This window comes from Bacillus rossius (assembly GCF_032445375.1).
Source record: "Bacillus rossius redtenbacheri isolate Brsri chromosome 9 unlocalized genomic scaffold, Brsri_v3 Brsri_v3_scf9_2, whole genome shotgun sequence".
Classification (NCBI taxonomy): Eukaryota; Metazoa; Arthropoda; class Insecta; order Phasmatodea; family Bacillidae; genus Bacillus; species Bacillus rossius.
Window position 1 is genome coordinate 3,722,843 of NW_026962013.1, and position 144,179 is coordinate 3,867,021.

Genomic DNA, 144,179 nt, shown 5'->3' on the forward strand with positions numbered 1-144,179 from the left:
ATGTGTTCTTTGCCTCGTCATTCGACTTACGTCTAAATAAATCGAAGATCTTCCAGTTTTCACGTGAATCACTATGGTTTGGGCACGATTGAGCCTAACCTAGTTTCTTTTATTCCGGTGTTCATCTAATTTCAATAATCATTTAATGACGCTGGCGACCCTACAAACACCCAAAACTAGGCTACAAACAGGAGGGAGAGGCGGATGCACTCACAATGGCCAGCTGGTCGTCGAACTGGCGGCAGAAGATCACGTGCGGACCGTAGAAGAACGACTAGGCTACAAACAGGAGGGAGGGGCGGATGCACTCACAATGGCCAGCTGGTCGTCGAACTGGCGGCAGAAGATCACGTGCGGACCGTAGAAAAACGACTAGGCTACAAACAGGAGGGAGGGGCGGATGCACTCACAATGGCCAGCTGGTCGTCGAACTGGCGGCAGAAGATCACGTGCGGATAGTAGAAGAACGACTAGGCTACAAACAGGAGGGAGGGGCGGATGCACTCACAATGGCCAGCTGGTCGTCGAACTGGCGGCAGAAGATCACGTGCGGACCGTAGAAGAACGACTAGGCTACAAACAGGAGGGAGGGGCGGATGCACTCTTAATGGCCAGCTGGTCGTCGAACTGGCGGCAGAAGATCACGTGCGGATAGTAGAAGAACGACTAGGCTACAAACAGGAGGGAGGGGCGGATGCACTCACAATGGCCAGCTGGTCGTCGAACTGGCGGCAGAAGATCACGTGCGGACCGTAGAAGAACGACTAGGCTACAAACAGGAGGGAGGGGCGGATGCACTCTTAATGGCCAGCTGGTCGTCAAACTGGCGGCAGAAGATCACGTGCGGATAGTAGAAGAACGACTAGGCTACAAACAGGAGGAAGGGGCGGATGCACTCACAATGGCCAGCTGGTCGTCGAACTGGCGGCAGAAGATCACGTGCGGATAGTAGAAGAACGACTAGGCTACAAACAGGAGGGAGGGGCGGATGCACTCACAATGGCCAGCTGGTCGTCAAACTGGCGGCAGAAGATCACGTGCGGATAGTAGAAGAACGACTAGGCTACAAACAGGAGGAAGGGGCGGATGCACTCACAATGGCCAGCTGGTCGTCAAACTGGCGGCAGAAGATCACGTGCGGATAGTAGAAGAACGACTAGGCTACAAACAGGAGGAAGGGGCGGATGCACTCACAATGGCCAGCTGGTCGTCGAACTGGCGGCAGAAGATCACGTGCGGACCATAGAAGAACGACTAGGCTACAAACAGGAGGGAGGGGCGAATGCACTCACAATGGCCAGCTGGTCGTCAAACTGGCGGCAGAAGATCACGTGCGGATAGTAGAAGAACGACTAGGCTACAAACAGGAGGAAGGGGCGGATGCACTCACAATGGCCAGCTGGTCGTCAAACTGGCGGCAGAAGATCACGTGCGGACCGTAGAAGAACAACTAGGCTACAAACAGGAGGGAGGGGCGGATGCACTCACAATGGCCAGCTGGTCGTCGAACTGGAGGCAGAAGATCACGTGCGGATAGTAGAAGAACGACTAGGCTACAAACAGGAGGAAGGGGCGGATGCATTCACAATGGCCAGCTGGTCGTCGAACTGGCGGCAGAAGATCATGTGCGGACCATAGAAGAACGACTAGGCTACAAACAGGAGGGAGGGGCAGATGCACTCACAATGGCCAGCTGGTCGTCAAACTGGCGGCAGAAGATCACGTGCGGATAGTAGAAGAACGACTAGGCTACAAACAGGAGGAAGGGGCGGATGCACTCACAATGGCCAGCTGGTCGTCGAACTGGCGGCAGAAGATCACGTGCGGACCATAGAAGAACGACTAGGCTACAAACAGGAGGGAGGGGCGAATGCACTCACAATGACCAGCTGGTCGTCAAACTGGCGGCAGAAGATCACGTGCGGATAGTAGAAGAACGACTAGGCTACAAACAGGAGGAAGGGGCGGATGCACTCACAATGGCCAGCTGGTCGTCAAACTGGCGGCAGAAGATCACGTGCGGATAGTAGAAGAACAACTAGGCTACAAACAGGAGGGAGGGGCGGATGCACTCACAATGGCCAGCTGGTCGTCGAACTGGAGGCAGAAGATCACGTGCGGATAGTAGAAGAACGACTAGGCTACAAACAGGAGGAAGGGGCGGATGCATTCACAATGGCCAGCTGGTCGTCGAACTGGCGGCAGAAGATCATGTGCGGACCATAGAAGAACGACTAGGCTACAAACAGGAGGGAGGGGCGGATGCACTCACAATGGCCAGCTGGTCGTCGAACTGGCGGCAGAAGATCACGTGCGGACCGTAGAAGAAGGACTCCTCAATGCTGTGCGTCAGCAGGCTCTCCTCCCAGGGCAGCTCGAACAAGTGCGACGTGAAGGTCTTGTTCTGGAACTCCTGTGGCTGCCGAATGACCAGCTGGTCGAACAGGCCACCCCCGTCCTCGCTGGAGCGTTCCCGGGGCGCCTCAGGGTCCGCTGCACCTAATCCGGACTGTGGGCTCCGGCCCTGGTCTCCCTGCTGCCTGCAACACGTCCACGCCTCTGCCTGACTGCTGAACATCTGACTCCCAAGCCAGTACTGCCGTTGCTAGAGACCGGGAAAATTCGCGGATTCATTTCGTGATAGGCTGAAATTCAAACATGTGTATAATTCTGCTGGTTCTGCTATTGGCTCGCAGTTTAACTGGAGCTCTCTGGGCCAATGAGAGACTATCGACCAAAGAAGCGTTGAATCACAAGCTACCCAGTGGAGACGACTCACAATTTAGTAACCAATGAACACGCGTGTTTACTTGAGATGTGCAGAGGATAATGGAGGCTATCCTAGAGGCCATTGAATCCGCGAATTTTTCTGGTCCCTAGCCACTGCTATCGTGATTATCACGATACGCCACGAGCAGAAAAAAGTGTCCTCAGAGCGATCTTGAGAAATTAAATCTTGAAAGTGTGCAACTGGATTCCTTCTCAGGGGCATAGCCAGGGGGGGGGGTTAGGGGTTCAACCCCCCCCCCCTTAGCCCCAAATATTTAATTAATTTCTTATTTATCACTCAAACAAATTTCATATTAAATTAATAAAATTTTTACCACTACAATATTTAAATTTAAGAACTGAAAACTGCTAACATAGCACTATTTTACACCTTAAAATCCAAATTTTCTCGGGGGAGGACCCCCGGACCCACCGCTTTAATACGGGGGGGGGGGGGGGCGGACCATGCTTCTTAACACCCCCCATACACAAATTCTGGCTACGCCACTGTTCCTTCTACAACATCCTTCCTAGTAACCGGCGTGACCGTGCTCATTCCCAGTTACTCCTCCCATCCTATGACACAAGCTTCGTGATGAAAGCCAATGGCCTCAACTAGGCAACACCCCGAGGACATGTCAATATGGTCTCATTAGATTCATAAAGGGAAAACTTTAGTCATTTTCTTCACAAAAACACAATTTCAAATCCACTATTTTTTTTTAAGAATGCATTGCATTGATTTCTATGACCAAACACATAAGCTATGAATTGTGCTGTACAAATAAAATAAAAGTTTTTTTCATGATTATTAGTTAATTTTGAAACAGCTCTGTAAATTTAAGCACAAATACAAAAAAAAAGCACAACCCATTCATTATTTACTACAGCTGATGTTTAAATGTCGTTTCCAGGGACGTCGGAACAGGGGGGGCAGCAGGGGCGAGTCGCCCCCGTGCTGTTATGCATGTGGGGGGGGGGGCGAGAGTAGCATTTCGCCCCCCTCCTTTCCCCAGAATAAATGTTTGGTCCTAGTAGTATCTTTCTCAAACAGTAGTTACAAACGTTGCATTGGTGATCACATTGATTAGAAAATCAAATTTTTGATTGTAAATTTACTGTAAAATGATTGCAAATTCAGAGATGGTATTTTATTTAAATTGTACTACATATACTGTCAGAGTAGTATTTCATACATACTACGTCATCAAATTCTTGGAATGGTATATTTAATATTTTGGTTCGGAAACTCATTTAATAGTACAATTTTGCATCTAAAATTCCAAATTTTTCCAGGGGAGGGCCCCCAGACCCCCTGCTCTAGGACTGAGGTAAGTGTGATACATCTTTTCGCCCCCCCCCCCCCCACTCATGAAAACGTTCCGACGTCCCTGATCGTTTCATATTAAATTCATGATAGCATATAGAATCTTCAATGGCAGTGACTATAGTGTAGCCCATACTAATAACAGGGCAGTAATAGAAAGAAGTGCATGGTCATCATAAGTTATATAATTAAAAATACCCCAGGGTTCTCGGCATGCGAATCTTAAGTGATCCAGCCAGGTGGTAGCAGCCACTAATATACAGACTCATCGAGTGTGATTGCTGGGATTCTAAACCGTTATCGTAAAAAAAACACGCAATGGAGATACACTTTTTGGTATCTTACAAGGTTCATAAAAGATTAAGCTTAGTAATTGTAATAATGGGTGCCATTTTAGCTCTGGTGATGTCTAGATGGTATTGAACTTCTTGTCGTATTTTCTGAATCATGTCCACAGCTACAATTGCATTTGCTGCAGCGACTCTCTCTCTCTTTTAAGGTGCTGGATGTTCGTTATCTTCTCAGCGAACACAACTGTTTCTATCGTACACGCACAGAAACGAGTGAAGTTTTCGTGTGACATCGTGTTACCACGAGACACATGATGCCGCTGTGGAGCTGCGAGGCTGCACTGTCCACTCCACTTCAGCGCGAGGTAGCGCGTGGCAGGATGTGAAGGCCCGGTTTGTGTTATAGCATGCCTAATTGAAACTGGTTGGCTGAGCGCAATGGAAGTGGTGATGTTCGCATCCATGGAAGGAAGAAAAAAAAAGAACTCTAGATGACAAAGATTTTAAATCGGTGGCTAATCTGATTGTAATTTAGATCTTATGAACAATATTATCAAATAATTATATAAAATAACCACATGCAGTATTAATGGTCCTTTTGATAAAAAAAAAACACCAGTTTTCTAGGGTGGTTACAAGAAAAAGTTTCCAAAAACAGTGCTAATGATGAAATGAGTTCGACCCTCTCAAACGGGGTCAGGTGGTGAGTTGGAACCCTCGCCCAGAAGACAACTCACACGTCGGCCGGCCCGAGCTTCAGCAACATGCCTTCGACGGCCGCCATGGACACGTTGTAGAACTCCTTCACGCCGAACGTCTCGAAGAAGTACTTGACGGGGGTCATGCTGTAGCAGGACGCGAGAGACGTCCTGGGGTAGTACAGGATGAAGGCCAGGCACATCTCCTGCTTGGTGGAGTAGCCTCCCTGTGGGCAACAACCTGGCTCACGGTCTCGCCTTTCTGTGTGCAGCAACTGTTTATAGCATGAGGGGCATGTGTCGTTTTGCTTAATGGCGTTTTGCCTAATTTTAGGCAAAACGCGGTTTAGGCAAAACACCGTTAGGCAAAACGCCGCTAGGTTAGGTTAGGCAAAACGCCATTAGGCAATTCGCCGTTAGGGAATTCGCCGTTAGGCAAAACGCTTTTTCCCTTTTAGGCAAAACGCATTTAGGCAATTCGCCGTTAGGCAAGACGAGGTTTTGTCTTCATAGTATCATTTTAGGCAAAAAAAACGCCGTTAGGCAAAACACCGGTTGGCAAATCGGAGTTAGGCAAACCGGAGTTAGGCAAAACGCCGTCAGGCAGAACTCCGTTAGGGAAAATGCCGTTAGGCAAATCGCCTTTTGGCAAATCGCCTTTAGGCAAATAGCCGTTAGGCAATTCGACGGAGCAGAGGTACGCACAGAAGGCGGGGCAGAGCTACGCACAGGAGGAGCAGAGGTACGCACGAAGGTGGGGCGGGTCCGGTCGACGGTGTGGTAGCTGCACTCGGTGACCAGCTCGTCGCCGGGCAGCAGCTGCACCTCGCGCCCCAGCAGGCGGCTCTGCTGGTAGTTGTAGTCGTAGTGGCCGTCCTGCGCCACCACCCCCACCTCCTGGCCGTCGCGCAGGTGTCGCACCCGCATGCGGCGGCCCGCCAGGTGCGAGTGCAGCAGCACCGACACCAGGCGCACCCCCGTCTGCGGCAGCATCTGCGCACCACCACCCAGCACTGTCGGCACTCTCGGCACCAGGCCCCGCGGTGGTCTACCACTAACACGTGGGCATGAGTAGCACCAGGCCCTGCAGTGGTCTACCGCTAGCAACACGTGGACATGAGTAGCACCAGGCCCTGCAGTGGTCTACCACTAACACGTGGACATGAGTAGCACCAGGCCCTGCAGTGGTCTACCACCAACAACACGTGGACATGAGTAGCACCAGGCCCTGCAGTGGTCTACCACCAACAACACGTGGGCATGAGTAGCACCAGGCCCTGCAGTGGTCTACCGCTAGCAACACGTGGACATGAGTAGCACCAGGCCCTGCAGTGGTCTACCACTAACACGTGGGCATGAGTAGCACCAGGCCCTGCAGTGGTCTACCACCAACAACACGTGGACATGAGTAGCACCAGGCCCTGCAGTGGTCTACCACCAACAACACGTGGAGATGAGTAGCACCAGGCCCTGCAGTGGTCTACCACCAACACGTGGACATGAGTAGCACCAGGCCCTGCAGTGGTCTACCACTAACACGTGGACATGAGTAGCACCAGGCCCTGCAGTGGTCTACCACTAACACGTGGACATGAGTAGCACCAGGCCCTGCAGTGGTCTACCGCTAGCAACACGTGGACATGAGTAGCACCAGGCCCTGCAGTGGTCTACCACTAACACGTGGACATGAGTAGCACCAGGCCCTGCAGTGGTCTACCACCAACAACACGTGGGCATGAGTAGCACCAGGCCCTGCAGTGGTCTACCACTAACACGTGGACATGAGTAGCACCAGGCCCTATAGTGGTCTACCACCAACAACACGTGGGCATGAGTAGCACCAGGCCCTATAGTGGTCTACCACCAACAACATGTGGGCATGAGTAGCACAAGGCCCTGCAGTGGTCTACCACTAGCAACACGTGGACATGAGTAGCACCAAGCCCTGCAGTGGTCTACCACTAACACGTGGACATGAGTAGCACCAGGCCCTGCAGTGGTCTACCACTAGCAGCACGTGGGCATGAGTAGCACCAGGCCCTGCAGTGGTCTACCACTAACAACACGTGGGCATGGGCAATACTTCAGAATGTGGTAGTCTCGTAGTGGGGGAGAGTAGTGAGGTGCTGTGGCGGAGCAGTTACCCTCTGGGTGCACTGGGAGTTGCAGTAGCCGGCGGTGCGGTACTCGGGCTGTCTCGGCGGCACGACGTGCAGGGGGCTGACGGCGACCCCCGTGGCCAGCATCCCGCCGTCGTACTGGCGCAGGTCCGCCGTGTAGAACACGCGCAGCCCGGAGCTGTCCTTGGCTGCAACACGCGCCTCGCTGCAGCTCCCCGCCAACCACACAGCGGCCCCCACCAACACACAGCATCCCCCCCCACTACCACCCAGCAGTCCCCCACCACCACACAGCACCCCCCATAACCACACAGCCGCCCCCCACCACCACCACACAGCAGCCCCCACCACCACACAGCCGCCCCCCACTACCACCCAGCATTCCTTACCACCACACATCAGCCCCCCACTACCACACATCAGCCCCCCACAACCACCACACAGCAGCTCCCCGCCAACCACACAGCGGCCCCCCACCACCACCACACAGCAGCCCCCACCACCACACAGCCGCCCCCCACTACCACCCAGCAGTCCCCCACCACTACACATCAGCCCCCCACCACCACACATCAGCCCCCCACCACCACCACCACACAGCAGCTCCCCGCCAACCACACAGCCGCCCCCCACTACCACCCAGCAGTCCCCCACCACCACACAGCACCCCCCACCACCACACAGCCGCCCCCCACCACCACCACACAGCAGCCCCCACCACCACACAGCCGCCCCCCACTACCACCCAGCAGTCCCCCACCACCACACATCAGCCCCCCACCACCACACATCAGCCCCCCACAACCACACAGCCGCCGCACCACCACCACACAGCAGCTCCCCGCCAACCACACAGCGCCCCCCCACCACCACACAGCAGCCCCCACCACCACATAGCACCCCCACCACCACACAGCACCCCCCACCACCACACAGCGCCTTGCCACGTGCCACTAGCAGGGGCCTAACTACAAGGGGCAGTGGTTCTGGGGCTGCTAATCTGACCAGAGTCACTATACATTACTATAGACGTGTTGGAGGGCTGATGAATCTAATCAGATACACGCACATCTTCAAATATTTAAAACTGGTATTTTACACGTGATATTCAACATGCGATGTACCCATTATAAATGAAAAGACTGAAAATAAATTATCTACCATATAAGTAAAATAAAAAATTAAAAAATATTGTTTTGGTGGAATTAGTACGTGGTGACGATATGACCTGGTGGGAAACTAGTCTGGTTACGTTCAAGGGCGCCCATATGATAATTTGTAGGGGGGGGCCAGACTTAGGGGTATGAAGTATTTTTAATATTTTGGAAGACTAACTGCGGCCTGTTACTAGCCATAAAATAGTTCCAGTTCTGACCCTGTTAAAATTTTTTGTCCTGTTACTAAAATAATAGACCACAGTACTCATTCGCCATAAAAAAAGCTTTATTGGCTACTTTATTAATTAAATAATAACTATTTTATTGTAACAAGTGAATTTTTAGCAACACAAATGCAGGAATACAGTCCTTATATTTTTGCAGCGTCTCGGGAACACGAATATCAAGAATACAGTCCTTCAACTCATTGCTCTCTTTACCCCTAAATAAATGTCGCGTACAAATTAAATTAAAATAATTATAAAGATTAAACGTGTTGGTCAAAAGATTTAACTTTGGGAGAGAAACGATTTAAATATGTTATCACAGTAGGAAAATAGTTGTTTTTAAATGTAACGCCTGAACTATGCTTATAATTATAGTCAATTTTTTTTCAACTGTTGTTTACCTTTACCACGGCGATATTGTATCACACAAAATATTCCCTCGTTCACAGTTAAATGAATATTAGTATGTTTTGATATAAATCATAATTGCTTATCATTTAGAATTAGCACAGATGGATTCAGTAGTCGAGGACTATAAGTTTATTTAGTGATAGTAAAGCTTCAAATTACAAATGTGAAATCTGTTTACAATATTCAAATAAGATATAAGTTACTAAAAAAGGAATTGTTTCAAATCATGTAACTTCAAACTCAATTTAATATTATCAGCTCAGATCATGTTATCAATGAGTGCCTTTAAACAGTGCTTACGGCTATTTTTGCTCAATGGTGTCAGCAAATTGGACCACTGGATATGAACTACACTTAAGGGACAAGGTAAATTCTCAAAAGTAAATTGCAAAGTTAAGTTATTAATCAAACAGCAACTTCTAATTCCATCTGATCAGACACAAAATCAACATTATAGTTAGAACAAATTAAAATTTAGTTCATACCAAAAATTATTCACAATAAAATTAAATTGAAGATGAACTTCTGGAAAATTAGTGTGATCTCAGATTATATGAAAATAAATTGATTTAGGTACTTGATAATCGATAGTTCAAGGGACTCCCGAAAATTGTTCAAATGCTATTCAATACGACGGCAACCAACCTCCGTCAGTACATGCGAAAGTATGACGACACAGATGACCCCTGGCTCTGAAACAGAGCTGTGCGTGGTCCGGGAAATATGGCTGCTCACTGCCGCTGCTTCCTTCCTCGCAGTGGGAAAGGTCTTGTTCGGTACGCACCAATGGTCGATTTCGAAGTTCTGTGTGAAACACAGCGCCCTCAACTGCTTCTATATCGCCACTGTCGGTCAATCGTTGGCCTTCCTTCCTTCCGGCTGGAGCGGTTTTGATATGAACTTGCAGAAATTATTCTCCTCAGCTCGATTCTCTTTAGCCAAAAATGTTGATCGCTGGCATTACAGCACGTTGAACAGCGTCAGGAATCAGTCTTGCAGGCTGTAAACTTAGTTGACTGGTTTCATTCGTTTCCGTCGTGAAAATTTGATAGTTCGTTTCAAAGCAAGCAATAGATCGTGAAGTAACCCTATCGTGGTTGCAGTTTATCGCCTACGATGATTAAAATTTGATGTCACAATAATTTAATTCATTAATACTACTTCTGCCACATAGCTTTATTAGTAAAAACTTGAATGTCAGTCGAAACTATAATAAAATCGTGCAAAATTGTTATGTCGTGGATAATCAAAAGTAGGTAATAACGATGTCTCTTCAAAACCGTGGTAGAACGAATACTCCTTTTTTCTAAAGAATGTACTTTTCCTTTGCTATTTAAACGACTTTCAGATGTCAAAACACAAAACATAAGCTGAATGTCCTAGCTATCGCTATTCGCTGGATATGCTAGCCAATCATTAACTTTCTTACAAGTTCATCTTCTTATAATAATTAAATTTATTGTTCAACACATGAATGTCAATGGGTTATTTATAAAATATGAACATTTTATGAAACAAGCAAAGATAAAAAAGAGGAATTTCATATCAGTGTCTAAACACAATCATAGAGGATTAACCTAATTTAAGTTAACAGAATTGTTAAGTATGAATAAAGTATAAGAATTTAAATTTCAGTATCTTATGCTTCTCTACCTTCATAATTTAATACAGAAAACAAATTAAAAATGCACACATCACACAATTTTTCACTAGTATTGACATAAAAAGCAAATTTTAAGATAAATTAATATGCATAAGTTTGATTACGGATTTGACTATAATATTTATCTGAAAAAGCAAACTGTAAATTTATTTTCTTTTTGCCGAACAAGTCAAGCACTTTGTCCTCGAAACCAGGGTTTTTCACTCTTTTCCTGTGGACACTTAGAAGGCACAAGCTGGACAGACGGTCCTCGCCAGTAGTACTTCTCAGCCACGTCTTCACTTTACGCAGTGTGCTGAAAGAACGCTCTATTGTGCAAGTTGTGGGGGTATGGTTTGGTAGAATATAAGCAGTCTCCTTAGGTACTGATGGGTAAAACATTGTTTCTGAAAGTATATCATGGAGCTTTGTTTTTTCCAAACATTCCGTATTCGTCCAGACGTCATACCATACTCTGGCTTCTGCTTCCAAGTTGTCGATTTGATAAAACTTTTGCAAACTTTTTATGTTTCTCATGAAATCTTTCGTCTCCTTTTTCATCAAATGTAGTTGAAGAATTCCACCTTTGAGAGGTATGCCTTTATCTCTTTCAAATCTTGTAGTAAGAGACATAATTATAGAATCCATGTACGGATTGTAAATTGCAACTTTGAAATAGTCTTCAGGTGATGAGCACTGGACATTCACGTTACATCTGTGGGTCTGTCTTCCAGCCAATATTGGGATTTTTATATCTATGTCAAGCTCATTACAGTCTTCTTTTACTGCCTCGAAAATGGTTTTGAATTCGTCATTGCTTTCTCTCTGCTTTTGAAATTTTTCTAGCAGGTCAGTATTGATGTATCTGTCACCACACAAAAGTTAACATGATGCAGTGCGTGGTGCAGCTGTGGTTAGTGGCTGTGAGGTCACTTTATATCACTCGTGCAATGAGGCAAGTTATGGAATGTTAAAAAAATAATAAATAAGGGGAACGCAGGGGAGGGCAGAGGGCGGACGGCAGTCATTGTTTTTACTATTTAATATTATATATATTCCGTTCAATAAATTATAACATGTATCTTCAGGGGGTGGGGTGTTTAAAATTTTATGAAGATAACGTTTTTACGAATGCAATCCAAGCGACCGTGAGCGTACGTAAAATCGGGATTCCAGTGTGAATTGCTTCCGAGTCTACTGAAGGTAGCGGAATCCTTATCCTTTTAAACACTTTTGAAGGAAAAAATAAAGTTTTCCTCTAAGTTCAAAATTCCAACATAAATTTTACGTTGTAAACTTTTCTGAACAATAATTCTTATTTGAGTAACTTTAATGGTGTAAGCTTACCTTAAAAATTATTGTGAATATTCTGAGCGGATGTGATGAATGAGGAAAACTAAGAAGCACTACATAATAACAATGGTTTTTATCTTTACACTTTTCACTTATTTATTTACAATTAAGTTATTTATACTGACTGAATACACTAAACTAAATCTAGACCAGATGCATAAAACTGTAGATCTAAAGACTATTGAAAAATCTCTGTTTTGAGATGTTATTTGTGAACATACACATTATTATGACGAAAAAGTAGCAAAACATTTCGCCGTCTGCAAGCACATGTCAATTGTCACGTCGTCTAACTCTGACTGGTCTAAATCTGTTGTGTTGTGTTATCGAGTGAGCTTGGGCAGGATTACGAAGGGGAATGACTCGCCACGGGCGTTGCGCTTGAACAGCGTTTTCTCCCTGTACACAACACCTTATATCGCAGCAGCAGAAACTAATGCTTGAACTAACAAAAAATGAAGTAGACATGTAAAAAACGATATAAAATAATAGATTCGTGTTGAACCACTTCTACATAATACCGAATTTAAATAATTTTCTTTAAAGTAAAACACCTGACTACACTATATATTTTTTCCTTCCCTGAAAGCTAGGGGGGGGCCACGGCCCCCCCCTGCCCCCGGGTATGGGCGCCCTTGGTTACGTTCCTGGTCACAAACACAAGTGTACACAGAATTTCATATCTTGTAAGAGTAAGAGAGAAAAGGGAAGGGGGGGGGGGCGATGGGAGGTGTGACCACTTTTGTTTGGTGTTTGCTTTCAAATTATTTCCCTTTGTTTGTGGGAATTATATATGTATTTTTTTTTTAGGATTTCGGGGTAGGGACATTTATCCCCCATCTTATTCCCCTTGCATACGCCCCTGGCCATGAGCGAACCTTCTAGCCCCGGGGCGACGGAAGACTGCCATACTGGAAAACTACCATAATGACAGTATTCCGCCTGGCCTCTTCGAAAACGTTAAACTGCGATAATTTCAAAGGGCGAGGCGGAATTCTGCCATATTTTCTTATACTCTCCATGGAATGAGTATAGCTGCTTTTCTCTCGAAGTAGTGTGAAGAATTCTTCGCTAGGTAGCGCTGTAAACCCCATAGTTGTTTCTTAAATGGGTTATAGGTAGTAGCACTGTATACTTATAACTACGATCTGTAAAAAAATTATATGATAGTTTTCCATTATGGCACATTTCCTCCTGTTTTGACGGGGGTCGACGGAAGACTGCCATACTGGAAGACTGCCATACTGGAAGACTACCATGATGGAAGACCGCCATACTGGAAGACTACCATAATCGAAGAATTCCGCCGGGGGGCGACGGAAAAGTGCCATAATGTAAAACTATCATAAGTCAAAACGCGACTATACAGTCCTAATACTCGTACGACATGATTAAATTATGTCTATTATCTTAGAAATAATTTGTATAAATAAGTAGCATACAAAGTCTTGTGATTCTAATTCATGTTTTAACTCCCAGTCACTAGTTGAAATTAAATGCAATCTAGTGACCGAAAATCACAATTACCTGACAACCGACGGTTAAGTAAGTAAAATATTGCATGATTTATATAATATGTTTGATATTCCACGACAGATTATCACCATCAGGTGTATAGTCTTCTATAGTACTGAGGTGGCAATTCAATTGAGTTTATTTTACTTACTTAAGCATGAATTATTTCACAAAAAAAATGTTTACGTTACTACATCTTTAATAATACCCATATTATGTTTCTGATGGGCTGTTGGGGTTTACTTTTCGTGGGCTGACTTCACTACAACCTTACTTATTAATGGCTGTGGTGTTGTTTTTGTCATCTCGGGGCTGTTACAGGAAGAATTTAATTTCATAACGAAATTATTATATCTACTTAAGTAGTTGAACTGAAGGAAAGGTTCTAATAATAATTTAAAACAACAAAATTGTAAGAAAAGTGAAATCTCTTGTTATAGAATATTTTTATGTACAAAAAATATTTTTTTGGACGAAAATTAACATACCTACACAACCATTAAATGAACTTTTGATACTGTAACAGTTAAAACATAATACATGTTTTATACTATTAAACGTAGAAATATTACACATCCAAAATAAAAACACCGAATTCCAATTTTGTTACAATTAAAATTACAAATAATTAAATTGCGATGTGCACAAATATTAAATAAAAACTTTCTGTATTTGTGTACTCAAAGAAGTTCATGTTTAATAATCCCGATGATATAATTTAGTTTCTGAGGGTTTCATTGTATAAAATAAAACATTTATGCTCCTGCTTAACCTTGATGTAAGCTATTACCAAGAATTCTGTACTCAGGAGTACTGCAAGTTCCAATAAAATATAGTTGTATTCAAATAATGTGAATATTTCTCAATAAGTAAGCAAATCTCACAAAACTAGTGTCATCTAAATTCTTAGTCTTCATAAGCTGATCGATTTAAGGTCAGTACTATCATTACCTGAAATTCCGGCGATGTCAGTATGAAATGTATCTTTTAATTTGACATCTCCAACACTATAATTGATTTATTACTTAATTTAAGGTTTTGAAAATGCCTATTAGCAAACAGTTGTTTGATTAGCTTTCCAGTATTAGCTGAGCATATTATGCACGGTAAAAAAAACCCAGCCAAAAGTGAAATAAGAAGGTTAACTTTTCTGTGGTTTTAAAACCAAATAAATAAAATGTTATACAATATATTTTTGCTTGTAAGCACACACATATTTTAACTAAACACACTTTTTTAATATCTAAAATTTATTTCAAAATAACTTTACCATCGGCAGTGCAAGCTGTTTACATAATTTTTTTTACTATTCTATAGTTCTATATAATTATTGTACAGCGGTACTATAAGTTTGTTTGCAGAAAATCAAGTAAAAAATTGCCAGAATAGTTATACAAATAATTTTTCACTGTTATGATATTACACAATTCATGCTGAACGAAGAACATAAGAATACATAAATTGGTTCGTTACCGAGGTTAGATATTACTGCACGTACTGCACGTGTTAATGACACACAAAACTACAGTAAAATCGTGGAATAACATCATGCCAGTGTTAAGAAGACTGCAGATAGTCGCTCTACCACTCTGGTTCTGGGGTAGAGCGCCTGCCTTGTGACTTGTAGGACCCGGGTTCGCGCCCCGGCTCCTCCAAGGCGGATTGCCCAGACAAAATGGAGGCATTTTCTCTGGTAGGAATACAATCCCTTGTAACAAGTCAGGCTACCAAAGGAACAGAAAAAAACCTTCCAGGTGGCTTCCAAATGGGGAGCCCGTTTCTTTTCTTGGGCTCCCCATGCGGTGGCCATTCCGGGGGTTTCTCCGGGGGAACGGAGTTTTGCAAAAAAATTTTTTTTGTAGTTTTGTATTTATTTTTTAGTAACTGTAGCATTATCATTCCAACATGTTATAAATAAAACTCAAACAAACATTTGTGTTCAACCATTTATCGGTATATATTTTCTTGAAGTATTATTGACAGTTAAATTTTAGTCACAAACTATTGACCAATACCTCTGTTATGTGTAGTATTTGATACGTTTTTGACAAAAAAAAATATTTATAGGCAAATTAATTTTATTCCTAAAATATTATTTCTGAAAAACTACGTAGTTCTCAATCAGGAAGATCGTCTTTAACACACACAGTATTATGTGTATGTGTATATATATATGTATGTTTTAATATCTTACAAATAGACGCTTTGCAGTCAAATTTGCAATTTCAATTTCATGATATTAGGTGTTCTGCAAAGTGGTAGTTTATCTCAACTACTCTTTAATAATTAATAAATGATATTCCAACTGTAATCGGAATTGAACAAGAAAAGATGCTGGAGGAAAAAAAAAAGAAAATTTGTTTGTGAAACTATTCAGCAAAATATTTCAGCTGTCTAGATCTGGTGATCAAGTTAACAAACGTCTCTGAATTACGATAGCATTTATTGTATAACATTTAATAAAAAAACTAATTCAATTAATTAGAATTATCACATAGTAAGAAATGACATAAAACGCGGTGTCCACCTTTGAGTTATAGTGGATGCCAAGTTTTTATTTTTCACCAAAATTTAGATAATTGCACTTGAAGATCTTAGGTCTTATTAAATTTGTAACTTTCTCTGCATCAATACCTGATTGTTATTCAAATTGATTAGCTATGAAGTAGAATATTGAGTCGTAATTTGGAATTATATAACTAATTTTGATTGTAATAGAATTTAAAGTATGCAGAAAAGAATTGTTAAATTAATATATTTAAAATTTCAGCCTTTTAAATATGCTACATTCATTTATAAGTTTAATTGGCATGTTCTATTTATTAGACGTTCAATCAGTGATACACACTTTATTATATACGTTTAATTACCATTTTTGATGCTTCAGACATACTATCTTGGTTTGAATTAAGTATTTCAACTTGCAATTATAGAATTAGTAACTATAAAATTTGTAACAAATTATAACTCTTTTTGAATAATCTAGAAACATTCATTGGTAAAGAACTTAAGCAAAAAGTTATTTAAAACTTTTATAATCTACATATTTATTTTGTATACTCCATTTTAGATTCTGTTTAACCAATTATATCCAATTAGTTAATATGAACTTTATCAATATTTGTTTATCTGTGTGTTGTGTTGTTTCGCGTTTTGTCGTAAAGTTATTGATATGTATCAGTGTATGTCTTGTGTTAATGTGTTTTTGGTTGTTATTCTATGTGCTTATATGGTACCTATTTTTTATGTTTGTGTCATAATTCGTTTATAAGTGTTGTAAGACACAAACAAATTGCATTTCAATTTGATATTACAGTTTTAAAGAAGCAGAATAATATGCTACGCATAGTAACATTTCAGCAGAGCCCACCAACATTCCATGTACGAGCCTATGTCTCCCCTAGAGCCCCTGTGCCAACAAACTACTCTACACAAAAATATTTCCCTCGCATTTCAGCATCTTAAAAACACATTTTGTAGATTTTAAATAATTTAATATGGGCATTAAAAATCTTCATATCTGAGTTTTTTTTGTGTTCTTCACCATTAAAATGAAAACAATATATAAGACATAGGCGTACTCAGGGGGGGGGGGGGGGTTTGGCGACCATTCCCGTCTCAACGGCAACTCTGGAGAGGACATTTTCTTACTTAAGAAGATTAAAATCCTATCTGCGGAACACCATATCTCAGGACAGACTGAATGGATTGGCCTTACTGAATGTCCAATACAACATCCACATCGACCCAGAGAATGTGGTTACTGAATTTGCAAAAATAATAATAATTATAATAATAATAATAGAAGAATTCTTCTGTAAAAAGTTTGTAAGCTTAAAAAAGTTTATTATAAACAATTTTTTTTTGGTGTTTATGGAGTTTTTCTTAAAAAATCAGAAACCCCCTTCCCCAACCCCCCCCCCCCCCGAAAAAAAAATCCTGGGTACGCCTATGATATAAGAAAACCCTTGAATATTTTCGTTGGATTTGCACTCACTAAATAATGATCTAAAATTACTTCAAGCATTCCAGTGTGCAAAAATGTAAATTCTATGAAGCTAGTTACATTACGATTTTACGAGTAAGGCCGTTTTCCTCATTCATTTTTGCAGAATTCTCCTTCGTGCATGGGAAAGTACCATGTGTATTTTTTTTTAAATCGTCGTAATAAGAATACAGTGCTGCTCCCTATAAACCATTTTTGGAAACATTTCTTTCTTCTCGTCCGCGATCTGGACGTTATTTGTAATAGCAACTATCACCGTCAGGAGCGCTATCTGTAAGCTTTAAAGTTAACCTGAGAAACAGCTAGAGGGTTGACAGCGCTACCTACCGAGTATTCTATACACTACTTCGAGGGCAATGCCGCTGTACTCTTTCCATAGAGCGTATACGAAAATATGGCAGAATTCCATCTGGACCTTTGAACGTATGGCATATTTCCGTTATGGTACTTTTCCGCCTTTTTAGAAGAGGCCAGGTGGAATACTTCCATTATGGTAGTCTTCCGCGCCCCCTAGCCCCAAGTATCAACATTCATGTTAATACCTAGCCAGGACCTACCATCAATCGATCCTGATCGCAATGATGGAAGCAGGAATTGCAACCCAAATTATCGTTGTGATTTCTATTATGGCACACTACCGACCAGCTTTTCATGAAGATTACCATGCATGTTGTCACATGCCAGAGCTTTCTAGTACACCAGGAAGCTCTCAAAATAATGACTTGATGTAAGCTTTTGGACATACGCCATTGCTAAGCACTTCTTCTACAGAAAAAGTATGTCCAAAAGCTTACATCAAGTCATGCACTCCCATTGCACAAATATTTCAAAGATAACCTCAAAATAATGTTACGAATATAAAAGTGCTCAAAAGTACAGCTCTAACTGAACATTGTAGATACAATAAGATGTGCCTGCAAAGTAATACCTAAAGTGCATTTATTAATTTCAATTTTCCGCACATGACAACATATGTAACACTTGCAATTCGTGATCTACTAAGATATCACCATGCAGACCTATCATGCCGAGGTTAGACGTACCTCTCCTGAGCTGAGGGTTGTCGTAGTGAGTCTCCAGCATGAAGAACGTGCTCTGGTGGTCTTCAGCCAGAGGCAGGCCAATGTGGTTCGGCAGAAACTCTCCTGAAAAAAAAAATTAGCCTGTCATGGGGACTGTCAACAGAAGTGAAAACTTGAAACTTTGTTTTTAAATGTGTAATATAAAATCATTTCCACGTAAAATGTACGTAAGAAAATGATTTTGGTATTATATCATTATTTAGTCACAACAGATGTCAGTGGTATGTAAAAATTCATTACCTAGCTATGGCTTACCAGTGATGTCAGACCTAGGTCATGTATTCACGTGGTCAAATTAACTTCACTTACTGCTACTACAGCATGTCGGTGATGCGAACTCACAAGATTTTACCCATCCAAAAGAAGAGTCCAACACGCACATGATACAGTCGAGCATATATAATGTATTAGTGTATATATGCGTAGCTATACATGTACACAGGCCGCTGCGATTCGCCAGTCTGGCGCAACACGTCACTAGCATGTCGGTGACGCGAACCCATAAGTTTTGCCCCTACCAAAGCTAAAGAAGTTTTCCCGAGTTCTTATTTATTTTTGACGCGTTGACTGCCATCACCACTTACAAAGGAATAGGTACTAAGAGAAAGACAGCATTACCGCGATCTTTGCCTCAGAGTTGACTCACGGTATTGGTGTTACAAATTTTTTTTTCTGCAAGCAAACAAACAATCCAACTGATAATAGACATATCATCAATAGACATATCATATGTTTGTTTTAATGTAACGACAGTTTGTGGACGTGTAAGTGCTGTGTCTTGCTCTGGAATAATTGTTGTCTCTCTCGCGCTTGTGTGAGTGTCCTTTGCGATACGGAAGTACTCTCTCACACGTGGAGCACTAGGCTCTCACACTACTGGAGGGCCCGCTCCACAGACGACGACACTTGCGCAGGTTGGGGGTTTCCTCCGAGTGCTCCCACTCAGCACACAGTAGCTGCGCAGAAATATGAACATAAAGAGCTGTATCAAGGATGAACGTTTTTTCCCTCACATTCCACAAATATGCAGTTTATTGATGAGAAAAGACGTAAGGTAAGGTAGGGTAAGGAAGGGAAGGGAAGGTAAGGTCAGGTAAGGTGAGGTAAGGTAATGGAAGGTAAGGTCAGGTAAGGACAGGTAAGGCAAGGTAAGGCCAGGTAAGGTCTGGTAAGGTAAGGTCAGGTGAGGTAAGGTAAGGTCAGGCAAGGTATGGTAAGGTCAGGTAAGGTAAGGTTAGGCAAGGGAAGGGAAGGGAAGGTAAGGCCAGGTAAGGTAAGGAAGGGAAGGTAAGGTCAGGTGAGGTAAGGGAAGGTAATGGAAGGTAATGGAAGGGAAGGGAAGGTCAGGTGAGGTAAGGGAAGGTAATGGAAGGGAAGGGAAGGGAAGGTAAGGTCAGGCAAGGTAAGGGAAGGGAAGGTCAGGTGAGGTAATGGAAGGTAAGGGAAGGGAAGGGAAGGTCAGGTGAGGTAAGGGAAGGTAAGGTCAGGCAAGGTAAGGGAAGGGAAGGTCAGGTGAGGTAATGGAAGGTAAGGGAAGGGAAGGGAAGGTCAGGTGAGGTAAGGGAAGGTAAGGTCAGGCAAGGTAAGGGAAGGGAAGGTCAGGTGAGGTAAGGGAAGGTAAGGGAAGGGAAGGGAAGGTCAGGTGAGGTAAGGGAAGGTAAGGTCAGGCAAGGTAAGGGAAGGGAAGGTCAGGTGAGGTAATGGAAGGTAAGGGAAGGTAATGGAAGGTCAGGTAAATTACGGCGACCCCCTGCACACGAGCACGCACACCTTGCGAGCCCACGGCCCAGGCGACGACGGGCGTGAGGCACTGCTCCCAGGCGGCCGGCATGTCGGCGCTGTAGCAGGCTGCACCCGGGTGCAGCACGTGGCTGTCCAAGATGGTGGCCGACTGCTGCGTGGCCACGCACTGGTACAGCAGCATGTGGTGCACCAGCCCCGCGCTGCCGCTCTGCAGCACCGGCTCATACTGCAACAACCCCCAACACCGCAGCATGTTCACGAACCACCCTTTCTCGCAAAGTAACGTTAGTAGGGACCGGAAAAATTCGCGGATTCAATGACCTCTAGGATAGCCTCCATTATCCTCTGCACATCTCAAGTAAACACGCGTGTTCATTGGGTACTAAATTGTGTCGTCTCCACTGGGTAGCTTGTGATTCGACGCTTCTTTGGTCGATGGTCTCTCATTGGCCCAGAGAGCTCCAGTTAAACCGCGAGCCAATAGCAGAACCAACAGAATTATACACATGTTTGAATTTCAGCCTATCACGAAATGAATCCGCGAATTTTTCCGGTCTCTAAACATTAGTGTTTCCAGGGTTCGAGATAAAGTCAATGCTCGCCCTGCTACACACGCAAGAAACTTCACTGATCCAGGGAGCGAAGACAGAAGAACATCTTCATCCTGCTCTCAAACTCAGGTACGACGAACTAACGAGTAGTTTTCAAATCCAATCACAATCGCATCGAAATAAACATCATCGCTGGATTCGAAAAGCGAGCGTCTGCCCCCTTCTTGAAGGCGTCTTGCTAAACGCTCGTGAACAAGCAGTAGTGGATACAAAAAAAAAATAATCTTTGGCATGTAAGACTGAAACTAGAGTATTCAGTAAATTACATGATAAGCCAATTGAGAAAGAAATATATTTTTACCATACGCATAAGGCATGATGTCCATAATCTAAGAATTTAATATCCTTTATTATAGCAGCACGGGAAAAAAAAATTCATTATCCATCTAAAAAATTAGGCAGCATAGTAGAAAAAAATTAACATGAATATTTAGTTAACGGCCACGGTTTTGTTTTTACACGACTTTGTGCAAAGTTGACATAGATTTAGGGCACTCGGGCCCAGTTATTGTTATGGCCAGTGCTTGTTTCACTGGAGCACAGGCTCCCAAAGTGTGTGTCCGCTTACCCCGACCATGTGGTGCTTTCCCTGCAGCTGTGGAGCCTTGAAGATCTTACACCAGTAGAGGGTGTCCATGTTGTCTGGCAGCTCAACCTGGAACACACACGACCCATCTCAGAGCATACACTGGAACTGCTCATTCATTTCAAGATGTGGCACGACCAACTGAGGCTAAGGAAACACTTAGTGGTTACAATAGCACGCATGATGCACTCACAAAAATATTCACATTGCTACAGGTGGGCAATACCATGCTATATTTATTTTTAGTTATTTGTATGTATATATATATATATATTCTTTTTTTTTCACTTGCTTGCTTCATTGCAAAACAAATTTTGGAATTTTTACGTTCTTTTAATGAATTTGGCTATCAGGAAGATTGAGTTGAAATTCTTTTATTTATTATATACATTATTTCTAAGTCTGTCCAGATCGGAATATCAACCAAATATCATTCTTTTATTTACACATGTTCCTGTGGGATAATTCGACTGTACAAACTCCGAAGAAAAGGAGACACGCTGACAGGGGGGTCGGAGTTCCTGGGAACAGTTATTAATATGTGTTAGGTTTGGGGTTCCAAGTATGCCAAGTGTCAGAATTTATGGCAAGGGCGCGGCTCACTCTACTGATCAGGACGGGACGGCGAAAGGACACAGCCCGGGACCAGCAGGGGAACAAAAAACAAACAACGCGTTTACCTCTCTTAGCCTGTGGTGGCCCTGCCGAGGTATTAGTTTACCAGTAATAAAAATTACATTACTATTTTATCCGTGAGTGAACTAATACTATTAACGAAACCATAAAAATAACCTGCCAGGATGTATAAGTGTAGATTCAAAGTTCGGCTTTATATTATCAAGGTCGGTTTGGAAATACCCCTGAATCAGCACAGGGAGGAATCTAAGCCAGAGGGACAGAGGGACAGCAGAGGGACAGAGTGACAGTGGCACAGAGGGACAGAGACACAGAGAAACAGAGGGACAGAGGCACAGAGGGAAAGAGGTACTGAGGGACAGAGGCACAGAGGGACAGAGGCACTGAGGGACAGAGGGACAGAGGCACAGAGGGACAGAGGCACTGAGGGACAGAGGCACAGAGGGAAAGAGGTACAGTGGGACAGAGGGACAAAGGCACAGAGGAACCGAAGGCCAGATGAACAGTGGGACAGAGGCACAGAGGGACAGAGGGAATGAGGGACAGAGGGACAGAGGCACAGAGGGACAGAGGGACAGAGGCACAGAGGGACAGAGGCACTGAGGGACAGAGGCACAGAGGGACAGAGGCACTGAGGGACAGAGGGACAGAGGCACAGAGGGATAGAGGCACAGAGGGACAGAAGGACAAAAGCACAGAGGGACAGAGGGACAGAGGTAAAGAGGGACAGTGGCACAGAGTGACATTGGGACAGAGGGACAGAGGTAAAGAAGGACAGAAACACAGTGGGAGAGATGGACATAGGGACAGAGCGACATAAGAGGGACAGAGGCACAGAGGCAGAGAGGCACAGAGGGACAGAGGCACAGAGGGACAGAGGCACAGAGGGATAGAGGCACAGAGGGACAGAGGCACAGAGGGATAGAGGCACAGAGGGACAGAGGCACAGAGGGACAATGGCACAGAGTGACAGAGGGACAGAGGCACAGAGGGACAGAGGCACAGAGGCACAGAGGCACAGATGCACAGAGGGACAGAGGGACAGAGGGACAGAGGCACAGAGGGACAGAGGGACAGAGGGACAGAAAGACAGAGGGACAGAGCGACAGCAGAGAGCAGAGGGACAGAGGGACAGTGGCATAGTGGGAGAGATGGACAGAGGGACAGAGCGACAGCAGAGGGACAGAGGCACAGAGGGACACAGGGACAGAGGCACAGAGGCACAGAGGGACAGAGGCACAGAGGGACAGAGGCACAGAGGGACAGAGGCACAGAGGGACAGAGGCACAGAGGCACAGATGCACAGAGGCACAGAGGGACAGAGGGACAGAGGCACAGAGGGACAGAGGGGCAGAAAGACAGAGGGACAGAGCGACAGCAGAGAGCAGAGGGACAGAGGGACAGTGGCACAGTGGGAGAGATGGACAGAGGGACAGAGCGACAGCAGAGGGACAGAGGGACAGAGGCATAGATACACAGAGGGACAGCAGAGGGACAGAGGCACAGAGGGACAGTGGCACAGAGTGACAGAGGGACAGAGGGAAAGAGGTACAGTGGGACAGAGGGACAAAGGCACAGAGGAACCGAAGGCCAGATGAACAGTGGGACAGAGGCACAGAGGGACAGAGGCACAGAGGGACAGAGGGACAGAGGCACAGAGGCACTCACGTCTCGCAGCAGCACCTCCCAGCGCGCCAGGCCGGCGGGGCGGGGCTCGAGGCGGGGCGGCTCTGCCAGCAGGTGCAGGCTGCGGGCGCCTCTGTCGGCCGGCGAGTGCGGCTGCAGCAGCAGGCGGCCATCTTGCAGCACGGGGTCCTCGCCGTGCAGCGCCCAGATCACGCGCACCGTGTCCTCCTGCAAGCACGCCCGGTCTCGCTCCGTCTGCAGCTCACGCTGTGTGCCTGTTCTCAGTTACGACAGTCATGTGTAGGGACCGGAAAAATTCGCTGATTCATTTCGTGATAGGCTGAAATTCAAACATGTGTACAATTCTGCTGGTTCTGCTATTGGATCGCGGTTTAACTGGAGCTCTCTGGGCCAATGAGAGACTATCGACCAAAGAAGCGTGGAATCACAAGCTACCCAGTGGAGACGACTCACAATTTAGTAACCAATGAACACACGTGTTTACTTGAGATGTGCAGAGGTATAATGGAGGCTATCCTAGAGGTCATTGAATCCGCGCATTTTTCCGGTCCCGTAGACATGAGTAGGGACCGGAAAAAATTCCCGGTGTTCAATGACCTGCAGGATGAACTCCATAGTTCCACGCACACTCGTTCAAATGCTACACACTCATTGGGCTGCTTACTTGTGAGATGTCCCAACGTAGCAGCCTGTTATGCGATAAAGCTTTGCTCGGGAGTTTCTCATTGGCGCAGAGTCATCCAGGTGAGTTGTGAACACTGAGGTATAACTTTTTGTATTTTAGCCTGTCGCGAAATGAATTCGCGAATTTTTCCGGTCTCTAGTCATAAGTTGTGTGTTTCTACGTCATGACGTTTCTAAGTTATGCAGTTAGGCGTTGTGTGTTTCACAGTTACGTGCTTTTAAAAGTAAGTAGGTAACTGCAATGTCGACCGAGACGTTGGTGAATTATCCGCCAAGGACACGGCTACAACCCAGATGCCGAGCTACTTCAGACAATGTCCGCGAAAGCCTGCGAACATTATTACGTGCTTTTAAGTACGGCAGTTCTCTATTGTGTTGTTCCAAGCTATGATGTTTTTAAGTTGTGTGGTTCGGCGTAGTGTGTGTTTCTAAGCAACGTGTCTATTTAGTTGCGTGTTTCTAAGTTGAGATAGTTATAAGTATTGACAGTTATAGATCATGACGTTTCTAATTCGTGTGGTTAGGCGTTATGTGTTTCTAAGTTATGATCGTTCTAACTTAATGACAGTTATAAGGGGTTGTTACCACAACTCCGAAATACCATAACGCCGAATGTCAAAATTGACCACAGCGCCGACAGCTAGAAAACTGCTGTGTACCACAACGCCGAAAGAACAAATTAATGAATTTGTGTGTGTTTATTAAATGTACCTTAACGCCGAAATACTACAATCAAGTATAAGCTTACCTAACCTTACCTAACCTAACCTAACCTTGCGTAATATAACCTAACCTAACTTAACCTAGCCTATCCTAGCCTAGCCTAACCTAACCTAGTTTAACCTAAACTAGTCCAACCTAACCTAGTCTAACCTAACCTAACCTTTGTGGCAGTCCTGCAATGACATTTTTCGGCGTTAGTGTATTTCGGCGTTGTGGTACACAGCAGTTTTCTAGCTGTCGGCGTTGTGGTCAATTTGGCATTTCGGCGTTGTGGTGCGTCCCCAATGAGAGGAACTCCTTGGAGCACGCCAAGAAGACGTTAAGGCGCTCACCCCGAGCACCACGTCGTGGCTGGTGTCGCAGGTGCTGAGGGCGCGACTGAACTCCAGCACGGTGTGGCTGTGGTTCTGGTGCGCGCGCAGCAGGCGGTAGTTCTGGTCGCCGTCCACCAGGGGCGCTGCGCCCTCCTCCGGCCCCCAGCAGTCCTGCGGCACACCACACAGCCACGTCACAACCTCTGGAGGACCACGCGTCTACACATGTCGCAGAGAACAGAAACTACTATATTGTTACGAACGTGACATTGGCCGGGACACGTGCAGGTGCAGAGCTGGCTGGCGACTGCCGCAATATGATATGTGCCGCGCGCGCCTGGAAGATAACAAGGATTGTCGCTTTCCCCCCTCCTTCCCACCACTCCCCGCGCGGCGCCCTGCCTTTGACACGTAACTGACACCGGACAGCTGGGAGTTATGCGAGCCGCCGACATGTGTTTCGAGAGATTTCTACCGTCGTGTCGGCGCGGTTTGACGCGACTGGCCCCGGCAGCTCTCGTGAGTTCTGGAATTGCGCCGGGGCCTATATATATGCCCGAGGACGTCAGGCCGGTGAGTTAGTTCGGAGTGTTTAGTCGGGAGTTCTACCGCGGTGGAGTTTCCGGGCGATAGTGCCGCGGGTGCGGCAGGGTGGCGAAGTCCTTGGACGAAGGTTCCAGGGCAGGGAGTGAGTGAGTTCAGTGACAACCTCTGAAGGACCACGCATCTACACATGTCGCAGAGCAGACGCATCCACACAGCCAGATGACAACTTCTGTAGGACCACGCGTCTACACAGATGAAGGAACGCGGTGACGACAAACACGGAAGTAACGTCGGGTTTGCAAGTGCCTGTCTTGGGGGATAACTGCCTCCTGGAGCCGATAAGGGCGTGCCACCCCTTTCAGGTCAAGATTTTATATTTACAGTAATTACAGATAAATAGGGACCGGAAAAATTCGCGGATTCAATGACCTCTAGGATATCCTCCATTATCCTCTGCACTTCTCAAGTAAACACGCGTGTTCATTGGTTACTAAATTGTGAGTCGTCTCCACTGGGTAGCTTGTGATTACGACGCTTCTTTGGTCGATAGTCTCTCATTGGCCCAGAGAGCTCCAGTTAAACCGCGAGCCAATAGCAGAACCAGCAGAATTATACACATGTTTGAATTTCAGCCTATCACGGAATGAATCTGCGATTTTTTCCGGTCTCTACAGATAAACTTGTAGACTGTTTCAATTGTTTATCTTTCACGAAATGAAAAATATATACAGCTCATATTTTTTGCATAATTAGCTGCCAAAGTTACATTTTTAACGGTTTGTGGTTGTACAAATAAGGAGAATTAAATTTATTGAAAAAATGAAATTTTCTTGGTTTAACTGCAGTGCCACTGGCTACTTCAAGAAATTGCTTGAATTTCTTCCAGAAAATATTAATTAATTTTACCTGGCATTCCAAATTTCTCAAATTTGTTACGATTTTGACAGCCGAGAAACATGAAATGAGTTTTTGTGATAGAAATGCAAACCATATCATGAAATAGCCAGTGGCATTGCAGTTAAACATAAAAAGTTTCAGTTCTGCATTAAATTAAATTCTCCTTATTTGTACAACCCAAAAACTTTAAAAATGTAACCTTGGCAGCTAATTATGCAAAAAATATGCGCTGTATATATTTTTCATTTCGTGAAAGTTAAACAATTGAAAAAGTTTAAAAGTTGATCAGTGATTAATATAAATATAAAATCAGGACCTGAGATAGTTGGCACGCCCTTAAGGAAATGCCACGCTGTCAATATATTTGACAAAAGGTTTGGAGAGGTAGTATTGGACGAAAAATAGCTTCCAATTTACTCCATCAAATATATTTGAACACATAACCTCAAATATATATTTAAAACGTGTCACACTATCAAAGTTATTTTTATTGATCTGAGCTACTCTTAAACTTTTCATTTTCAAATCTCAATTTTTAAATTGAAATAATGCATCACATTGCTGGAAGGAATTTTTTTAAACTTGTTATTATAATTGTGTGAATTTTTTTGAAAATGTATAAATTTCAATCACAGTAATATTCGTTTCAAAATTAAATATATGTTAAGTGATTTTTTTAAAGTTATAGAAACATAATTTAATTTTTTACTCATAAAATGTTTTCGCATATAACATTCTATAGAGACCGGAAAAATTCGCGGATTCATTTCGCGATAGGCTGAAATTCAAACATGTGTACAATTCTGCTGGTTCTGATATTGGCTCGCAGTTTAACTGGAGCTCTTTGGGCCAATGAGAGACTATCGACCAAAGAAGCGTCGAATCACAAGCTACCCAGTGGAGACGACTCCACAATTTAGTACCCAATGAACACGCGTGTTTACTTGAGAAGTGCAGAGAATAATGGAGGCTATCCAAGAGGTCATTGAATGCGCGAATTTTTCCGGTCCCTAAACATTCATATTAATGTATTTTAGTTATTCATCTTTTTATATCACTGCTAGACCGCACGGCGGGGTCGTCTCTTCGACGCTGTCCTGTCAGCCTCGTCTCCAGACCGGGGCCGCCGGAAGGACGCCCGCGGCGCAGCGGAGCGCGACACTTCCGGCGCGGACTTCCGGCCGCCATCTTGCGCCGGCCGCTGCTCGCACCTGCTCGCCGGGAAGCCTTCTGTTCACTGACGAGAGAGCCAAGACCCGAAGTTCCTCGAAGTTCATGCTTTTTTTTTTCCCGTATCTTTAATGTAGCTATCCTTACCAAATCGACCGTCCACGATGTTTTAAAGTATTTATAATGTAGCTAACCTAACCTAATTGACCATTAGTATCCTTTTATCAACACCGCCATATTTTTTTACAATGAACAAAAAAAAACCGAAGATGCACCATCGGTAGGGCCCGGAAAAATTCGCGGATTCAATGACCTCTAGGATAGCCTACATTATCCTCTGCACTTCTCAAGTAAACACGCGTGTTCATTGGTTACTAAATTGTGAGGCGTCTCCACTGGGTAGCTTGTGAGTCGACGCTTCTTTGATCGATAGTCTCTCATTGGCCCAGAGAGCACCAGTTAAACTGCGAGCCAATAGCAGAACCAACAGAATTGTACACATGTTTGAATTTCAGCCTATCACGAAATGAATCCGCGAATTTTTCCGGTGTCTAACGATCGGACGTTTGGCTCTCTCGTCTGTGAAAAGAAGGCTTCCCCCCTGCTCGCCCCTCTGCGCTCCCGGGCGGGGGGGAGCTGCTCATTTTCCTTTCGCCGAACGGGTTCATTTTCGCAGCAAATCAAAAGATCATTTGCAGATAAATTTTAAGACCCCCGGCTACCCGGGCACACACACACACTGTGCAGAGCTTCAGGAAAAACAACGCGATTTGAAAACCACTCAAGATATCCGTGCGCGGTCTGTTTACGAAAAGCATTTAAGAGTTCGCCGAGGGCCGAAAAGTACTTTTGATTTCGGATTAAGTTTTTAAACCGTATTTTCAGAAGAGCGAAAATGGCTAAAAAGCGTGTTTTCACAGTAATTTTTACGCGTAAAACAACCGTTACAGTTTCTTGACTTGCAATACACCTTTTATCTTCCTTTCTCTCGGCCATATAATGTTACGTTCACCGCTCAAAATTTCACAGTTATCCTGTGCATTGGGAGAAGACTGCGCGCCAGTCCAGAGGAGACACTGCGCTATAGAAGCACCAGCGAGCGTCGCGCTTATCATCCCGCCTCACTAACACAGATACACCCCCGACGGCGTGTGTCGGTGCCCAAGTTATGCAGTCACAAACGTGGAGGTTATGCCACTAAAGCCCCTGCCACACTCGCTTTTTTTTTATTGTCTTTCTTATCTGTTATCCGCGTTGTCCGACCTCTGATGCAGTCTCTGCAGCAACAGTCACTTGTCTGACGCATCAGGTTCACGTGATCAAACACAGAGAGGGCAGCACAGGATACTGCTACAGAGGTTTATCATGGCTTTATTCGAGAGTCATACAACAGAGATATTAATGTAAATATGTATATATAATAGAATTTAAATATATATTTTTAAATTTAACTAAAGGTTAAATATATATTTTTGGACAAAACCTGTTATTTTCATTCCTACACACGTGTACCAATTTTTTTTCCAGGTACTTCGTTTTCCGTTTCAAAGTGTCTTAACGGAAAACAAATTAAACAAAATAGTGCCCGAGACGAAATTATATAAGCATGCAATTAAAACTCTTGATCGGAAATAAATATTTTCGCACGATTTTACAGTTTATACTCATCATGCCTCTCATTGGCGAATATTGTTCATGACGTCAGACGCTGATGGTGCTGTCTGACCTCGGAAGTCCAAGTTCGTCAGCTCTGGTCCGGACAGATCCGCTCCGCGCGACTGTATCATCAGCAGCTGACGTCACAGGTCACGTGATCCAAACAAATGCCATATCCACATCTGCATCAGCCAGACGCGACTGCGTGAAAGTGGCAGGTCCTTTGATGTTCGTCAGAAAACCGACTAACTTCCTTACCCTAGACAACTAAATTGGTTTCTCTGTTCACTGACAATAATTACATTGCAAGACTTACTCTTTTAAATATATAGGACAGAATAACAATCAGTGACTTTGAGTATTTTTGCTTTTATCTCAGTATGTTGAAAGCATATATTCATGTAAATAACATACATTGACATATGTCTAAAAAATAATTATAGGCTTCAAAAGGTTGTGAAAAAAAGGGGGGTTGTCTGTAAAGTCGGTGAACGGACGATAATTTTACGTGATAACGTCATAACAAAACATTGATGAAAAATTCCATAGGCCTACTTATTAATTTTGAAATATTATTTTAGGTTTTTTGCAAATATAATTTAAATAATTTGTTTAAATATAATCACGAACAATTAGTTAAAAAGCACGCCTTAACCTGTTTGAAATTATAGAAGATTTTCTCGTACGGTGGTTGGCCGGTTCATGCACGCTCAGCTCAGGTGGAACGTGACAATTTATCGTGCGTGCAGCCGGCGTTCATCGATTTATAAGACGTTATCACGTCAAAAAAGTTTATGTCCGTCTTGCAAAAAAAAAAAAAAAATTGTTGCTGCGCCCATGATTCAGATAATGTAGTACACTCGAACACGAAAAATTCAAACCGGCCAATGACTGAATTTGCCGAATTTTAAACGAATAAAACAAAACAAATAAGAAAAGTCGCTCGCGACTCGGCCACTACAGCCTTGTTCGAGGGAATCCTTCTTTTCACAGACCAGAAAGCCAAACTCCCGATCGTGCATCTTCGTTTTTTTTTTGTTCATTGTAAATAAATATGGCGGTGTTGATAAAAGGATACTAATGGTCAATTAGGTTAGGTTAGATTCATTACAAATACTTTAAAACATTGTGGACGGTTGATTTGGTTAGGATAGCTACATTAAAGATACGGAAAAAAAAAAACATAAACTTCGGGGAACTTCGGGTTTTAGCTCTCTCGTCCGTGAAAAGAAGGCTTCCCCTTGTTCGAGGCGGCAGTTGTCCAGAGGAGCTGCCAGGTGTTCGGCAGGGGCGCGAGGCGGCAGTTGGCAGCACTGGCGGAGGCGGTTACGCCTCGCAGCTGCGGCACGCGCCGCCGCCACCTGCCGCCGCAGCTGCTCCTGGCGGCAGCTGCGCGAACCTCGCCGGCCGGGAGCCCGCGAGCCCTCTGGCGAATTCATCCCACGAAATGTTTTTTTTAATTTCATCGGCCACTTGCAATCCCCACAGCTTCGCAGCAATATTTTCAGAAACACTGTAGATATACAAATAAAAAAAATTGGTTGTCTGTAAAGTAGGTTTACGGACGATAGTTTAACGTGACAATGTCATAACAAAACATTGATGAGATGATTGCATACTTTTATGAATAAATTTGGATCATTTTCATTGAATTATCACTATTTTGTATGGATACAAAGAAGGAGTGAAATGAAATCTACAATTTAATTGATAAATGTACTTTTATTTGCACTCATTAATTCAAATATGTTTATTACTTTAACGAAGAGATTATTTTAACTATAACTTTTATACATGTTTGCTATTTAACTTCTTCCAATCTGTGTTATTCTGTTAAGGATAGGACGATGATAGGAAAAGTAGGAAACGTATGGGAGTGTTTCAAGTTTAATGTGCCTCGAAAAAGTCAATTGTTGCTCCAATTGAGTGGAAGAGAGGTAGATGCGGCGCAAGCGTACAATGAGCGTAACGGGACACGGCGTAACGGGAAAATGTGCGTAACGGGACACTTTTTCGTGCGTGCAGCCGGCGTTCATCGATTTATTAGACGTTGTCACGTCAAAAATACGTGAAAAATAAATGTGTTACCACCAAAAATTTCAATGGAATAATTTTGCGATAGCAACTAATTCTTAGTAGTTGTAGAATATCGATTGATTAAACATAATCCAGTATGTCAGTGTTCAATCTAAAGTAGGTACTTTATCCATTATTTACAATAAGGATTGTTGTTCAGTCGCATAGTTGTTTTTAACGTATTTTGTCGCGTTGAACCTGCAGCCGATGTTTGTCTATCGAATTCACTCTCACCCTGTGTTAGAGACCGGAAAAAATTCGCGGGTTCAATGATCTCCAGGATAGACTCCACCATCCTCTACACACTCGGGGCAAATGCCAACTGTCCATTGGCTGTTGACTTGTGAGTCGTCTCGACTGGGTAGCCTGTGATTCGACACTTCTATGAGTGAAGGTCTATAACTGGTAGGGACCGGAAAAATTCACGGATTCAATTACCTCTAGGATAGCCTCCATTATCCTCTGCACTTCTCAAGTAAACACGCGTGTTCATTGGGTACTAAATTGTTAGTCGTCTCCACTGGGTAGCTTGTGATTACGACGCTTCTTTGGTCGATAGTCTCTCATTGGCCCAGAGAGAGCTCCAGTTAAACCTGCGAGCCAATAGCAGAACCAGCAGAATTGTACACATGTTTGAATTTCAGTCTATCACGAAATGAATCCGCGAATTTTTCCGGTCCCTACTAATTGGCTCTCAGTCCTCCATATTAACAGTGAACCGATGTCGGAAGCAGCACTAAGGTAGATGTAATTATTTGAACTGTAGCGTTTCACGAAATGAATCCGCGAATTTTTCAGGTCTCTACCCTGTGTAGTGAGTGATGCGAGAGCGTGATCGCCCAGCAGTCTGTGCCGGGATAACGATTATGTCTCTCCCCAACCCCGCCGGAGGGGTGCGCACCCCGTTGGGAAGGGGGGGTAGCGAGGGAAGCGCAGCAGGGCAGCGCTCTCACGACAGACACAAAGGGCGGGTTGCAGTGCGTGGCTGGGGGGTTGCTCAGGGCAACCCCGCCGTCCCCTAGCTGCGTCACGTGTTCCTGACGGGAGCAGCGACAAGCGTCCCTGCGACAAGCCGCCAACCAGCGACTCGACTGTCGCCGAGACTCATCGTTAGAGACCCGAAAAAATCGCGGATTCAATTCGCGATATCCTAAAATTGAAATAGTTACAAACAAATGTTGCTTCTGTCATTGGCTCACAACTCATCTTCAGGACTCTGGGCCAATAAGTAGAGACCGGAAAAATTCGCGTATTCATTTCGTGGTAGGCTGAAATTCAAACATGCGTACAATTCTGCTTGTTCTGCTATTGGCTCGCAGTTTAACTGGAGCTCTCTGAAGGGCCGATGAGAGACTATCGACCTAATAAGCGTCGAATTAAAAGCTACCCAGTGGAGACGACTCACAATTTAGTAACCAATGAACACGCGTGTTTACTTGAGAAGTGCAGAGGATAATGGAGGCTATCCTAGAGGTCATTGAATCCGCGAATTTTTCCGGTCCCTACCAATAAGAAACACGTAACCAAATCTGTAACGAATCACAGGCTACTACGTTGGGACGTCTCACACGACAGCAGCCAATGAGTGGGTGACATTTTCCCGAGTATACATAGAGCTGTGGAGTTCATCCTAGCGGTCATTGAACCCGCGAATTTTTCCGGTCCCTACCATCGTTTACACCGACATTCTTCTCAAGAAGATTCATAATCGCCACATTACGAAGAGAAATCAATTCAGAACTTTATTTGCAACGTATGTGGTTGTGAGAGATTAAAAAAAAAAAACTAATAATTTAATTATGTGGATTCGTGCATGAAACTCTTGTGTAATTACGTTATTTATATATCACTACTAGCTGACCCTGCAAACGTTGTTTTGCCATATAAATTATTTCTAGGGAATTTATAGCTGCAGTACCCGGCGTTGCCCGGGCTGAATACATGATGAAGGGTACCTTTTTCGAAATCAGATGTAGTTAGTAATTGTCTTCTTAATTTGAATGTCAAGTGTGCAAAATAATTTATATCACTTTCAGATCCCGACAGACGTTGCTCTGCCAGTTTATAGTTATTTACCTGGTCTGTATGTAATCTAGACTCTATAAAGTAATATAGAAAAAAGCTTAAAAATAAGAGATTACAAATATAGAAAAAATTCAATTATCTAGCTAATGCTCGACATGCATTGCAATGCCTCATTCAGCTATGTTTTGTAATATGTTTGAAGTAGTTACACATATACAAATCATCTATCCATCTCTCTAAACATATATTTATCTCTATCTACATCTTTATATATCTATGCATCTCTCTATCGCTATTTATCTCATTATATCTACATATTTACATATATACCTCACACTATCTCTATCTCTTCTATATATAAATCTCTATATAGCTATATACATCTATATATCTCTTTATCTAACCCATTTCATTCTCTATACCTCGCTCTATCTCAACTTATCTCTCTGTCTCTCTCTATCTCACTCTATATATATCACTCTATCTCTGACTCTCTTTTATATTTAAATAAATTATGTCATTAGTGTGCACTTATACAACAAAAACAGACGAATTACCGCTATATAATATGAAATAAACACATTTTTGAAACGATTTGTGCTCCAACTATTGCAAAATAGTTATACCGTCTCAGAAACCTTCACGGGCATGCGCATTACAACTCACCAAAATTGCATCGCAATTGGATGAATGGTATAGTAACGCATACGGCACAAACAAACGAAAATTAAAGACATGACAAACGCATCAAACGATGGTGTGTTTAAAATTCAAGGCAACTAACTCTATCTATTGACGAAGTTAAGAACAAAACGGTTATGAGCGCCTTTATTTTGCTAGCCGCTGCGATCTCCACTAAGCGGGCTGGTCTCACCAAGGAGAAAAATATGAATTTGCCAGACCTTACTATGTGTATGATCGTGTGGCAGACATAAAGAAATGACACTCCCTCACTATTTGTATGTCTATGACCTATGATTTTTTCTGTTATAAAATGAAATTATCACTTTTTCACTCCCTTAGGGATGGAATTTCATATTAATATGTGGTCTATGTGTTAATCCAGGTAATGAGCTCGCTGTAGGCGGAGAAGGTTGATCAAGTGTTAATTGATCAGCTATCGACCGGGGTTGAAAAATATAAAATTCTATTAAAAATTAGGGGTTGGGGGTAGAAGGGTGAAAATTTAGGGTTGTGTGTATTTTTTAATGCCACATTATAAAAAAAATAAAATAAAAAATTTTCTCCAAAAATTAAAAAAAAAAAATTTAGGGGTGGACTACCCCTAACATTTAGGGGGATGAAAAATAGATGTTGGCCGATTCTCATAGATACCGGATAAGCACAAAAAATTTCATCAAAATCGGTCAAGCCGTTTCGGAGGAGTATGGCAACGAAAACTGTGACACGAGAATTTTATATATTAGATTACTTACTGTGTGACATTGATCATTCTCAATTTAAAAAAAAAACAACTGAAATTATGTATGCTTAGTGAAAACATTAGTTCATATTTAATTTTCCACGATTCATTATGCTTTTCTCTAAATAAACAAAATGTATTCTATGATATTTCAACAACTTTTACAAATAAATTATATATTCTGGATTTTTTTTTTTTAACAATATATTCCATACGTTAATGTTGAACACACGGAAACAGGGCAGTTACCAACTTCGGCGCGATAAAATAGCGGCTTCTTGTTTTGTTCGTAGAGAGTAACTGGCCGCGCTGTGTCGTGCTGAGAAAGTACCCGTGTGTCGCTGGATGTGTCGCTGTATGTGTCGCAGGATGTGTCGCTGGACGAGCAGCGTTGGACGTGTCGCGGCAAATCGCCATCGGCAGAGCGGCGTCGTGACATTCGGCGACACGCGACCCGCGACACGCGACACGCCTGGCGCTGCTCTAGAAGAGAGCTGATGTATGTGACGGGACATTTTCGCTGTCGCGGGTTGTGGTCCGGCCCTGCGATATACAGTTGACAGTCGCAACCATGGTGGCTACTTCCTATCCTTTGCCTTGGCGTGACCCTACCGCGGCAGCCCGCGAACTAACGGCGCTAGTAGTAGTTGAACCCAGTATGCACATTGAGTTAAATGTGCAGTTAGTATATTATTTCCTTTTCAGCTTCAATTTTTTAATTTTTTTCCCGGATGACAATTTTTTTTTCATTCGTTTGAGCGCTCGGTAAAAGCCTAAGCTTTACCAATGCCTTAAAATATATCCGCATTTGTCAGTTGAGTTGAAGTGGTGAGAGAGATAGCCTCGCTCTTGTATTGTCATTTGGTTGCAATGAAGGTTACGGCTCAAAAACCGTCAAGTTTTTTTTTTTTTTTTTTTTTTTTTTTTTTAGGTTTTACTTGCCTAAGGACCCGGTTAGAAGAGAAAAAAAAATGAAAAATTTGATTTGAAATATTAATTACATTATAAAGAATAACTGGATCTCAAAAATCACACTTGAAAGAATGACACTTGCTTGAAGAATAAAATGTATAGCAAAAGAATATTCCTGCTTTAAATACTTAAAAAAAAAATCTTTCTTATGGGAGATCGCAAATTTGTTTGGGATCCACATTCTCAACACTCCAATGTTTTGCTGACAATTACGGAAAAGTTACAAGTTATTTGCTATGTTTAACCCCTACAAAGCTCCCAAATAAATTTTAAAAAATCCCAAATTTGTAACAGACGTTTTAAGACTAAACAGAGTTTCAAACAATATGCCCAATTATATATATATAAAAAAATTCCCATTTAACACAATGTTAATACTGGTCTGAACTTCTACGAGTACCGCCAGTTCGCAGGCCTCTTTGAGCTTCGCTAACAGGACGGTGGAAGGGGACGCACCACAACGCCGAACGTACAATAACGCCGAAAAATGTCATTGCAGGACTGCCACAAAGGTTAGATTAGGTTAGGTAAGGTTAGGTTAGGCTAGGTTAGGTTAGCCTAGGTTAGGTTAGGTTGTGGTATTTCGGCGTTAAGATACATTTAAGAAACACACACAAATTCAGTTGTTTTTCATTTTGCTACTATGGCGCCCCCCCCCCCTTCCCCCAAGAAACATTTTTCGGCGTTACTGTATTTCGGCGTTATGGTACACATCAGTTTTCTAGCTGTCGGCGTTGCGGTCAATTTGGCATTCGGCGTTGTGGTATTTCGGCGTTCCCGGAGGAATGGAGGTGAGTCACCAGACCTGTCTACGACCGTGGATCGCTACCACAAGCGACGTGGCTGTAAATATTCCCCATCCCTCCTGCGGTGGGGGGGAGGGGGGGTCACATGGTTACACCTCGCGTGCGGCACGCATGCTTGTGTAAGGCCAGTTCGTCCCTCCAATCAGCGGCGAGGAACAGAGAGGCAGTGATCCAGCATTAGTGATGCCTCGACGGTAAATCGAACCTTGGAAGAATAAATAAAAGTTTTCAAGCTAAAGCACTTAACTTAAATTTAAGACATCAAGTAATTTGATGTAAGCTTTTGAACATACGCCATTGCTAAGCACATGTATGTATGTAGAAGAAAACTAAAAAAAAAAAAAAAAAAAAAAACACAAATTAAGCAAAACAATTGCTGTTGTCAACAAGATATAAACACCACACAATATTCCATAACAGGAATGTGGTCAACAAACAAAGAAAAACAAAGAAAAATGGGCTAACAGAACGAAACCCCCCCCCCCCCCCCCCCCACAAATGATGACAGCACAAAAATATTGAAACCAAAAAAACATTCAGCACAACAGTTGAAACGAGACAAAAACACGACAAAACGAAACAAACACAATAGTTTTCCAAAAACAGAAGAGATCGAAAAAAAACCCACAAATGATGACAGCACAAAAATATTGAATCCAAAAAATTGAGCACAACAGTTGAACCAAGTTGTGTTTTTTGTAGTTTTCTTCTACAGACATACATGTGCTTAGCAATGGCGTATGTCCAAAAGCTTACATAAGGCATGCACTCCCATTGCACAAATCTTTCAAAGATAATATAGTGATTTGTTCTATTTAGTTTCAGCTTTTAAAAAAACCCTCAAATAGTTATTTCTTTTTAAAGATGAGAAACATCATTTTTATTATTTGCTCACCGGCATCACTTGTTGCTAGTGTTGAAACTTGACAAAACGAAGAATCGTTCAGCGATTGGTATTTTTGTTAAAATATTGCAAAAAAAAAGTGAATCTACTGTTTTGTGTTGTACTAAATGGACAGAAAACTAAGCTGCTTCCGTATTATGTTCTTAACTTGCCTATGAACTCGTTTTTGAGTTTTGATATTTGAAACAATAATAAATTCTTTGAGACACAATATAAATCAATAATGCACGGTAATTCAAAACTTTATTTAAATAAATATTTTAGAGTTTGTTCGATCAGTGATCACGCACAAGTGCTTAGCGTACATGATCGTCAAACTGGCAAACCTTTACAAGAGAGATTTTCTCAGCAAAAAAAAAAAAAAAAAGGGGGGGGGGGGGTTTGTCTGTAAAGTCAGTTTACTGACGATAATTTTACGTGATAACGTCATTAGAAAAAATTGATGAAAAATTGCATACTTTTTAAATTTTCAAATATTACAAACAGGTTTTTGCAAATTTAATCTAAATAATTTGTTTAAATATAATCACGAACAATTAGTTACAAAAACCCGCCTTAACCTGTTTGGTACCTATTATAGAAGATTTTCTCGCACGGTAGTCGGGCCGGTTCTTGCACGCTCGGCTCAGGCGGAACGTGACAATTTTTTTTCGTGCGGGCAGCCGGCGTTCATCTATTTATAAGACGTTATCACGTCAATATATATATATATATATATATATATATATATATATATATATATATATTAAGACGGACGTGCGGATGATTGTGAATCGCTGGGCTGGTTGACGGACGGAGCCCAGCTTTGAGAAGTGTAGCTTAATCGACCGGTAACCTCAACTATACTCGCCATGGCATTGCCACGGGGGAGCTGAATTGTTGCCCTTTGGATGGGCAGCCCTTCAGGATTTTTCTTACAGTAGTGTTTCTGAAAGGTTGTCTGAATTGTTGCCCCTTGGATGGGCAGCCCATCAGGATTTTTCTTACAGTAGTGTTTTTGAAAGGTTGTCTGAATTGTTGCCCCTTGGATGGGCAGCCCTTCAGGATTATTCTGACAGTGGTTACGTTAGGTTAGGTTAGGTTAGGTTAGGTTAGGTTAGGTTAGATTAGGTTAGGTCACTTTACAAACTAACCACTGTCAGAAAAATCCTGAAGGGCTGCCCATCCAAGGCGCAATTCAGACAAGCTTTCAAAAACACTACTGTTAGAAAAATCCTGATGGGCTGCCCTTCCAAGGGGCAACAATTCAGTCGCCCCATTGCCGCGCGCAGTCTCGAGGAGAGCTTTGTAGCTGGGGCAGGTCGGGGGCGGGCCGGATGATGGTGACCTTGACCTTGGACCTGGGCGTGCTCCGCCAGCCTCCAGGTAGCAGCTGCACCCAGCCGCCGTCCGTCTCGGGTGCTACACGCGGCGGCTGGGGGGACGCACCACAACGCCGAAATACACTAACGCCGAAAAATGTCATTGCAGGACTGTCACAAAGGTTAGGTTAGACTAGGTTAGGTTAGACTAGGTTAGGTTAGACTAGGTTAGGTTAGGTTATATTACGCTAGGTTAGGTTAGGTTAGGTAAGGTTAGGTTTGATTGTGGTATTTCGGCGTTAAGGTACATTTATACATTTAAGAAACACACACAAATTCATTCAGTTGTTATTTCGGCGTTGTGGTACACAGCAGTTTTCTAGCTGTCGGCGTTGTGGTCAATTTTGACATTCGGCGTTATGGTATTTCGGCGTTGTGGTCAATTTTGACATTCGGCGTTGTGGTATTTCGGCGTTGTGGTCAATTTTGACATTCGGCGTTGTGGTATTTCGGCGTCGTGGTGACGACCCGGGCGGCTGGTCTCGAGTCCGCCTGCTCCGATCGTTGTAATCAGTCGTTAATCAGTTGTAAAGTAAGCTTTGTCAAGACACCATCCCAACAGGTCTGCAACGATGGGAACAGGTTGAGTGCAGTTTGCAGCGACCAGTTCTCCGAGTCAGAGTCAAGTATAACAAGGGGGGGGGGGGGTGATAGTCGTGAGACTGTCTCACGCTCGGATTGCAGCGCAGGGAAGATGGCGGCCACTGCTGCCGGGCCGATCCTACCCGGCTTCCTCATTACTAGGGACCGGAAAAATTCGCGGATTCAATAACCTCCAGGATAGCCCCCATTATCCTCTGCACTTCTGAAGTAAACACGCGTGTTCATTGGGTACTAAATTGTGAGGCGTCTCCACTGGGTAGCTTGTGATTCGACGCTTCTTTGGTCGATAGTCTCTCATTGGCCCAGAGAGCTCCAGTTAAACCGCGAGCCAATAGCAGAACCAGCAGAATTATACACATGTTTGAATTTCAGCCTATCAAGAAATGAATCCGCGAATTTTTCCGGTCTCTACTCATTACAAATATCATTTTCTATACCATCTTCAAGTGCAGTAAATATTAATATATTGTTGATTTTACCATTGACTGATTTTTCATAAGACCATAATTTAGTGCCTATTGAGAGTATGATTACAGTTGTAGTCATTCTAATAAAAAAAATAATTGAAATCTAAACACCAACAATTTTTTTTTCACAGGAGAAACTATGTATTGTAGAAGTGGGTCACTATTAATAATAATTCTTTCCATAATTTTTTTTGCTAGATTTATGCTCAAAGGAGCAAATATTTCTAATAGTAAATTAATGTAAATAATTTTTAAACAAAAATGGTTGAAACCAAGATGGAGTCTTTCAGTTAGGACTCCTTGGAGATAGTAATGAAATGTATTCAGATGGTGCTCTTGGTGAAATACAACAGGAAAATGTATTTCCAAAATTCTCATTCTAAATTTTACTTTGCAAAATACAATGTTTAAGATTAACTTTGAAAAAAATTTCATTACATTACCAAATATTAAAAAAAAACTGAGCTGTTGAGAAATTCCAACATAAAAAATTAAATTTCAAAAATAAAGAAAACATAAAATTTCTTAAACACAATGACAAACAAAAAAAAGTAATTTTACGAACATTTACAGTTCAGAATTTCACGGAATGGTGTATTAAAATATTGTGATTTTGATTTTTTTGGCAATGTTGAATTATCTTGGCGTCATTTAAATAAGCATGGCTGCCATGTTCACATGTGCAGACGAATGCGCGTCTTTTTCTTATTTTGCAAATGTAACTGAAATTATGATTTTTTTTAAAAGTTTTAAACAAAAGATAAAATCACTTTAACACAGTGTTTTGGTTTTTCCGAATTGGAAAAAAAAATAATCTGGAACATTTATGGTGAATATTCCCAGCAACGAACGACAAAAAAATAATAATTCAAAGTATGTAAGCCAACACCTGTGTTTTCGTACCATGTGCGTCTCTGCCTGAGGACGGGAGCAGATAGCAGTTCCCGAAACGTCGCTTGTTTCTGTTTTGGAAAACTATTGTGTTTGTTTCGTCTTTTCGTTTTGTCGTGTTTTTGTCTCGTTTCAACTGTTGCGCTGAATTTTTTTGGGTTCAATATTTTTGTGCTGTCATCATTTGTGGGGGTTTTTCGTTCTCTTAGTCCATTTTTCTTTGTTTTTCTTTGTTTATTGACCATGTTCCTGTTATGGAATATTATGTGGTGTTTATATCCTGTTGACAACAGCATGTCTTTTGGGTTTTTGTAGTTTTCTTCTACAGACATACATGTGCTTAGCAATGGCGTATGTCCAAAAGCTTACATCAAGTCAAGCCTACATTTTCTGTAGAAAAAGTTCAAGATTTTCAGTTAGTTAGGTTGCCGACAAATGATGCACAGTTCGCTGATTTCCACAGACAATAAGAGAGTAACAGTTCTAAGCTGCGACACACTATCTTGTTCGCTATGAGACCAAGCGCGGCTCCAGAAAGGGGGGCGGTGATTGGCGACAGCCCCTCCCGAGACCAATTTTATTGATTAGTGTATATTTATGTTTACTTAAATATTTAATTTCATATATGTTAAACTTTTATCTCATCAAAAGTTGCATGGAGCTACTCTAAGTTTCTGTATTTGAAACCTGTAATTTGTAAATAATATTCCAAGACCAAATATCTGACCACTTTCATTTTTTTTGTTGCAACTGTGACTTTTTTTTTTTTTGCGATAGCCCCTCCCGAAAAGTCATCCTGAAGTCGCCATTGTATGAGACCGGGGCACCGGTGTCAGGTCGGCGACTGGCCCGGGGCGAGACAGCTGGCCCGCCGGTCGCTCTGGTTCACACGCGCAGTGCGGGTTGGACCAGTGAACCAGTTCCCCCAGTTCCCAGGTTCCGGCAGAGGCGCTACTTGCAGCACCGGAGATCAGGGAAGGACACAGACGGAGCATTAGCCGTCAGACGTGAAGCGTTTCCCCCCGCCCCCCCCCCCCTAATTTTTTTGACGCGATAACGTGTCTTATAAATCGATGGACGCCGGATGCACACGCACAAAAAAAGCGCATGACTCAATTGTCACGTTCCACCTGAGCCGAGCGTGCAAGAACCGGGCAACCACCGTGCGAAGAAAAAATCTTCTTATAATATCAAACAGGTTAAGGGAGGGCTTTTTTATAAAGCAATAGCAAATTTAAAAAAAATTTTTATATTACGTTATCACGTAAAATTATCGTCCGTGAACCGACTTTACAGACAAAACCCCTTTCCCCCCTGAATTTCACTTACCAATATGGCGGAAGTTTATTTATAGATGTATTAGCTTTTCTAGCCTGCTTTTATTAACGACTGTACTTAGGCTGCTCCGCAAAAATATTAGATAAAAATATATCTGGTTAATATGTTTGTAAATATATTAAAAAAAGTAAAAAAAAAAAACAACGGATCTTCATGATACAAATGTAATGATATGAGTTGACATTTTTCTCCAGTTCAACGCACAGTAGATGTACAGCTGATACGTTTGTAAACAAAGTGCCGTCATATTGGTACGTGTAGTACACTGAAATCTCCCTCCCCTCCCGACTAGAATCGGACATCATGCTTTATCTGTGTATCCCACAATCTTCCACGCGTAGCACGTGAGTCACGTCAACTCGGGCTTTCCAACCACTACCAGGTGTGTACAACACGGCTTGATATTTTTTTCTCTTTCACCCAGCTATTTCAGGATGTCCACACACATCTGCCTTTTCATGACCAAAATTTAAATTTTCCCTTAATTTTTTGTTTTTTTGACGTGAAGTCTAATAAATCGATGAACACCGGCTGCACGCACTAAAAAGTGACCCGTTGCGCAAATTGTCCCGTTACGCTGTGTCCTGTTATGCTCATTGTACGCTTGCGCCGCATCTATATCTCTTCCACTTGATTGGAACAACAATCGATTTGACATTTTCGAGGCACATTAAACTTCAAACACTCCCATTCGTTTCCTACTTTTCCTATCATCGTCCTGTCCTTAACAGAATAACACAGATTGGAAGAAGTTAAATATCAAACATGTATGAAAGTTATAGTTATAATAATCTCTTCGTTAAAGTAATAAACATATTTGAATTAATGAGTGCAAATAAAAGTAAATTTATCAATTAAATTGTAGATTTCATTTCACTCCTTCTTTGTATCCATACGAAATAGTGATAATTCAATAAAAATTATTTAATTTTATTCATAAAAGTATGCAATCATTTCATCAATGTTTTGTTATGACGTTGTCACGTTAAACTATCGTCCGTAAACCGACTTTGCAGACAACCAATATTATTTTTCTTCCAAATAAATTGCATTGTCTCTTTACGGAGTCTTGACGTTTTCCTGGATGTGAAGGCAATCCTTCGAACGTGGAGGTGGCCAGCACGCCCGTGAATGTTACTTAATTCTTACAGTGTCACGGTTTGTAATAAGCATACTAGTGAGCGTAGCTCCCGAGAGGATACCTGGGTTAAAAAAAAAAAAAGTTGAATAAAAAAACATTGCGAATAGTGGAATTAATATGAGGTGTTGTCGGGAAAGGATTTGGTTTGACGGCACGGCGCAGGTGGCTGTCGTACGAACAAAGGACGCAGTTGCAAAAAAAAAACATGACCTTGAATAAGTCAGAGAGGGGCCTTGAAATATTTTAAAATTTTATGGTCTCAACCACGTAACTTCAATAGTCCCATAACAACTTTTGACGAAATAAATTTAACACACGAATTTTAAGTATTTACGTATACCCTCAAAAATAAAATAAATTAATAATTTTGATATGATGGACTTCACTTTCTTTGAACTACCTTACAGTGAACGCACTTCCACCGCTCCGAGTATATGAGTAACTTCTACTTACTGACTGGGTTGCAGATGGTTTCGCTCTTGATTTGAGGGCCGGGGGTCGTTACCACAACGCCGAACGTACATTAACGCCGAATACCATAACGCCGAATGCCAAATTGACCGCACCAACGCCGACGGCTAGAAAACTGCTGTGTACCACAACGCCGAAATACAGTAACGCCGAAAAATGTTGCTGCGGGGTGGCGGGGGGGGGGGGGGGGGGGGGACAGGAGCAAAATGAAAAACAACTGAATGAATTTGTGTGTTAACCTTACCTAACCTAACCTTTGTGACAGTCCTGCAATGACATTTTTCGGCGTTAATGTATTTCGGCGTTGTGGTAATTCGGCGTTGTGGTAATTCGGCGTTGTGGTAATTCGGCGTTGTGGTACACAGCAGTTTTACAGCTGTCGGCGTTGTAGTCAATTTGGCATTCGGCGTTATGGTTTTCGGCGTTATTGTACGTTCGGCGTTGTGGTATTTCGGCGTTGTGGTGCGTCCCCGGACCGACTACAATTGCAGTGTGTTCCAAATTGTGTCGCTGATTGAGCTACGAGACCCCCTGACGTCACGGATGGCATGGACAATGATCCGAATACATTGGACAACTAGAACATTTTGACCCTATCTCTGTCCTGGGGGTAGCACAGATGAACAACACTCGTGATATTAGCTTTTTACGGTTACCGATTAAAAAAAAAAAGCAAACAGAAAAACCGGACAGCGCGGCAACAGGAAGACAAGAAGACCACGGCGAAATTTTGATAAGAGCTGTCCGTTTGCGACAGGAGCTTTCTGAAGGCTGAACACGCGAATTCGTATTCGTGAGTGTGACTATAATTTATTTATTAGCACTTTAGCCTTACCAAATAACTAATATTTTTTTTTACTCTCAAAGCATTAACAATTAAAATAAATATTAAAAAAACTTAGCTGCATACTCATTTACACTGTACGAGAGAAAAAAAATCGCAAAGCACTTATTTTTGGTGCTCTATATTACTGCACCTTGGTGACTACTTTGGAAATCAGTATATTCGGACATCGCACATCGCAAATGTAGACTGGGCAGTTTTTTCCGGGCAAAATTTTGTGACGTCCTTCACGTTAGGATAAGGACAGGGACCACCCACAGATTCGAACCTTTGTAGACGGGCCACTATACTCCAATTGAAAGTTCGGCTCCGGAAGAAGAAGAAGAAGAAGAAGAAGAAGAAGAAAACCTCAGTTTTTCTTAGTTTCGAAATTATTTGGATTCTAGAAACAGGATGTTGCCTGCCAGGTTTTAAATATTGTCCAGCTTGATTTTCATGAAAAGGGGAAAAAAAAAAAAAAAATGACACAAAGATGTATAAATATCTGTGATATATTATGAAATATTTGTTTTCTCCGGAACACTCGCGATGTTCGAGTTTCTGGTACCCGTTTGAAAAAAAAAACACATGCATGAAAAAACAATAAACACAAAACATTCGAAAAAATAATAATTTCACTTTAGAATGCAGAAGATGCGGACATCGGACATCGCAATTAACTGTAGACTGGGCAGTTTTTTTTTCCGGGCAACAATGTGACGTCCTTCACTTCAGGATGAGGACACGGACAGGTTCGGCGTGGAGCAATCAGCGACACTGCTGTTGGGGGAGGACAGGAGCACTCACCAGCAGGTGGGGCTGACCCGAGGCGTCGTCCACCCAGCCGACCACCATGTCCGCCCCCGCCATGCCGCCGCCGGGGCTGAAGCCCAGCCCCACGTAGCCCGCGGTGGCCGCCTCCAGCAGCAGCACCAGCTCGTCGCCCTGCCGCCCCCACTGCAGCCGCACCCGGCCGGCGTCCAGCCAGGAGTGGCGCCGCCCCCGCTGCGCGCCCGCCGCCGCCAGCACCGCCGCCAGCACCAACACCAACAGCACCAGCACCCACGCCCGCGTCATCCCGCGCACTGGGGTCGCAGTCTCGCACCTGGCCGGAACACCGCCGCCGCTTTGTGCAGGTAGGGGCGCCCCTCCTCCCCTCTCCCTTGCTTCCTGCCACCCCTCCGCTTCCTGCAGCTGGAGCCGTCTGCCGCTGCCCGCCTCACGTGGTCGATACAGAGCAGCACACGGCGGACCAGCGCAGCGCCAAGACTTGTGTCTACTGCCACGCATGGCCTCCGCATGGGGACGCACCACAACGCCGAAATACCACAACGCCGAAAAATGTCATTGCAGGACTGCCACAAAGGTTAGGTTAGGTTAAGCTAGGCTAGGTTAAGTTAGGTTAGGTTATATTACGCTAGGTCAGGTAAGGTTAGGTTTGATTGTGGTATTTCGGCGTTAAGGTACATTTAAGAAACACACACAAATCCATTCAGTTGTTATTTCGGCGTTTTGGTACACAGCAGTTTTCTAGCTGTCGGCGTTGTGGTCAATTTTTGACATTCGGCGTTATGGTATTTCGGCGTTGCGGTAACGACCCGGTCCACATTCGATTACAGGCCCTGGACCCAGGATAGGTAACGGGCCTCACCCCCCCCCCCCCCCCAACCCAAAAAAAATGGTGGGTTGTCTGTAAAGTCGGTTTACGGACCATAATTTCACGCGATAACGTCATAACAAAACATTTATTGAAAATTGCATACTTTTTTTAATTTTTAAATAATGATTTACAGTTTTTTTTGCAATTTTTAGTTTTAATAATTTGTTTGAATATAATCACGAATAATTAGTTTTAAAAAAAAAGGCCCGCCCTTAACCTATTTGATATTATATAAGATTTTCTCGCGCGGTGGTTGGCCCCGGTTCTTGCACGCTCAGCTCAGGCGGAATTTTGACAATTTTTTCGTGCGTGCAGCCGGCGTTCATCGATTTATAAGACGTTATCACGTCAAAAAAAATATTCACGTGCTACATCATAATTGCATGGATATTTTTTTCTTACCTACCCTCTTTTTTTAGTATGTTACTTAACCTGAAAATACAGGCTATAATTATGGTTACTATTTTAATAAGTCCAAACTAAGCTTTATTTAAAAAAAATATTTTTCTTAAAAATAACCACAGCGAGTATGAGTATTTATTTCACACACTGAGATAAAAATGAAAATATTTACAGAAAAATAAAATTAGCTGTAGGTGTAGAATCTTCTAAAATTTCACTGGATAAAAAAATATTCAATATGTTTTTTTTCTAGTATGTAAAAAATTATGATAGTTTAACATTTAAAAATAAACAGGGCCCTGGACCCAGGGGTCGACCCAGCCCCCCGCCCCCCCTTGTGGGGGCCATGCTGCCATGGCAGCAGGAAGGATCACTGGAGATGGGCGTTATTAATTTGGCACTCACATGTCATTGATGGTGACTGGAAAAAAAATTCTCGGTTACAATGACCTTCATGGTGGACTACGCAGTCCTCTGTATACGCCAGTTCATTGGCTTCAGACTTGTGCGTCATTTTGTGTAAAATTGGCTACACGTTGGTTTTTTTTTATCACTCATTTTCTTTGCCAGCTGGTTTTTCATTATATTTAATTATCGCCTGTTAGTCATCGTTTAAAGATATCATCATCTAAATTTAAATTTAAACATTTAAAATTAACTTATTTTTTTATTTCGGTGTAGACATAGCGAATATAATGGCTTCGTTTAGTGACGGAATGAAACACTCGTAGGACATGTTTGTCGAATGTCATATTTGGCCTGCAGTCTCGCAGAGACCTCTGCGCAAATAATAAACCTGCCACTGAAGACAAGCAACTAACCGAAAAAACTCTCACACTCAGCAGAAACTTAGATGATTGTGCAAAACCTTTTTAAAAACTAATGCAAAATTCGGCGTTAACTTTTGTCACATCTTTTCTCTCGTCACAATCAGTTAAGCTCCATAAAATACCTAATTATCGGCAAGCTTCAATTTTAAGAACTATTTAAAATTAAATTGTGTTTAAAATGTACGGCTGGTTTGCCTGTGATTTGACACTTCTTTAGTTGACGGTTTCTCATTGGCCCAGAGTCCTCCAAATGAACAGTGAGCCTATAACAAAAAAAACAGCTGTAAGATAATACGTATTGGAATTTTAGTCTATCGTGAAATGAATTCGCGCAAAATTTTTCCTGTCTCTAATTATTTATCTTTCTATTGTATTATATTTGGAGACAGGAAAAATTCGCGTATTCATTTACCACTCAGGTCGACGTCATCTAAGTTTTAAGTTATGTAGATTTTTTGAAGGGTTAATTCTAAGTAAAGACTGTTCTAAGTTGTGTGTTACTAAGTTGTGTGTTTCTAAGTTTTGTGTTTCTAAGTTACGTGTGGATCCCTCTCGCCACATCGGGACAGAAGGCGTCGCTCCAACTGACTTCAACTGACTGTTGCCAAAGGCCCCTGTCACAACTGTCATACTTTCCGTTCCAGCACCTTCCAACATATTGTGCCAAAGGTAGAAGGTCAAGGCGTCACAGAAAAAAACCCACTAGTGCAGCCATGATTGTTTGACAAGTTGAATGACTGGCGATTCCATCAAATATTTTTGAATTGAAAACTTCTATAGGAAGGTTTGGATAGGGAGTAAATTCATGTAAGTCGTCATTGACATGGTCACGTGACGTGTTAATTATTTTATATTTCAAGGATAAAATATACAAGCTTTTAATTTTATCTTTATTTTACAAGGAAATTTTAACGTTATTGTGTGGTACATATTGCGAGTATTAAATATTTTTTAGTAGGTACCTAGTTACGTTGAAAGTTATGTTTTTTCTTTTGTTTATTTATTTACGATGTGAATTTCTTCAAATGTCAGGTCATTGATTTATTAAAGATAATGTTGATTATTTGTAGATTTAAGTTAATATTTTTTTTTCTATCAATGAAAAAAAACAACTTAATTTCTTAAGGTTTTAAAGTTATTATTTGTAGGGGCAAAACTTATGGGTTCGCGTCACCGACATGCTAGTGATAAAATACGTACCAAAATCATTTTCTTGCGTACATTTGACGTATAAATGATTTCATATTACACATTTAAAAACAAAATTTTAAGTTTTCAATCCTGTCGACAGTCCCCATGACTTTTTAGTTTTTTTCATATAGGACGCGGGTTGTAAACTATGTTGCCAATCAAAATCGTGCCTAGCGAAATCTGAAATGACGTTCGTCTAAGTCACAACGCCCCCCCCCCCCCTTGCGAATACTACAGATTTGCCCCCCAGCCTCCGCGAAACTGTATTTCCATCATGTACCAAAATTGCTTGAGTCATTAATAGGGAGTTCGAAAAGACTGCCATTATTTTCGCTATGGCTTTTAAACGTTAAACTGAACATGTTAAATACACATTTTTTAGTTAGTATTTTTTCAATATGTAAAGCGAATTTTAGTGAAAGAAAGTGACCAAACGCTACACTTCACATAAATATAGATTATACAAACCTTAAAATCTCCAAAAATTAGTATCGTATTTACAGGAAAAATTAAGACATAATTTTAATCCTATGTAAAAAAAAATAACATAAAAGATCCAAATTATTTATCTGAAATAGCTTGAATATAATATTAAAACACTTCTATTCAACCTAATTGCTAACTTAAGGTATTTTGAAGTTCTTCGATATTTTCTCAGTAAAAACTGAATGTAGGTAAATGTTTCAAAACAATCCCCGTGAGCAGACAATGTCTAGCTTACAGTGTTGCCAGCTCTACGACCGCCCTGCGCAGTTAGCAGCATTTCGCAAGCGAGATGCAGAGCGAGTATCTAATCTGTAGTACCTCTTCTTGACCGAGAGTCGATTGTTTTGACTCCTCGAGTTGGAAGAAAGTCGATAACGATAAAACGCGTCTGAAGAATGCAGGGTAGGAATCAAACCCGTTGTCAAGAAAATACAACTGTATGTTATAGCTTGCAATAAAATCAGGCTCTTGGAATAAGCTAATCTGTATTTTCTAGTTATGTACTACCAAAAAATTCTAACATTTCTTGGGCGTATCTTTATTCTCTTTTTTTTTAAAGCTACGTGTTAACTTAATTATAAAAATATAAAATTAATAAATTTACTACATAAGTTCCTTGATGACTACATGAAAATACATATTCTTCAACAACTCATAGTGATTTAGTTTTAAAAATTCTTATGAAAACAGTAACATTCCTCTTATTTTGAAGGTCAGTTGTGCACAATATCGGGGACGCACCACAACGCCGAAATACTAAATTGACCACAACGCCGACAGCTAGAAAACTGCCGTGTACCACAACGCCGAAATACATTAACCCCGAAAACTGTCATTAGAGGACTGCCACAAAGGTTAGGTTAGGTAAGGTTAGCACACAAATTCATTCAGTTGTTTTTCATTTTGATCCTGTGGCAGCAACATTTTTCGACGTTACTGTATTTCGGCGTTGTGGTACACAGCAGTTTTCTAGCTGTCGGCGTTGCGGGCGTTTTGGCATTCGGCGTTATGGTATTCGGTGTTATTGTACGTTCGACGTTGTGGTAACGACCCGTACTGTAAGAGCGCAAGGCTGAGGCATTTATTTTATCACTAGCTGCCCTACCCGGCTTCGCACGGCTATACTAATGGAAACAAATTAAGCCACATCTCCCATTTACAGTAATGGCAAATAAAAAAACAATCAGTAAAAATTTATTACAATGCTGTATAATGTACCGGAGAGAAAATGAATAGCACCGATGGTTTCCCGACTCGTGCACGCAACGTACAACTGATGTACCCGTACTTCGCTACGGCAGTCTACAGGCAGATCACTCTTGCGCCGCTCATTATACATGCCCCTCCTTGTGGGTACGCCACTGCCGCGCGATGCCCGTTGCCATGGAGACGCAGAAGGCATGAACAATGCAAAATCCTGTTCTCATGCCGACAAAGTACCCACTGTTGCCTGGTTTTAACCACCCATGGGATCTAATTTTCTGAAAATGTCATCCTGCGTAACATAAGGTACATTACTGTGAAGTTTCAAGTCATAAAATATATATACTTGAAAAAAAAGGGCAATTTTTGATATTTAAAGTATCCGCCAAAATTTCATCGGTGATGAGGACTGCACTAACAATGAAATAGTCGTTGCCATAGAGACGAATGAAGCATCAACAAAGCAACAGCCGTTGCCATGGTGATTTCCTACCAAAAACTGGAAATTTTGATATATTACGCCCCCGAAACTCCCCTTGGGATCGGATTTCCGCAGAATCATTTCTTAGCGGATGCCTACGTCATAACATCTACCTTCATGCCAAATTTCATCCCGATCCGTCCAGTGGTTTGGGCTGTGCGTTGATAGATCACTATGTCAGTCAGTCAGTCAGTCACCTTTGAGTTATATATATTTAGATTTTGTATTGTTGTATTGCTGTTTGTATTTGTTACTTGTCCAATAAAATTTTTTTTGAACTGAACTGAATTTTGGGATTTAAATATCTGGCCTAAGAGTTTTTTTTTTTGCTAGTAGTTATGGGCCCACCCAACAGATAGCGTCACATGTCGTGCATAACACGGCCTCATTTCCCACTGTAGGAGTCGAGAAGCCTAAGATGTACATCAAGTTCTGTCCCTGCCCGAACACGCCCGAATTTTCACCTTCGGCCAACCCCGGGATTTGTTTTATTTTTGCGCAGGAAAAATTGAATTCAAATATTAAAAGTGGTCGGTTAGGTTAGCTACATTAAAACACTTTAAAACACTATGGACGGTTAGTTAGGTTAGTATAGCTACATTAAAATAAACAGAGAAATATAAATATATGTATAAATAAACCCGAGGTTGGCCGAAGGTGAATATTCGGGCGTGTTCGGGCAGGGACAGAACTTGATGTACATCTTAGGCTTCCCGTAAGAGTCGCGCTTGTATATCTCTATGCCGCGGGGCGGCCGCGAGGCTGCGGTGTCTGCGGTGTCGCGGACACGTGACCGGGGGCGCGCGTGGGAGTGCGCCGAGTGGCCGCCAGCCCGTATAAGAGCGCTGCAGTCGCGCGACGCCTGGTCGCCATGGCCTGCTCCGCGCTGCTGCTGCTGTCCGCGCTGGGCGCGCTCTGCACAGGTGAGCCGCGAGTCCTGCGGCTGGAGGACTGAAGGGGAAGCCTACAACTCACGTAGTTTCGGTTCCCTGCAAGAATTTCCCAAGATTTCCGAAGTTTTGCGTTTTGGTATTAACGCCACTTCAGCCGCTAAATCAGAAGTTTCCAATGAAAACAAGCTTGTTGTGACTTACCTGACCTAACCTTACCTAACCCTTCGATTTTTTAATTTCAATTTTTGAGAGAAATCCGAAGTTGCACGAACGTGGTAGGGAACCGAAACTATGTGAGTTGTAGGCTTCCCGGACTGAAGACTTGAGGCCCCCGCCCACCCGGACACACACACGGTGCGCAAAGCTTCAGGAAAAAACAACAGCGATTTCAAAACTACTCAAGATATCCGAGTGGGGTCTGCTTACGGAAAGCATTTAAAAGTTCGCTGATGACCGAAAAGTACTTTTGATTTCTGATTAAATTTTTAAACTGTATTTTTAGAAGAGTTAAAATGGCTCAAACGCATGTTTTCAGAGTAATTTTCAGGCGTAAAACAACCGGTATAGATTCTTGAAAGAACATTAAGGGACTCGCATTACCCCTTAATCTTCATTTCTCGGCCATATTATGTTACGGTCACCGCTCAAATTTCACAGTTATCCTGTGACGACGAGAAGACTGCGCGCCAGTCCAGAGGAGACACTGCGCTAGAAGCACCAGCGAGCGTCGCGCTTATCATCCCGCCTCACTAACACACATACACCCCTTAAGGGGCCCACCTCGTACTCCAAAAATTTAAATAATTTTTAAATAAGAGTTATCTGAAGATCAAAGTGTACATGTGGTATTATGCAAGTGAGAAATATAATTTAAAAAAAACAAACAAACAAACAATTAGCTGGATCCAAATGCCGGGCCCGAATTTTTATTTCATATTTTGGAAGGTACGTAGGTACGTAGATTTACTTTTAATGATACAATCAATGCATTATACTGTTCCTCCATAAAAAATATAGTATGAAAGTACTAAAGTTCAGTATATTGAAGCCCTACTTGACAAATATTCGGCAGCCAAACTTTAAATTATTTAATGTCATGATTTGCAACTTCATCCTTAAACGACAACCACTGCCAGTAAGTCTTCCTGGGGTCGCACTCGGCTTGGTCTAAATTTATTTCTAAAGCAATGTCATTATCTGATCGTTCAGCGACTCCGCAGTGCGGAGGCACTCACTCACCAATTAAGAGGATTTTGGAGGTCATCACTTATCAGTGAACGGTGCTAAAGGTAAAACAATCACAAGTAGCGATTGTTACGTTATCAGTTGTTTACTCCACATTTTAGACACAAACTATTTGTTATCGCACGTTACTCTTGTAAGTGGACAATTATAAAAATGAACCCATGAATAAACTAACACAATAAATTTACGTCTCATAAATTTTTAGCTGTTATTATTATTTTTATTTTTAGTTGGTGGATATAATAAAATTGCTATTTTGAGTACTGGAATGGCGCTTTGTTTCATCTACCAGGGATATTCGTAAAGTAAGTAACAGTTTTATTTTACAACAGACCTACATACATTTGCACATAATCGCCAATCAGTTACAAACACTTTTCGCAACGCGGCACCAATTTCTTCAATCCCTCGGCATAGAAAGTTCGCAATCTTTTTTTTTTTTTTTTTTGTAATTTCTGCTGTAATTGTTGACACACGTTTCATAAAATCAACCAAAATTATGCCCTTTTTGTCCCAAAAAAAACCCCCCCGTAGTTATCATTTTTTCGACTCGAGTACGAAGATTGCCTAAATTATTTTTGACGTGATAACGTCTTATAAATAGATGAACGCCGGCTGCACGCACGAAAAATCGTCACGTTCCGCCCGAGCCGAGCGTGCAATAACCGGCCAATCACCGTGCGAGAAAATCTTCTATAATATCAAACAGGTTAAGGCGGGCTTTTTAACTAATTGTTCGTGATTATATTTAAACAAATTATTTAAATTAAATTTTGCAAAAAAATGTAAATAATATTTGAAAATTAAAAAGTATGCAATTTTTCATCAATGTTTTCTTATGACGTTATCACGTAAAATTTATCGTCCGTAAACCGACTTTACAGACAAACCCCCCCTTTTTTCCCCCCGGAGTTGTTTACTAAGCTCATATACTTAGACTAAACGCATTGCGAATCCCATGTCCGTTATGCCTATGGCCGAGGCGTCCGTTCCGTTCCCGGACGGCGAACTTCTACGCAGAGGCGTTGAAGCAACTGGCAGGGCGTTGCGGAAAGTGCTTGGAACTGCACAGTGGCGTAGCTGAGGGGACTGGCGTCCCTGGCCAGAATTGAAAATAGCGCCCCCTCTTGGATTAAAAGAGAAAGGGGGGGGGGAGGGTTCAATAACACGAAACCGTCGCGGCAGCGTCCCACCCCCCCCCCTCCCCACTCCTTTTCCGGCGCCCCTGGCGGGGGCCATCCCTGCCACCCTTATTGCTACGCCACTGGAACTGCAGGCTTCACACCCTGGCTGCAGGGATGTGCCCGCGAGGTCTCTGGACGTGGGTTCGGTTGTCTGCCGCCGCCGCCGATTCACCGCATCGCCATCCGGGGCAGTAAGCGTGGGCGAGGCCAGAAACCTGGAGTTTCTACAACTCGCCGAGTGCATTGTAATATCCAGGGTGCCCCCCCCCCCCACACTGGTGAATAATCATTTGAATCGACGGCGGTGGGGGGGGGGGGGGTGCGTGTCTTGTTGGTTAGAATTTGGCACACGGGCCTGTGTGTGTGCGCGCTGGTAGGTTGTGTAATGCTACAAAAGTCGGGAAGCCAAACGAGAGAGCCAAAACCCGAAGTTCCCCGAAGTTCATGCTTTTTTTCCCCCCGTATCTTTAATGTAGCTATCCTAACCAAATCAACCGTCCACAATGTTTTAAAGTATTTGCAACGTAGCTAACCTAACCTAATTGACCATTAGTATCCTTTTATCAACACCGCCATATTTATTTACAATGAACAAAAAGAAAACCGAAGATGCACGATCGGGTTTTTGGCTCTCTCGTCTGTGAAAAGAAGGCTTCCCATAAAAGTTACGTGTACCTAGTTCGGCCGGGGGAGTGAAGCTCCCGACCAGTTAGATCGGCCCCGGGCAGCGAGAGACAGAGAGTGTCGTGTTGCAGGATTCCCTCACCAGGGCGCAGGCCAGGACGGGCAGTTGGGCCTCAGGATCGCAGGCAGCAGCGCCACTACCATCGCCAACTACCCTTATGTGGTGAGCAACCGGCACTTCTCATTCCGCCTGCACTGGACCTTTCAAATTAATAATGACCGAGTACTTCACTATAGTTTATTAATTGTGTCGCTAATATTTATCCACAATGACCAGACCGTCCAAACATTTGTGTCTGAAGAATCAAATTAGATCATTATCAAATTGTTGCATTTGACATTTCTGCTCAACAGCACTTAAAATACTTTGCAAAAATTTTTGGTAGTATTTGGCTATGCATTGACCTGTATTAAAAAGCAAGTACTGTGCCTTCAGAAAATTTTACTAGATTACATACCTAAGCTCATGCTTGCATTTCAATCTGCACACCTCAACAAATGTTTGAAATACTGCCAAAATGAGGCTATCGTAACCCTGAAGTTCGAAAGTGTTTTCTACAGGCATGCTTTGTGCTTGTATACTAGTCATGACATGCCACGAGTGCTGTGGGAGACAGTTCTTTTTCCGATAACACCAAACGATACAGTCAGTTGGTGTTCAGCCTTGCAAGTAACATGCCACATAGACGAGTACACTGGACAGTGTTGTGGTATCTCCAATACAACATCTTTCGAAAGAATTGGCGTGCAGTTTTGAACATGCATTGGACATACTAAAAGTGACCATTTAAAACCGTTCAAACCCACCGGAAAAAAAATCTTCAGGAACTTACTGATGCTGCAATAAATGAACGGGACGTTTTGTCCCAAAACGAACTTGATGACCTCATTCGAAGCATGCAGTACAGGGGGGAAGAACTCATCAGTATTCGGGGTCGCCACACCCATTACTAAAGACTGCTAGCGCCAAGCGACGAAGAGAGATCTAAAGTGTTGTTGTCTGGACTAAAATTTCAGAAGATGCCTTTTGTTTTTGCTTGTTTGGTATGTAGTGCTCAAAATGTTTTATTCGGAGGGAAACATGCTTATTTTGTTATATATTTATTATAAAAATGCTTGACTGTAAGAGCCCGTTATAGTCGTATCATTGTTATCCCAAAAATTTTGTACGACAGGGTAGTTGACACAAGCCAACAAAAGCCCGTTGTTTGTAACAACACGTGTGTCTGAGACTTGATGTAAGCTTTTGGACATACGCCATTGCTGAGCACATGTAAGTATGTAGAAGAAAACTACAAAAAACCCAAAAGACAAAAACACAAATTAAGCAAAGAATTGCTGTTGTCAACAGGATATAAACACCACATAATATTCCATAACAGGAACATGGTCAACAAACAAAGAAAAACAAAGAAAAATGGACTACTGTAAGAGAACGAAAAAAAAAACCCACAAATAATGACAGCACAAAAATATTGAACCCAAAAAAATTCAGCATAACAGTAAAAAACGAGACAAAAACACAACAAAACGAAAAAAGACGATTCAAACACAATAGTTTTCCAGTTAGTATTATGTGGTGTTTATATCCTGTTGACAACAGCAAATTTTTAGCTTAATTTGTAATTTTTGTCTTTTGGTTTTTTTTGTAGTTTTCTTCTATAGACGTACAAGTGCTCAGCAATGGTGTATGTCCAATAGCTTACATCGAGTCGTGAATCTCCCATCGCACGAATCTTCGAAAGATGACACGCGTGTCTGTGCTGATGCTGGCTGATGGTGGCTGTGCAGGTGTCTGTGAGGGAGGACCTGCAGGGCGGCTATGACGTGCACGTGGGAGGAGGCTCCATCGTCTCCAACCACTGGGTCCTGACGGCCGCCACGACTGTACACGCGTGAGTCCTGCATCCTTCCCGCTGTATACTCTCAGCACGTGCAGAATTAGGGGAACCGCTTTCAACTAACAAACCCTTCTGACAATAAAAAAAGGGGGGATTGTCTGTAAAGTCGGTTTACGGACGATAATTTTACGTGATAACGTCATAAGAACACATTGATGAAAAATTGCATACTTTTCAATTTTCAAATATTATTTACAGTTTTTTATTGCAAATTCAATTTAAATATGTTTAAATATAATCACTAATAATTAGTTATAGAAATAAACTGAAATCAAATGAATGTCAATAAATTGTTAATTTGAAATGACGAAATTGGACAAATAAAATCAAATTTTTTACATTGCTGCTTTTAAAAAGCCCACCTTAACCTGTTTGATATTATAGAAGATTTTCTCGCACGGTGGTTGGCCGGTTTTTGCACGCTCGGCTCAGGCGGAACGTGACAATTTTTCGTGCGTGCAGCCGGCGTTCATCGATTTATAAGACGTTATCACGTCGATGAAATGTTATTAAATTTGAAGAAGCTTGGCTTCTGGGTTGTAGCCGTGTCCTTGGCGAATAATTCACCGACGTTTCGGTCGACGTTGCAGTCACAATCATCAGGGAGCAGTTACCTACTGCTCCCTTGATGATGGCGACTGCACCGAAACGTCGGTGAATTATTCGCCAAGGACACGGCTACAGCCCAGAAGCCAAGCTACTTCAGACAAAAGGCCGTGAAAGCCTGCGAACATTATTAAAATGTTATTAAATTAATTTAAATCATATATAACTTTCGACTGCCGAAGCACGAACTGTAAGAAAGGCAAATCTGCGCACACATTTCCGCAACTAAATCGTCATAAATTTAGGCATCAGAAAGGTTTTTTAAAAGCTTGTATGGAATGAATCTCTTCGTGTAGGGATGACATTGACTATTGGCATGTTAGGAATTGAGACTGTGAGTTTTGGCTATAAAGGCAAATGGGGAAAATATTGTATCTAGGTATGGTGTCGATAGAGGGCAGGACACAGTGGTGATGTTTGTCAATGCACGTATCACCGATTTAATATACTTTGGTGTATTTGAAAATGTGATATATGTCAAAATGTTACAATTCTTATTTACGTGAAAACCAGACACACAATTAAGTGGGATAATTTAACTGCCTAAGAAAATAATTAATTAAAAAAACTGGAACAGTTAAGTTCTGTGAATGATATTTAACATCTGGCTAAGACACGCCTTGGAAAACTTGGGGCGTCGTATTATTAACGGGTGGCTGGTCGCAGGGACGTGGTGGAGATGTACAAGGTGCGCGTGGGCAGCGACCACGTGGACAAGGGCACGAGGTACACCGTGGCGCAGATCGTGTTCGCCAAGGGCGCCAACCCCGCGGACATCGCGAGCTTCGACGCCGCCCTCATCAAGGTGAGCGAGCCGCAGACGTCACAGGGAGAGACTTTCCCGCCATCCACACATGACTTTAAAAAATTAGCCGTCCACCATTTGAAATTATTTTACTTCATTTACAAGCCTTGATAAACTCATACAAATAAAAGATGTGCACAATAACTGTATATTATTATTTGTGTAATTGTAAATTATATATAATTAACAAAATATTTAATAAAATTAATCGTAATACAATTAATTTAAAACATATTAATTGTTTGTACAAAAATCTAAAATTGTTGCCACAAATGTTCACTTAACACAATCGTAATTAAATTGTACAAGCTACATTAACTTGCATGTTTCTACTATAATCGTTTCATAATAAGGAGAAATATCTAAAAAAAAGCCTACAAACCTAGGTCACAGACGAAAATGTAGCAACTCGTCTGCCTCAGATTTGATGTAAAGGGAGTGCCTTCACAGTTGGAATTCCATCATCTTCTCACCTTAAGGACATGCATGAAAACTTCCAGTTTTAATACCTTCAGTGTTACCGCATCAAACTGGAACAATTTGCGGGGTTCAATGACCTGCAGGATGAACTCCATAGTTCTACGCACACTCGGTCAAATGCCACCCACTCATTGGGCTGCTATCTTGTGAGACGTCCCAACGTAGCAGCCTGAGATTCCATAAAGCTTTGCTCGGGCATTTCTCATTGGCCCAGAGTCATCCAGGTGAGTTGTGAGCCAATGGCAGAGGCCGCACTGAGGTATAACTATTCGTATTTTAGCGTATCGAGAAATGATTTCGCGAATTTTTACCGGTCTCTACGGCATCAGGAATTAGGCAGAAATCTGCACATCTCGTTCAAACACATGAAGTTGTACCGGGAGATTGACTTATACCTAGAGACCGAAAAAATTCGCGGATTTATTTCGTGATAGGCTGAAATTCAAACATGTGTACAATTATGCTGGTTCTGCTATTGGCTCGCGATTCAACTGGAGATCTCTGGGCCAATGAGAGACCATCGACCAAAGAAGCGTCGAATCACGAGCTACCCATCGGAGACGCCTCACAATTTAGTACCCAATGAACACGCGTGTTTACTTGAGAAGTGCATAGGATAATGGAGGCTATCCTAGAGGTCATTGATTCCGCGAATTTTTCCGGTCCCTACATATACCTCATGTCGGGCAACGAACCCACGCTCCCCGGGAGAGCGAGACAAGAGAACCTCAGCAGCCTCGCGGCCAGTGGACTCCTCTGTCGTGACGTGAGGGGGGAGCAGCCCCGACAGTGGCATGACCTGGTGCAGGTGGCGTCCCCCTTCGTATTCAGCGCCAAGGTGAAGGCCGTGAAGCTGGCAGCGGCCGGGTCGAGCTGGAACACCGGGACCACGGCCACCGTGGCCGGCTGGGGCCCGATACTGGTGAGTGGCTGGGGCCTGGACTGGTGAGTGCGTGTGTCTGATCCTGGTGGTTGACTGTCCCTCATCCTGGCGAGTGGCTAGGCCCATCATGGCGAGGAGCTAATTACCGACCAGGCACAATTCTGGTGAGTGAACTGAGCCACACACTTGCGAGTGCGTTGCCTCATCTTGGTGACTGGACGGGACCCATCCTGGTGAGTGGCTAGGGCCATCATAGTGAGGAGCTCATTACTGACCAGGCACAATTCTGGTGAGTGAACTGATCCACACACTAGTGAGTGCGTTGCCTCATCTTGGTGACTGGACGGGACCCATCCTGACGGGTGGCTGGGGCCTGAACTGGTGAGTGGGTGTGTCTGATCCCGGTGGTTGACTGCCCCTCATCTTGGCGATTGTCCCAGGATATCCGTCTCCGTTTCCGTGCCGTTGTAGATCGGGGGGAGCTGAATTGTTGCCCGTTGGATGGGCAGCCCGTCAGGATTTTTCTGAAAGTGGTGTTTTTGAAAGGTTGTCTGAATTGTTGCCCATTGGATGGGCAGCCCATCAGGTTTTTTCTGACAGTGGTGTTTTTGAAAGGTTGTCTGAATTGTTGCCAATTGGATGGGCGGCCCATCAGGATTTTTCTGACAGTGGTGTTTTTGAAAGGTTTTCTGAATTGTTGCCCCTTGGATGGGTAGCCCATCAGGATTTTTCTGACAGTGGTGTTTTTGAAAGGTTGTCTGAATTGTTGCCTCTTGGATGGGAAGCCCTTCAGGATTTTTCTGACAGTGGTTAGTTTAGGTTAGGTTAGGTTAGGTTAGTTTAGTTTAGTTTAGTTTAGTTTAGTGACTAGATGCACTCACATACAAGCTTGCTTTCGTGAGTGCTAAATTTCCTGGTTAATTAAGTGAATATTGTTAACAAAGTGTAAAAAAATGGGAAATAAATTATTATTGTTATAATAAAAAAATAGCAACTACATGACTGACCGTTTTTGGGGGAGACTTCAGTTCTGTCCAAGCTGCCGGTTGGGGACTGGGAGCAGGACTGAGAGAGTGACGTGAGTGTTGTGTCGGCAGCCGGAGGGGAACACCCAGGACCAGATACGGGTGGCCACGGTGTCTGTGGTGGCCCACTCCGAGTGCACCACCGCCTACAAGGAGTGCTACCACAAGGAGTACATGCTGTGCGTCAGCCACAAGAACGAGCGGAAGGGCCCGTGCGTGGTGAGTAGCCGCCACTTCCTTCCACCGCCACACCCGCGTCGCAGGCTGATCTCGTGAGAACAGGACACTCTAGAAGGGCATGGAAGTGCTTGTCCGTCTCAAAACAGGAAAATGAATAATTGGGGGGGGGGGGGGCACTTTTTTTGTTTGGACTCCCAACAGAAAAGAAGGGAAGGGGATATCTTCCGAAATTGAACGTCTTTTATGGGGGACGAGGTTCCTCGGGATATACGATAACAAACAATGACAAAAAAAAAAGAAGGTTTTTTTTTCTATAAAAATTTTTTTTTTAGAGTAATAGTTCGTGAGGATTAGTTACAAATTTTCTCTACTACAGGGCCTTGCACATTGTTTTATTAATTTTTTTTTCAACAATGGAACAAGGAGGGATGCAGTCGCCCTTTGCCCCCTGGTTTCGTCCACCTCTTTAGCTCAGTTTTTTTTTTTTTTAGAGTTTTGGGAAATTCAAGATTTTATTGATTTATAAATGATATGCAAAAAAAAATAGAGTAAGGCAACACACAAACGATTATTTAAAACCTAATACAACACGAATACGTGCTCTTATAGTTCACGCGAGGGATGATGTCGACATTATAAAGCGTTAGGTAGATACTTGTTGGCTTCATAATGAAATGTTTGCTGAACGACCAGTAGAGAATCAGTCAGGAACACGGGATCATGGCGGGGGCGGCGTGTTGCAGAACGACGAGGGCTCGGCGCTGGTGCACAACGGCGAGCAGATCGGCATCGCCTCCTTCACCACGTCCTGCTTCAACGGCACCACCAACGCCGGCCCGGGCATCTTCTCCAGCGTCAGCTACTTCCGCAACTGGATCAAGGCCGAGACGGGAGTGTAGACCCCTCTCTCCTCTTCTGGCTGCTGCGCGACAGCCGACCAGCCGACCAGCCGACTCCCGACTCTCGACTCCCGATTCTCGATTATCGAATCTCGACTCTCGATTCTGGACTCTCGATTCTCGACTCTCGATTTTCGACTTTCGATTCTCGACACTCGACTCTCGACTCTCGACTCTCGACTCTCAACACTCGACTCTTGACTCTCGACACTCGACTCTCGATTTTCGACTCTCGATTTTCGACTCTCGATTCTCGACACTCGATTCTCGATTCTCAACTCTTGACTCTCGACTCTCTCTCCTGCGCCGCTAGTCTCTGTGTGTGTCGGGGCTGACGGCCAACTCGGACATCGTGCCGTCGACAAACACTCTAGTTACCTTCAAACGGTTCAAATGTATGTTTGCATGTGAACGAAAAAAAAAAAAATCACATGTAAAATAAATATTGTCAAAAAATAAACCACAACAAATATGATTTAGTTTTGGTTAATTGCCCATTTTTTCCCTTAGAAATATAAAAAACAACATACTGACAAAATTAACTTATTAAAACACATATATCAAAATCACATATTAGCTGTGATCGAGCACAATATGTAGGGCATGCGCCGCTGTGGGCGTAAATTATAGATTTATCTTCCCCGTCGCAAGAATCAATCAAAGAAAATACACAAAAGTGTGTTTTAAGAAAACTAACCTGTACAAAATTGAAAGCTTTGGTTTGGGAGGAACATGTTAAATACGGCTTGTATTGTAAATATTGTCTGTCGAGAGCAACTATTAGTTTCAGTAACTGGATTGATGAGCTGGTTTTAGATATCAATTTTTGAAATTTTTGAGATAAATAATTGTTCTAATCAAAACAGGCACAAATATCATTAGCACAAGTCTGTGCATATAGTGCAAAAAAAGAGAATATTATTATTATTAACTCTCATTACGAGCATAAAATGCACCAGAGCAAATACTCTCTCTTCTCTGTTATCAAGAATTACTATTATTATAAATGGACAACCATCACAAAAAGTGACAGCATTTACGCTCCTTGATGCACTCACTATTTCCATTTCAACATCATATTATCAAACATACTGCCGGAAACTTACAGAAAAATAACTTCAATACTTAGCTCTTAAAAAAAATATCCTTCGCTGACTCTCTCTCTCTCTCTCGTTGTGAACCAAAGATCATTGCGTAGGCGACGACTTCCGTTTAGCGAAACCAAATTATTCATTTATATTATAAATACTTACATGTATAATTTGTTAAGTTTACACCCTATGTTTTCCTAATGGTGAATTGTGTAAAGATTTTACTACACCCAGCCGTTACACCATATATGAGGTTACAGTTAGGTACCTCAGGAAAAAGTTAATAATTTCAACTACACACAGATATAAACCTGAATTAAACCATGAAAATTAAAAACATTGTCCTTGAGTATTCTTGTGACCATACATAAGGTCACAGCAGCTACCAATAATATTTTTTCGGATACATATTTCTTGTGCATGCATTCAATTTCTTCTATAAAGAAAAAATAACTTGGTTTGGCAATATGCATCCAAATATTTTTAAATTGCAAACAAGACTCGGCTGCCTTTTCACATAATCCTGGCGTCCGGAGATCCATGGCGGTTTGCACGTAAAAGACCAAAACAATCATCTAAATGAAGAATTGATCAAATTAAACTATAAAAATGGCAAAGACGTTCTCTCCTCATCACTGTTGCTACTGCTCCGTGAAGAAGTGTGGCTGCAGCTACTTGAAGAGGTGTGGCTGCAGCTACTTGAAGAGGTGTGGCTGCATATTAACGAAGTGTGGCTGCATATTAATGAAGTGTGGCTGCTGCTCTGTGAAGAGGTGTGGCTGCTGCTCTGTGAAGAGGTGTGGCTGTGGTGTTGCAAGTGACTACAAGGCTTCCAGAAGCACTTCTTCGGGAAAACAACTCGCATGTTAGTCAGCTTGCTAACACCACATGCAGTCACGAAAAGGAAAAAAAAAAAAGAGATAAAATTTTTTGAAAGGTCTGTCATATTTCCGTAAACAGATAGCACATTGTAAAATATTCACGACGTGCTGGTGATCAGCAAGTCTTCCAGTAATCACCAGTGTTGTGTATCATTGACCTCGGCAACGAGCAAAATCCCGGTTACGTTGAGTGGAGTCGAGGCAACTTTCTATTTTGGACCTACTATTACAGTTTGCAATATTTCTCCACTTTCACTGCCTGTATTATCGTACTATAGTCCTGATTTACCCCTCACTGTAAATAAAAAAAATAATGTAAACATCGTTTCAGGAAAATAATATTAAGAAAATAATTTTATGATTATTTCGTAAATTTATCATTTACAAATATTAAAATAAATATTATCTAACACGCCATTAAAATGGATTTCAAATTTTAAAACGATATTATATTATAAATCACAGAATTTATTTATTAATTCTTACTAATTTTGTAAAGTTAACTCCCAGGATTTAATTCTTATTACAATTTAAGTATTAACACATGTACATATTTCAATAAAACACTTATAAAATTATTGAATTTATATTGTGTGTTATACATTATTTTTTCACAACGTGTTTATTACGAATTAGAAAAGCCTACATGGCAATGCGTCGAGCTGTTCAAGACTTACGTTAGCGGAACGAAAGGTAAACAGCTTTGTCTTCTTTCTCTTTCTCCCTTTTTCTCTCTCTTTCCAAACGCCATGGAATAGTTAGCGCTTGCTGACACGCTACAGCACATGCGCCAACTGTGTGTAGGCTGACCGTTTCTCCCTGCTTCCTGTTACACATTTCCGTCGCATTAACGAAATTACTCCCACCAAATGCCGCGTTACCGAGAACTAAGATGTTACACACCAATAACGCAACATAGATTGACATGTGGCTGCACGCACGAAAAAGGATGACTCATTGTCCCGTTACGCACACTGTCCCGTTATGCGTTGTCCCGTTACGCTCATTGTACGCTTGCGCCGCATCTATCTCTCTTCCACTCGATTGGAACAACCATCGATTTGACTTTTTCGAGGCACATTAAACATGAAACACTCCCATTCGTTTCCTACTTTTCCTATCATCGTCCTAGCCTTAACAGAATAACACAGAGTGGAAGAAATTAAATAGCAAACATGTATAAAAGTTATAGTTAAAATAATCTGTTCGTTAAAGTAATAAACATATTTGAATTAATGAGTGCAAATAAAAGTAAATTTATCAATTAAATTGTAGATTTTATTTCACTCCTTCTTTGTATCCATACAAAATAGTGATAATTCAATAAAAATGATTCAATTTTATTCATAAAACTATGCAATCATTTCGTCAATGTTTTGTTTTGACGTTGTCACGTTAAACTATCGTCCGTAAACCGACTTTACAGATAACCAATTTTTGACGTGACAACGTCTAATAAATCGACGAACGCCGGCTGCACGCACGAAAAAGTGTCCCGTAACGCACATTGTCCCATTACGGATGTCCCACTACGGATGTGTCATGTTATGCTCATTGCACGCATGCGTGGCATCTCTCTTCCACTCGATTAGAACAACCATCGATTTGACTTTTTAATCATGTTTTCGTCGTTTGAATGATTAATATTATGTAATTTAACGATCGTCCACCGATTTTCAGCACAATCGGTACGGTTATTTAAAAGTAATGTTGAATATTCAAATACGTTTTTAACGAACAATGGTGTTTTACAGTTACACATAATAATTCAAATTACACCCGGGATCTTTTGCAAAATGTTTTAAAAAATATTGTAACACATTATAAATATGTTTGGTGTATTTGGGATGCGTATTTGTTATAAAATCGTGTTATAAAAACGAAATATTATTATTCTCCTACCGTGCTGATATCTACGGTGACGGACGCGAACCGAATGAATCGCGATATCTAGCCGCTATCGCGGGAACCAGGCACTCCTTAATACATGTTTTCCTTTGTTTATCGCGAGGGGCGTTATTATTAATGAATTATAAATAAAATTTCGTGGCCGGGGCCATAATTGCATATTAGTTTGAGCACTGGAAGACACAAAAACAAAATATTCTCGACTGATTTTAATATCTGGTTTTCATTGCTTATTACAACAATAATTTCGGCAATAAAGGTACATTATTTTTGCATTTTAAAAATCTGATTACTAGTATAATTTCAAGTATTTATTCTTTTATTATTTAAAAAAGTAGCATCTGTCGGCGAGTGCAGTAATAATAGGTTATGTTACAATTGACTAAAGAATTATGATGATTCATATAATTTATGATATATATTTTATTACACTTTATTTATATGAAAACTTGTTCAAAATTATATTTAAACTTTATAGCTAAATGCCCGTTTTTAAAATTAATTACAAGTCATCTAGACGTGAACTGTTTCGTCGACTGTTTATAAAGTGAAGTGAAAAGTTAATGTGGTTTTCATTGCTTATTACAACAACAATTTTGGCAATTAAGGTTAATTATTCTTGCATTTTAAAAATCTGATTACTAGTATAATTTCAAGTATTTATTCTTTTATTATTAAAATAAAAATGATTCAATTTTATTCATAAAAGTATGCAATCATTTCATCAATGTTTTGTTATGACTTTGTGACGTTAAACTATCGTCCGTAAACTGACTTTACAGACAACCAATTTTTTTTTTTAACTTGTCTGAGGAGCGCAGTCAAGTACGACATTAATTGGCTATTCAGTTGTAATCATTTCACATGCTACATAATTGATGTCGATTCAGAAAAATCTTCAATTCATTACTCGCTGATTCAATAAAAAGTTTACACTTAATGCAAATTCTAAAACCACAAAAGTATTTAATGAAGAAATTAATTAAAATATAAGACATTTACTCAGCCCCCCCCCCCCCCCCCCACACACACACACAACAAACGACTTTTAGTGACCAATTAAACATTTTCATTACGTGTATTGATGAACTGCTCCGTAGACTACTAGACACTTCAGTTGCTGTCGTAAACGTTACTGATCTCTTAATGTAGCTGATGTGTGGCAGTTATGATGTCATTTTATGCATGGAGCTACAAGGTCCAGTCTGTGTCAATTTATGTTTTAAAAACTTCCGTTTCACCAGGAAAACAAGAGACCGAATGCTTTTAAACAAAGCCGCCATCTGTTTAATGAAAGAATACATTGATCCATTCTAATGAACATTTATCCAAATATTTTCGTCACTAAAGCATAATTACTCAACATATACGTATATATATATTTTTTTTTCTTCTAATATTTCGAAACGATGATAAAACCAGTTTTTTTTCAGTTCGCGTCAATTTTGTTGTTAACAGGAAACAGATAAAGATTCGAAAATCAAAAACATCCACAGCCACCCAAACACGTGGCTCATTCTTTATCTTGAAGCACTGCATGTCCAATATGTCTACGTGCCACGCGGTGTTGTGAAACATGTAAGTTCGAAAATCCGTCATTATGAAATCGGCTCTATCGCAACTGTTATCAGTAAATTCATCGAAAAAAGAAGTGAAGTACGTTTGTTCATATGAAACTGGCGTCGCAACTTTACCGGTAGATGAGCGTAAATTGAGAAACAATGTCTCGATGGCTAAACACGTACAAGTTTTAACAGAAACATAATTTCAAACGAACAAAAAATACAAAATTCGCTTGTTTTACGTTGGCTACTTACATATACATATGTTTCATTAAATAATTGGGACTTAGTGGTCCTTAAAGGAGTTTGGAGACCCCTGGTATATACGATTATACACCGCACTCTTACATGTACACTGTTACCGCTACCATTAGCACCTGAGCGAAGAGATGGAGTAGGAGATTGTGTTTCACAAATTTAGTCACAGTCAACGCCTTATGTTGTGGCAGTTTTTGATTATCCTTTGTATTTATTGACGTGACAACGTCTAATAAATCGATGAACGCCGGCTGCACTCACGAATAAAGTGTCCCGTTACACACATTGTCCCCTTACGCTGTGTCCCGTTACGCTCATTGTACGCTTGCGTCGCATCTATCTTTCTTCCACTCGATTGGAACAACCATCGATTTGACTTGTTCGAGGCACATTAAACTAGAAACACTCCCATTCGTTTCCTACTTATCCTATCATCGTCCTATCCTTAACAGAATAACACAGATTGGAAGAAATTAAATAGCAAACATGTATAAAAGTTTTGGTTAAAATAATCTCTTCGTTAAAGTATAATAAACATATTTGAATTAATGAGTGCAAATAAAAGTAAATTTATCAATTAAATTGAAGATTTCATTTCACTCCTTCTTTGTATCCATACAAAATAGTGATAATTCGATAAAAATGATTCAATTTTATTCATAAAAGTATGCAATCATTTCATCAATGTTTTCTTATGACGTTATCACGTTAAACTATCGTCCATAAACCGACTTTACAGACAACAATTTTTTTTACAACTGTCCTTAGCGCCCGCACACGAAGACACACGTGTTGCTAAGCTGCGACCATCACATTAATTTAACGGAAGCAAACGCCGTCTTGATCTCAGCCTCTCGAGGTGCGACGTGGCGTGGCGTGCATAGTTCCTGGCGCTCGACGTTTCGACGCGATTGTCGCGGGGCATCTTCAAGGCAGACCCATAGACGCCGTGGACTCTGTTCCAGGGCAGTGGTCAGAAGGTGTCGGCCACTGGTGACTATGGCCGGAAGCGACCTCGAACAAAAAACATAGAAATCTGGAAACGGTAACGGTGAATATTGTGCTTCGTGTAATGTGACGCGAAACAAAGCGAGACAGTATATAACATTTTTGTTTGTAACTGAAGATAGTTCTGGGAATGAGGTATAGGTAGGGACCGGAAAAATTCGCGGATTCAATGACCTTTAGGATAGCCTCCATTATCCTCTGCACATCTCAAGTAAACACGCGTGTTCATTGGGGGTACTAAATTGTGAGTCGTCTCCACTGGGTAGCTTGAGATTACGACGCTTCTTCGGTCGATGGTCTCTCATTGGCCCAGAGAGCTCCAGTTAAACCGCGAGCCAATAGCAGTACCAGCAGAATTGTACACATGTTTGGATTTTCAGCCTATCGCGAAATGAATCCACGAGTTTTTATCCGGTCTCTAGGTATAGGTATGAAACGAGATCGAGGGATACTGACGATAGAGGGGATGGGGGGCTGAACAGCCGACCCTCGATCCTCGAGCCTCAGGAGAGGCGTCAACGCCCTCGTCTTCGGGAACACGCACTCGACGCGAAGCGGACGGCGCGGCTGTGATTCCCCGCGAAGCGAGCACTCGACGCGACGAGACAAGCCCTAGAGATGGAGGCCGGGGATAAGATAGCGGCGACGCGCGCAGCTGTCTGGACGGCAGGCGGCTGCTATATGTACGCCCGCGCCCCCAGCGACCCGCCAGAAGACCCTCCGAGGACCGACCAGGCAACATGGCACCCCGGGCCCTCCTCTGTCTGCTGGCCGTCGGCGCGGGTGAGGCCGCCTTACACGCAGCGAAATTTATTCGATCTAAATTATTTATGAATTGAAAATACCATAGATGGCCAAAGAACTAGTTGATTTTGAAAATTTACCAACACTTATTTGACCACATGAAAGATACTAACGTCAAGTCTAATACTTCAATTATTTATAACATTCAGCTGTGATTGTTGTTAAGCGCTGTCATGCAAAAAAAGAGTGTTGTTGACTGCTGTCATACAACAATGAGTGTTGTTGAGCGCTTTCGTTTGACAAGGAGTGTTGGTGTTGAGGGCTGTCATGTTACAATGAGTTTTGTTGAGCACTGTAATTTGACAATGAGTGCTTTTGAGGGCTGTCATGTGACAAGGAGTGTTGTTGAGCGCTGTCGGTTGACAAGGAGTGTTGTTGTTGAGTGCTGCCATGTGACAATGAGTGTTGTTGATCGCTGTCATGTGACACGGAGTGTTGTTGAGCGCTGTCGTGTAACAAGGAGTGTTGTTGAGCGCTGTCACGCAACAAGGAGTGTTGTCGAGCGCTGTCACGCAACAAGGAGTGTTGTTCGCAGTGACAGCCTTCCCGCAGGGGGCTCAGACCGGAAGGAAGTACGAGCTGGACGGCAGGATAGTCGGCGGCTCTGAGACCACGATACAGAAGTACCCTTTCGCGGTACGTACCAAGTGTCGCAGTGCTGAGTGTGGTACTAACCAAAATGTAACAAAATAAATACATATTATAAATAAATGGTATTTGTTTTTTGAATAGTAAGTCGATTTTGTTTATTTAGCAATTATTCGTGTGTAAACATTATTAGCTCTCAGTTTATGGTATTTGGAGGGAGTAACTCCGTGAAAATTAAACGGAAATAGATGAACGGAAATGTGACACAAAGATGGCGGACCCAAATGAAGCAACGTAAACCCTCATCTTGTCACTTTCATAAATATTAGGGTACGTACCTAACTAACCCGTAATATATTTGATAATCTAAAATAGCCATATTAAAAAAGTAATCACAGGTTTTACAATACCTAAGATAACTGGCATTTTAAAATAGTAATAATAGTTAAAATCCCGTCACTGTAAAAATGTTTTCACTTGTTATTACATGATAATAATCATGAATCAGCTCAATAAGGTTAAGATTTGTTTGTAGTAATTATCTAAAAGCAAAAAAAAATACATAGTGTTATAATAGTGTTACGTAGTGTTTTAAATGGTTTAAGGCTAATTTTTTTGGTAGTGTCATAGGAGTATAATTATTGACGTTCTGGTCTGACGTGCGCAGGTGACGCTGTGGAGGTCGGACCTGGAGTACTACCCCGAGTGGAACATGTGCGGAGCCTCCATCATCTCCAGCCAATGGGTGCTCACGGCCGGCCACTGCACGACAGGGTAACTGCACTGCTCACAGTCACACACTGCACTGCTCACAGTCAGACACTTCACTGCTCACAGTCACACACTTAACTGCTCACAGTCACACACTGCACTGCTCACAGTCACACACTGCACTGCTCACAGTCACACACTGAACTGCTCACAGTCACACACTTCACTGCTCACAGTCACACACTTAACTGCTCACAGTCACACACTGCACTGCTCACAGTCACACACTGCACTGATCACAGTCACACACTTCACTGATCACAGTCACACACTGCACTGCTCACAGTCACACACTTCACTGCTCACAGTCACACACTTCACTGCTCACAGTCACACACTGCACTGCTCACAGTCAGACACTTCACTGCACACAGTCACACACTTCACTGCTCACAGTCACACACTTAACTGCTCACAGTCACACACTGCACTGCTCACAGTCACACACTTCACTGCTCACAGTCACACACTGCACTGCTCACAGTCAGACACTTCACTGCTCACAGTCACACACTTAACTGCTCACAGTCACACACTGCACTGCTCACAGTCACACACTGCACTGCTCACAGTCACACACTGAACTGCTCACAGTCACACACTTCACTGCTCACAGTCACACACTTAACTGCTCACAGTCACACACTGCACTGCTCACAGTCACACACTTCACTGCACACAGTCACACACTTCACTGCTCACAGTCACACACTTAACTGCTCACAGTCACACACTGCACTGCTCACAGTCACACACTTCACTGCTCACAGTCACACACTTCACTGCTCACAGTCACACACTGCACTGCTCACAGTCAGACACTTCACTGCTCACAGTCACACACTTAACTGCTCACAGTCACACACTGCACTGCTCACAGTCACACACTGCACTGTTCACAGTCACACACTGAACTGCTCACAGTCACACACTGCACTGCTCACAGTCACATACTTCACTGCTCACTTTCACACACTGCACTGCTCACAGTCACACACTGCACTGCTCACAGTCACACACTGCACTGCTCACAGTCACACACTGCACTGCTCACAGTCACACACTTCACTGCTCACAGTCACACACTGCACTGCTCACAGTCACACACTTCACTGCTCACAGTCACACACTTAACTGCTCACAGTCACACACTGCACTGCTCACAGTCACACACTGCACTGCTCACAGTCACACACTTCACTGCTCACAGTCACACACTGCACTGCTCACAGTCACACACTGCACTGCTCATAGTCACACACTGAACTGCTCACAGTCACACACTTCACTGCTCACAGTCACACACTTAACTGCTCACAGTCACACACTGCACTGCTCACAGTCACACACTGAACTGCTCACAGTCACACACTTCACTGCTCACAGTCACACACTTAACTGCTCACAGTCACACACTGCACTGCTCACAGTCACACACTGCACTGCTCACAGTCACATACTTCACTGCTCACTTTCACACACTGCACTGCTCACAGTCACACACTGCACTGCTCACAGTCACACACTTCACTGCTCACAGTCACACACTGCACTGCTCACAGTCACACACTGCACTGCTCACAATCACACACTGCACTGCTCACAGTCACACACTTCACTGCTCACAGTCACACACTTCACTGCTCACAGTCACACACTTAACTGCTCACAGTCACACACTGCACTGCTCACAGTCACACACTTCACTGCTCACAGTCACACACTTCACTGCTCACAGTCACACACTGCACTGCTCACTGTCACACACTTAACTGCTCACAGTCACACACTGCACTGCTCACAGTCACACACTGCACTGCGCACAGTCACACACTTCACTGCTCACAGTCACACACTTCACTGCTCACAGTCACACACTGCACTGCTCACAGTCACACACTTCACTGCACACAGTCACACACTGCACTGCTCACAGTCACACACTTCACTGCTCACAGTCACACAATTAACTGCTCACAGTCACACACTGCACTGCTCACAGTCACACAATTAACTGCTCACAGTCACACACTGCACTGCTCACAGTCACACACTTCACTGCTCACAGTCACACACTTCACTGCTCACAGTCACTCACTTAACTGCTCACAGTCACACACTGCACTGCTCACAATTACACACTGCACTGCTCACAGTCACACACTTCACTGCTCACAGTCACACACTTCACTGCTCACAGTCACACACTGCACTGCTCACTGTTACACACTGCACTGCTCACAGTCACACACTGCACTGTACACTCACACACTTCACTGCTCACAGTCACACACTGCACTGCTCACAGTCACACACTGCACTGCTCACAGTCACACACTTCACTGCTCACAGTCACACACTTCACTGCTCACAGTCACACACTACTCTGCTCACAGTCACACAATTAACTGCTCACAGTCACACACTGCACTGCTCACAATTACACACTGCACTGCTCACAGTCACACACTTCACTGCTCACAGTCACACACTTCACTGCTCACAGTCACACACTGCACTGCTCACTGTTACACACTGCACTGCTCACAGTCACACACTGCACTGTACACTCACACACTTCACTGCTCACAGTCACACACTGCACTGCTCACAGTCACACACTGCACTGCTCACAGTCACACACTTCACTGCTCACAGTCACACACTGCACTGCTCACAGTCACACACTTCACTGCTCACAGTCACACACTTCACTGCTCACAGCGCGTCTTGTGACCGCCCTGTTGCTCAGTAGACAGTTTCAAGCTACTTGTCTCTGGTAGTTATCAGGGGCCACGGTGACTCAGTAGACGTTTCCATGGCCTGGCGGTTTTATCGGAGTGCTCCCGTTTCTTCCACCTCTCAAGAAGATGACTGACTATGTTGCATGCTATTCACGTACATGCTACTTATATGCAACATATAGCTTTAGCTGGTTTTATAAAATTAAAATAATTATGAATGTATGCCTGACAGTTTAATAAACTGCGCAGCTTTGAATAGTTTCCCTTTTTCAATTGCGTGGCTTTAATTTGAGGAAAGAATTTGATAGACTTCTTTAAATGTAAATTAGTTCACACTAGCTTGTGATTTGCGTATGATAGTGTTTTCAGCATTTAAACTTTGTTATAATTGCCCCAGTTATTACAAACAAGCAGACATTGTTAATTAGGATTTTCTACAACTTAATTAAATTTTATGTAGCTGTTTGGTATTTCACTGAAAGCGCTAATTACTATGTCATAAAATTTTGTTAATTATAATATATAATTTAAATTTTCTGGATAAATGTTAGTTCGCGTATCCTCCAATTCAGTACTCCATTGGAGTTTTTTTATGATTATTTATAATAACATAAATTATTCCATCCATATTTGCATAATTTGTCAATACTTATAATTATGCTGAACGAAACATGTGAACGTCTTGCAACGCGACACAAAAACACAAAGGTTTTGACGTGATAACGTCTTATAGATCGATGAACACCGGCTGCACGCACGAAAAACTGTCACGTTCCGCCTGAGCCGAGCGTGCAAGAACCGACCAACCACCATGCGAGAAAATCTTCTATAATATCAAACAGGTTAAGGCGGGCTTTTTAAACTAATTGTTGTTGATTATATTTTTATAAAAATTATTAAAATTAATTTTTATAAAAAAACTGTAAACAATATTTGAAAATTAAAAAGTATGCAATTTTTCATCAATGAGTTCTTATGACGTTATCACGTAAAATTATCGTCCGTAAACCGACTTTACAGACCACCCCCCCTTTTTTTTCACTTACCGTACAATTAATTTTACTGTTTGTTTTCCTGTTCAACACAAAAGCCTTTGCAACTATACATACCTACGTGGTCATATCTTTACTCCTGCTCAGAAGTGACCTGCTGAAAGGCCCTCGGGCAGATGGTACCTTGAGGGTGACTTGTGTGTTCCCTTGCTGCGGTCCAGTCTGCCGTGTGGCGTGTCAGCGTAGTAGCTGGTCAGAGACTTCAATGCTTGCGCAGGAGGGACGCCAAGGCTCTGTTCATCCGGGCCGGCAGCACCAACAAGAACAACGGCACCAAGTACGAAGTGGAGAAATTCGTCGTCCATCCCAAGTTTTTCGAACATCAGGACGGCTCGGCCGACTTCGACATAAGTGTCATCAAGGTGAGCGATGGCGAGATAAGAGACGAATTCGTCAAGCGAACTGGAAAAAAAGTTGAACTGTTCGTGTTCATCGCGCATGTAACGAATAACTGTAGAGTTGAGATGCTCACTATGCAATAAGTACTTATACTGTGCTAGCATATGTTGTTACATTTTAGTTCGAGATCACGTTCTGAGAAGGGCTAACAAGTCAAATACTTGCATACGTACATTTAATTCAGTTAATAAGCACCAAACTATAAGTTTTTATTTATTTCCTTAAATTACAGTTACTGTAACAAGTTTTATATATCTTTTTACGAATTATGTGCAGCCATTATTCAAATAACCCGAGAAGATACTTTCTCTGAGATGGGAAAAACATCTCTGTAGCGCATTTTAAACAAAAGCCACAATATTTTCATACCATTAAAAAAAAAACCAGCAAAATATATTACTTTGTAACACGGAGTAAAATATACCTAGAGGATTGTTACCAACCTGGTGTTAGTTCCTCGATACCTTCTGTGATCATTCTCTGACACATCACCTTTCAGAGAGGCACACACATGTAAAACATATACCAACCACTAGTCGAGACTATCTACAAGCCACTATGTTCAGAGACTATAGGGAGAGAGTGGATTCAGTCAGAAGACACGTAATTTATATGGGTCCCGCCACTGGGTAGCAGCTACAGGCTGATAGCAAACTTCAGTCCAACCACAGCCGTAAAGTTGACGGCTTGCTGGGTGCTGGTGTGTTCATGTAATGATGCTTGGGTTCAGTATAATACAGTATGTCCATAAACGAATATCCCAATTAAAATAAATAGTATCAATTGTAAGAGTAGTTCATTAAGCGTAGTTGGTTCAAGGTCACAATTAAAGAGTAACTAAAACTGTTTTAGATAGGTGCATGCGCGAGTACTGCTTTGTTGTTTTTTCGCTTGCAGCGCAAAATAATGGCTCTTCCCCCAATTAGTAGAGGGTGAACCTGTAAACTGTATTTGGCAGCAGGATGGAGCCCCTCCCCATTGCAATCTCCTTGTACGAGAGTGGTTGAAGGTCCAAGTCCCTGACCGTTGGATTGGTCGTAATGGTCGAGACGACAGAGCTCTTTTTCGCTAGCCTCCACGTTCACCTGACATAACGTCAAGCGATTTTTTTTCTTTGGTGCTTTATAAAAGATCGTGTCTACGTTCCGCCGCTACCTAATGATTTTCCAGAGTTGAGACACAGAATTGAAGAGGCTATTGCTTCCATCACTCCGGACGTGTTAAACCGAAAAGTGGGAAGAATTGGAGTTTTAGGTTGGATGTGTGCCGTATAACTGAAGGAGTACATGTTGAACATTTGTAAGAAAAACTAGGCTAGTTTACCTTAAATTTGATGTCTGATTCGTTGTAAAAGGTCTAAATTAAACTGATAACAATATACTATTAAAAATGGGACATTCTTTTATGGACATCCTGTATTTTTGCCTGATTGCACCGGACACCTAGTGCTCAGTCAGTATGGGGCTGGCCAGTGGTCTCACATGAGTAGGGACCGGAAAAATCCGCGGATTCAATGACCTCTAGGATAGCCTCCATTATCCTCTGCACTTCTCAAGTAAACACACGTGTTCATTGGTTACTAAATTGTGAGTCATCTCCACTGGGTAGCTTGTGATTCGACGCTTCTTTGGTCGATAGTTTCTCATTGGCCCAGAGAGCTCCAGTTAAACCGCGAGCCAATAGCAGAACCAGCAGAATTGTACACATGTTTGAATTTCAGCCTATCACGAAATGAATCCGCGAATGTTTCCGGTGTCTACACATGAGCCACGCGTGACATGTGTTTGCAGTTGAAGACCCCGGTGCAGTTCAGCAGGAGCGTGAAGGCCGCCAGTCTGCCCTCAGCGAGCACAGTTGTCAGCACTGGCACCATGCTCACCGTGATTGGCTGGGGCTCCACCCACGTGAGTGCCGCCGTCCTGTACTCCTGCTCATTTACTTGTCGCAACAAATCATAAAACACTTCAATCAATAGCAAATTTTGTTGACCAACGAGAAAAAAAATTTGCCGTCTCACTTTGCTTCTATGTTATATAATAAAATACCCTTTTTACGTATTGTGATCCCCTCTTAGGTGGAGACAGATATTTTATCATACTGCAATACACGCATGCAGTTTACACAAACTGGGTCGTGAAATTTTTAAACTTGTCACATTTCACGCATAAAAATCTTTTTATATTTTTTATATTTATTTCTACTCCGGAACCATTCTCGTAATAATTTTAAGGTCAGTTTCCTATCTGTAAATCAAATGTGTTTTAAGGTGCTGATTCAACAAATATCTCACAAACCTTTTTGGCTAAAGATAAAAAAAAGGAGCAAAAAAAATGTGTCATTTTCATGTAATCATACAGCGCGTGGCATTTTGGAAGGAAAGTCTTAGTGCAGTCAATAAAAGATTAATTTCGCAATGAAAAATAGCACATTATTAATACATGATATTTCTTGAGCATATTTAAACTAATAATTGTTTAAAACACAAGTAAGTTTAAATTAATATTATTATTTTGTCGTATACAAGGGACATACGATCATTTTACCTTTTCTCATAAAGCCATATCTTATTCCTTAAAAACAATTTAGGTCACCTGATAAGTTTAATAATATCTGAATATAGCATGTAAATATACAATCCTATAAAGAACATGATTGTATATGAGAAAATCTTGTCTGGAATGAAAATAATAATAATAATAAACACGATTAATACATCAGAGTTAAAAAATTTCGAATTCAGAAATTTTGGTTTCTGATAAGTTTACAACGCTTAATGTACTAGAATGTTCATTTCTAACAATAAGTTTAATTTTGTTGAGAAGCCTTTCCTCGCCGCCACTTATCCATTAAAAACTGCTTTGCGCATCTACCAGTAGCAACAAAGAGAATATAATCGCGGTAAACAGCATCTGTACACACCCTTTTCGAAATCACGACATGATTATCTTAGACGAAGTTTTATTTAATGTATAATTTTAGTACAATCGCCGTCGTGTATCATGCTGTAATGGCAAAAAAAAGTTATAATTGAGGCACGTGACTGCAGCAGCCACACTCCCGCACAGAGCAGACCAGACCAGCCACACTCCCGCACAGAGAAGACCAGACCAGCCACACTTCCGCACAGAAAAGACCAGACCAGCCACACTCCCGCACAGAGTAGACCAGACCAGCCACACTCCCGCACAGAGCAGACCAGACCAGCCACACTCCCGCACAGAGCAAACCAGACTAGCCACACTCCCGCACCAGAGTAGACCAGACCAGCCACACTTCCGCACAGAACAGACCAGACCAGCCACACTCCCGCACAGAACAGACCAGACCAGCCACACTCCCGCACAGAGTATACCAGACCAGCCACACTCCCGCACAGAGCAGACCAGACAAGCCACACTCCCGCACAGAACAGACCAGACCAGCCACACTCTCGCACATAGTAGACCAGACCAGCCACACTCCCGCACAGAGCAGATCAGACCAGCCACACTCCCGCACAGAGCAGACCAGACCAGCCACACTCCCGCACAGAGCAGACCGGACCAGCCACACTCCCGCACTGAGCAGACCAGACCAGCCACACTCCCGCACAGAGCAGACCAGACCAGCCACACTCCCGCACATAGTAGACCAGACCAGCCACACTCCCGCACAGAGCAGACCAGACCAGCCACACTCCCGCACAGAGCAGACCAGACCAGCCACACTCCCGCACAGAGCAGACCGGACCAGCCACACTCCCGCACAGAGCAGACCGGACCAGCTACACCCCCGCACAGAGCAGACCGGACCAGCCACACTCCCGCACAGAGCAGACCAGACCAGCCACACTCCCGCACAGAGCAGACCAGACCAGCCACACTCCCGCACAGAGCAGACCGGACCAGCCACACTCCCGCACAGAGCAGACCGGACCAGCTACACCCCCGCACAGAGCAGACCAGACCAGCCACACTCCCGCACCAGAGTAGACCAGACCAGCCAGTCCCGCACAGAGTATACCAGACCAGCCACACTCCCGCACAGAGCAGACCAGACCAGCCACACTCCCGCACAGAGCAGACCAGACCAGCCACACTCCCGCACAGAGCAGACCGGACCAGCCACACTCCCGCACCAGAGTAGACCAGAACAGCCACACTCCCGCACAGAGCAGACCGGACCAGCCACACTCCCGCACAGAGCAGACCGGACCAGCTACACCCCCGCACAGAGCAGACCGGACCAGCCACACTCCCGCACAGAGCAGACCAGACCAGCCACACTCCCGCACAGAGCAGACCAGACCAGCCACTCTCCCGCACAGAGTAGACCAGACCAGCCACACTCCCGCACATAGTAGACCGGACCAGCCACACTCCCGCACAGAGCAGACCGGACCAGCTACACCCCCGCACCGGAGGGGCTGGACAAGTGGACACTGCTGCGCAGACAGAGCAGCTCGGGTACACAGAAGCGAGTGTCTGTGCCGCAGGAGTTGGGAGGCACAGTGGACGTGCTGCGGGAGGTGTCTGTGCCGGTGGTGTCCACTGAGGAGTGCACAGCGGACTACGGCAAGGACATCAACAACGCCACCATGATCTGCGCCGGCTACAGGCGCGGAGGGAAGGACTCCTGCCAGGTGACTCTGCTGTTTCATTACCAATTACTTCATCACAGGAGGATCTTATTTCTCTTCATATTATTTCAAAATAACAATATAAAATAATGTCATTAAAGTTTATTGGCTTTATTTAAGTAGCAAACAAATAAGAGTTGAGTTTTTGTCTTTCTGAGTTCATACTCTAAGATAACTAGGTAAAAAAAAAAAATCATTCTCCAGCGTGTAATGCTAAGTAGTAGAGAACTTGAAGGTTTTTTTTTTTTGGAAACATACGTTCCAGCAGTCTGGTTATGATTTTTGAGAGAACCCTAAGGTTAGAATGAATATTCCCCATATAATATAAAGAATATTTGTAGATTTTTTTATAAAAAGTTCAGTTCATCCTTTTTAAATCAGGAAGGTTCGGTCGTGAATATTCAAATTAATGAAATCACTCAGGTGGATTTTTTTTTTAATCGTTCCTTACCAAACGTCATTGTACATTCGTTCGATAGTTCTCCTGGTTGTGTTGTGAGTTTACTTCTCTAATGACTAAGTATTTGCCAAAGGTGACGTCAAAGTAAAATAAAAAAGAAATAAATAAGTTGACACTAGGGTAATTCAGTGATAACTGTGAAATAATGATTCAAATATGAAGAAATCATGAAATAATAAAAAAAAGTAACAAGAAAACCGCAAGATATTCAAACGCATGGTGATAGGTTAGGTATTCACGGAGACGTAACTGTGTTCGCAGGCTTTCACGGCCATTGTCTGAAGTAGCTTGGCTTCTGGGTTGTAGCCGTGTCCTTGGCGAATAATTCACCGACGCTTCGGTCGACATTGCAGTCGCCATCATCAGGGAGCAGTTAACTACAATTATTTTTTTTTTGGGATTAACGAAATAATGTAGACGTATATTCGTTTTTAGGATGATGTAGGTAACTGCTCCCTGATGAGGCGGCGACTGCAATGTCGACCGAAGCGTCGGTGAATTATTCGCCAAGGACACGGCTACAACACAGAAGCCAAGATACTTCGTAACTGTGTTGTGTGGCGTGTCTCCAGGGCGACTCCGGAGGACCTCTGGTGCTAGGCTCCACGCAGGTGGGCGTCGTGTCCTGGGGGGGAGGCTGCGCCGAGGCCAGACAGCCCGGGGTCTACACCAGGGTGGCCAACTTCAGGGACTGGATCAAGTCGGAGACCGGCCTGTAGACGTCCACTGCCTGGTCGCAACCTCTCTGACTTCTCTGAACAACCATTGTCAACACTGTACTCCTGAAATAAACACATTTAGTTTGTAATAACGATGGAAATATTTTTTTTTGTTGAAACCATAGATTTTGGGCAAAGAGTTTTCGTTTTTGTGTATCGATAGTTAAACGGACTGTAGAAGTTCATTGCGTGGTTACAATCTCTCTAATGTGACTTACTTTCTCTCTGAATAACTATTATCAACACCATATTTCTGAAATAAACACATTTATTTTGTAATAATGATGGCATATTTTTTTGAAACCATAGATTTGGGCAAAGAGTTTTCGTTTTTGTGTTGTGATAGTTAAATTTTATGGTCTATTTTTGTTGGTTTAACTTGTTAATCACTCGTTTATTGAGGCGTCTTGCAGTAAAATAAAAACAATTTTCTTTTGATCATAGATTTTAACTAAAATTAACATTTACTATCAACTAAAAAAATATAATGGTTCAAAGGCTAATTATAGAATTGGATATTATTTACCTAATCAAAATGAATGCTAAGTTGATATTAATTTTTTTAAATGATACTAGTTTATAACAACAGTATCTTAAATTTAAAGATGCACTTTTGAAATAACACCCACACACACATATATAAGTTTCTTTTTGTTTGTTTGTTAAACAAATCTACAGTTTTGCTGTTATCTCGATGAAATTTTGCACACTTGATCTAAACAGGAGGGAGGTCTCTGTTTAAGTAAGATTTAAAAAAACCACCCCTTGAAGCAGAATTTAATTATTCTTGATGAAATTTCGCCATCGCATTCGTCTACGTGGCAACGGGTTTTTCTATTGTTGAAGGCAACGAAACTGAGATACCCCTGGAAAGGGGAGAGCCACCCATCCTTTGTTCCCCAGTGTGAGGGTACATTCATGCCATGGTCCAGCTGCTTTCCGGGAATGATAACTTTGATGCCGAACTCCACCAGGCCTTGTGGAGAGTCCATTGCATGAATACTGTCACCAATTGGACTGCATTATTGTGAAAATTTTGAGGATGTGAGAGAGGAACTTGGGCTTAATGTGGGTCTTATCGGCTGTGAATTTACTTTGGTTACATGGTGGCCCTGACATTTCCAGAAGGTTCACTAAGTGACTGGAAGTGGCGAACATTTTAATACCCCTTGCCGGTCAATGTCTGCTGGACTGCGATGACGTGACATCATCGTGTGGGGTGGTAACTGTCTGAAGGATCTGAAGATGGAGGGAGAAGTCTATAAATAGGATTATAATGCACGCTCCCCAAGGACTCAAGGCGGTGGTATTCGAAAGTTGCGGTGCGGTAGATACTGGGCACCCTGCTGACTGTTGGTTGCTGCTTCTACCCCCTTCATGCATGGACTCGTAATGGATAGTTCTGCCGTCGGACTCTGGGACTGGATGGGACAGTGACGATTGCGTCCCGACTGAAGGTCTACCTTGGTGGGGATTACTGGCAGTGGCGTAGCAAGCGGGTGGCAGAGATGGCCCCCGCCAGGGGCTCCGGATCAGGACGGTTTCTCGGTTACTGAAACCTCCCCCCCTCTCTTTTAATCCATGAGGGGGCACCATTTTCAAGTTTGGCCAGTGGCGCCAGTCACCTTAGCTACGCCACTGATTGCTGGGGAGAGACACGTTGGTCCTGTTGCGAACATACAATGAGCAGTGTGTTCCATTTCCACCCCGGACTGACATGCAGCTTGAAGACCACGATTCAACAGGACTGCAAGAGCTGGTCAAATTGCTGGTCTTGGGATTGAAACAGTGATCATGAATTTATCCTGATACAGAGGTTACCTAGTTCTCCACTTAATTGTGGATGTTGCTGGAAGGTATTCAGTTGAGCCTGCCCGACAAGTAACGAGTAAAGCGGTCGGATAGACTCTCCTGTGAAGACCTCTACTGGCAAGGTGAGCGCTTAGGCTGTGTCCGTGCTTGTGCAGGGTGGAGGGGACGTGTTTTACAAGCCTGTTCGCTCAAGTGTGTTTGAAAGTCCTTGCTCTAACTGGATTTGCGAGCTGACTTCCAATCTATCCTTAGAGATGCATTATTATTACACTTGAAAAAAAGTTCTGATAAATAATATTAGTAGTTGGTAACACAACCGCTTAAAAGCTGTGCAGTAACTACGGGGTGAAAGTGTACTCAAGTCCAGTCGTGGTTGGGTGCAAAGGACCGAGCTGCTTCGCGAAACACGACATTCGAGAGTCATAGGGGAAAAACTTATGGGTTCGCGTCACCGACATGCTAGTGACGTGTTGCGCCAGACTGGCGAATCACACCGGCCTGTGTACGTATATACGCATATATACACTAATACATTGTATATACTCGACTGTATCATGTGCGTGTTGGACTCTTTTTTGGATGGGTAAAATCTTGTGGGTTCGCTTCACCGACATGCTGTAGTAGCAGTAAGTGAATTTAATTTGACCACGTGAATACATGACCTAGGTCTGACATCACTGGTAAGTCATAGCTAGGTAATGAATTATTACGTAATTTTTGCATACCACTAACATCTGTTGTGACTAAAAAATGATGTAAGGATAAATGATATCATGCTGACAACGTACTGATATAATACCAAAATCATTTTTTTTACGTACATTTGACGTAGAAATTATGTCATATTACACTTTTAAAAACAAAATTTAAGTTTTCACTTCTGTTGACATCCCCACGACAGGCTATTTTTTTTTTTGTTATGTTTGGATATTTGGAAAGTTTGAGCGGTATGCATATGTTCATGTATTGGAATATTTTTTCTTGAAATATTTCAGTTAAAAGTTGTAATTTTTTAAAATATAAAAACTGCAATTCGCAATGGATAAATTGGATTTGGCCAAACAGGTACAATATTTCAAAACGTGCACTAAATAATCTATCCAAAAGGTCATGTGAAAATGATAGAAAAATAACTCACAGCACGACAATGATTACTTATTGTACCTTTCATTCCTATTTTAAACCTTGGCCTTTCCCACTTAAAAAAAGGCTCATTTGAGTGAAAAGTTTTTAATTTAGTTTAAACAAATATACCATTTCTAAACTTACAACATCATTCTCTAGAATAAAGGAAGGAAAAAAAATGTGCTGGCCAGCACAAATAAGCTGTTTGAAAAAAAAAATATATATATATGTATATGTGTGTGTGTGTGTGTGAAAACTCATATCCTCATAATTGAAATCGGTATTTGTAAAATGTGTTTGTTAGTAATGCAAATAAGTAAATTAACCACTACATCAGACAGTGATGAGTTTTAGACGTTATTGTCAAATACGTTTAGTGCTGTAGCTTCCAGTATGCGTCGCACAAAAATAATAGAAAAGACCAGTCTCCTAGATAATATACCTGGATTAATTATAAATTTTAACGCAACACATTTGGAAATATAAACAAATAGTGACGAGATATTTGCCAAAAACTTATTTTAGAAAGTATTTTTACAAGATGGTGCTCTGAGCTCACAGTTATTATTTTCTCTGGTATGCAATTACGAACGTCACCAAGAGATAGCTGTTTCATAATTTATTTTTTGACGTGACAACGTCTAATAAATCGATGAACGCCGGCTGCACGCACGAAAAAGTGTCACGTTATGCACATTGTCCCGTTACGCTGTGTCCCGTTAAGCTCATTGTACGCTTGCGCCTCGTCTATCTCTCTTCCACTCGATTGGAACAACCATCGATTTGACTTTTTCGAGGCACATTAAACTTGAAACACTCCCATTCGTTTCCTACTTTTCCTATCATGGTCCTATCCTTAACAGAATAACACAGATTGGAAGAAGTCAAATAGCAAACATGTATAAAAGTTATAGTTAAAATAATCTGTTCGTTAACGTAATAAACATATTTGAATTAATGAGTGCAAATCAAAGTAAATTTATCAATTAAATTGTGGATTTCATTTCACTCCTTCTTTGTATCCATACAAAAAAGTGACAATTCAATAAAAATGATTCAATTTTATTCATAAAAGTATGCAATCATTTCATCAATGTCTTGTTATGACGTTGTCACGTTAAACTACCGTCCGTAAACCGACTTTACAGACAACCAATTTTTTTTTTTCAAAAATAAGTCCAAGTGTCCATGACTGAGAGATAACACCGCGCCACGTGAACAGCGCTGCTTGAACTTCACCACGGCGCAGATAACTGTCCATGTTCCCACACTGAGATAACTGCCAGTTGAATTCTGCGTGGCCGAGGATAGACTGTACTGGCTCCTGTCTCCATCATGTTCAGCAGCGCTGTACTTCTGGGCATGATTGCCCTCGGCTGGGGTAAGGACGTTGCGTGGATGCTCCATCACGTTGACATGAAACCACATCTCCTGTTTATCTTTCATTCCTGAGTACATGATGTTCATGAAATAATGTCCCAGTTTCAGTGGCATATTATAACAGTTTAATTTAGACTATTTTACAGCAACTCATAGGTAAAATTAAAGGTAAACTAACCCAGTTTTTCTTTACAAATGTTCCATATGTGCACCTTTAGTTATACGACACACATCCAACCTAAAGACCTAATTCTTCCCACACGATTGTCAACAAGTCCGGAGTAATGGAAGCAATAGCGTCTTCAGTTCTGTGTCCCAACTCTGGTAAATCATTAGGTAGCGGCGTAACGTAGACACAATCTTTTTATGAAGCCCCAAAGGAAGAAAAAAAACGCATGGCGTTATGTCAGGTGAACGCGGAGGCCAGCGGGAAAGAGCTCTATGGTCGCGAACATCGGCGGATGTTTTTGCCACACGGGAGATCACAATTAAACTTCAAACGAAACGCACGTAGAATTGAAGTTACAGATTCACTCTAAGCAAAGTGCAGAACACAAAAAAGCTTTCCTCTCACGAGTCGCCATTTTGCGTAGGTGGCGCTGCGAGCGATAAAACAACAAAGCAGTATTCGCGCATGCGCATATCTAGAACTTTCTGAGTTCCCCTTTAATTGTGACTTTGAACCAGCACACTGAAACGCTCACAGTTGATACTATTGAAATTTATAACTGGGAAATTCTTTTATGGACATACTTTTTTCCTCACTATATATATATATATATATATATATATATATATATATATATATATATATATAAGCCTATAACTTGAACAAAGCACAATGTGTGAGAAGATGTGCCTTCAAATATCATGAGAAAGCATAGCCCAATATAAGATGGAGCATGTGTAAACTTTAAAAAGCACAAGTTGTATTAATTTATAAAAATTAAAAAAAAAATTGGTTTTCGGTACTTCTCCGCCCAAAGGGAGACTTGAGTTATGTTACTTACATGGAACACAAATATGAAGCTATTTCATGCCTCATTAATTTGTCCATAAAAGTTGTAATTGCAAGATGCAAAACTTCTTTTTCAAATATTGTTTTTAGGTTTTGATGTTAATTAGAAAAAAAAACTGTTGTTTTCTATGACGGTGGATTGAGAAATGACTTTTATTTGGGGAAGAATTTTAGTGAGAAGTTACCAGAGAATATATATATAAGTTATCATGTTTTTATGACATTTCTTTTGAAAATATATAATTCATGAATTCAATTATTCGTTAAAACCGTGTGTACAGGACATCACTAAAAAAAAAAAATTAAACATTCTTTGAACTATTGTTTGTTCTCAATTTTGTTGCCCTACCGTTATACGATTCCAATATACTAAAAAAAAAAAAATTCTAATGAATTGTATTTGTATTTTCGGACACTTATTGTGTAGTGAATGGTGTGTTAAGAGCCACGTTGGCGTTTCGTGGTTCCACGCCGCCAGCATCTTCAGGGTCTGGACAAGGTAGAGGGACAAGGCAGACGGACAAGGTAGAGGAACAAGGTAGAGGGACAAGGTAGAGGGACAAGGTAGATGGACAAGGTAGAGGAACAAGGTAGAGGGACAAGGCAGAGGGACAAGGCAGACGGACAAGGTAGAGGAACAAGGTAGAGGGACAAGGTAGAGGGACAAGGTAGATGGACAAGGTAGAGGAACAAGGTAGAGGGACAAGGCAGAGGGACAAGGCAGACGGACTAGGTAGAGGGACAAGGTAGAGGGACAAGGTAGAGGGACAAGGTAGATGGACAAGGTAGAGGAACAAGGTAGAGGGACAAGGCAGAGGGACAAGGCAGACGGACAAGGTAGAGGAACAAGGTAGAGGGACAAGGTAGAGGGACAAGGTAGATGGACAAGGTAGAGGAACAAGGTAGAGGGACAAGGCAGAGGGACAAGGCAGACGGACTAGGTAGAGGGACAAGGTAGAGGGACAAGGCAGAGGGACAAGGCAGACGGACTAGGTAGAGGGACAAGGTAGAGGGACAAGGCAGAGGAACAAGGCAGAGGGACAATTCCGAGGGACATGGTAGAGGGACATGGTAGAGGGACAAGGCAGAGGAACAAGGCAGAGGGACATGGTAGAGGGACATGGTAGAGGGACATGGTAGAAGGACAAGGTAGAGGGACAAGGTAGATGGCCAAGGCAGAGGGACAAGGTAGAGGGACAAGGCAGAGGGACAAGGCAGACGGACTAGGTAGAGGGACAAGGTAGAGGGACAAGGCAGAGGAACAAGGCAGAGGGACAATTCCGAGGGACATGGTAGAGGGACAAGGCAAAGGGACAAGTCAGAGGAACAAGGCAGAGGGACAAGGTAGAGGGACATGGTAGAAGGACAAGGTAGAGGGACAAGGTAGATGGCCAAGGCAGAGGGACAAGGCAGAGGGACAAGGCAGAGGGACAGAGCAGTGGGACAAGGTAGAGAGACAATGTAGAGGGACCAGGCAGTGGGACAAGGCAGAGGGACCAGGCAGAGGGACAAGGCAGAGAAGGGCTTGGAGGACAGCACTCCAGCCACCTCGCAGCGGCCATGTTGTTGTTGCAGGCAGCCCCCTGGAGGCGGCGGGGGCGGCGCGGCCGGGAGCCAGGGTGATCGGCGGCAGCGTGACCAAGATACAGCTGTTCCCCTACATGGTGGGTCGGAGGGTCCCTTGCACGCCGCCAGACTCTACTGTAGCGACTGCTGGGCCGGGTCGCATGTCGTATCGATAGGGACCTGAAAAATTCGCGGGTTCAATGACTTCCAGGACGAACACCATAGTTCTACGTACACTTGGTCAAATGCCACCCACTCATTGGCCGCTGTCTTGTGAGACGTCCCAACGTAGCAGTCTGTGATTCGATAAAGCTTTGCTCGGGCGTTTCTCATTGGCCCAGAGTCATCCAGGTGAGTTGCGAGCCAATAGCAGAGGCAGCACTGAGGTATAACTATTTGTATTTTGGTTTTTCGCGAAATGAATTCCGCGAATTTTTCCGGTCTCTACGTATCGAGTATCAAAACAACCATGGTTATCGAATATGAAATGATTGACGGGTGTGGGTACCCCTGGTGTGTGTGTGCAGGTTAGTGTGCGGGCCTCCACCGTGGTGCGCGCAAACCCCAGCAGCCCCAACACGGAGGAGCACCGCTGCGGTGGCACCATCATCTCCAAGGACTGGGTGCTGTCCACCACCACCTGCATGGACACGTGAGCCACTCCAGTCGCGCACTGTTGACAGAGAAGTCCTTCCAGACCCACCGTGACCCATGGGTAGGACCCACCCGCTGGAGTGAACTCGGGGAACAACCTCTGGGCACAGACGTCGGCGCGGCTGACCGGAAACCCAAGCCCAAGCGGGCAAAGAAGGAGTGGGACAATTCTGAGGCATTCTCAGTCTGGGTTTTTACAACTTTCCCAAAGTATCCTACGTTATAAGCCAACACGCTTGTAGGTCTCCATTTTACCTGTCTCGCTAAGTAAAGCACCAGTATTTTGGCATTAGTTTCGGTAGTAGATTCATCTGCGGACAGTTTTACGTTTATTCCTTCAAGCGAGATACGAACAACCTGTTGAAAACAATTTAAATGACAAATCAAACCGAAATAAAAAAAAATAACTTTGGTCACCTACAGTGTGTTTTGTTTATCGATAAATATTAAATAACAAGCAGAAACTTAGCAAATACGCTATTCATAGTTGCCATGAATGATGAGTACTCTTGTCCTGTACTGAGACGTTGAGCGATGCCACCTCGACTCACACAACTCTGCCACACAGATGTATCCGTGTAATGCACTTAGCGGCCTTGAAATGGATTGGTTACCTGCTTCTTGCTTGTGGGTGCCACTCTGAAACAACAATACTCATGAACTGCACCAAGGAAAACGCGTTTTGAACCATTTTCACGAAATACCTACAGGCATTTTTGGTTTTGGAATAACCTATTTGATTTATATTATTTGTGGTTAAATAAAAGAGAATGCTAAGGCACATTTAAATACTACGAATATGTACCACAATCACATTTCTAAAAAGTTGAAATACTCGGCGTTGCCCGGGCTGAACACAGGGTGAAGGGAATTTGTTTTTTGAAATCGGATAATGTCTTCTTAATTTAAACGTCAAATGTACAAAATTTCATCAAAAATATTCTATTTCAGATTTAAGGGGTAAGGAGGAAGGGGGCGGAAATTAGTGTTTCAAAATTATTTTTATTTCGCTAAAATCAGAATAGATAATATTCTTCTTATTTTTAACGTTAAATGTTCAAAATTTAATCGAGTGAACATTTTTCCTTAAAGGGGAGAAAAGGGGATGGGGTCGTATTTCAAAATATCATGTAGAAAATTACCTTACACTTTCTTCTATATTATATGTTGAACAGTAATTTTGTTCTTATGAACGCCTCGTGTGCAGGTTCATGAATGCCCCGTGTGCAGGTACATGAACGCCCTGTGTGCAGGTTCATGAACGCCTCGTGTGCAGGTTCATGAACGCCTCGTGTGCAGGTTCATGAACGCCCCGTGTGCAGGTTCATGAACGCCTCGTGTGCAGGTTTATGAACGCTTGTGTGCAGGTTCATGAACGCCTTTCCGACGGTGTGGCTCCGGGCCGGCAACACCAACGGAAACATCGGCGTCAAGTACGACGTGGCGAAGATCATCGAGCACCCGGGCTTCAAATACCAGGGTGACATCCCCGTCAACGACGTCAGCCTTGTGAAGGTGCGACAACGAACATCTCACTTGCACTTGGACTGCATCTCCACGCACCACGGATCAAACTGAACTATAGTTTTAACTAGCAATAGCCAATAGCTCTTCAACTTGATATACATTAGAATTATTTAATTTCTCTGCTCGTGAGGAAAGCTATTTACACGTTGATAACTACCTAGAGGCGGCCAAGAACAAATTAAATTAATATTTTAATATAATTTTAATTGAAATAAATCTTGCATATTTTAACGATTTGGAATGGAGTGTAAATATAAGTAGGCATGCAACTAAACAGCGAGAGAATCTGCTACTAGGCTGAAAACATTATAAAATGCGGGTTCCGCTGAGCTCTGCGTGAGTTGTGGTAAACTATGATGAGAACTGGAATCAGCCGTGGTGATCTATGGTTGAACTTTGGTGAGCTGGTGGTAGCGGGAATGCGCTGTGGTAAGCTATGGTGAGATCTGGGTGATCTGGTGTGAGCTTTAATAAGCTGTGATGAGCTTTGGAGAGCTCTGGGTGAGCTTTGTGGGCTGTGGTGAACTCTGGCTGAGCTTTGGTGAGCTCGTGTGAGCTGGTTGTGAGTTATGATGAGCTCTGGATGAGCTTTGGTGAACTATTGAGAGCTCTGAGTGAGCTGGTGAGAGATGTACTGTGTAGTGAGCTGTAATGAGCTATGATGAGCTGGAATTAGCTGTGTAGAGCTGGAGTGATGTGTAGTGAGCTGGACTGAGTAGTAGGGAGTTATATGAATTGTGGTCAGGTGTGGTGAACTTTAATGAGCTATGGTGAGCTGGAATGAACAGGCGCTATATGAATTGTGGTGAGGTGTGGTGAGCTTTGGTGAGCTGAAGGTTTGCGTGTCTATGCTGCAGACCTCCAAGTCCATCACGTTCACCGCGAGCGTGAAGGCGGTGACCCTGGCGCCCGCTAACCTGGTGCTGAAGGCGGGCAGCGTCGTGCGCCTCGTGGGCTGGGGACTGACCACGGTGAGGACCTGCCTCGCCGCGCACTCGGGCCCCGTGCACTGCGCCCTCGACCCCGGAGCACTGGCGTGCCGGGGGGGTGGAGTCCCAGCAGTAGATGGCCTCAGCGGCCCTCAGCAACGTCGTCTGCACTGTACTCGAGACACCACCTGCTCATGTGGGGAGTTGACTCACGTGCTTGCCGCACCGGAGCCCGGGCGCCAGGACCCGAAATAGTCGGCAGTGCAAAGACCGAGCATATTTTGCCGGAGAGGCATCATTTCATAAAATAGCTTTTCACAAATTGGATGTTTTTTTTTTTTTTGGCTGCATAGGTCACGTTAAATTTAGAATTGTGCGCCAAAAAACTCAATGATGGAAAATATTCTAGTGGGCTTTGGGACCACAACAGTACAGCACATAAATTCTCATGATGTAAATAAATTGGAGACGCATTTGCCTCGCATAACGAGCCATGATCTCGACAATGATATCAACTTAACGTTGTTGATGGTAGGTGGAAATAGAACGAAACAGCAACTAGCAATGATAAGCACTAGGTCTATTTTAATCCATCTAAGGATCAGAAAATGTCGTTGTAATAAGAAAGGAGTAAATAAGTGACTAAACAATATTTAGTCGCATGGTGTTACATCAAAGTGGTTCAAAAACCGAAAGTTATAACAACTTAAATGGGCTGTATTCAAGAGAACTCATATTAAATTAATTTGGACCGGAGGCTTCAAAGTCTTCTGGTCGAGGCAACAGCGGTCCAGTGAGAGGTGCATCTTTAACCGCCTCCTTAATCCCCAAACCTTAATAACTACAAAGAAAATGGGAGATGACAAATATTACATTCTGACTCCCAATTTAACTGGGCGGTATTCCATGCCTAGGAACTACCACCAAAATAATCCTTTCATTCCCTCCTTCCACCCGTACCCAATCTCCCTTCCCAATGTTGGGAGATAGGCTCCACACCATGGGGTGAGGCAGCGTCGGCAGATCGATTAAAATAAAATCGTTTTATTTCTTTACAATTGGTTTGTGTTGATTCTGTTTCATGTCATTTCACTTCATATCATTTATTTGATTACATTTGAGTATATTTAATTTCATTTATATAGTATCAATTCATTTTGTTATGTGTCAAATTCCTTCGTTTCATATTGGTTTTATTTCATACTTATATGTTTCTTTTCAGATTATTTCGATTGTTTCACTTTGACATGAAGCGTAAGAAAAAAAATTCAATGCATTTTCATTTTTTCCTTTGTTTTATTTCGTTACCATTCAAACATATCTATCATTGAATATTAGTTTCTATTGAAATCATTTTATTTCGATCTGCCGCGGGACGTTGGGTGCGAGAGGCCGGGTTGTTGCAGATCTACGGCGAGCCGCCCACGGTGCTGTCCGACGTGCAGATGGAGACCCTGGCCGACAAGGAGTGCAGCCAGCTGTACGGCACCGTGGCGGGCACCTTCTGCGCGGGTACCCTGACCGGGACCAAGGGAGCCTGCGACGTGAGTGCCCTATCCTGCTGCCTCCGTGCCAGGGGCCTTGGTGGCATTGTTGCTACCTCTTACACTGTCAGCATACACACACACCTCCAACACCACTCCTCGACCAGTGTACTGGTGTGAGATAGCTGGAAGATAACTGTTCCTAGTCAATGTTGCTATCCCTCTTACATTCTCAGCATATACACACCTCCAACACCACTCATCGACCAGTTTACTGGTGAGAGATGGCTGGAAAATAATTGTCCATGGTCATTGTTGCTACCTCTTACATTCTCAGCATACACACACCTCCAACACCACTCATCGACCAGTTTACTGGTGAGAGATGGCTGGAAAATAACTGTCCATGGTCATTGTTGCTACCTCTTGCATTCTCAGCATGCACACACACCTCCAACACCACTCATCAACCAGTTTACTGGTGTGAGATAGCCGAAAGATAACTGTACATGGTCTTTGATGCTACCTCTTACATTCTCAGCATATACACACACCTCGAACACCACTCCTCGACCAATGTACTGGTGTCAGATAGCCGGAAGATAACTGTCCATGGTCATTGTTGCTACCTCTTGCATTCTCAGCATATACACACATCTCCAACACCACTCATCGACCAGTTTACTGGTGAGAGATGGCTGGAAAATACTTGTCCATGGTCATTGTTGCTACCTCTTACATTCTCAGCATATACACACACCTCGAACACCACTCCTCGACCAATGTACTGGTGTCAGATAGCCGGAAGATAACTGTCCATGGTCATTGTTGCTACCTCTTGCATTCTCAGCATATACACACATCTCCAACACCACTCCTCAACCAGTTTACTAGTGAGAGATGGCTGGAAATAACTGTCTATGTTCATTGTTGCTACATCTTACATTCTCAGCATACACACACACCTCTAACACCACTCCTCGACCAGGGCGTTGGTTGGATATGGCTGGAAGATAACTGTTCCTACATATTGTTGCTACCACTAACATGCTTAGTAAAAATACATGCTTAAAAGTTAAATTGAAAATATTCTGGTTTCTTTTCATGCACAAAACTACAACTTTACTATTAAATTATTTGCAGAATATCCTCAATCTATAGCATCCTTCAACCTTAAGACTAGAATGTAACTTTCAACACAATCACACCTGTAATGTTTAAGAATGATTCAAAAACACTCAGTTAAACCAGAAGTTGTAGTCGTTACATATATTTTGTATTATAAAATTAAAATTGGACCCTTATTCCAACAATGGTAAAGATAGAAATGGGAAAAAAAATTCATTATTTTCTTTGGTTACCTTGTGTCACACTTCGAACCACTAATCCCAACATTAAGTCCTTTGCTTGAGTTTTTTTTTTCACATTCAACATATTCAGTAGAGTAACCATCCGGAATATCATATATTGTACACATGCATCTTTACTAAGCCATTCATTCACATATTACTTTAGGCAAGATGGTCTCTCCAACCATCTAAACTTTTAAGGTATTGTCATGCCTGTAAAAAAATACGTAAGTATGTTGCTTAGCCATTTCCATACTTGAGATTATGAACTGCAATTCTTGTTACAATGTTCTTCAGCGGACGACACTTTCGGGAATGTTGATGTAGCTGGCCATGCAGAGAGTGATGCTCTTGCGGGCGTGTGGCAGGGTGACCATGGTGGACCGCTCATCTACAACAACGAGCAGGTGGGACTGCTGTCCTGGGGCAACAGCTGCGGCAGGAAGAACATGCCCGAGGGATACACCAGCGTGGCGCACTTCCGGGCCTGGATCAAGACGGAGACCGGCGTGTAGAGCCTGCTGTTGGTCAATAAAGCACTGCCGAGAAGGGACTTGCCTTTGTTGTTTACTTCCACGTGTCCGCGTGGAGCGTGCGGGAGTTGCAGTTGAACCCCTTGTCCAGGCCCAGCACACAGCAACGTGTCTTCCTCACTCTGGTCTTTCCTGTATTCTGGTACTTCCTTCCTTCTGGTCCTTCCTAACTCCTGTTCCTTCCTAGCTTTTGGTCCTCCCTAACTCGTGTTCCTTCCTAGCTTATGGTCATTCTTATCTTTTGATCCTTTCTATATTCTGGTGTTCACTTTTTTCTTTTCATCTTTATCTTCTGGTTCTACCTATATTCTGATCCTTTCAAGCTTCTGGGAATTCTTGTCTTGTAGTGCTTTCTTTCATTACAGTTTTCTTATATTTCAGGCCTTTATATTTTCCTTATCTTTCGATCTCCTGGTCTTTCCAATATTTTGGACCTTTCCTATCTTCTGGTCCTTCCTTATTTCTGATCCTTCCTATATTTTGGCACTTATTATATTCCGGTACTTTCTTTTTTCTGGTACTTCCTGTCTTCTGGTACGTCCTATTTTCTGGTACTCCTTATTTTGTTCCTTATATGTCTTCTTCTTCCTATTTCTTTTCCGTGCTATCTTCTGGATCCGCTCTATATACCTTGTCGTGAAGACTAGTTACATCACTAATTGGCACAAGGTCACCTGTGATACAAACATTGTGAGAATCCGCGTCTATTGAGCGTGGCTAAGCACTGATTTTAGAAGCCAAAATCGATTCAATACATGAAAAAATAACAATGCATTGGAATAAGCCCAAAATACTATTGGGGGATAAAGCACGCCAGCTTATAAGCTAGTGTTTGCTTGGATCTATCAAAACAGAGTTTGATGTGCCATGTTTGATAACGCTTTGTAATTGCTTTCCAACAAATGGAGAACATAGGTACGGTATGTTGCACTGCGATAATGGTTAAACATGTTTACATCAAAAGTAAATAATTGTAATTCAGTATTTCAGTGGATATTTTTAACATTCAAACCCACATGAGAAATCAAACAACATTGTTCAGATGCACAAATAAACAACAGGGAAATCAATTTTTTTGACTTTCCAACATTAATGATTATAAAATTAATAATGACACATCTAATATTGCTGAAAAAATTATCCTCACTACCATTCAGTACAAAAATTTAAATTATGAAATTGTCCAGCTGACAATACCACTTATTATTTCCAGATATCGTTATTTAGGAAAAGTATTCCACGACTTTGTTAGGTATTGCAGTTTTACTATCCATTTATGTGTAGAAGAACCGTGTTCTTTCATGATACAATGCAAACTACTTATTAAAGTTAACACTTCAATAACTTATCTTTGTACGAGAGTGGTTGAACGTTTAAGTCACTAACAGTTGGATTGGTCGTAATGGCCGCGACGACAGAGCTCTTTTTTAGCTGGCATCCACGTTCATTTTACATAACGCCATGCAATTGTTTTTTCTTTGGTGCTTTATAAAATATTGTGTCTACGTTCCACCGCCACCTAATGATTTGCAAGAGTTTAAACACAGAATTGAAGAGGCTATTGCTTCCATCACTCCGTACGTGTTAACCAAAGTTTAGGAAGAATCAAACTTTAGGTTGGATATATGCCTTATATTTAAAGGTGCACATAGTGGACATTTGTAAGAAAACTCAGATTAGTTTACCTTTAATATGATTTATGATTTATTTAAATAGCATAAAGTAAAGTGTTATAATATGTCATTGAAACTGGAACATTCTTTTATGGACACCTGTAAATTATTTCATCATTACAATGCATTATTTTAGCTTCTAGCACACGTGACAGCCATGCAACCACGAATCTTTTCGCACCGAAACGTTTTGAAAGTGAAGTAAAGTTAGCCGTACTGGGTATCGTGAAGTATACTGGGCTTGGGTCGAGGGCCGCACGAGGCACTGCGCGGTGGTCATAATTTCTCTGGCTTCTCTTCTTTCATTCGTTTCTCTTTCTTTTCCGATTAATATTATTATCAACGAAAAGTTTTTTGACGTGATGACGTCTTATAAATCGATGAACGCCGGCTGCACGCACGAAAAAGCATGACTCATTCTCACGTTCCGCCTGAGCCGAGCGTGCAAGAACCGGACAACCACCGTGCGAGAAAATCTTCTATAATATCAAACAGGTTAAGGCGGGCTTTTTAACTAATTGTTCGTGATTATATTCAAACATATTATTTTAATTAAATTTGCAAAAACTATAAATAATATTTGAAAATTAAAAAGTAGGTATGCAGTTTTTCATCAATGTTTTCTTATGGCGTTATCACGTAAAATTATCGTCCGTAAGCCGACTTTACAGACAACCCACTTTTTAAAAAAAAATTTTTTTGTGAAATGGATTTTAGTAGCTAGGAACGATTAATTAACTTATCATTTAAAAGAAACTGTTTTATACGACTTATTTTTAATCCAGCAGAATACGGTAGCTATACATATTGAAAGAAAACAAACTCTTCAAAATGAGTTACATGCTTAAAAATAACTTTATTACAGAATATTTCTCTTATCTAACTCTAGATAGCGTTGGACTATGGCGCAATCTATTTTTCTTTTGGCTAATGATGGCACTTTATATAAGTTGATTGAATACTCTCCAGATAAACTTGCTTGTTTAAAATATAACTTAATTGTTTCGAATGTTACGTGTAAAAGTAGACATAGAAGTGGTTTTCAAAGATTGTAACTTGTATATAACTTGGGGTTACACAAATACGGCGAATAGAGTCATTACAGGCGCTTCCAAGATGTTGTCAACGATTATTCTTCTGGGCCTGTTGTCTTTCATCCGAGGTTAGTGACCATTATTTAACGAAGTCATTTGTAATTTTTCTAATTCATTCCTGAATTAGATTCCCGATGTTTTAGATGATTTTACGGTTGGTAATTACTTTGCTAGAGTTCAGAACAGGGTGTTTTGTTGTATGATTATCTCTACGCCGCGAAGACAATGGCAAGCCACTACAGAATTTTGTCTCTACTGACCTGGCTTCAACCAATCTTTAGCCTGGCTCCAACAAGAAGTCACACCTATATTGTTATATTAGAACAATTACAGTAGTTTTATTTTATGCAGCATACGTTTTATCACATTTACCACACTGGAACTGAACCAATATTTTAGAGGGATTTTTTATGTTCATAAGGTCATAGATCTCGTAAAATATTTATAACATCAGAATGCAAGAAAGGTTTTGCTTGCAATAAAAGGGTGATACTCATTGCTTTTTTATGAAGGGGTTGGGAAAAATCAAAATCAAATAGTTAAGGGATGTAGAAGCCCAAAGCATAACGCCCTTTTGAATGTGATTCGTTAGTGTGCAAAAATGCCACTTTTTTCCAAAGCTGAATATAACCCTTAACAATTATTATCTAGGCTGTTAAGTGGCTTATGCAAACTCTATCACATTTTCCGTTAGGAATTACTTACTGAAATATTTCGAGTCAGTTTTCTGAAAAACGCTTACTTGCTGATCCCGACACAGAATTCAGGTTTTAGTACATATTTTCAACCGCCATCTTGAATTAGTTACTGTTCAACTGCGTCTCCAAGTACACAGCTGGTTCTGGCGCAGTTTCCAATTCATATCATACTATTTTTGTGATGTTCAATGATAATATTGTACTCGTAAATGACATCGTTTAGTTATAATTAGTTAATTATTTAATTATTAAAGTCATGGCCCGGTAAGAACAATCGTATGAAGCTACACAACCACAGAATATCGTATTTAATTGTAGTTTTCTAACCAAATTTGACAGGTTTAATCTTGATTTACTTATTGTTATTAAAAAATTATTTCTTTTCTTGTTAAAAAGTGTTTATTCATTCTAATATTTCAGTACAGCCAAATAAGGAAACAGTATGTTCGATTTGATTACAAACGGCCGTATTATTCTAAACAATAAGCGCCAAGAAAATACTTGGTTGGTTTCCATTTTAGAGCAAATTTGAACACCATGAATACCTAAAGGTATTGTGTAGATACTTTCACAACACAGGTATCTAAAATGAGCACAATTTGATGGTTTTCTGGTGGCTGGGTTAAGATCTGGAGTGCTGTTGGCGCGCAAGCAGAGTGTGCGCTGACGAGGCATGTCTGTTGTGCGCAGCTGGAGAGGCGACGAGGGAAGTCAGTCCCAGGATCTCCTCGGGCTCCGAGGCCCAGATACAGCAGTACCCCTACCTCGTGAGTAGCCCAGATACAGCAGTACCCCTACCTCGTGAGTAGCCCAGATGCAGCAGTACCCCTACCTCGTGAGTAGCCCAGATGCAGCAGTACCCCTACCTCGTGAGTAGCCCAGATACAGCAGTACCCCTACCTCGTGAGTAGCCCAGATGCAGCAGTACCCCTACCTCGTGAGTAGCCCAGATGCAGCAGTACCCCTACCTCGTGAGTAGCCCAGATACAGCAGTACCCCTACCTCGTGAGTAGCCCAGATACAGCAGTACCCCTACCTCGTGAGTAGCCCAGATGCAGCAGTACCCCTACCTCGTGAGTAGCCCAGATACAGCAGTACCCCTACCTCGTGAGTAGCCCAGATACAGCAGTACCCCTACCTCGTGAGTAGCCCAGATACAGCAGTACCCCTACCTCGTGAGTAGCCCAGATACAGCAGTACCCCTACCTCGTGAGTAGCCCAGATGCAGCAGTACCCCTACCTCGTGAGTAGCCCAGATACAGCAGTACCCCTACCTCGTGAGTAGCCCAGATACAGCAGTACCCCTACCTCGTGAGTAGCCCAGATGCAGCAGTACCCCTACCTCGTGAGTAGCCCAGATGCAGCAGTACCCCTACCTCGTGAGTAGCCCAGATACAGCAGTACCCCTACCTCGTGAGTAGCCCAGATGCAGCAGTACCCCTACCTCGTGAGTAGCCCAGATACAGCAGTACCCCTACCTCGTGAGTAGCCCAGATACAGCAGTACCCCTACCTCGTGAGTAGCCCAGATACAGCAGTACCCCTACCTCGTGAGTAGCCCAGATACAGCAGTACCCCTACCTCGTGAGTAGCCCAGATACAGCAGTACCCCTACCTCGTGAGTAGCCCAGATGCAGCAGTACCCCTACCTCGTGAGTAGCCCAGATGCAGCAGTACCCCTACCTCGTGAGTAGCCCAGATGCAGCAGTACCCTTACCTCGTGAGTAGCCCAGAAACAGCAGTACCCCTACCTCGTGAGTAGCCCAGATGCAGCAGTACCCCTACCTCGTGAGTAGCCCAGATACAGCAGTACCCCTACCTCGTGAGTAGCCCAGATGCAGCAGTACCCCTACCTCGTGAGTAGCCCAGATACAGCAGTACCCCTACCTCGTGAGTAGCCCAGATGCAGCAGTACCCCTACCTCGTGAGTAGCCCAGATGCAGCAGTACCCCTACCTCGTGAGTATCCCAGATGCAGCAGTACCCCTACCTCGTGAGTAGCCCAGATGCAGCAGTACCCCTACCTCGTGAGTAGCCCAGATGCAGCAGTACCCCTACCTTGTGAGTAGCCCAGAAACAGCAGTACCCCTACCTCGTGAGTAGCCCAGATGCAGCAGTACCCCTACCTCGTGAGTAGCCCAGAAACAGCAGTACCCCTACCTCGTGAGTAGCCCAGATGCAGCAGTACCCCTACCTCGTGAGTAGCCCAGATACAGCAGTACCCCATACCTCGTGAGTAGCCCAGATACAGCAGTACCCCTACCTCTGAGTAGCCCAGATACAGCAGTACCCCATACCTCGTGAGTAGCCCAGATACAGCAGTACCCCTACCTCGTGAGTAGCCCAGATACAGCAGTACCCCTACCTCTGAGTAGCCCAGATGCAGCAGTACCCCTACCTCTGAGTAGCCCAGATACAGCAGTACCCCTACCTCTGAGTAGCCCAGATACAGCAGTACCCCTACCTCGTGAGTAGCCCAGATACAGCAGTACCCCTACCTCGTGAGTAGCCCAGATGCAGCAGTACCCCTACCTCGTGAGTAGCCCAGATGCAGCAGTACCCCATACCTCGTGAGTAGCCCAGAAACAGCAGTACCCCTACCTCGTGAGTAGTCCAGATGCAGCAGTACCCCTACCTCGTGAGTAGCCCAGATACAGCAGTACCCCATACCTCGTGAGTAGCCCAGATACAGCAGTACCCCTACCTCTGAGTAGCCCAGATACAGCAGTACCCCTACCTCTGAGTAGCCCAGATACAGCAGTACCCCTACCTCGTGAGTAGCCCAGATACAGCAGTACCCCTACCTCTGAGTAGCCCAGATGCAGCAGTACCCCTACCTCTGAGTAGCCCAGATACAGCAGTACCCCTACCTCTGAGTAGCCCAGATACAGCAGTACCCCTACCTCGTGAGTAGCCCAGATACAGCAGTACCCCTACCTCGTGAGTAGCCCAGATGCAGCAGTACCCCTACCTCGTGAGTAGCCCAGATACAGCAGTACCCCTACCTCGTGAGTAGCCCAGATGCAGCAGTACCCCTACCTCGTGAGTAGCCCAGATACAGCAGTACCCCTACCTCGTGAGTAGCCCAGATGCAGCAGTACCCCTACCTCGTGAGTAGCCCAGATACAGCAGTACCCCTACCTCGTGAGTAGCCCAGATGCAGCAGTACCCCTACCTCGTGAGTAGCCCAGATGCAGCAGTACTCCTACCTCGTGAGTAGCCCAGATGCAGCAGTACCCCTACCTCGTGAGTAGCCCAGATGCAGCAGTACCCCTACCTCGTGAGTAGCCCAGATGCAGCAGTACCCCTACCTCGTGAGTAGCCCAGAAACAGCAGTACCCCTACCTCGTGAGTAGCCCAGATGCAGCAGTACCCCTACCTCGTGAGTAGCCCAGATACAGCAGTACCCCATACCTCGTGAGTAGCCCAGATACAGCAGTACCCCTACCTCGTGAGTAGCCCAGAAACAGCAGTACCCCTACCTCGTGAGTAGCCCAGATGCAGCAGTACCCCTACCTCGTGAGTAGCCCAGATGCAGCAGTACCCCTACCTCGTGAGTAGCCCAGATGCAGCAGTGCCCCTACCTCGTGAGTAGCCCAGATGCAGCAGTACCCCTACCTCGTGAGTAGCCCAGAAACAGCAGTACCCCTACCTCGTGAGTAGCCCAGATGCAGCAGTACCCCTACCTCGTGAGTAGCCCAGAAACAGCAGTACCCCTACCTCGTGAGTAGCCCAGATGCAGCAGTACCCCTACCTCTGAGTAGCCCAGATACAGCAGTACCCCTACCTCTGAATAGCCCAGATACAGCAGTACCCCTACCTCGTGAGTAGCCCAGATACAGCAGTACCCCTACCTCTGAGTAGCCCAGATGCAGCAGTACCCCTACCTCGTGAGTAGCCCAGATGCAGCAGTACCCCTACCTCGTGAGTAGCCCAGATACAGCAGTACCCCTACCTCTGAGTAGCCCAGATACAGCAGTACCCCTACCTCTGAGTAGCCCAGATGCAGCAGTACCCCTACCTCGTGAGTAGCCCAGATACAGCAGTACCCCTACCTCTGAGTAGCCCAGATACAGCAGTACCCCTACCTCTGAGTAGCCCAGATACAGCAGTACCCCTACCTCTGAGTAGCCCAGATGCAGCAGTACCCCTACCTCGTGAGTAGCCCAGATACAGCAGTACCCCTACCTCTGAGTAGCCCAGATACAGCAGTACCCCTACCTCTGAGTAGCCCAGATGCAGCAGTACCCCTACCTCGTGAGTAGCCCAGAAACAGCAGTACCCCTACCTCGTGAGTAGCCCAGATGCAGCAGTACCCCTACCTCTGAATAGCCCAGATACAGCAGTACCCCTACCTCGTGAGTAGCCCAGATACAGCAGTACCCCTACCTCTGAGTAGCCCAGATGCAGCAGTACCCCTACCTCGTGAGTAGCCCAGATGCAGCAGTACCCCTACCTCGTGAGTAGCCCAGATACAGCAGTACCCCATACCTCGTGAGTAGCCCAGATACAGCAGTACCCCTACCTCTGAGTAGCCCAGATGCAGCAGTACCCCTACCTCGTGAGTAGCCCAGATACAGCAGTACCCCTACCTCTGAGTAGCCCAGATACAGCAGTACCCCTACCTCTGAGTAGCCCAGATGCAGCAGTACCCCTACCTCTGAGTAGCCCAGATACAGCAGTACCCCTACCTCTGAGTAGCCCAGATGCAGCAGTACCCCTACCTCGTGAGTAGCCCTCCTCACCAGCTGTAGGTTAAGACCAAGGTGCTTGTAACCGTGACCGTCAACCGGGAATTTCGGTACCTGTCTTCAACGGACCCGAGAATTCCCGGTACTCTCGGTAATAAGTATTTTTTTTTAAATATTAATGGTGCAGTATTCGGTTATTGAAGTATCAATTGTAATTTTTGAGCGATTAAACAAGTTTTAGTGACCAAAAGTATAAATATAAACAAATGTTTTAGAATTTTTTTATTGGAAAATGTATCTACTATTTTATTCTCATTTGTACGCTTAATTTTAAATTTTGGAGAGAAAAAAAACATTAAACAAATAATATTTTAACTCAGGCAAAATCACATAATGATTAACTTAAAATTATTTTTTTCGTAAAAATTTAGAAGCATAAATATTATTATTTAAAGAATACCCGCGCAGCAACCACAGGCACACGGCAGTCCGCACATCGCCTGCCATAGGAGACCAGCGTGTGGAAGTAACCTTGGTAAGCTACGAGAACGGAATTTTATGCTGTCGAAGTTGAGTCCCGGGAATCTATTTTAAATTTCCTGTTATTTTACAATATCAAAAGTACTGGAATTCCCGATGTCTGAACCGGGAATGAATGACGACGAACCAACATGCGGATAGAGGGTCCCAGTCAACCGAGACTTGTGAGCCGCGGGTGAACCAGTGGGGTGCTGTCATAACTTAGAAAAACACAACTTAGAAATACATAATTTAGAATTTTCTAAGTTGTAACAGTTCTAAGTTAAGACTTTCTATGTTATGACGTTTCTAAGTTGTGTGGTTCTGCGTTGCGTGTTTCTAAGTTACGTGTTTCTAAGTCATGACAGTTATAAGTGTTGTACTTCTAAGTTGCGATAGTTCTAAGTTATGCCTTTCTAAGTTACTACGTTTCTAAGTTGTGTGATTCTGCTTTGTGTGTTTCTAAGTTACGTGTTTCTAAGTTAAGATCGTTCTAAGTTACGTGGATTTTATCGAGGTTTCTAAGTTATGACTGTTCTAAGTTGTGTGTTTCTAAGTTATGTGTGGTTCCCGGAACCAGTGACGTGTGGAAGGGCAAACAGCTTCTAGATAGTTATTTGTTCAGTTGAATAAACCATTTGGTCAGTAGAACATAACTATTATCCTCATTTGATAACTTAAATTTTTTTTAAATTAAAAAAAATTCATACTGATTTGTTGCACAATTATTTAAAATAAAGATGCAGTACCTAAAAATTTTGTTGACAAGCATGAAAAAACCTCTACAGTAACAGTTCCTAACCTCAATTAATTATTGTTTACGTTAAACTTCAGTTCAAATAAATTCCGCTACCTTAACACACTCAATTGCCGATAAAAGAAAAATCGTGCCAATAAATTTTTTACGCAATTTAATATTTATTATGGTTTAATTAAATCATTAAAACTTTTATTGGCTTCATACCAACAGCTGATAGACATGTGAGGTATAAGTTAACACAGCACCGGTGCGATGAATGGTACGCATTCATTAAAAAAGTTACGCCACGTGTCTTCTCAACTTCGTCGACTGTCGGAGTTGAACGGGTAACGCAGGTGTTGGTAATTGGAAGCCTTCCTTTCACAGACGAGAGAGCCAAACTCCCGAACTTCGGTTTTTTTTTTCCGTACCACAACAGGTGTATTTATTTTGGCTGTAGCTTACTCATACGTCATACGCCGTTCTATCTCATTGTACAAACCGGAGTTGCATTAAATTTTGCGGTCGATTAGGCTAGTTTAGCTACATTATAAATACTTTAAAACATTGTGGATGGTTGGTTATATTAGGTAAGTATAGCTACATTAAAAATACTGAAAAATAATTTTATGGTTGCTTAGCAAATAATTTTTTAATATGTAGCTATCCAGCATTAGGAAACCGTCTACATGATTTCACAGTATTTTTAATGTAGCTATCCTAACCAAATCAACCGTCCACAATGTTTTAAAGTATTTATAATGTAGCTGACCTAACCTAATTAATTGACCGTTAGTTATCATGAGTTGTCCAAGATAAACATTCACGGACACACGGCAAACGAAAATATGGCGGCGTACAAATAAATACCGTTGCCTTGTTTATGGTCTTTCCTTTTATCAACACCGCCATATTTATTTACAATGAACCAAAAAAAAAACACCCGAAGATGCACGATCGGTCGTTTAGCTCTCTCGTCTGTGAAAAGAAGTCTTCCCGTTGGTAATGACGTGGCTGGCTCCTGCGGTGATCTTCACGCGCGACCGCGGGAACCACGCATAACTTAGAAAGTCACAACTTAGAACCGTCATAACTTGGAAAACTTGGAAAAATCCACGTAACTTAGAAACACACAACTTAGAAAGATCATAACTTAGAAACACGCAATGCAGAACCACACAACTTAGAAACGTCATAACGTAGAAAGTCATAACTTAGAACTGTCATAACTTAGTAAATTCTAAGTTACGTGTTTCTATGTTGTGTGTTTCTAAGTTATGACAGCACAGAGCACGTGCGACGCGGCTGGACGTGTTGCGGGTTGCAGGTGTCGCTGGACCAGGCGCTCGGCGGCTCGGAGCTGCACTACTGCACGGGGGCCGTCATCGGCGACCTCTGGGTGCTGACCTCGGCACGCTGCACCACCAGGTGCCCTTGCACACACACGCGCTTCACTGTCGTGTTCCTGGCGGGAAGCCCTAAGATGTACATCGAGTTCTGTCCCTGCCCGAACACGCCCGAATATTCGCCTTCGGCCAACCTCGGGTTCATTCATATATATTTATATCTCTCTGTTTATTTTAATGTAGCTATACTAACACTAACTAACCGTCCATAGTGTTTTTAAAGTGTTTCAATGTAGCTGACCTAACCGACCACTTTTAATATTTGAATTCATTTTTCCTGCGCAAAAATAAAACAAATCCCGAGGTTGGCCGAAGGTGAATATTCGGGTGTGTTCGGGCAGGGACAGAACTTAATGTACATCTTAGGCTTCTCGTTCCTGGTTCAAGTTGCTGGAATACTTTTAACACGGAACTAACTGGCGAGCAGGTTGAGCGAGCTCAAATTCAAGACTTACTTTTACTTTAATTTCGATCTGAAGTAAAAAAAAAGGGGGGGGGGGGGGGGGTGTTGTCTGTAAAGTCGGTTTACGGACGATAATTTTACGTGATAACGTCATAAGAAAACATTGATGAAAAATTGCGTTCTTTTTAATTTTCAAATATTATTTACAGTTTTTGCAAATTTAATTTAAATCATTTGTTTAACTATAATCACGGACGATTAGTTATAGAAATAAACTGAAATAAAATCAATGTCAATAAATTGTTAATTTGAAATGACGAAATTGGGCAAATAAATCAAATTGCTGCTTTTAAAAAGCTGTTTGATACTATAGAAGATTTCCTCGCATGGTGGTTGTCCGGTTCTTGCACGCTCGGCTCAGGCGGTACGTGACAATGAGTCATGCTTTTTCGTGCCTGCAGCCGGCGTTCATCGATTTATAAGACATTATCACGTCAAAAAGACCTTGATTTGCTTACCTAGGAAGGGTAACCTTTTTAACAGTTAAAAGAAAATTAAAATATTGTGAAAATAAACTTTAATATTTCCCATGTTTATTTACTTTACGTTACAAATGAAACATTTGTTTCGGATATACACGGTACTGATAGAATCTCAAAATAAGTTTATTATAATAAACGTGTGAATTTACAACATTCTGTTTAGACAATTACACGAAATATGGACCATTTAAACCTAGGTTTAACATAAGTTGAAAATGTTTCATGCTTTACGTTCAACGACGTAACTTAAAAATGTCTAAAGCAAGACATGTGCAAATATGGGGGAACTGCAGCAGTTTGTGACACCGTGAGAGCAAAACTGACACAACCACCACTTGCCCCAACCCTCCTGGCAATCGAAAACACACCCCCTCCATTCGCCCTCCCCCTTCCAGGAACAAGGATTAGCTAGGCTGGGATTGGCTTGCAGTTTGATGCGAAGACATAAAGTGAAAGCACCAAAACACCACTAGTTAAAAAAAATTTAAGGAAAAGCTTAAAATAATCTGGGTGGGCAAGTATTTACAAAACGTATGAAGACCCTGAAAGTGGTTACTGGCTGAAAGTCGGAAAATAAGAGTAATATATCAATATACATACTTCATTTAGAAGGTGGCTAGGCCATTGTTAGGAGTTATGTCGTAAAAGTATTCAATAGACGCAGAGAACAAGCTCACTAGTGATAAAGAACTTGAAGGCCATAAAAACAAAAAGACCAATAGAAAATTGGCTGACAATACACTAAGAAATAAAATAAAAAGGTGCGCGTACTTAAATACGCGCGTTAGAAATTATGCTTACTTGGCGTAGTAAACTCTAAAAACTATTTTTTGCATGCAAATAATTAATACGAATAAATTAAAAGGACTGGGGTGATATTGTAAATATGGTAAAGTATTCATGTAAAAACATTGAAATAAATACACAGCATTTCAATATTAATACAAAAAAATGTATAAAATTAATTATTTTAATTTAGTAAACTAAACGATGATATATTTCATTAACAATGGAAATAAATACATATGCTGAATGTTTATTTTAATTAATTTTAATTATTTACTAAATAATAATGAAATAATTTATAATGAAAATACAAAAAACCGGTGTGGCATTAAATTTTGCGGTCGATTAGGATAGGTTAGCTACATTATAAATACTTTAAAACATTGTGGATGGTTGGCTACATTAAAAAATACTGTAAAATCATTTTATGGTTGCTTAGCAAATAACTTTTTAATATGTAGCTATCCAGGGCTGGGAAACCGTTTACATGATTTCACGGTATCTTTAATGTAGCTATCCTAACCAAATCAACTGCCCACAATGTTTCAAAGTATTTATAATGTAGCCAACCTAACCTAATTTACCATTAGTTATCATGAGTTGTCCAAAAAAATAAACATTCACGGACACACACGGCAAACGAAAAATATGGCGGCGTACAAATAAATAACGTTGCCATGTTTAAGCTCTTTCATTTTTATCAACACTGTCATATTTGTTTACAATGAACAAAAAAAAACACTCACGTAGTTTCGGTTCCCTACCACGTTCGTGCAACTTCGGATTTCTCTCAAAAATTGAAATTAAAAAAATCGAACGGTTAGGTTATGTTAGGTCAGTCAAAACATGCTTGTTTTCATTGTAAACTTCTGATTTAGCGGCTGAAGTGGCGTTGATACCAAAACGCAAAACTTCGGAAATCTTGGGAAATTCTTGCAGGGAAGCGAAACCACGTGAGTTGTATGTAGGCTTCCCGGTGCACGATCGGGCGCTTGTCTCTCTCGCCTGTGAGAAGAAGGCTTCCGGGGCGGTGACGGACGAGTTATCTCCGGGCAAAGCGCGGCCTGGCCTCTCCTCCTGCTCCTGGAACTGAACCCGTGAGGGCGTGCCAGGAGCACTGCTGTGCTGTTCTTGTCGACCGAGCGAGCGGCGGACGGGCGGTGACGGGCAGTGCTTGTCCGCAGCGAGCAGGCCTCCTCGCTGGTTGTGCGCGCCGGGGGCGGATCCCCGGGACAGGGGGCGCGCCACGAGGCGGCGCTGGTCCTCACGCACCCCAGCTACACCTCCGTGGACGAGCCGCAGAACGACATCGGCCTCATCAAGGTAGCTACTCCACTCCGCACTTCAGATGTAGCACACCACCGCAACTCATGTACCGCACTGACCAGCGGAAACATTTCTTTTTGACGTGACAACGTTTAATAAATCGATTAACGCCGGCTGCACGCACGAAAAAGTGTCCCGTTACGCTGTGTCCCGTTACGGCACATTGTTCCGTTACGCGGTGTCCCGTTACGCTCATTGTGCGCTTGCGCCGCACCGACGGAAGTGAAAGCTTAAAAACTTTTGTTTATGAATGTGTAATATGAAATAATTTCTACGTAAGAAAAGTGAATCTGATTACTAGTATAATTTCAAGTATTTATTCTTTTATTATTAAAATAAAAATGATTCAATTTCATTCATAAACGTATGAAATAATTTCATCAATGTTTTGTTATGACGTTGTCACGTTAAACTAACGTCCGTAAACCGACTTTACAGACAACCAATTTTTTTTTTTCATTACTGGAAATGGTTTAAAACATGTTGTATGATTTCCTGCATAGGCCATTGTTAGGAGTTATGTCGTAAAAGTATTCAATAGACGCAGAGAACAAGCTCACTAGTGATAAAGAACGTGAAGGCCATAGAAACAAAAAAGGCCAACAGAAAATTGGCTGACAATGTACTACATTATGTCTCTAAATGTTTCAATCAATTAGTTTATTTTTCACACACAATTCTAAATTTACGAATTATGTATTTTATTCTTCTTTGCCAATCGCAAATAAGTGGACCCTAGAGAACTTGAAATTAAACTTAAGACTGATTTTGTATATTTTTTTAATTTTGTTGGTATAAACTATTTATAGTTTTATTAAACATTGATACATACATTTTTGCTATCATTATATCCAAATCATCTTACAAGGTTTTTTTTCTACTGGTTGGTTTTATAATGTAATTAAGATCAAAAAATGGGGGGTTTGTCTGTAAAGTCGGTTTACGGACGTTAATTTTACGTGATAACGTCATAAGAAAAGATTGATTACAATTGCATACTTTTTAATTTTCAAATATTATTTACAGTTTTTGCAAATTTAATTTAAATAATTTGATTAAATATAATCAAGAACAATCAGTTAAAAAAGCCCGCCTTAACCTGTTTTATATTATAGAAGATTTTCTCGCACGGTGGTCGGCCGGTTCTTGCACGCCTCGGCTGAGGCGGAACGTGACAATTTTTTCGTGCGTGCAGCCGGCGTTTAGTCGATTTATAAGACGTTATCACGTCAGAAAATTAATATATAGATTTTGATTTACTTTTGTTTGTTTGTTTGTAAAATAAATATTTTGTTTTGTCATTGAATGTGCCAGCAGGATCCACACTTGTTCAGATGCAAATAGAGAAATTTAATTTAGTTCTGAAACATGCAGGGGCCCAAAAACTAAATTTCCAAGGGGGGGGGGGCAATATAGCTTTTTATAAAGAATCATCGATCCCCCCTATTGAAGCGGGGGGTCCGGGGGTCCTCCCTCGGGAATATTTGTATCTCAAGGTGGAAAATGGTGCTATTTAAGCAGTTTTATTATCTAAAACTTGATTACACAGCACTTTCTTTGCCCCCGTTGGCCCCCACTTCGTGGTTTCAGAGGGGGGGGGGGGCAAAAAAACCCTTGCCTCCCCCCCCCCTGTTGTTGCGCCCCTGGAAACATGGACTCTTCTACAATAATCTTCCGCTAGAGGAACCTGAGGAACATTTTTTGACGCCACTGCAGAATGGTAGTTTAGCACGGCGTGTGTGATTCTGAAGCTCAGCGAACCGCGCGCAGACGTGGTGACGACTGTGTTGCAGGTCAAGACGCCCTTCTCGTACAGCGCCAGTCTGCAGGCGGCGAAGCTGCCCTCCGCCAACAGCAGTCTGGCCGCCGGCGCTGTCTCCACCGTGGTCGGCTGGGGGCGCCAGGTAACTGCCGCGGGGGACGCACCACAACGCCGAAATACCACAACGCCGAACGTACAACAACGCCGAAAACCATAACGCCGAATGCCAAATTGACTACAACGCCGACAGCTAGAAAACTGCTGTGTACCACAATGCCGAATTACCACAACGCCGAAATACATTAACGCCGAAAAATGTCATTGCAGGACTGCCACAAAGGATAGGTTAGGTAAGGTTAGAACAAAAATTCAGTCAATTGTGTTTCATTTTGCTTCCTGTGCCCCCACCCCCCAGCAACATTTTTCGGCGTTACTGTGTTTCGGCGTTGTGGTACACAGCAGTTTTCTAGCTGTCGGCGTTGCGGTCAATTTGGCATTCGGCGTTTTGGTATTCGGCGTTATTGTAGGTTCGGCGTTGTGGTATTTCGGCGTTGTGGTAACGACCCACTGCCACGCACCTTCATTTCAATAAAAACACTGAGGCCGGGCCCCATCAGAGTCCCAACTCCCGCTGCAAACATCAACTATTGTTACCTTCCACAAGGTAAAAAAACACTTGCCCAGATGGGGCCTAACCTGCATATTAAATTCAAACAAAGTGATCAAACCTACGCTGAAAATGTAAGGTGACAGAACATTGACCAAACACATAAAATTAGTTCCAACGTTTATTGTTAATCTTTAACACATCTCATAAATAACTTCCAGTACAAAAATAGTTATATCTGTGATGACTAGTTAGTCCAAACAAATATTATAATTTACTCACAATAAATACTATATCTAAACTTTATGGTTTGGTATAAGCATTTATAAGCTACATTTGAATGCTTAATATCTTTACCAATATTTAAAAAAAAAAAATTATTAACCAACTCATAAGGTAAGTTCTTTGGAGCGCTAAATGTTTGTGTGTAGGGCAAAACTTTTGATAGGTATATGAAATGATTGGTGTGAAGGCCTCACGCGGACACCAGCAACTCTGAAACAACTCGGGTCAGTCAGAGGAATGTTCGAGTCTCAGTGCTAGGCTAAGGCAACGTGTTATGTTTGTCCCCGTAAGCATAAAAGCCTTGGTGAATGACTTCCTGTAACATCAAATATTACGCACAGAAAACTTTGTTGCACTCATTTAATTACTTCATGTTGAATCCGAGGCAAAACGATACAACCGTGTTGTCACACATATGTCCACGATTATGGTATTCGATATGTAACAGATGTTTTGAATCGGGAATTTGTGTACTAGTCTTCAACGGAACCGGGAATTTCCGGTACTTTCGCTACTAGGTATTTTTTTTATTAATGGTGCAGCAGTAGGTGATTGAAGAAAATACTTAGTTTTTTAAATTATTAAACAAGTTTTAATGAAAAAAAGTAAAAAGATAAACATTTGTTACAATTTTTTTATTGCTTTTAATTAAAAAAATTAGAAGAAATATTGGTTGTCTGTAAAGTCGGTTTACGGACGATAGTTTAACGTGACGTCATAAAAAAAACATTGATGAAATGATTGCATACTTTTATGAATAAAATTGAATCATTTTTATTTTAATAATAGAAGAATAAATATTTGAAATTATACTAGTAATCTGATTTTTAAAATGCAAGAATAATTAACTTTTATTGCCGAAATTGTTGTTGTAATAAGCAACGAAAACCACATTAACTTTTCACTTCACTTTATAAACAGTCGAGTGGAAGAGAGAGAGAGAGAGAGAGAGAGAGAGATGCGGCGCAAGCGTGCGTACAATGAGCGTAACGGGACACATCCGTAGTGGGACAATGTGCGTTACGGGACACTTTTTTCGTGCGTGCAGCCTGGCTTTCATCGATTTATTAGACGTTGTCAAGTCAATAAAAAACGTATTAACTAAAAAATACTTTGTGTGAGAACCTCTATTCCGATTTGTTATCTGCTGGTGGTTACGGGCCCGCCCAACAGATACAGTTCCCACTGTCGGAGTCGCACCTCCTTGTCCCGTGACCCCAGTGGACGGTGTCTGGTCGCAGGGCTCCGGAGGACAGGCGCTGGTCCCGCGGGCGGTGACCGCCTCGCTGGTCTCCAACCAGGAGTGCTCCCGGGACTTCCAGCAGGGACTCATCACTGACGGCAACATCTGCGCCGACTCCCTGCGCGCCTCGGGCAAGGTGGCGGAGGTCAGCAACTCTCCCGGCGACCACCCGCGGCGTTGTGTGGAGTTTCTCCCTTTCCATCGGGATGCACGAACGACGAGATCAGAAATGACTGGACCGAAATTTTAAACCCATGCCGTCTAAATACGAGATTAGTGTTTTTGTTATTACGTTACTTCTCTCTGATCAGTGTTCAATTATTGTTTCTTCACCTATCATAACGTCTCTTGTTAGCCAGAACCATGTTGCTGTAGCCAGAAAAGGCATAGTTATACTTTGTACACGAACTCGATACATAACTCAGTTTCACCACTCAGCAAGGTAGAAAAATTTTGTGCGATGGGAGTGCATGACTTGATGTAAGATTTTGGTCGTACGCCGTTGCTTAATTTGTGTTTTTGTCTTTTAGTTTTTTTTGTAGTTTTCTTCTACAGACATGCATGTGCTTAGCAATGGCGTATATGTCCAAAAGCTTACATCAAGTAAGGTAAAAAAAAAACTTCGTTTTGAAAACATTACAAGTTTCATGAGATACGATTATTAGGGTTTTAATTAAAAAAAAAGGCCTTGATATTTTTAGATCTTTATAGCTGTAAAGTGGACTTCTTTAAATGATAGTTTTACCTTTGAATATATATACTGTATAGAAGTCGCCAGCCCAGGTTATAATTTCTAATACGGTTTTGAGGTAGTTGGTTAATTCACCGCCGCAATCGCCACCATCTCTAGGGCATCGACTTGTGGTGGTCCCTAGCGGACAAGTCTCGAACTCTTCAAACACCCCTTCCCCCTCCCGTTGAACGACGTTGAGCTGCAGTGAATGATGGAATGGGGGGTGCGGGGGAATGACAGCAGGCGACAGCGCTGCGCTCTAACGTGTAAATAACAACTAAGACGATACAGGGCGTTACGGCAGCGCACTGCAGCGGTGAAGTTCCCAAGCTGCTCATCATTCGCTCCTGAAAAACGTAGAGTAAATCCTATCCACTCGCGACTTCTATACAGTATATATATTCAAAGGTTTCACTGAAAAAGCCCTGCTGGAACTTGGCAGTTGGCAGTTAGGAACCCTGGTCTGGCCAGAGGCAGGGGCAAGCGAGGAACTGCAGCCGCGCGGTGGTTGCAGGCTGACTCGGGGTCCCCCGTGGTGGTGGCGGGGACCCTGGTGGGCGTGGTCTCCTGGACCTCCGACTACATCGCCTACTACAACATCTACGCCAACGTGAGCACCTACCGCAGCTGGATCTACTCGCAGACTGGCGTCTAGGCGACCTCCAGGTGGCTCTGAGCGCCAGCGCTCGCGAAGACGCGAATAAAAGCATTTTGTTGAAACAGTAAACAAAGCTTACCGTTTATTCTGTCTCGTTGATGTTTGTTGGAACCATCCCCCAGACCTCTCCGATACCTTCATATCCTGCACTAATGTTTTGTTTCTACTTCCCCAGAACTGGCACTATCCAACAGATACCGTGATCTTCTTCTCACAACCGTATTAAACCTTCATATACTCCATACTCCTAACTGTTTACCGAAGAAAAATTATAGGAAGAACAGATTTTCATCATATTGCCATGACTTGGAACAGGTGCAAGTTTTATTTCAAAAATAAAATTTTTTATTACTTTTAAATACGAGAAATTTAATTCCTATTAGTTTTTATTACGTGTTGCACGTGCTGAATATTGGCAGAACGAAGAAGACAACATGGCATGAAGAAAGTAACCAGCATGCTAGCTGCAAGAAATCTCATTCAGTGATAAGAACTTTCGTGAAATATGCGTGATTTTGATATGTATTGTGTGTGTTATACTACAAACACAGAATATGAAACATCATTGATATGCTTTTATTCAATATCACAGCGTTAATAAAGCAAAAAAAAAAAAAATACAAAACGCTATTAATAATATGCAGTATGCTACTTCACATTTTAACGGAAAAAATTGGTTGTCTGTAAAGTCGGTTTAGGACGATAGTTTAACGTGTCAACGTCATAACAAAACATTTATGAAATGATTGCATACTTTTATGAATAAAATTGAATCATTTTTATAGAATTATCACTATTTTGTATGGATACAAAGGAGTGAAATGAAATCTACATTTTAATTGATAAATTTACATTTATTTGCACTCATTAATTCAAATATGTTTATTAACGAAGAGATTTTTTAACTATAACTTTTAAGATCGTCGAGAATGTTTTACGCTTTTTCGCAATAACACATTTAATGACGAAGTTTGTTCGTCGTGATATTAAACGTAGAATTTAATAAAAATGCTCTTGCAGTTAATAAAACAAGTATTAGTAAGTTTAAGAAAGAATTTCGGCTTTAATCTCCAACTCAGACGCTCGTGGTGTGCTGGGGCCGAGATTAAAATTCGTCGAGAATATTTTACGTTTTTATGTCTTCCAGTCCTCAAAATGATATGCAATTGTGGCCCCGGGCACGAAATTTTGTTTATAATTCATTAATAATAACACCCCTCGCGATAAACAAAGGAAAATATGTATTAACGAGTGCCTGGTTGTCGCGGAAGCGGCTAGATAGCGAGATTCGTTCGGTTCGCGTCCGTCACCGTAGATGACAGCACCGTAGGGGAATAATATTATTTCGTTTATATAAAACGATTTTATAACAAATACGCATCCCAAATACACCAAACTTATTTATAATGTGTTACAATATTTTTTTAAACATTGTGCAAAAGATCCCGGGTGTAATTTGAATTATTATGTGTAACTGTAAAACACCATTGTTCGTACAAAAACGTATTTGAAAATTCAACATTACTTTTAAATAACCGTACCGATTGTGCTGAAAATCGGTGGACGATCGTTAAATTACATAATATTAATAATTCAAACGACGAAAACATGATTGAAAAGTCAAATCGACGGTTGTTCCAATTGGGTGGAAGAGAGATGCGGCGCAAGCGTACAATGAGCGTAACGGGACACATCGTAGTGGGACAATGTGCGTTACGGGACACTTTTTCCTGCGTTCAGCCGGCGTTCATCGATTTATTAGACGTTGTCACGTCAAAAAAAAAAAGAAGATATATTCCTTGATTTAATCTCTTGGAAAGTAATATATTTGATATTTATAGAAAAAAAGATGAAGATCGCCATGTAGTTTCCCGCCTGAGGCAGGGTCTGCATGGATGTAGGGGAGGACGGGGCAAGTTGACGAGCGGGGCAAGACGACGAATGACTTAGTTCCACGTCATGTTATTAGATAGCACCACCTAACAGACACTACTAGCGCTCCACACTGGTGGGCACTAAAGAATCGCACAGTGAAGCCGCTGCCACCATTTAGTTGTTTGCTAGATGATGTTCGTACATTTGGTCTGACGTATTGTAATTTTCAAGAACTTCGAAGTAATATCTCATGGACAAACAGGTAAGATATTTGGTTATTCAATGCCACACATTATTACCTTAGACAATATACTTTTCTTAACCACTATATGAGTAGTCCAGTTCCAAAACTCGCCTTGTCCATCACCAAGGAAAATTGAGTTATTTATTGTTTTGTGCAGCTTTTATAAGTGCGCAATAGATAGCATTATAACACGTTCCCCAACTCCCCATGTCTAATAACAGACACAATTTGAAAACCAGGTACTGTTCCAAAACTCTTCTTGTCCACAAGGTTTTGTGTTACAAAACTCTCCTTGTCCATATATATAAAAACTGTTTCAAAAGTCGCCTTGTCCTATAAGCAGCCATGGACAAACTAACTGCATTAATCAAAAGTGGTTATGTCCACATAATATAAAGTCTAATGTAACATTGTTTTAGAAGGTAAAAAACGGTTTTTTTTTATAATCACATAAGCATATTCATATTTTGGTATAACTGTATATAAGTATTATTAATTGTTGTAAACAATTTTTGACAATGATTACAATGTCAGCTTTCGTAGTCCAGCTACAGATAAGTGCTCTCGTTGCATTGAACTTGAAGGTAAAATAAAACTGAAAACAATGAGCATGTGAAACTAGGGTTGAGAGTCGAATTTAGGGTTCACAATCTCCGTTCGAAAGCTTTCTATGATATGCTGAAAGTAAATCATGATAATACCATCACATTTTCTTTTGATTGCCAAAAAAATATGGTACTACCAAAGGTACCAGATCAAAGTGCCTATTTTAGCAGACAATTCTATGTGTATAATTTTACTGTATGTCAAGGATCGTCTAAAACAGAACAAACGCGTTTATTTACACATGGAAAGAACTTGATGCACACAAAGGCTCTAATGAAATTTCATCATGTGTTCACCACTGCTTGCAGAATACTGGAATCGATTACACAATAACAACTATAAGGCTTTTTGCTGACGGCTGCGGAGGCCAAAATAAAAATAGTATGATGGTAGGTATGGTATCAAAATGGTTAAAGTGTGAAGCACCACAACACATCAAGGAAGTACACATCATTTTACCCGTACCTGGACATTCATTCCTGCCAGCAGACCGTGTTTTTGGTCGTATTGAAAAGCGGGTAAAAGCAAAGGAAGTGATAGTGTCACCCCAATAATATTTTGATATATTTGGAGAGTTCGGAACTGTAATCAAGCCTGGCAATGCTGGTTTTGCTTTCTACGATTGGAAATCAGCTATTGCAGAAGTTGTGCGACCTACCAGTTCATGGCACTTCAAATTTTGTAACACGAAGCGGTTCATTTTGAAGAAATCAAAAGAAAGTAAAGTACTTGTTCGAGGGGAACCCAATTACTGAACGGACCTTATGGAAAGTAAAGGTATTTGCAGACGTGGCAAGTGTTTCCAACAAATTAACCCAGTAATAGTTCCACTAGGACTCCACCCAAATGCTGCCAAAGCCAATGATGTGAATAAGCTACTGTCGAAGCACTATGGGTCTGAATGGAAGGAGAATGCAAGTTTGGCATTTTATAGAGATGTTATTGCCAGACAATACACAACTGTGCATGAAGAGGATGATGATGAACCTATGGTGGATGAAGATTTGAGAGTATGATGTTTTGAAATAGTTCAACATATTTTTTAGTTGACAATATTGAGAAAATAAGGAGAAACTTCAGTCAGTGTAGGATCTTAATATGCACTAGAAAAAATATTATTTTTTGTTAAAAAAATGTATTTTGTATCATTATTAAAATACGAGATGTAATCAAAGAGTTGGTTACTGGTTTTCCTTACGAAATAATTCATTTTGTATTATATGCTGTTCCAAAATTCACCTTGTCCAAAGTATTGTTCCAAAACTCGTCTTGTCCAATTTATTTTAACAGTTTTAATATTTGTGTATACTGTTACATTTCAAAGACCTTAAGAAACATATTTCAATTTAATTTTTGAAATGATTCATACCTACTGTGTGTTGGCTATGTCACAACCTCTTTGCATATCAGTTTTTCTCGATTTGCTCTGTTCCAGTGAAAGAGGACAAGGCGAGTTTTGGAACTGGACTACTCATATATTGTTAACCTTTTATATTTTTTCCTAGCGAAAAAATCCAATACTAATAACATTGCTGATCGGGGCAAGTTGACTGGGGCAAGATGACGACTCGTCATCTTGCCCCAAGTACTTTTTTACAGTTGTTTTTTAATTGTTCATGCCCTACAGGCTTTCATTAAACAAAAATTCTAAATAAAAAGTATTTAGCCTACCTAATTGTATTTTCTTCCTAGGAAATGCCTATTCATGGTGGAAGATTTCGAGAAGTTTTCACTGAAGAGCAGCTAGAATATTTAAGGAACTACTCGACAGCAATAGATAACATGTTTTTTTTGGGATGACAAAGCAGCAATGTAGAAAACTTGTGTTTTACTTTGCAGAATATAGTGGAATTTCGCATCCGTTCAATGTGGAGACCAGGATGGCAGGTGAGGATTGGTTGGCTAGTTTTATGAAAAAATGTAAGTTCAGTTTTCGGAGACCAGAGGAAACATCCATTGCCAGAGCAATGGGCTTTAACAAGCCAAATGTTGACAAGTTTTTCTTAATTTTGAAATAAGTGCGGGAAAAACATAGATTTCCAGCTTCTGCCATTTACAATGCAGATGAATCTGCACTTTCCACTGTATCTAATAGGCTACCAAAGGTTATTTCACCCACAGGAAGTAAGAGTGTTTCCAAGATCGTTTCGGCAGAGAGAGGAAGAAATGTTACTATTATTTGTTGCATTAATGCTTGCGGATATTACCTGCCCCCTTTTTTTGGTTTTCGCAAGAAAACGGATGCGACCTGAACTTGTGGAAAGAGCCCCTCCGGGAACCGTTGGACATTGCAGTGATAATGGTTGGAGCAATGGAGAAATATTTGTGTTGTTTTTGAAACATTTCGAACTACATGTGAAACCAACCAGTGAATTTCACGTGCTGTTGCTTGTTGACAACCATAAAACACACGTAACACTGGAGGCTATAAACTTTTGCCGGGAAAATCACATCGTTATGGTCGGATTTCCACCCCACACTACCCATCGTCTTCAAATGCTGGATGTTTCCTTTTTTGGGCCATTAAAAACCTATTACAGTTAAGCTTGTGACAACTTAATGGTCACTAATCCAAGGCAAGCCATAACTGACAAAAAAAATTGGTGAGCTACTAAGCACTGCTTATTTAAAAGCAGCTACAGTCGGTAATGCAGTCAATGGGTTCCGAGAATGTGGAATTGAGCCTTATGATCCCCTTGTGTTTGCCGAGCATGATTTAGCTGCAGCGAACCCCACCGATCATGATCTTGCGATGGAAAAAGCAGTTAATGAACATCAGGCAGAGAAAACTGAAGAACCAGGACCTTCAAGAAATGCTACTTCCATTGAGCCAGGACCATTAAGAAATGCTACTCCCATTGAGCCAGGACCTTCAAGAAATGACATTTCCATTAAACCAGGATCTTCAAGAAATATTTCTCCGATTGAGCCAGGACCTTCAATAAATACTTCTCCCGCAGCTTCCATTGAGCCAGGACCTTCAAGAAATTCTACTCCCGTTGAGCCAGGACTTTCAAGAAATGCTACTATCATTAAGATAGGGCCTATAAGAAATGCTACTCCTGTTGAGCCAAAACTGTGCCGAAGTGTTTTCGATTTCAAACCATTGCCTAAAGAAAGATCATATGTGAGCAAAAGGATAAGTCATAAGCAATGTGCAAGTGTCATCACAAGCTCACCCATGAAAGCGATGCTGGTTCAGAGAAAAGCTCAGAGGATAGAACAAGAACGTTTGAAGCAATAAAGACATGAGTCTCGAGATGCAAAAAAAGGAACTGTTACTAAGAAACTGAAGTTCGATTCTCGAGAAAAATCCAAGAAGCTCCAACTTTCGCCAGGCATGACTTCAGCTCAAATATCCGAAGTGCAGTGTCTTGTGTGTGATGAGATTTATGTCCACCCTCCATCAGAAGATTGGATCGAGTGTTGCAAATGCCACATATGGTGGCATGAGGACTGCTCGAACTTTGAAGGAGGAAAATTTGTTTGCGATTATTGTTTATAAAAACACCAACTCTGAATTAGTTATGTAAGTTAACTATTAATTGTAATTTTCAACAAACCAAGCCTTTAATAATATGCCATATATGTAAAAAAAGCATGTAACAATGTTAAATTAGTTAATTTACATTAGTTTGCATTCTAAGAATAAATATGTTTAAACTTGTGCAGAAATGTCATCTTACCCCGTAGTCAAAGTCATCTTGCCCCGGTAACGGGGCAAGATGGCACATTTGCATTATATTTTTAAAAGGGCAGAATTTTGGAGATATTTATAGAAATATAGATTTTTCCATGTAGTTACACCACGACAAAAGACTATTCTAATCGTGTGTGGAAAGAAGGAAATCGTATTTCCAAAATTAAAATTATAATAAATGACGAACTCTTAACATCGCCAACTTGCCCCGTCCTCCCCTACTGGGGCTGACACTGTCATTCGGGCCAGCCTCAATAATGTGTGGGGTGATATGAGATGGGGCATGGAGCAGCGAGGGAATGAATTGGCGGGGAAAACGAAAGCACCCCGAGAAAACCCACAGGCCACGGCATGACCGCCCCGTTTCCCACAAGTGAAAAATCCCGATTTTGACCCCGCCGGGAATCGAACCCGGATCGCCTAAGTGATTATAAAAAAAATTATTACAAACGCAGAATATATACAGTTCAAACATAAAGTATTGGAAGAATTGAGAGGTACAGAATTTACCTCAAATCAAGATTAGGTAGTGTGAATAAGCAGTAGGTAAAAAAAAAGTTTTTAGGACTCCTGGAACCTAAGGTTGAAACATTTAATGGAACCTGAAGTAATAACTCATATACTTTTCCGAGTCAAAGTACATCAAAGGTGTTATGCGATTATTGGGCATGCTAGGGTTGTTTCTTCAAATTTGTTCCTAACTATGCAGAATATTGGGACCTTTTGAAATATTACTTTTTTTTAAGTAAGGAAACATACACTATTAAATATAACATTTCTCATTCATCTGTACTAAACCTTTCAGATTTCAATTAGATGTTCATCATTTAGGTTTATGCTAGTAGTTTAGCAGTAGGGACATTACTGATGCAGAAGAAAGAACAGCAGAAGCCCATTTCATCTTTATCCCCACTCTCAACAGTGGCGAAGAGGCTCCGAAGTGAACATTTGGTGTTCAAAGGTTCACTCGTTTCCTAGATGATGCAAAATTTTGTTTGATGAATTTGGTCGTTTTCAAACTCTGGTTAATTTGGCCAAAATGTACGTTTGATAACACGGCTAACCTGCTTCAGGTTCAGGTCTGTGCATAAATGTATGATCTTGTTTAATCTGAAGTATTAAAGGACCATAAGTAGACAGTTAATAATCTTGAAGAGTTATACACTACAACTCACCTGATTCCTTAATAGTTTGGAAACAAAAATCAGTGGGAAAATGAATATCCTGAGTGTAAGGTCAATAGACCATTCGAGATCAAATCCAGGCTGCTGACTGTAAAAATTTTGTGGTCGCTCATTTTAAGGTTAGGAAACAGACCATAGTTACTGCTTTAATCAAACATCTTATGCTTAATATAATAAAACAAAGTGTTTGCAATTCTTTAAATGCTTTTTATTCTCAAAATAATATATTGTGGAAGTAGTATTACGAAGCTTCCAAGTATAAATTAAATTTTTAATAATTCGGTTGTGATTATCTACAACGCTCATATGATGCTGCAATAACTGTTGCAGACTGGTACTGTTCAGCTGTATCTTGATTAGTCGCAGAAAGGAGGCGGATTGGGGCGTGGGGAGGTGACGAGATAGCCTTTTGCCAAGAGACAGAAGCGAGATAAGTGCACTTCGATAACACGAACAACACCCGTGTTGAAGTGTTTCTGCTATTCTAAGTACAGAACATGATGCAATATGAGTATAAATAAGATTAACCAATGAAAAACAAGTTTTCTTTATATAAACTGTTTTGATGACAAGTTTTTAAACTATTATTGCATTAAATATTTTTCGGTTATCACATTTGTGCTCTTAAAATAGTTAACCAACTATAAAAGGCTATTTAATTATATATAAACTATAAAGCAAAATATATATATTTTTTATTTCTAGATAAACCTTTCAGTGCTGACTGGTGTTTGTCAGAGACACACACATTCTCATGAGCATACAATAGTGTGGTATCAGGAGCCTCTTGAATTTTCTTGTATCTAATTTGAGACAGTCGAAAATAATCAAGCCTTGTCAGGACAACCAACCTACTACCACCTTCCCACTCTGCCCAGCCAGCTGTAAGCTGTTCTTCACTCACTTAGTTCCCGTAACGCCCGCTCACAGCGACACCAGTCACTGAAGCTGGGTCAGCGTTGTGTACACGTTAGTGTTTTAATAAAATGCCTAAAGTAAAGTAAATTTTATGGCAATGAAACATTACAAATGTGCAGGAGAATTTTTATGGTTTGCTGTTTGATTGTTGGTAATAAATCTTGACCAGATTTTTTAACTTGCATTACGACCAATTTTACAAAGAGCCATGGTCAACGCAAATGATGGCAGTAGCCTACGTTTGAAAAAAAGATTACTAATTTGGGGAAAATATTTACCGACAATTTAGATTTAAAATACCTTGTTCATTATATTGGAGTGTTTGCAACGCTCAGTATGTGTCAAATTTAACTGTTAACAGCACTAGACAGTGATTATTAGAAAGCATTCTTCGGTGAAAAAAGAACACACCATCCTGTGCTATGGTAGCACTGCGCGCTGAAACCAGGCAGAGACCAGTGTGTTTTCAAGAATCATTTGAAATGTGCAACTGACATAAAATATTGTTTCCTAACCACTTGAATGTGGTCGCAGTCAGCTGTGACCCTCTAGGTTAGCGCGGTTGGCAGCTTCAACTATTATACATTTCATTTACTTCGTCTGTGACTAATTAAGACTACAATTATCACTTAAGAACTTAATCACATATCTACATTACTACTAACATTTTATTGTGCCGATCAATTTTCAGTTCCCCTTTACATTTTGACATATTTCTCTCCATTATTACTTACTTAGGTAAGGTGTATCATATCACAAATTGTCCAAATTTTAACATCAATGTTCCTGCTTTGTTTATAATTATTGGCAAACGAAAATTATTTACCTATCTGTTATGATGATGAAAAGTCGTGATTTTTTTGTCGCTAGAGTTCTTAGGTATTTGGGAGTTTTATCATTATGAATTAAATGGATTAGTACCGTATAACGGGGTAAATTGGGACAAAAGTTTGTAACATATTTTTGAAACGCAATATAGCTGAAAATTTATTCTTTGCTTTAATAGTTCTTGATAATTCTAATAGGTACATAGTTTTATTTATAGTTCGTAACTGCTATAATAAGTTTCAAAATATTACGTTTCAAAATATTACGTAACAAAATTTAGATCCATTTCACACCGTTTTACGTTACTAAAACATGAAATGATTGTAGGAGTCAATGACTGTTGGAGACTATGCATTTTGGCTCCATAAGATCGTTGTAGCTAAAGACTATTGGAGCCAATGACTCTTGGAGCCAAAAGAATGTTGGATCCATAGACTGTTGGAACCAAAAGACTATTGGAACCATGGACTTTGGAGCCAAAACACTTCTGGAGCAATAGACTATAGGAGGCATTATATCATATAGTAAATTGACGATCGTGTCTTAATGATTTGAAAGTTCCTGCATATGTACGTCCTTTTCTTTAAATTTGCTACCTTTTACGCCTATTTGATTATAAATGTGCGTTCCTTTAGTTAAATTTGCTTCCTATTAATTGAATTTACGTTCAAAATTCTCTTCCTTTTTTACGAAATTTCTTTCAAATGTAAGTCCTTTTCGTTATTCTACATTTAACCAATCTAAGGTTTTGAGCACAACTATATTTTTTTGTACTTATCGCTACTTTCAAAAATCTAACCATTTTTTGTCTTTTCTCTTCAGAATAAGAGTTTGTCGTTATCATTAAATAACAATTGTCTAGATTAGATAATGAATACGAGTGCCCTTGATAGATTGCATAAGGCGAGGTGGTGTGGCTACAAATAGCGAGCGTGGGAGGGAAGCACAGAGAACACTGGTTAAAAACATGCTGGCGGTTACTGCGTGGTTCGGGGTGCTGGCCCTCGGCTCAGGTGAGACACCACCAGTCACATGGCTCAGGTGAGACACCACCAGTCACCTGGCTCAGATGTGACACCACCAGTCACCTGGCTCAGGTGTGACACCACCAGTCACCTGGCTCAGGTGAGACACCACCAGTCACCTGGCTCAGGTGTGACACCACCAGTCACATGGCTCAGGTGAGACACCACCAGTCACATGGCTCAGGTGTGACACCACCAGTCACCTGGCTCAGGTGAGACACCACCAGTCACCTGGCTCAGGTGAGACACCACCAGTCACATGGCTCAGGTGTGACACCACCAGTCACATGGCTCAGGTGAGACACCACCAGTCACCTGGCTCAGGTGAGACACCACCAGTCACATGGCTCAGGTGTGGCACCACCAGTCACATGGCTCAGGTGTGACACCACCAGTCACATGGCTCAGGTGTGACACCACCAGTCACATGGCTCAGGTGTGACACCACCAGTCACATGGCTCAGGTGTGACACCACCAGTCACCTGGCTCAGGTGAGACACCACCAGTCACCTGGCTCAGGTGTGACACCACCAGTCACCTGGCTCAGGTGAGACACCACCAGTCACCTGGCTCAGGTGTGACACCACCAGTCACCTGGCTCAGGTGAGACACCACCAGTCACATGGCTCAGGTGTGACACCACCAGTCACCTGGCTCAGGTGAGACACCACCAGTCACCTGACTCAGGTGAGACACCACCAGTCACCTGGCTCAGGTGTGACACCACCAGTCACCTGACTCAGGTGAGACACCACCAGTCACATGGCTCAGGTGTGACACCACCAGTCACCTGGCTCAGGTGAGACACCACCAGTCACCTGGCTCAGGTGTGACACCACCAGTCACCTGGCTCAGGTGAGACACCACCAGTCACATGGCTCAGGTGTGACACCACCAGTCACCTGGCTCAGGTGAGACACCACCAGTCACCTGGCTCAGGTGTGACACCACCAGTCACCTGGCTCAGGTGAGACACCACCAGTCACATGGCTCAGGTGTGACACCACCAGTCACCTGGCTCAGGTGAGACACCACCAGTCACCTGGCTCAGGTGTGACACCACCAGTCACATGGCTCAGGTGAGACACCACCAGTCACCTGGCTCAGGTGTGACACCACCAGTCACATGGCTCAGGTGAGACACCACCAGTCACCTGACTCAGGTGTGACACCACCAGTCACCTGGCTCAGGTGAGACACCACCAGTCACATGGCACAGGTGAGACACCACCAGTCACATAGCTCAGGTGAGACACCACCAGTCACATGGCTCAGGTGTGACACCACCAGTCACCTGGCTCAGGTGAGACACCACCAGTCACATGGCACAGGTGAGACACCACCAGTCACATAGCTCAGGTGAGACACCACCAGTCACATGGCTCAGGTGTGACACCACCAGTCACCTGGCTCAGGTGAGACACCACCAGTCACATGGCTCAGGTGTGACACCACCAGTCACCTGGCTCAGGTGAGACACCACCAGTCACCTGGCTCAGGTGTGACACCACCAGTCACATGGCTCAGGTGAGACACCACCAGTCACCTGGCTCAGGTGTGACACCACCAGTCACATGGCTCAGGTGAGACACCACCAGTCACCTGACTCAGGTGTGACACCACCAGTCACCTGGCTCAGGTGAGACACCACCAGTCACATGGCACAGGTGAGACACCACCAGTCACATAGCTCAGGTGAGACACCACCAGTCACATGGCACAGGTGAGACACCACCAGTCACATGGCTCAGGTGAGACACCACCAGTCACCTGGCTCAGGTGAGACACCACCAGTCACATGGCTCAGGTGAGACACCACCAGTCACCTGGCTCAGGTGAGACACCTCCAGTCACATCAGCTTATCTAGGCTTGTTTTCTGTGGGTTAATGATTTCTTTTTTAATTCTTGTTTTGAATTTAGGAAATTTTTTCCATGACAACAGTGAAAAACTGCATTGGCGCATGTCCAAGAAATTAAACTAAATAATATTTTTTTTTTATTGTTTGTCTCTTCTCTCCCTCCGAACTGAAAATTTAAAATAGTTTACATAAATATATTTAGATGGCACAAATTAATGATTTAATATTTTGGTGTGAAACATAAAGTAACGCTTAAATAAATATGTCGTATGTGTCAAATTAGGTTTCTTTTATCTTTCAGAATAATTTGCTTCGGAAGAGAAGATTTACTGAAAAAAGGATAAAAGTTGAAACAAAAGACGTCCAACTCTGCACTTGTTAAGGGGCCCGCCTCGTCAGGGGTGTATCTGTGTCGGTGAGGCGGGATGATAAGCGCGACGCTCGCTGGTGCTTCTAGCGCGGTGTCTCTTCTGGACTGGCGCGCAGTCTTCTCGTCGTCACAGGATAACTATGAAATTCGAGCGGTGACCATAACATTATATTGAGGAGAAATGAAGATAAAGGTGTAATGCAAGTCCCTTAAGTGCTTTCAAGAATCTGTACTGGTTGTTTTACGCCTAAAAATTACTCTGAAAACATTTGTTTTAGCCATTTTAACTCATCTAAAAATACAGTTTAAAAACTTAATCCGAAATCAAAAATACTTTTCGGCCCTCAGCGAACTCTTAAATGCTTTTCGTAAGCAGGCCCCACTCGGATATCTTGAGTAGTTTTGAAATCGCGTAGTTTTTCGTGAAGCTCTGCACACCGTGTTTGTGCCCAGGTAGGCGGAACCCTTAACCGGGTTCCGAAGTTTATTTCATATTGAACGGTCACCCTTCCCTGCAGTGTGCCAGCAGTGCCGGGTGCTGTTGCAGGCCTGCCTCATGTCCTCGGAGCGGACTCCAGGATCGTGGGGGGCCACGGCGCCTACATCCAGGACTTCCCCTACATGGTGGGTGAGGGGACGCACCACGACGCCGAAATACCACAACGCCGAACGTACAATAACGCCGAATACTATAACGCCGAATGTCAACATTGACCACAACGCCGACAGCTAGAAAACTGCTGTGTACCACAACGCCGAATTACCACAACGCCAAAATACACTAACGCCGAAAAATGTCATTGCAGGACTGCCACAAAGGTTAGGTTAGGTTAGACTAGTTTAGGTTAGACTAGGTTAGGTTAGACTAGGTTAGGTTAGACTTGGTTAGGTTAGACTGGGTTAAGTTAGACTAGGTAGGTTAGGCTAGGCTAGGATAGGCTAGGTTAAGTTAGATTAGGTTATATTACGATAGGTTAGATTAGGTAAGGTTAGGTTTGATTGTGGTATTTCGGCGTTAAGGTACATTTAAGAAACACGCACAAATTCATTCAGTAGTTATTTCGGCGTTGTGGTAATTCGGCGTTGTGGTACACAGCAGTTTTCTAGCTGTCGGCGTTGTGGTCAATGTTGACATTCGGCGTTGTGGTATTTCGGCGTTGAGGTAACGACCCGGTGGGTGACAGCTGGGGGCGTGTACAGCTCGGTGTGTGTTGAGGGACACTCGGTCCTGCGGTCACTGCAGCTGCTCGCCTGTCCGCAGGTGTCCGTCAACAGCTACATCGCCGGGTTCATCGAGGAACAGATGTGCGGGGGGTCCATCATCTCCGCGGACTGGCTGCTCACCTCCGCCTCCTGCATCCAGCAGTACGTCTGCAACCGCCTCGCCTCGCGACTAGGGCGACGCTCGCCCGTGCGGCTAACGCAGTATCGCCCCTATGGGAAAAACCACTCTTAACTGCCCTGCAGAGCTGTCGTCATGGGTAGAGACTGGAAAAATTCGCGCATTCAGTGACCTCTAGGATAGACTCCACAACCCCCTACACCCTCAGGCAAATGCCACCTGCTCATTGGCTATCGACTCATGACATCTGTCAACAGGGATGCTTGCGATTCGATACTTTTTTTTGGTTGAAGGTTTTCCATTGGCTCAAAGTCCTTCAGACAAACTGTAAACCAATCACAGAAGCAACATGAAGGTACAGTTGTTTGGATTCTAGCATAACGCGAAATGAATCCGCGAAATTTTCCGGTCCCTAGTCATGGGAGTACAGTTGCGTTACTTTCAGCGGTAGTCCCGAAGTACTACCGGGGTGACATTTCTAGAGAACCTATCATAGTTTCTCTCGAATCTAGTCAGTATTAGATCAGATAGAAGGAGTCAAATTATATTTTTTTCATCCAGTTAGATGGGAACGATATGGACAACAATTGCACTAACTTCAAGTGCTCCATCAACTGAACACACATGCAACGCCCTAGCCAACGAGTGTTTTCTTTATCATACTGGAAACTAAGGTACTTTAAGCATCTACCTTACAATTTGACTGCACGTATGTGAAATATTTTTTTTTCTAAAACATACTCTCAGGAGAAAAATATAGCCGATAAAATGTTCTCAGCAATGGGGAGGTTTTAAAAGCACAGAGAGTCGTGGGTACAGATAGGATTGGGAGTGTATTTTTTTTTGCATACACCAGCAAACATTGCTCTCACTTGTTGGTTATCTGCAGGTACCACTCGCCACGTGCTGGGACGAGAGAGAGCCCAGACTGTCCCCTCCCAGCCACGCTCACACGCCTCACTCCTGTGGGCCGCCGGTCGACCCAAGACACAGTAGCTCCCTCGCTGGCCCACTGTGTCACTTGGTCCACTCAGACGTCCACCCTAGTGAACAGCACAGAGGGGCTTAGCTCTATTGTGTTCACAAACCAGTCATTGCTTGCCTATTTTCTGTGGAATTAGCTGAAGAGATGATAATAATAATTGTGTTGGTGAAACTTACTCACACCTAAGAGTTTAAGAACGCTAGATTATAAGAATTTTCTCAGGATTATTACGCATTAAAAATTATTCAAAACTTTCTGGCTGAGGCACAATCACGATATTCGAAAACAAGGGACCTTGTATCTTCATTATTATAATAAATACACAAGTCCTACTTCTATACTAATAATAATGTGCATCTAACAACCTACGTAACTCCATAAAAATGAGTGTTAACTGTCTGATGAAAGACGTGAGCATGTTGCAGGTACGCGAGCAACGTAGCGGAGTTGCGGGTCCGTGTTGGTAGCTCCAAGCAGATTGATGGCACGAGACTCGAGGTGTCTGAAGTGATCCTGCACCCCAACTTCACAGGCACCAGCTCCCCGGACTACGACATCAGTCTCGTGAAGGTGGGTGTTGAACTCTGACGGAGATCCTGCACCCCAACTTCACAGGCACCAGCTGCCCGGACTACGACATCAGTCTCGTGAAGGTGGGTGTTGAACTCTGACGGAGATCCTGCACCCCAACTTCACAGGCACCAGCTGCCCGGACTACGACATCAGTCTCGTGAAGGTGGGTGTTGAACTCTGACGGAGATCCTGCACCCCAACTTCACAGGCACCAGCTCCCCGGACTACGACATCAGTCTCGTGAAGGTGGGTGTTGAACTCTGACGGAGATCCTGCACCCCAACTTCACAGGCACCAGCTGCCCGGACTACGACATCAGTCTCGTGAAGGTGGGTCTTGAACTCTGACGGAGATCCTGCACCCCAACTTCACAGGCACCAGCTGCCCGGACTACGACATCAGTCTCGTGAAGGTGGGTGTTGAACTCTGACGGAGATCCTGCACCCCAACTTCACAGGCACCAGCTGCCCGGACTACGACATCAGTCTCGTGAAGGTGGGTGTTGAACTCTGACGGAGATCCTGCACCCCAACTTCACAGGCACCAGCTGCCCGGACTACGACATCAGTCTCGTGAAGGTGGGTGTTGAACTCTGACGGAGATCCTGCACCCCAACTTCACAGGCACCAGCTGCCCGGACTACGACATCAGTCTCGTGAAGGTGGGTGTTGAACTCTGACGGAGATCCTGCACCCCAACTTCACAGGCACCAGCTCCCCGGACTACGACATCAGTCTCGTGAAGGTGGGTGTTGAACTCTGACGGAGATCCTGCACCCCAACTTCACAGGCACCAGCTGCCCGGACTACGACATCAGTCTCGTGAAGGTGGGTGTTGAACTCTGACGGAGATCCTGCACCCCAACTTCACAGGCACCAGCTCCCCGGACTACGACATCAGTCTCGTGAAGGTGGGTGTTGAACTCTGACGGAGATCCTGCACCCCAACTTCACAGGCACCAGCTGCCCGGACTACGACATCAGTCTCGTGAAGGTGGGTGTTGAACTCTGACGGAGATCCTGCACCCCAACTTCACAGGCACCAGCTGCCCGGACTACGACATCAGTCTCGTGAAGGTGGGTCTTGAACTCTGACGGAGATCCTGCACCCCAACTTCACAGGCACCAGCTCCCCGGACTGCGACATCAGTCTAGTGAAGGTGGGTGTTGAACTCTGACGGAGATCCTGCACCCCAACTTCACAGGCACCAGCTCCCCGGACTACGACATCAGTCTCGTGAAGGTGGGTGTTGAACTCTGACGGAGATCCTGCACCCCAACTTCACAGGCACCAGCTCCCCGGACTACGACATCAGTCTAGTGAAGGTGGGTGTTGAACTCTGACGAGGTGCTGTAGCTAAACTACACCAGCACCAGCTCCCCGGACTACGACATCAGTCTAGTGAAGGTGGGTGTTGAACTCTGACGAGGTGCTGTAGCTAAACTACACCAGCACCAGCTGCCCGGACTACGACATCAGTCTCGTGAAGATGGGTCTTGGACTCTGACGAGGTCTGCCCGGACTATGTCATGTGCATGTACAGCATGTGGTTGTGTGCTGCGCAGGTGAAGACGCCGCTGGTGTTCAACAGCACGGTGCAGGCCGTGCGCCTGGCGGAGGCCGGGGCGAGTCTGGCGGCGGGCACGGAGGCCGTGCATGCGGGCTGGGGCACCGTCGAGGTGAGTGAGGCCTCCTCGCGACGGCGGAGCGACCCGGAGTGCCGCACGTGACCCGGAGCGACAGGAGTGAGACCGTGGTGCCCGTGTGCAGACTGGCGGCCTGCCCCTGCAGTACCTGCGCCAGCTGAGGGTGCCCGTGCTGAGCGCTGAGGCGTGCTCCAAGGACTACCCCTCGGGCCTGGACCACGACTCCATGTTCTGCGCGGGCTACGACGAGGCGGGCAAGGGACCCTGCCAGGTACTGCCTCTCCCGCACCCCCTCTGCCAGGGGGCGCGGAAGACTGCCATACTGGAAACCTTCCATAATGACAGTATTCCACCTGTCCTCTTCGAAAAAATGCTGAAGAGTACCATAATGGAAAACTGCCATAATTTCAAAAGGACGAGACGGAATTCTTCCATATTTCCTTATACACTCCATGGAAAGAGTGCAGCGGCATTGCTCTAGAAGTAGTGCATAGAATACTCGGTAGGGAGTGCTGTCGACCCTGTAACTGTTTCTCAGGTTAACTTTAAAGCTTACAGATAGCACTTCTGACGGTGATAGTTTCAATAACAAATCACTTCCAATAACAAATCGACTCCATGTTCTGCTCGGGCTCCGAAGAGGCGGGCTAGGGACCCTGTAAGGTACTGCCTCTCCCGCACCCCCTCTGCCTCTGCACGCCTGTCTTCTCAGAGCGTGAGGAACCTCCACGTACTAGACTTCCACGGCGTGTCTTTTCCACGCTTCTTTCATTGTTGATGCAGGCGTGCATAATACCACCTTGTTCAAATTATCCCGTGGTTTTTCAAAGTGCCAAAGTTCTCATATTGCTAAGAACGTTTACCTAGAATGACGGAAATAGCGTAGAGCGAGATCTCACATGTAGTTGCTATCATATCAGTATAAATATAATAGTTGCAATGAAAATTGTGGAATTTGCTGTTACATTAACACGCATTTAGTAGCTTCAACAGTAACTAAATAACTAGCGAACTATGTAAAAAAAATCTTGGAAATTGATTTTAACCTACTTATAATTGTCGTATCGATAAGAAACTTTGTAAGTGTGCGTGATCCGGATGACAATACAATAATTTGGTACCATCGAACTGATCTGATGATGGAGTCAGGAGGTGGATAGTGGAACTCTTCAACTTTTTGGTGTGTAACTGATAAAAGCGTGTTTTTTAGTCTTTCCAATCATAATAAATTATTATACTTAATTGAGCTCTACTACAAACTAATTTTTACTTTAATTCATTCAGTGACAGAACTAACTTAATCGTTTCATAATGCTATGTATCATTAGCAGAAACCTTGAATTAAGCCGAGCCCTAATAATTGATTATATATTAACTAGCGACTTGCCCCGGCTTCGCACGGGTGTAATTCTGATACTTACTATCATTTACTAATTATAAATATAAATATATACTAAAAACAAAAGATAATCAACAAATATCAACAACAAAAGGTACCTATTCCATTCAGTACTTTTTTTGAACTTAAATACCTTACCTTAAACTACGATTTTCGATAATTAAATAAAAAATATCTTACTTACTATTCGCTCGACTTAAAACAAAAGACAATCAACAATTATCAACAACATGATCTATCTCGTAGGGTTCAGCCAGCTTTTGAAATGTAAGTGCAAATAAAAATGTGTTTATTTACGACATAACATTAAATACATCTAAAATTATCAGTGTTTATCTACTATATTATGCATGTATTATACATATAAACCTTCCTCTTGAGTCACTCTATCTATTAAAAACAAAACCGCATCAAAATCCGTTGCGTCGTTTTAAAGATCTAAGCATACATACATAGGGACAGACAAACAGACAGCGGGAAGCGACTGTTTTGTACTATGCAGTGATTCCATTAATAAAACGTTGGATTTTATACAAAATGTATTCAGCGGTAAGTTTAACCGCAAGGTTGAAAGCACGCTCGTCCACTGGCTCCGCCTCGTATAGAGGTGATGTTGCTCTTCTCTGAGTCGGGAAGGAGGATTGCGGGGCGGTGTCCCCCGGAGTGAAGTCCTGCGACTCCTGACGTGTTGCGCGCTCGTGTCCATCAGGGTGACCAAGGAGGGCCTCTGGTGGTCAACTCGACCCAGGTGGGGCTGCTGTCCTGGGGCGTATCCTGCGCCGCGGCCAACCAACCAGGGGTGTACACGCGCCTCAGCCACCACCGCGCCTGGATCACCGCCAGCACCGGCGTCTAGGACAGCCCCGTCAGAGGCGCGCGTCACGTGTTTCCTGGGCAAAAAACAAACCTGTTCCAAAAACCTTTGTCCGTCGAGTCTTCGCGAAAATTTGTCCAGCTAAAATGAATTTTAATAATCTCAATAAAAAAACATTTTGGTATTTTATATTTTTTATTTATTTTATTTTGTATTTTTGTTCCCTCGATCCCACATGGAGTGAAGGCTCCGGGATATAGAACATGTCACGTTCCTACATGTAGTTCCCTTTACCTACAAATATGTATGTGCAGACATTAATATTTTACATGATGCAAGTTACAAAAAAAATATACAGAACATGTTACACATTTTAACTGCATAGTGATACTTGATACTTTATGCAAAACATGAAGCTGCTGTTATCAAAAGTCCATTCAAGAAATTTAACAGTTAAATTTCTCTATTATCAATCAAATTAAAGAATTCCTCCAAAGAGTAGGTAGGATAATGTATAAGTATTTGTTTTACTGTCTTTTTTAATACTGGTAAACTGTTTATGTTAGTTATTTTCTGTGATATTAAGTTGTAAAGTTTTACTCCCATGTAATTTAGTCCATTTTCAAATCGCCTAGTGTTATGTTCAACTATCCTCAATTTACTAGCATTTCTGGTGTTATATGTGTGAATATATATTTTTTTTAAATTGGTTTTTTTCTTATGAATGAATAAAAGGGTTCTCAGAATGTATTCATTTATGACAGTCAGGATTTTAAGTTTTTTGAATTTTGGTCTACAGTTAGATTATATTTATCTTTAGTAATTATTCTAATAGCTCTTTTTTGTATTTTTACGATTTTGTCAACTCCTTCTGCATTGCCCCATATTTCAATGTTATACGACATTGCAGAGTGAAATTTGGCATAGTAAACTGTTTTCAGCGTTTCTAATTCTACCGTATCCGCTAGTCGCCTTAACACATTACATTAACTCCTGAGCCTGCTTACTATTGAGTTAATTTGATCATTGTATTTTAGTTTTTCATCTAAGTTTACACCCAGAAACTGTACCTTTGGTTAATCAGACGAAGAGCTCTCAACGACACTGAAAAGCGTAGCTGTGTGTACTTAGTTTGTTCTGTGCACGGCTGTTATTCCATAGCATCTCTCTGCTACATTTATTTCAACATGATTACTAAGCTCCACCCTATTGGTCAAGTAGACTCGAATGAGATATGCAAGGTACCAGGTTCGAATTCGGGGCAAGGCACGAGTAATGTGTTTGATTATCAAAATGCTATTGGCATGAAGTTGTTTATTTTTTAATAAATGAAGAATTACAAACGTACAGAAAATAATGGTTCCTGGTTACTCAAATTGTAAGCAAGTATTAAGTTGTTATTACTCCACGGACAGTATCCTGTCAAATATGCTTTAAAAAAAAAAAAAACACGTGTATGTAGAGATACAAACAACATCTGACACATTTATTTGGCTTCAGTCTTAAATTGACTATTTTTTTTCAATCAAATTTTCTCCTCCATTTGAATTATACAGGACCTACATAGTCACCATTCTCGATTTATTTGAAAATATTTAGTGACATTAAAAAAAGTGCCTTGGTTATTGCCTGCCGTGCATGCATACGCTATTTTCGACATATCGCGAGCCCCATACATACAGGCACCATGCAAGAACTAGTGGGTGGGGCCGCGAGCTACCTCGCTACTCAGTCCACAGATACACACATGCAGAAGGATGACGCACTCACGCGAAATTAAGACACTAATGTGGGCTACTGGGGAAGGGGAGTGGGGAGGGGAGAGTGTTAGTGAATGACCAGTCAGCGCGAAGAGGTTCGCCAGTGCTGGAAGAGGGGTGGGGGGAAAGGAGGGGGGGGGGCGGCAGAGAAGTGTGTGTGTGTGTGTGTGTGTGTGTGTGTATGGGAGCGAGGGACCACGCAACTCCCAGGGCAGAGCCATTCCCACGAGAGGTTCGTGTCTTGAATGTGCATTGAAGTCTCCGCTCACGGCGCCTCTGGCAGCAGCTGGCCGCCTGCCAGCCCCGCGCGTCTTCCCACGGCGGCGGCCATTGTGCGGCCGGGGCCCTCTGCCAGCGACCCCCCCACCCACCCCCTGCACCCCTCCTGAAGGTCCTCAGGTCCCCGGGTGCTACCAGCCAGGGTCCGCTCCGGGGAAACTGTCGCCACTCCGCGGCTACACGGCGCCGTCACTCAGGCCCTGGCTGCTGTACACGGACCTCCCGCGGCTCATGCACGTTACCAAGAACCTCTGTGGTAGGATCGTCTTTAGTAGGATCGTCTTTATTGGTGGCGAAATTAAGGCGGTACGCCTTTTCTTACACTTAACAACTTTTCTGCAATTACATCAAAGAGTTGAATATTAAAAATTAAGCATGATATAAGCAGATGTTGACTAAATATTACGAGAACAAATTAATATGTTAACTTAATGTTCAAATATTAACTATTACAAAAGATTCAACCATAACTAATTTAAAGTAGTTAAAAACTAAGCATAGACATTTGAGTATTTTATAGCATTTGAGTATTTTATAATGTATTAGCTTCATACCTACTGTTACGCTCATGCATCTGTAAAAAAAAAATAACCGCCTGTTTTGACGTGATAACGTCTTATAATTCGATGGAACGCCGGCTGCACGCACGAAAAAAGCATGACTCATTGTCACGTTCCGCCTGAGCCGAGCGTGCAAGAACCGGGCCAACCACCGTGCGAGAAAAATCTTCTATAATATCAAACAGGTTAAGGCGGGCCTTTTTTAAATTAATTGTTCGTGATTATATTCAAACAAAATTATTTAAAATTAATTTTTGCAAAAAATTGAAAATAATATTTGAAAATTAAAAATTATGCAAATTTTCATCAATGTTTTGTTATGACGTTATCACGTAAAATTATCGTCTGTAAACCGGCTTTACAGACAACTCACTTTTTTTTTAACTTATAATTTTCTCTTGAGAAATAAATGAATAAACAATGTCCAATACCTTCAATTTCAGACACTATTTTAAATTTGGCAACAGCACACGCAGAAAACACGGACAGCGCTTATGGAAGTCGGCGTGTGTTAGAAAGAGAGAGAAAGCGCCTATTTACTTCCACGGTGCAATCTAAGAGTGGGACGCTCTATATTTCAAAGCCGCCGGGGTACTCACGGGTGAGAGTATACTAATTAATCAAACAAACAAGAAGACAAAAAGACAAAACATTTGGCTAGTACAGGGGTAGGCAACCTTTTGAGTCGGAAGAGCCAAAAATTACAATTTACAAAATTTCAAAGTTTTTAAAGAGCCACAAAAATTTTTCTTGCCAACAATAAATAGTACTTGCATAATAAAGTTTTTTGATAAAAAAAACTAATCTATTTATTCATAAGAAAAATTTATTCATATATAAGTAGTGTTTTTTCACAACAAATTAGATCATATATATGGTCTTATTAGATAATTACTTATTATATTAGTAAAAAATTAAAACAATTAAACATTTACAAACAGCACAGCCCGTAAGTACTAGTAAAACGAAAACCTCGGGCGGATGACAAATTGATAATTTAACTGCTTGATGACATATTGTTTAGTAAAATATAACAAGCGTGGGGAAAAAAACCAGGTTTACTACTGGTTTGTAATAAAAAAGTATTTTCCGTATAAATGACCTGGTGATGCAGTATTTCCGGAACGGAACTAAAGAGCCGCAGCTTCACATCCAAAGAGCCGCATGTGGCTCGCGAGCCGCAGGTTGCTGACCCCTGGGCTAGTAGAATGTTTCATAACATTTTTTTTAAGGAAAAAAAAGAATAAACATTCAAATCGTCTAAAAAATTAAACTTTTCAGAGGAAAACGGCATTAAGCAGTAGTTCATTTCTCCATTACATAATTTGATTGGACCAAAGAAAAAAAACACTAAGATTATAGTTCTATATATCGATAAAAATATTTTTTATTAAATCAATCCAACAGGAACACTATTACGTATTCACAAATCACAGCGTGGGAAATATGGTATTGCATGCAGAATCACAAATTTTATTTATATATCTGAAATAAAATTGTAATATATTCGAAACCGTTTGGAAAATAAAATTTCTTACGAATACCTAAGATCTACATTCTGATAAAATTAAACTATTTTATTTATTAGTGGCATTAAATTGTGCATGCAATTTTAAATTTAATTAATACATAAACTCATGTGGTTTTTGTAAAGTATCATATATTTTGGTAACCAAGCCTTTTCTCTATTATGTCACATACGCCCTTTACGGCCTGAGTTAATTTATATCGCTCCTCGCCTGACAGTGACGCATATTTACTTCGTTGAAACAAAAATTATTTCATTATTTAAATATTTTTGTAGACCTGGCTTGAGAAAAATCTTAAAATAAGGTATTAAAATTAAAAAAAAAAATTGTGTTGAAGTTATAAATAATCACTTGGTAAAATTCCTAAACGTTATTAATAGCTATTATTTAAATTATATAAATATGTTAATTGCCAAATATAATTTTAACTTGTACTAATTACGTAAGTCATTTATTATGGTGAGTAATTATGAGCACGAATCATTGCAGAATCTTTGGCCGCTACAGGAACCACGCCTGTCCAATAAAAATGTGTAAATATGTACAGAACACAGAAAACAAGCCAAGATTTTTATTGTAAATAAAAATATTCCCTTTCGGCACAGCCTACAGGCAAAAAATTTGCGGGAAGAACGTGGACATATGAACGACGAAAGGCACTCAGCTCTGGGAAACTGAACTCTATCCACGTGTCCTAGAGCTGGCCACTCGGACAAGTGGTCACTCGGACAAGTGGTCATTCGAACAAAAGGAGCTCGGACAAGTGGTCATTCGGAGAAGTGGACACTCGGACAAATGGTAGGCCTCCTCCTATACCCCACCGGCCATGACTTTGCGTCTAATTTGTTCCAACAAATAATAATTTTATATGAAAATGTGTTGTAATACTTTATTCTTGAAAAATATCCTTAATATCTTTATGGAGAACTAGGCATTCAAATAATGAAAATACTGGCTTAAATTATTATTCTTGTGGAGGGTTGCAATATCATAATAATTTTCATATTTCCTGCGGGATAAATTATATGGCCTTATAAAGTCTAAAAAATACTTATGATGGACTCACAAAAATTCTTTTCTCGTGAACAGCAGGGTCAATGACAATTTTGGAGACAATTTTTCGAAAGGGTATTGCTTTCGAGTAAAATGGTGCCATTTTTCTTCTACCTCAGCTAATCTGAGTATCTCATGTAGCAAAGAAAACACACAAGTGTTAATTTGAGAAAGTTCTGGATAGCTAATATTTCTTACGGTAAATTATTACATTGGTAGATTGCTAACAACAGCCAAGAAAACATATTATACGTTAGGTACAGTAATAATACAATAATTTATTTTTGTGCTAATGCGAAATTACGTGGCTACGCAAAGAAGGCGAACAGTTTCTCGCTTTCCTGTAATCATGAGGCGTTAATCAACAGGAAATGTTTTCCCTTCATAATTTTCAAACTTGCGGTACGTTCTGCGCCTGCTTGGGATACAGAATAAACACCAATTAGCAGCGTAACGGACGACTAAAGGGCGGGGTTTGAGCAGGAGGGGCAGGGGAAAGGGGAGGTGTGGAGAGAGATGGAGTCACTTTTCAACTCCCCCGCACCATCGGTCACGAGACCGCCGCAGTTTGTAACGGTCGAGTGACGCCGACCGCCGGCGCTCCGTCTTCATTACCGCGCGCCGGCCGCCCTCCATAGAGTCGCGAGCACGTAGACGTGACCTCCGGCGCGGAACTCCAGCTCAGACCGCTCCGCGCCCCACTAGCGCTCTGGTGTCAAGCGCGGCTCCAGAAGGGGGGCTGTGGGGGCGATAGCCCCTCCCGAGACCAATTTTATTGATTAGTGTATATTTATGTTTACTTAAATATTTTTTTTAATGTATCTCAAACGTATTTTTGTAAAAAAAAATTGTTTATGTAACTTTTGGAAATAAATTTGATTGTTGTATTTTATTAAGAGCATAATCTGGTAGTAATCCGTTCCATCTTTGTTTCAAACGTTTTCGTCAACAATCTTTTTTTTTAATATAATTTAATATTATTTTTTTTGTCTATTTTCAAGCGAAATACATGATTTAAGTCAATGCCTTATAGTTGATGTTGACCGACAGTTACAGGGGCAAGCGCGGCTCCAGAAGGGGGGTGGTGGGGGCCATAGCCCCTCCCGAGACCAATTTCATTGATTAGTGTATATTTATGTTTACTTAAATATTTGATTTCATATGTTAAACTTTTATCTCATCAAAAGTTGCATGGAGCTACTAAGGATCTGTATTTGAAAACCTGTAATTTTTAAATAATATTCCAAGGCCAATATCTGACAACTTTAATTTTTTTTTGCAACTACGACCTTTCTTTGTGCGATAGCCCCTCCTGAAAAGTCATCCTGAAGCCGCAAATTGTCTGGTGTCGCGCGATTACAACAGCCTCTTCTCTCGCAGACGTTCTTTGCAACACATCCGCGTAAACTGAGCGCTTGTGAAAAAAACAATTTGACGAATTTTTTACTTTTTTTATTTCAGAGAGTTGTTGACGTCTTCCGGCTCTGCGTCAGCAAATTTAAAGGGGGACGGCTTACGTTGTAACTTGAAATATGTATACGGTGTGTTATTTTTGACGTGATAACGTCTTATAAATCGATGAACGCCGGCTGCACTCACGAAAAATTGTCACGTTCCGCCTGAGCCAAGGCGTGTAATAACCTGCCAACCACCGTGCGAAGAAATTTTCTATAATGTCAAACAGGTTAAGGCGGGCTTTTTTTAACTAATTGTTCTTGATTATATTTTAAAAAAAATTTAAATTTAAATTTTCAAAAACTGTAAATAATATTTGAAAATTAAAAAAGTATGCAATTTTTCATGAATGTTTTCTTATGACGTTATCGCGTGAAATTATCGTCCGTAAACCGACTTTACAGACAACCCCCCCTTTTTTTTATTTAAAGGGGGCTTATTAACGTCTTCTATCTTTATGCCAGCAGCCTTCATGGGTGACGGCATGCGTTCTCACTCGTAACATTCGACCTAACCACTCTGGGAGTATATCGTGGTGTTTGGAGCCTCGTGGTTACGTGCGCCACTGCTGAGATGTGTTCCTGTGTGAGAGGTCTCGACCACGCTGGAGTCCTCCCGGCTGCCAGGGACTGGGGGGCTCGTGTATTCCCGCCACGCGCCGGCTGCGTGTCTGCCCCGCACGCACACTGAATACCGCCGCACGCCACTGCGTGCGCGCCGCGCCCAGGCCTCGGGAAGCCTGAGTTGCACATAAAGTTCTGCCATTCACGATTACACCCGAACAATTCTCCTTCGGCCAACCTCGGCTTCATTTTCATCCTTCGTTTTTAAGTTGTGCTGACTGGCGGCGGAGTGAGTGGTCAGTGCAACCACTCACCACCAGGTGCGCTTGCGTCCCTGGTCACTAAATCCAGTCCTGGATAAAAAGCAAAGCGGACCACGAGTCCAAGTGCCCAACCCCCGCATGGTAGACTCTTTTCTACTCTGTCCAACACTTCATCCAGACCATCCTCTGTCTCCTGTAAATTCCTACACGTAATGCATGCCCATTTGCATCCCGCATGAATGTTCCCAGGGTTTTCCCTGTGTCTATGCAGGTTTTACCTGGGCCCAACCTATCTCTAGTTATAGTCTAGATTTAAGAGTGAGGGGAGTTAGTCATGGCGCCAATCGTTGCCATGGCTGGCCAATCCCCTCCTAGCACATGATGCATGCGACCCTCTCCCTGCATGGCTAATACCAGCATGACTAGGCGTATAGGCTTCGGCCTGAGACGCACCTAGGTCCCTCCCTAACCCGGACCCCTCCAGAATACACTTAGTTTTAGTTAGGTTAGGAAAAAAAAATCGTTTTTAAGTTAGGCATTGGAAAACAATTCCTTACATGCAGAAAATATTTGTTATCTTTCGTCATATTTACGTTTAAAATAAGTACATGATGCTTATAAAAATATAATTTAGCATAGATAAACAATGGAATCATGTATGGCTGGAGTTAAATATTGGAGAATTTTAAGGAAATTGATATATTCGTGTGTTGTATGTATTTTAGCTAACACACTGTCCTTGTCTGTTGAATTGGCAGGACGGTACTAGCATGTAGTTGCACGTGAAAATTATTATTATTTTCTTGGTTTTAAAGACATGGTCTAGGATCTGGAAGGCATCCTACAGGGTCGCTGGTGTGATAGCTGTTTACTTGATGTATGATTTGGAGAAGTTGAGAGTGGTCGATTAGATTAGGTGAGCTACTAAAACACTTTAAAACTACATTAAAAATACTGAGAAATCGTGTGCATGGTTGTTCAGGTCAGGATAACTACATCGTTGATTCGTAATAGTAATTCCTAATCGAACATTAAATATATTACTTTGTTTATTTTAATGTAGCTATACTAACCTAACTAACCGTCCATAGTGTTTTAAAGTGTTTTAATGTAGCTCATCTAACCTAATCGACCACTCTCAATATTTAAATGCTTAATTTATTTCTAATAATCATCACGAATTTTAAACGTAAACTCGAGGAAAATATAAAACTTCTATAACAAATACATTCTGCCTAATTTCATAACCAAACTACTTCCAAACACAGAACACGTATAGTAATAAAATTCATTAGATATACGACTGAAAATAGCACACTGAATAACGGCCAATATTAATAAACAATGCCCGTGTTTTTATTTTGGATTTACAAAAACAAAACTCCGAAGTTTGCCGAAGAAGAATTGTTCGGGTGTAATCGGGAATGGCAGAACTTCATGTGCATCTTAGGCTTCCCCCAGCCCTCCCCTGGCCCCTCCCCCCTCCTACGACGGGCCAACCACAGCGGCGGCCGGTCCTGCTGCCAGCTTCGCCTGTGTTCACGCGCGAGGAAAATATAGCTACTAAATGTTTGTATCCAACAAAATACGCAATCATTCTCGTACTAGCCGAAGTACAGTTAGTTGACAGTTGACGGCTGTATCGCAGTGAAAATAAAATATTTCCATAAGGTGTTAGGCAGAAAAAAATAACTTAGACCTCTAATTAATTTTTAAAATATTTCAAGCAAAATAGAAATTTAAAAAAAAATTGAATTTTAAACTTTATGTATGTGTATATATGTGTACATATTATAATTCATTTTAATGTATGTTCCCTTAGGGATTGTGTGTACGTGTGTACGGAACGAAAAGTAGGTAACTTTATTTTAAATCCAGTAGGTGAGCTTTCCAAATTTAATCAAAATTTGTTAGTAGTAAAGACGTTATTAAATAACAAATATACAAAAGTTTAATTTTCACTTAATAGTACGAATGTATTAATAGTGCGTAAATTTTTTTTGCAGCAAAGATGAACTTTATTATTTCTTTATTATAGTTTTATCATAGTGGTCAAATTTCGAGAAATGTAAAAGACACAACGTAACTCTTGGTCTTTGAAATTCATGCTAAGGTTCTCATCTTTCTATTAGATGATATTATTTGTTATTAATAAAAGTAAACCTTCAGCCATCTTCACCGACTTATAAGTTGGAAACTGTCAAAGAGGGATTGTTCGTTAAAGCACGTCATTCAATGGAATTTCTGAAATTAGTAAGAACTGTCTGATAAAAAAAAAGGCAATCATTGGAATTAATTAAGCATTGACATTATTTTTTGGGAGATGGCTGTAACTGTAACGGTACTATGTTTTGGTCTTAGTTAATCTATTAATGAGCGAACCCTGCGTTAAAGAAATCAATTTTTTTTTAATACTATGGCATAAAAATTACCGAAGAGTGTGGATGGAGTGGTGTGGCATACCCAGCATGTGGGCACGTCTGTGATCACATGGTGACAGGGCCGGTGCAAGGTAAATTGTCGCCCTAGGCGAAAAACCGCACCCCCCCCCCCCCTCCACGACGGAAACACCCAAATTTCCTTGCCTCAAAATACATCACGTAAGCCTAAGATTTTGTCAACAATCAAATGTAAGCAGGCTTGTGTTTTTTTTAAAATTTTTTACTTATTACAAATCATAAATAGGTCACCGTGGACTTTAAATAATAACTTAAATCAATATAAACATTCCAAACTGTTACAAAAATCCATTTTCATCTAGTTTAAATAATCGTTAAACATATTATATGAGCTGTTATGTGTCGTGCTGCGCCGCCCCCAGCTACTTGGTGCCCTAGGCGGTTGCCTAGTTCGCCTATATGGACGCGCCGGCCCTGCATGGTGAAGCCGTGTTGGTTAGACGCCTAAACTTTCAGCTGAGGTGTAGTGTTTGCATTGTGGAAACAGTTTTGAATTACTTCATTCCACTTAAATGACTTTTTTGTCGTGATAACGTCTTATAAATCGATGAACGCCGGCTGCACGCACGAAAAAGCATGACACATTGTCACGTTTCGCCTGAGCCGAGGCGTTCAAGAACCGGGCCAACCACCGTGCGAGAAAATCTTTTATAATATCAAACAGGTTAAGGCGGGCCTTTTTTTAAAACTAATTGTTCGTGATTATATTCAAACAAATTATTTAAATTAGATTTGCAAAAAAAAAAAAACTGTAAATAATATTTGAAAATTAAAAAGTATGCAATTTTTCATCAATGTTTTCTTATGACGTTATCACGTAAAATTATCGTCCGTAAACCGACTTTACAGACAACCCCCCCCCCCCCCCCCCCCACTTTTTTTTTTAATGAAGGATGTTTTGATTCGTACTTACTGAAAATAATCGAACGTGTTCAAGCACTATTTCCGCAATGCTTTGGGCGTGACAACTACGACATTGGCTAGGTAATAAAAGTGACTTCAGCTGCTTCACAGTAGACCGACTCCTGACGATTCATAACTCCGTGGGAATACCACCCAGATGGATAAGATGTATACACATTAAAAAAGAATAGACAATTAAAAAGCAACCTAACGCTTTTATGATGCATACAAAAGTAAAAACAAATTTGTACACTGTACAGTATCACTAAAAAAAAAAAGTAGAATTACAGATTTTTTGAAAAAAAAAAAAAAAAATTCTAAGTAATTTTAAAGGTTAGGTGTGGTCTGGAGAAGATTATATTTACTATCGCTCCAGTTGTTTTTACTTATGTTTTTTTTTTCGGAGGGTGGGAGGTGGATCTATAGCTAAGTA

At 42.3% G+C, this 144,179-nt stretch overlaps 6 protein-coding genes across 6 annotated transcripts; 5 read left to right on the forward strand and 1 right to left on the reverse strand.

Annotated features, from left to right (window-relative positions):
• Window positions 1-279: 279 nt before the first annotated feature.
• LOC134543231 (MOXD1 homolog 1-like) lies at window positions 280-46,188 on the reverse strand. The gene is made up of 11 exons (XM_063388134.1): window positions 45,919-46,188; window positions 25,560-25,712; window positions 23,842-24,027; window positions 21,520-21,606; window positions 20,368-20,566; window positions 18,559-18,660; window positions 7,229-7,392; window positions 5,814-6,077; window positions 5,124-5,311; window positions 2,273-2,540; window positions 280-333 (listed from the first exon to the last, which is right to left on the reverse strand). The coding sequence occupies exons 1-11, from the start codon at window positions 46,186-46,188 to the stop codon at window positions 280-282; spliced, it is 1,935 nt and encodes a 644-aa protein (XP_063244204.1).
• Window positions 46,189-52,084: 5,896 nt separating this feature from the next.
• On the forward strand, window positions 52,085-62,624 carry LOC134543124 (trypsin-5-like). Its single transcript, XM_063387959.1, has 7 exons — window positions 52,085-52,287; window positions 55,442-55,533; window positions 57,162-57,265; window positions 58,544-58,682; window positions 59,971-60,084; window positions 61,143-61,289; window positions 61,994-62,624. Exons 1-7 carry the CDS (start codon window positions 52,236-52,238, stop codon window positions 62,147-62,149), a joined length of 804 nt encoding a protein of 267 aa, XP_063244029.1. The 5' UTR covers window positions 52,085-52,235; the 3' UTR covers window positions 62,150-62,624.
• Window positions 62,625-69,478: 6,854 nt separating this feature from the next.
• Window positions 69,479-81,104, forward strand: LOC134543339 (trypsin 3A1-like). The gene is made up of 7 exons (XM_063388298.1): window positions 69,479-69,640; window positions 70,197-70,297; window positions 70,917-71,023; window positions 75,034-75,178; window positions 77,006-77,119; window positions 79,690-79,836; window positions 80,866-81,104. The coding sequence occupies exons 1-7, from the start codon at window positions 69,598-69,600 to the stop codon at window positions 81,010-81,012; spliced, it is 804 nt and encodes a 267-aa protein (XP_063244368.1). The 5' UTR covers window positions 69,479-69,597; the 3' UTR covers window positions 81,013-81,104.
• A 4,112-nt stretch (window positions 81,105-85,216) lies between these two features.
• On the forward strand, window positions 85,217-94,409 carry LOC134543007 (trypsin 3A1-like). The gene is made up of 7 exons (XM_063387677.1): window positions 85,217-85,330; window positions 87,923-88,011; window positions 88,441-88,565; window positions 89,935-90,082; window positions 90,952-91,065; window positions 92,430-92,567; window positions 94,225-94,409. Exons 1-7 carry the CDS (start codon window positions 85,285-85,287, stop codon window positions 94,369-94,371), a joined length of 807 nt encoding a protein of 268 aa, XP_063243747.1. The 5' UTR covers window positions 85,217-85,284; the 3' UTR covers window positions 94,372-94,409.
• A 2,622-nt stretch (window positions 94,410-97,031) lies between these two features.
• On the forward strand, window positions 97,032-113,637 carry LOC134542989 (trypsin-1-like). The gene is made up of 7 exons (XM_063387644.1): window positions 97,032-97,224; window positions 98,545-98,621; window positions 105,129-105,229; window positions 108,123-108,261; window positions 110,058-110,168; window positions 112,160-112,306; window positions 113,409-113,637. The coding sequence occupies exons 1-7, from the start codon at window positions 97,071-97,073 to the stop codon at window positions 113,547-113,549; spliced, it is 870 nt and encodes a 289-aa protein (XP_063243714.1). The 5' UTR covers window positions 97,032-97,070; the 3' UTR covers window positions 113,550-113,637.
• Window positions 113,638-123,851: 10,214 nt separating this feature from the next.
• LOC134543055 (trypsin-like) lies at window positions 123,852-133,111 on the forward strand. Its single transcript, XM_063387777.1, has 7 exons — window positions 123,852-123,920; window positions 126,711-126,787; window positions 127,425-127,528; window positions 128,916-129,060; window positions 130,629-130,742; window positions 130,834-130,980; window positions 132,818-133,111. The coding sequence occupies exons 1-7, from the start codon at window positions 123,875-123,877 to the stop codon at window positions 132,962-132,964; spliced, it is 780 nt and encodes a 259-aa protein (XP_063243847.1). The 5' UTR covers window positions 123,852-123,874; the 3' UTR covers window positions 132,965-133,111.
• Window positions 133,112-144,179: the final 11,068 nt, after the last annotated feature.

What these genes read in the sequence shown, in the direction of transcription:
- LOC134543231 (XM_063388134.1), bottom strand. Translation starts at nt 46,188, where the DNA reads ATGACGCGGGCGTGGGTGCTGGTGCTGTTGGTGTTGGTGCTGGCGGCG. An exon ending in GAAAGCACCACATGGTCGGG is followed by an intron (nt 20,567 to 21,519) that starts GTAAGCGGACAC and finishes GGGTTGTTGCAG; the next exon opens with TATGAGCCGGTGCTGCAGAG. An exon ending in TGCGTACCTCTGCTCCTCCT is followed by an intron (nt 5,312 to 5,813) that starts GTGCGTAGCTCT and finishes TGTTGCCCACAG; the next exon opens with GGAGGCTACTCCACCAAGCA.
- LOC134543124 (XM_063387959.1), top strand. Translation starts at nt 52,236, where the DNA reads ATGGCCTGCTCCGCGCTGCTGCTGCTGTCCGCGCTGGGCGCGCTCTGC. An exon ending in GCCGCCACGACTGTACACGC is followed by an intron (nt 57,266 to 58,543) that starts GTGAGTCCTGCA and finishes GGCTGGTCGCAG; the next exon opens with GGACGTGGTGGAGATGTACA. An exon ending in CCGGCTGGGGCCCGATACTG is followed by an intron (nt 60,085 to 61,142) that starts GTGAGTGGCTGG and finishes TTGTGTCGGCAG; the next exon opens with CCGGAGGGGAACACCCAGGA.
- LOC134543339 (XM_063388298.1), top strand. Translation starts at nt 69,598, where the DNA reads ATGGCACCCCGGGCCCTCCTCTGTCTGCTGGCCGTCGGCGCGG. An exon ending in TCTGCTGGCCGTCGGCGCGG is followed by an intron (nt 69,641 to 70,196) that starts GTGAGGCCGCCT and finishes TGTTGTTCGCAG; the next exon opens with TGACAGCCTTCCCGCAGGGG. An exon ending in GAGGGAAGGACTCCTGCCAG is followed by an intron (nt 79,837 to 80,865) that starts GTGACTCTGCTG and finishes GCGTGTCTCCAG; the next exon opens with GGCGACTCCGGAGGACCTCT.
- LOC134543007 (XM_063387677.1), top strand. Translation starts at nt 85,285, where the DNA reads ATGTTCAGCAGCGCTGTACTTCTGGGCATGATTGCCCTCGGCTGGG. An exon ending in CATGATTGCCCTCGGCTGGG is followed by an intron (nt 85,331 to 87,922) that starts GTAAGGACGTTG and finishes TTGTTGTTGCAG; the next exon opens with GCAGCCCCCTGGAGGCGGCG. An exon ending in ACCACCACCTGCATGGACAC is followed by an intron (nt 88,566 to 89,934) that starts GTGAGCCACTCC and finishes GCTTGTGTGCAG; the next exon opens with GTTCATGAACGCCTTTCCGA.
- LOC134542989 (XM_063387644.1), top strand. Translation starts at nt 97,071, where the DNA reads ATGTTACGTGTAAAAGTAGACATAGAAGTGGTTTTCAAAGATTGTAAC. An exon ending in CCTGTTGTCTTTCATCCGAG is followed by an intron (nt 97,225 to 98,544) that starts GTTAGTGACCAT and finishes TGTTGTGCGCAG; the next exon opens with CTGGAGAGGCGACGAGGGAA. An exon ending in TCGGCACGCTGCACCACCAG is followed by an intron (nt 105,230 to 108,122) that starts GTGCCCTTGCAC and finishes GCTTGTCCGCAG; the next exon opens with CGAGCAGGCCTCCTCGCTGG.
- LOC134543055 (XM_063387777.1), top strand. Translation starts at nt 123,875, where the DNA reads ATGCTGGCGGTTACTGCGTGGTTCGGGGTGCTGGCCCTCGGCTCAG. An exon ending in ACGACATCAGTCTCGTGAAG is followed by an intron (nt 129,061 to 130,628) that starts GTGGGTGTTGAA and finishes TGTGCTGCGCAG; the next exon opens with GTGAAGACGCCGCTGGTGTT. An exon ending in CGGGCAAGGGACCCTGCCAG is followed by an intron (nt 130,981 to 132,817) that starts GTACTGCCTCTC and finishes CGTGTCCATCAG; the next exon opens with GGTGACCAAGGAGGGCCTCT.